Raw genomic sequence first — 119,122 nt, 5'->3', positions numbered from 1 at the left:
GCCAGGGGTGTGGGGGGACAGGGACACAACTGGTTAAGCACACATTACAGTGTGCAAGGACTTGGGTTCAAACCCCGGTCCCCATATGCAGGAGGAAAACTTAACCAGTGGTGAAGCAGGGCTGCAGGTGTCTCTGTGTCTCTCTTGCTCTCTATCTCCTCACCCCTTCTCAATTTCTCTGTCTCTATCCAATAAATTAATTAAAAAACAAAGCAAATTCCAACCATTCTAAATATCTCTGAACTTACCTTTCACAGCTATGCCCTGACTCCACATCCCCTGTTCTAGGTCTGTGCTGCTGTACTGGTCTTGCTGTCTCTCAAGAAGCATCAAAAAAAAAAAAAAGTTTTTGTTTTGTTTTGCTTTAATTTTATTTGACAGGACAGAGAAATTGAGAGGGGGCCAGGGGTAGATAGCATAATGGTTATGCAAAGAGACTCATGCTTGAGGCTTCAAAGTCCCAGGTTCAGTCCCACATACCACCATAAGCCAGAGCTGAACAGTGCTCTGGTAAAAAAAAATATATATATATATTGAGAGGGAGGGGTGTTAGAGAGAAAGACATCTGCAGACCTGCTTCATTGCTCAAGAAGCATCCTCCCTGCAGGAGTGGAGTGAAGGCTTGAACCTGGATCCTTGTGCATGATGATGTATGTGCTGAACCTTGTGTGCCACCACCCAGCCCCCTCTGGTCTTACTCTCTAATAATGACCATCACCACACAGTACACTATAGCTGGAAGCAGGGCCGGCTGCTTCCACCTAGGATGGAGAACAAAATCTTCCTGTGGCTCTAAGAGCAGAATCTGCCCTGCTTACTGCTCAGACCTTATCTCCCAGCCCCAAGTAGCTGCCACCTCCCTCAGGAATAACAGCAGGCTTCTGAATGTGCCCAACTTTCCAGCCCTGGCACTGTGCTGGCCCCTCCCAGTAGCAGCATTATCTCACTACACCCCCTCAAGTACACAAGAGCCAGACTCAGAGTGGTCCAGGAGGTGGCGCAGTGATAAAGCTTTGGACTCTCAAGCATGAGGTCCTGAGTTCAATCCCCAGCAGCACATGTGCCAGAGTAATGTCTGGTTCTTTCTCTCTCCTCCTATCTTCCTCATTAATAAATAAATAAAATCTTTAAAAAAAAAAAGAGAGAGAGAGAGAGAGCCAGACTCAGGATCTAGCTTTGTTGTCAGGGAAGTAGTCAGACATAGAAAGATTGAAAATCTTGGGGGCTGGGTTAATGCACAGATTACCATGCACAGGGACCTGGGTTCAAACCCCTCACTCCCCACCTGCAGGGGGCACACTTCATAAGTGGTCAAGCAGGTCTTCAGGTGTCTATCTCTTCTACTCTATCTCTCCTTCCTCAATTTCTCTCTTGTCTTATCAAATAAAATAGAAAAAGGGGGGATGGAGGCCCGCAGTGGTGCACCTGATTAAACACACATATTATCATGTGCAAGGATCCCAGTTCAAACCTCCACCCCTGCCCCTCTGCAGGGGGTAATGCTTTACAAGCTGTGAAATAGGTCTGCAAGTCTCTTTCTCTTTCTCTCTCTACCAGAGCACTTCTCAGCTCTGGCTTATAGCGGTGCAGGGGATTGAACCTGGGACTTTAAAGCCTCAGGTATGAGAGTCTTTTTGCATAGCCATTATGCTATCCACCCCCCCCTTCTTATTCCCTATCTCCCTTCCCCTCTCAATGTCTCTGTCCTGTCAAAAAAAAAAAAAAAGAGAGAGAGAGAGAGAGAGAGGCCAGGTAGTGGCGCACCTGGATGAGTACAGACATTACAGTGAGCAAGAACCCAGGTTCAAGCCCCTAGTTCCCTACATGCAGGGGGAAAGCCTCAAAAGTGGTGAAGCAGGGTGGCAGGTGTCTGTCTTTCTTCCTCTCTATCTCCTTGTCCCCTCTCAATTTCTGTCTCTATCAAATAATAAGTAAATAATTTTAAAAGAGTGAAAAATTAAAAAGAAAGTTGTGGGTGGGGGTATGACTGCCAGGAACAGTGGATTCGTTGTGTTAAGCCCCAGCAATAACACTGGTGGCAAAATATATATATATATATTAGCATATCTGCCCATCCCACAGCCAGCACACGGAGCTGGGATTTAGACCTGGAGTCAAAGCACTTAGCTCCCAGGAGTGCTCTCCACTTTAGCTTCCTGCCCCTCCAGAAGGCTCAGCCACATTCCCACCTGGCTCCAGCATGTATCTTGGTGGGAGCACCTGGGACCCCATTCCCCATCTCTTCCCAAATGCCATGCTGGCAAAAGTGAGTGAACCCAGAGGAGGCAGAGCAGAGGCCCTGACACATGCACAAGCCACATCCTGACACTCACCTGGCATTGACTGGTGTGCTGGGGTTGAAGAATTCCTGGGTCACCAGGGTGGCATACCATGACACAGCTGTCAAAGTGCAGAGGCCTAGAGATGAGGGGTTGTGTGTGTTGATCAGCAGTTCTCTGGGGCTACCAGCCATGGCTGAGCAGTGGAGAAGCAGCCCGAATGTGCACTCACCTGCCAGGAGAAAGAGGATGCCTCCGGAGATGGCGACACGGCCCTTGGCGATGGGGTTGCTGTCTCCAACCCGTGTGCACTTCATGCCCACAACACTGAGGACCATGGCCACGAAGCCCAGGAGTACCGCCACCACCATCAGTGCTCGTGCAGACTGGATGTGACCTGTGTGGTGAGAGGGCCAAGGGGGTGGGTGGCAGGAGAATTGGGGGCAGAGTGCTATGGGTGGTGGGAGACCTGAGTGGAATGTGAGCTCAGTGACTCTCAAGGATGCAGGTGGGCTTCATGGTCAACCTCACCCTTCACTCTTCCACAGACTATTCCAGGTTTGGTGGCGACATAGACAGATTTCTCAAGTTTACTGCATTCTGGCTGGGGGGCTCTTTTTGGGCCTTACACCTCTCTGTCTCTCTCTCACTTTCTCTCCCTCCTTCCCTCCCGCCTTTCTCCTCTTCTCTCTCTGTCTCTCTCCATTTCTTTTTTCTCATATTTTTTATTCATTTATTGGGTAGAGACGGAGAGGAATTGAGAGGAAAAGAGGAGATAAAGATAAAAAGAAGGGTCCAGGTGGTGGTGCACTGGTTAAATGCATACATTAAGGTGCTCAAGGACCCAGGTTCAAGCCCCTGGTCCCCACCTGCCGGGGAAAGCTTCACTAGTAGTGAAGCAGGTCTGTAGTTGTCTCTATGTCTCCTCTCCCTCTCTCCCTCCTCATCCCCTCTCAATTTATCTCTATCAAATAAATAAAATAATAAATAATTTTTAAAAAACTACTTGGTTAAGCATACACATTCAGTTCACAAGGACCTAGGTTCAAGCCCCTGGTCTCTACTTGTAAGAGGAAAGCTTCATGAGTGGTGAAGCAGGGCTGCAGGTGCCTCTCTTTCTCTTTCCCTCTCTACCTCCCCCTCCCCTTTCAGTTTTTCTCTCTCTATTCAATAATAAATAAATAAATAGAGATTTAAAAATATAGAGGGAGACACCTACAGGTCTGCTTCACCACTTCTGAAGATCCTCGTTCGGGTGGAGACTAGGGACTTGAACCCAGGTCTTTGCAGGCTGTAAGATGTGCACTCAACCAAGTTCTCCACCACCCAGTCCCTATATGTATATATTTTAATTATCTTTATTTATTCATTGGATAGAAACAGCCAGAAATCAAGAGGGAAGGGAGAGATAGCGAGAGTGAAAGATACCTGCAGCACTGCTTCACCACTTACAAGGCTTTCCCCCTGCATGTAGACCTGGAACTTCAACCCAGGTCCTTGCACATTGTAACATGTGTGCTTAGCCAGGTACATCACTACCTGCCCCCCAACCCCTATATTTATTTCTTTATTAAGTTTGGATAGAGACAGATGTTGAGAGGGTAGGATGTGAAGAGAGGGAGGGAGAGAGACACTTGTAACACTGCTTCATTGCTGATGAAGCTTCCCCCCTGCAGGTGGAGACTGGGGACTTGAACCTGGGTCATTATGCACCATAATGTGTGCACTCAAGTAAGTGCACTGCCAATGGCCCCTCCACCAGATGGATGATAACTTAAACAGATGGAGACAGCTCCTTCTGGGACCATTCAGATTGACAGGAGGGAAAGCTAAGGGTTGTGCCAGAGAGAGCGAGCTTACTGGTTTAGGTACATGCTTTGCCATGTGTACTTTACAGTCCAAGTTTGAGCCTTGGTACCACAGAGGAAGCAGTGCTGTAGTATCCATCTGATGAAAAGGTGACCTGACAGGGATGAAACTGTGCATGCACAAGGTTCCAGCCCTGATAGATAGGATAGATAGATGATAGATAGATAGATAGATAGATAGATAGATAGATAGATGATATATAAATAGTTATCACACAGTGTCTAGAGAGTTGAATTAAAAACACAAGGTCCTGGGAGTTGGGCAGTAATGCAGCGGGTTAAGAGCAGGTGGCACAAAGCACAAGGACCGGCATAAGGATCCCAGTTCGAGCCCCCAGCTCCCCACCTGCAGGGGAGTCGCTTCACAAGCTGTGAAGCAGGTCTGCAGGTGTCTAACTTTCCCCCTCTCTGTCTTCCCCTCCTCTCTCCATTTCTCTGTCCTATCCAACAACGATGACATCAAGAACAACAACAATAATAACTACAACAATAAAATAACAGGGGCAACAAATGGGAATAAACAAACAAATATATAAAAAAAACACAAGGTCCTGAGTTTGATTTTTCTTAATTTTTTTATATGTATTTATTTTCCCTTTTGTTGCCATTGTTGGTTTTTATTGTTGTTGTAGTTATTGTTGTTGTTATTGATGTTGGCGTTGTTAGATAGGACAGAGAGAAAGGGAGAGAGGAGAGGAAGAGAAAGATAGACACCTTCAGAACCTGCTTCACCGCTTGTGAAGCGACTCCCTTGCAGGTGGGAACCAGGGCTCGAACCGGGATTTTACACCAGTTCTTGCACTTGGCACCACATGTACTGCTACCACCTGACTCCCCTGAGTTTGATTTCTAACACCACATGTGCTAGAGTGATGCCCTGGTTTTCTTTCTCTTCTTATGTGAATAAGCAGGTTATTTGCTTGTTTGTTTGTTTGCCACCAGTACTATTGCTCAGGCTCAGTGCCTGCATGATGACTCACTCCACTGTTCCTGGTGGTCATTTTTTTTCCCCTTTTCTTTCTCCTTCATAGAGGTAAGAGGGAGAGGGAGAGAAAGGAGAGGCACTTGGGCACTGCTCCACCACTCATGAAGCATTCCCCCCTGCAGGTGGGGACTGAGGGTTTTAACTTGGGTATTTTTTTAAATTTAATTTTATTTACTTTGATAGGACAGAGAGAAATTGAATAGGGAGGGGGGTGCAGAGGGAGAGACACCTGCAACATGGCTTCACCACTTGTGAAGCTTACCCTCTGCAGGTGGGGAGCCAGGGCTCAAACCTGGGTTCTTGTGCACTGCGATATGTGCTCTCAACCAGGTGAGCCACAGCCCCGCTCATTAACTTGGGTATTTGAAGACAGTAGCATACATATGTACTCCACCAGGTATGCCACCACCCAGCCTCATAAATAGATCTTGAAAAAAGAAGTTTGGGGGACCTGGAGGGACTGGAGAAACAGCTCAACCTGTATACCTGAGGTTCTGGATTGATCTCTAGCACTGAGTACACCAGAGTGGTGCTCTGGCTTATATTTCCTCCTCCTGTCTCGTGAATCTCTTTTCTTCCCTCCATGGATATTGCTGGGGCTCGATGCTTACACTATGAATACACTACTCCTGGAAGCCATTTTTTTCCCTTTTGCTGCCCTTGTTGTTTATTGTTGTTGTTGTTATTGCTGTCGTTGGATAGAATAGAAAGAAATGGAGAGAGGAGGGGAAGACAGAGGGGGAGAGAAAGATAGACACCTGCAGACCTACTTCACTACTTGTGAATTGACCCCCCTACAGGTGGGGAGCCGGGGACTCAGACCTTAACGCTGGTCCTTGCGCTTTGCCCCATGTGCGCTTAATCTGCTGTGCTACCTCCCCCGCCCCCATGAATCTTTCTTTTTTAATTTATTCATGAGAAAGATAGGAAGGGAGAGAGAAAAAAACAGACATCACTCTGGTGCATGTGCTGCTGGGGACTGAATTCAGAACCTCATGGTTGAGAGGGGCTAATCTAATGCTAAAAAAATAAGAAGAAAGAGGAAGAAAGATAGGAAGGGAGGAAGGAAGAAGAAAAGGTAAAGGAAAAAGAGTGGAGAGTTGAGCACACCTGGGCTCAGCCCCAGTTGGCTTGTGGGTAGGGATGCTACCTTGCCCACAGCCACTCTAACTTGAATCACCTTCCCTCCTCTGGGGGACTGAAAGTGGGACCTTGGAGCCTCAGGCATGAAAACCTTTTGCATAATCACTATGCTGTTGCCTTGACCTTGGAGGAGAGCCTTAACCAAGCCTTCTGTTCTCAGCCCTCTGCATCTGAGCCTGTCATAGTCCTGTAGAAGTCACTGTGCTCCCTCTTCAGCAGATGAGGACAGCAGACACAGAGTGAGGGACTTACTCCCTCAAGGTTACAGCAGCAGATTGATGTCTGGAACCCAGAGCCCTACCCGATGTGGGGTGCTGGGCTGCTCTGGGTAGAGGGCTGACCACTGAGGGCTCCGTATGCAGCCCTCCTCCTTCCCACAGCCCCCACACCACACCCCAAGCTGTTAAGAAGCCTACCGTCTAGGGCAAGGAGCGAGTCATAGAGCTTGCATTGCACCTGGCCTGTGCTCTGGGAGGCGCAGGACATCCAGAGCCCCTCGTAGAGGCCCACAGCCGTGATGATGGCATCACCTGCGTAGGAGGACTGCTTCCACTGCGGCAAGGTTGTGCTGGCGATGATGCCTACCCAGCCACCCAAGGCCAGGAAGTAGCCCAGGAGCTGGAGGCCTGAGTTGGCCATGGCCCAGGGGAGGGGCTGGGGATCCGGGCTCAGGGCTGAACCAATGTCCCTGGAGGGCCCAGGGTCATGGCCAGGTGAGAGGAATAGATTGGTGAGGGAGGGTGGGTAAGCCACAGCCAGTGGTCAGAGGCTGAGAAAGAGGTGGCAGCGGTGAGAGCAGCAGCAAAGGCAGTGAGTGACTGGGGCTCCAGAATGCAGGGGGAGGGCCAGGGGCTGGAAAGGCCAGGGGCCCGCCCACAGTAGCTGCCTAAGCTAGGGCAGGGTCCCCAGCAAATCTCTTGCCCAGCCTCCTGGCGGTGGGAGGCGGGGCCCTCCCAGATGGGTGCCTTGCCGACCTGCCTGCTAGGGTTAGAAAAGGAACAAGGAACAAGCTGGGACCAATGATCCTGCTTTACCCTCAGGGCTTCTTCACCCCCAAGGGACCCCCTTCTGCAGCTTGGTTCAAATGTCCTAAAATTCTAATTCTTGGGGCTGGGTAGTGACACAACTGGAACTGGTTGAGTGCACACATTCCCAAGTGCAAGGACTGGAATCAAGCCCCAGGTCTCCCATCTGAAGGGAAAAGCTTCATGAGCAGTGAAGCAGTGCTGCATGTATCTCTCTTGCTCCCTGTATCTCTCCCTTCCATACTGATTTATGTCTGTCTTTATGCAATAAGTAATTATATAAGTATATATGACACTTAGGGGCTAGGAGATAACTCTCCTGGGGAGCACACATTTTACTATATGCTTAAGGATCTGGGTTTGAGTCCCTATCCATCATATGGAAACTACAGTGCTGTGTTCTCTGGCTTTCACTCCCCCTCCATCTTAAATAAAAAAAAAAAAATAATAGGTGCAGTGAGGCCCTGGAGAGGAAGAGACCAAGAAGAGGAGAGGAAAGGAGGGGGAGGGGAAGAGAGAGAGAAAGAGAATGGGAGAGGGAAAAGGAGAGGAAAAGAGAGGGGTGGGTGGGTGGTAGTGTACCTGGTTGAGTGCACATGTTACAATGTGCAAGGACCCAGGTTTGAGCCTCCAGTCCCCACCTGCAGGGGGAAAGCTGCAGGTGTCTCTCTGTCTCTCTTCCTATCTCTCGCCTCCTTCCCTCTTGACTTCTGGCTGTCTCTATCCAATAAATAAAAAATAATTTTAAAAAAGAGGAGAGAAAGGAAATAGAAAGAAAGAAAAATAGAAGAGATTCGACCTGGAACTGTGCACTGAGAGAATCTGAGATGCAAGGTGGCAGAAGAGGAACCCCCTTGAGTTGAGGGAGCTATCTGCCAGCCACCCAGGAACCAGTCAGGGAGGGAGGAGAGAGAGAGCAGGACCTGGCATCAGCCTGGAGAGAGGCAGACTGTTTACCTCTCTAATCCTCTTGCTGGCTGGCTGAGCTGCTCCTGCTGGGACCTGAGGCACGGGGCTCTGGCCCCCAGTTCCAGAACAGCCTGGCAGGGAGCAGTGCCCTTTACACATTCCTGGGGTTCAGACTGCCCACTGCAGGTGCCCTCACTGCTCTCTCCCATCCAAGCACAGCCCTCAGGAGAGGGGAATGTTTAACTCCCAGCCTCATTAGCAATCCCCTCACGTTCAGACGGGTCCTATGGGTTTGTCTGGCTGTGGGTGCAGAGGGAATGTCACAACCCTGCTCCCACTCTCCCAGCCCCCCGGCCACCCCCCTCCAGTCCCAGTGGCCCATCCACCTTTGCTGGACTGCATGTGGAGGGGGGCAAGGGCCTTCTGCCTGCCCAGCCAGCTCCCTCCCTCTCAGTCCCCTTTGCATGGCCAAGTCCCCAGCCTGTTCCCTCACATTCTTTACGTGGCTATGCAAATGAAAGGGTGCCAGGCACTGCACAGACAATGGCTGCCCTGTGTGCCCATCTGAGGCGTGGGCTGCTGGTATGGCCTGCAGCTCCTTCCTCAGACCCCAGGGGTGTCCTCTGCAGGGTCAGGAGTGGGTGCTGACTGACTTAAGGTTCTGAACACTGGGTTCCCCTGTGGTCCTCTGTGCTGAGGTCCAGAGCCACGTGCATCTGAATACACACAGACTTGCTTCCTTGCACAGCCTGAGCGCCCCCCCCCCCAAACAAGGGGGGCCTAGAATGCTGGATAACATTCAGCTCCTTCTTGGGACACAGACAACCCCAAGTCCATACTGGAAAGTGGAGGGCCTCCTGAAAACACAGTGATCACTCTTTCAGTTTTTAAAAAAATATGAGAGGGAAGGGGAGTATAAAAAGGCAAAGTGGTCCAGGAGGTGGCACAGTGAATAAAGCATTAGACTCTCAAATGTGTGGTCCTGAGTTCAATTCTCCAGCAGCACAAGTACCAGCGTGATGTTTAGTTCTTTCTCTCTCCTATTTTTATCATAAATAAATAAGTAAAAATTCTTTATGAAAAGGAGAGACCAACCCGCAACACTGTTCCTCTGCTCATGAAATCTTGCCCCTGCAGGTGGGGTGCAGGGACTTGAATCCAGGTCCTTGCACATAGTAATGTGTGAGCTCAACCAGGTGCACCACCCCCAGCCCTTAAATTTTTTCCCACTTTTGCTACCAGAGTTATTGCTGGGGTTCTGCTAAATCTGCTGAATCTCACTGCTTCCCCCAAAATAGAATGTGTGAGGTAGAAAGGGAGAGAGAGGGAGTCACGCGCAGCGGGTTAAGCGCAGGTGGCACTAAGTGCAAGGACGTGTAAGTGTGTAAGTATCTCGGTTGGAGCCCCTGGCTCCTCACCTGCAGGGGAGTCGCTTCACAAACAGTGAAGCAGGTCTGCAGGTATCTTTCTCTCCCCATCTCTGTCTTCCCTTCCTCTCTCCATTTCTCTCTGTCCTATCCAACAACGATGACATCAATAACAACAATAGTAACTACAAAAAAAAAAATCCCCTGTGTGGGTGCTCCCATGTGGTGGCCAGGAGCTTAAGCCTGGGTCCTCCTGCTTGGCAGAGTGTGCTTTCTACTGGGTAAGTCTCCTGCCAATCCCCAAATGAGTACTCTTTCTGTGAGTTAACCACGGAGTCCTCAGGGCAGCCCTTCATGGTGAGGAGCCCTCTCACAAAGCACAGGAGGCTGAGAGTTGGTGAGCCACTCCTGTCTCTGTCACTAGGCAGCTCAGAACTGTGCTGTGCTATGTTCTCCTCACATCTGTATCTTTCTCAGGGCACTTCAGGGCAGGGTGTTAACACAGGCTCCCTAGAAGCCATGTTCCCCTCTGAGTAGAGTGTGATGCTGGGCAAACTGATTGCTGTCTCAGGGAGTAGCCAGATGTCCACCCTGTTCCCCAACTATTACCTGCTCTCTGCAGACTGGGCCTTACTCTCTCTCTACAAGGACTTTGAAAGGAGTCTTGCAGCTTCAGGATCTTCAAGGGCATGCAGACAGCGTCACAGACTCTTTAGGCCTGTGCAAGCCCTCCATTGAGGGGTCCAGAGAGGGCAGGTGAGCACTTAGAATCACACAGCAAGACCAGGGAAAGAGTCACCAGATAGGATGACTGCCTTACTATGCACACACCTGGTCCTGGTTCAAATCCTGGTACATGAGAGTGCCATGGTAGCTGGGAATGTTCCAGTGCTTCTTATACTTTTATATTACTTTAATGTTTTAAACGATTTTGTTTATTGGGGGGGCAGGTGGTGGCACACCTGGTTGAGCACACATATTACAGTACACAAGCACCCAAGTTCGAGCCCCGGTCCCCACCTGCAGGGGAAAAAGTTTCACAAGTGGTAAAGCAGGTCTGCAGGTCTCTATATTTTCTAGCCGTCTTCCCCTCTCAATATTTCTCTGTCCTATCTAATAATAAAAAGGCAAAGAAAAGGGGTCCAGGTGGTCCGGGAGGTGGCTCAGTGACTAAAGCATTAGACTCTCAAGCATGAAGTCCTGAGTTCGATCCCTGGCAGCACATGTATCAGAGTGATGTCTGGTTTTTTCTCCCCTCCTATCTTTCTAGTAAGTAAATAAATAATATTAAAAAAAAAAGAAAAAGAAAAGAAAAGAAAAGTGGCCCGGGAGGTAGTGCAGTGGATAAAGCAATGGACTCTCAAGTGTGAGGTCCTGAGTTCAATCCCGGCAGCACATGTACCAGAGAGATGTCTGGTGCTTTCTCTCTCTCCTCTTATCTTTATCATGAAAAAATAAATAAAATCGAGGAGACCATCTGGGAACACAACAAGGCAGGACTAGAACGACTTCAGGAACACACCAAATCACCGGTCTTGATCGATATGGCATTCTGAGCCTTCTGGTCATCTTCCCCTAACACTCCTCTCCCTATAGGAATATGGATCAAAATCTCACTCATAGACAAAGATTGAAAAATACTACCATGATGCCAACCTGCCTTCCCTAAGCAGACAACCTTACCAATGTGTCCTGGAACTCCATCTCTCCAGAGCCCTCTCCACTAGGAAAAGGTAGAGACAGGCTCGGGGTATGGATCAACCTATCAACATCCATGTTCAGAGGAGAAGCAATTATAGAAGCCAGACCTGTCACTTTTTGTGCCCCATAGACATCTTTGATTCATACTCCCAGAAGGATAAAGAGTGGGGGAGTTTCCAGTAGAGGGGAAGGGATACAGCACGCTGGTGGTGGAAGTCGTGTGCATTATGTCCCTCTTATCCCACAATCTTGTCTGTCAGTATTAAATCACTAATAATAAAAATAAAAGAAAGAAGCTGAAAAATAAGAAAACACAAAGCAGAACTTAGACTGGGTTTGGTGTATTGCACCAAAGTAAAAGACTCTGGGGTGGGGTGAGGGGGTTTCAGGTCCTGGGACAGGATGGCAGAGGAGAACCTAGAGGGAGTTATGTGGAGGAATTGTTATGTGGAAAATTGAGAAATGTAACACATGTACAAACTACTGTATTTTATTATTGACTGTAAACCATTAATCCACCCAATAAAGAAATTTTTTATATTTATTTATTTAAAAATAAATAAATGAATAAATACAATCTTAAAGACAAAGAAAAAATAAAGAAAAGGAAAATGGCTGCTAGGAGCAGTGGATTAATTTTGTAGGCACCATGCATCAGCAATAACCATGATAGCAATAAAACAATAAAAATAAAATAAAAACCTATATTTCAGATAGTTTAAAAAGTGAAAAAATGATACCCTGATTCTCTCATGTAAATAAATAATACTAAATAAATACATAAATAAAATATTTAAGAGAGAGAGCACATAGCCTAGAAGGTGGTGTAATGGATAAAGTGTAGAACTCTCAAGCATGAGGCCCTGAGTTCCATCTATGCCAGAGTGATTCTCTGGTTCTCTCTTCTCCTCTGTCTCACAAACAACAAAACTACTTTAAAAAGAGAAAGAAGGGAGTCGGGTGGTAGCGCAGCGGGTTAAGTGCACATGGCCCCAAGTGCAAGAACAGGCGTAAGGATCTACAGGGGGCTCGCTTCACAAATGATGAAGCAGGTCTGCAGGTGTCTATCTCTCCTCTCTGTCTTCCCCTCCTCTCTCGATTTCTCTCCGTCCTATCCAACAGCAATGACAGTAATAAGAACAATAATAGTAGCAACAGGGACTGGGTGGTGGCACCTGGTTGAGTGTACATGTTACAGTGCTCATGGACTCATGTTCAAGCCCCCAGTCCCCACCTGCAGGGGGAAAGCTTCACAAGTGGTGAAGCAGTGCTGCAGTTGTCTCTGTCTCTCTCCCTCTCTATCACTCCCTTCCCTCTTGATTTCTGACTGTCTCTGTCCAATAAATAAGTAAAGATAATGCAAAAAAAAAATTAACAAAAAATAATAATAGCAACAACAACAATAAACAACAAGGGCAACAAAAAGGAAAAAATAACCTCCGGGAACAGTGGATTGGCAGTGCAGGCACCAAACCCCAGTGATAACCCTGGAGGCAAAAAAAAAAGAAAGAAAGAAAGAAAATTAAAAAAAGGGGAAGACACCACAGCATTGAGCTTTCCCCAGTGGGGGATGGGAATGAATGTGAGTCATAAGTATGGTGAAACAGGTACATCTTCCACCCTCCACGTAAGCTACCTTCTGGCCTAATCAAAACAAAACAACTTTAAAAAAATTTTTTGTAGAGAGAGGCAGACTGGGAGTATGGACCGACCAGTCAACGCCCATGTTCAGCGGGGAAGCAATTACAGAAGCCAGACCTTCTACCTTCTGCAACCCACAATGACCCTGGGTCCATGCTCCCAGAGGGATAGAGAATGGGAAAGCTATCGGGGGAGGGGGTGGGATATGGAGATTGGGCGGTGGGAATTGTGTGGAGTTGTACCCCTCCTACCCTATGGTTTTGTTAATTAATCCTTTCTTAAATAAAAAATAAAAAAAAATTTTTTTTTGTTTTACCAGAGCACTATTCAGCTCCGGCTTATGGTGGTGTGGGAGTTTGAACCCAGGACCTTGAAGCCTCAGGCATGAGAGTCTCTGCATAACCATTATGCTATTTAGCCTCATCCCCAAACAAAACACTCTTAAAAAAGAAGCCAGAGTTGGGGGGGGGGGGGTTGGGTGGTAGCACAGCACAGCGGGTTAAGCACACAAGGTATATAAAAAAAAAAAAAAGCCAGAGCATTTATCAGTACTGGTTTATGGTGGTGTGGGGGATTGGACCTGGGACTCCAGAGCCTCAGGCATGAGAGTCTCTTTGCATAACTATTATGCTATCTATATCTATCCCCCCCAAACAAACAAGCAACTATTTAAAGATATACTTACTTTAGGGAGTAGGCAGTAGTGCAGCAGGTTAAGCACAGGTAGCACAAAGCGCAAGGACCAGAGTAAGTATCCTGGTTTGAGCCCCCAGCTCCTTATCTGCAGGGGAGTCGCTTCACAAATGATGAAGCCAGTCTGCAGGTCTTTCTCTCCCCCTCTCTGTTTCCCCTCCTCTCTCCATTTCTCTCTGTCCTATCCAACAACGACATCAATAACAATAACAATACAACAATAAAACAACAAGGGCAACAAAAGGGAATAAGTAAATAAATATTTTTTAAAAAGACATATTTACTTTAGGAGAGACCAGAGACTCCTCTGGATCTAAGCTGGGGCATCAGGTATGCAAATCCTGTGCTCACCAGTGAGCTACATCTCTGGCCTCTAAAGTTGTTTATCCCCTATTTGTTCTTGAGGTTTAGAGTCTGTTCTGCTGAAACAACCTCTCTTACTCTGCTTCCCTTCCTTTACCAAAGGGAGCTCCAACCCTTTTGGAATTCAGATTTTCCTTTGGGAGTGGGATTCCTTTTGCCTTGGTGAAGCTTCTGTCAGGGCCTGGGCCAGAGGACCCCTGCAGTTGTGACTGCCAGGGAGGCTTGCAGTCTAAATGGAAGCCACCCTGGAGTAAAATGCAGCAGTTTATGTAACATACTTTCATGCCTGAGGTTCTGAGGAGTCAGGTTCAATCATTGGCATATGCTGGAGCTGAGCAATGTTCTGGTAAAATAATAATAATAATCCCATTACAAGGAGCTTAGGCTTTGGGTAGGTGAAATAGCACACTTGGATCACTTGGGTAGGGCATTGCTTTGCCATGTCTATGACCCAGGTTTGAGTACAGCCCCCACCATATTGAAGAAAAATTCGATACTGTGGTTTCTTTCTTTCTCCGCCTACCTATAAAACAGGAAGAGAGGGAGTCAGGTGGTAGTGCAGCTGGTTAATCGCACGTGGCACAAAGTGCAAGGACTGGCATAAGGATCCCGGTTCAGGCCCTGGTTCCCCACCTACAGGGGTGTCGCTTCACAAGCGGTGGAGCAGGTCTGCAGGTGTCTATCTCTCCCCGTCTCTGTCTTCCCCTCCTCTCTCCATTTCTCTCTGTCCTATCCAACACCAGCGACAACAAGAATAACTATAACAATAAAACAACAAGGGCAACAAAAGGGAATAAATAAATATTAAAAAACAAACAAAAAAAAAACAGGAGGAGAGGAAAGGAAGAGGAGGAGGGGGGAGGAAATGAGGCAGAAAGAGGAAGCAACTTAGGTTGGGGGAAATAGTTCAGCTGGTAGAGCACTGAACTGGAGTGCTTGAGGTTCCAGGTTCAGCCTTTGGTCACTTATATACTGAAGTGGTGTATGGCTCCTCTCTGTCTCATGTGAAACACTCCAATGCAACAAGTAAAAATAAATCTAGGGGAAGGGAGAGACAGTATAATGATTATGCAAAAAGACTCATGTCTGAGATTCTAAGGTCCCAGATTCAACCCTCTGCATCACCATAAGCCAAAGCTGAGCAGTGCTGGCGGGGGATTAATAAAAGACTGAAAATAGACTTTTTAAATTGATTTTTTATGACTTTTGTTTTACTTTCCCTTTTGTTGCCCTTGTTTTTTTATTGTTGTTGTAGTTATTGTTGTTGTTATTGATGTCATTTTTAGATAAGACAGAGAGAAATGGAGAGAGGAGAGGAAGACAGAGAGGGGCAGAGCTGTTTTAAGAACTCTTTTTTAAATTTTCTCTTTTGTTGCCCCTATCGTTGTTATTATTGTTGTTATTGATGTCGTCATTGTTGGATAGGACAGAGAGAAATGGAGAGAGGAGGGGAAGACAGAGAGGAGGAGAGAAAGATAGACATCTGCAGACCTGCTTCACTGCCTGTGAAGCGACCCCCCCCCCTGCAGTTGGGGAGGCAGGGGCTTGAACCGGGATCCTTACGCCGGTCTTTGCACTTCACGTCATGTATGCTTAACCCACTGTGCCACTGCCTGGCTTCCCTGTAAACAGACCTCTTTTTAAGGGTCCAGATGGTGGCACATCCAGTTGAGAGTACATTACAATGCATAAGGACTAGAGTTCAAGAGCCCCATCTCTAACTGTACGGGAAAAGCTTCACAATCAATGAAGCAATGCTGCAAGTGTGTTGTTCTCTCCCTATCTCGACTTCTCCTCTCAATTTCTCTATCTCTATCAAATACATACATATATACATACATATCTAGGGCTGGTGAAACAGCTCACCTGGGTAGTGTGCTGCTTTGCCATGTGTGTGACTCAGGTTTGTGTCCAGACCCTAGCACACTGAAGGAAGCTTCAGTGCTGTGTTCTCTTTCTCTCTCTCTGCCTTTCTGTTTCTACTTAAATAATAACAGTGACAACAACAACATAAATACATATATATATAATATATATATATTATATATATATATGTAAAGCAGCTTAGGCTTCTAGCCTTAACTCTGCTTCTGCAAGGGGTTGTGTGACTAATGGCAACCCCTTAGCTTCTCTGGGCCTGGTTCCTCAACCAAGAAAATAAGGATAAAGGCCACTTGCCATGTGTGCTTTGTAAGTGTTTACTTGTAAAGATCAAATGATGAGCATGAAGTACTTTTTGGAAAACACAATATGCCTGAAGAAATGTGGCCAGTGAAAGCTCTGTTCCCAAAAGACTCCCCTGGGAATGTGGGCAGGCTGCCTGCGGCCCTAGACCTACAGCCACTTCCTGTTCAGTAACATGGTGGAGGGTGGGTGCCTAGTGGGCGTATGCTGGTGGCATGAGAATAAAATGCTTGTGCCTCTATCCCCGTGAAACACTGGAGCCTTTTCCATGGTCCTCCCTCACTGCCAGGGAGGAGGGGCCCATTCAGCTGGTTGCCACCCAGAATATTCTCTGCAGTTACCATTTCAAAGGGTGGGGTCTCAGGAGGTGGTGCTTGTTTAAATCCTCCAGCTCAGTCCGAGTTTCCTGTGGAACCACAGGGTGTAGAGGACTTGCCTCAGGTTATGCAGCTAGAGAGCAGTGCAACCAGGTGTCCCCTGTCCCCAGCCACGCTGGCGGCCCAGGCAGGGTTAAGAGCTCTGATCTGGGATCCAGTAAAGCTTTTGGCAAATGTCCACTTGTGGCACTTAGTGCCTTGTTTGCCTCCTTCCTGGGGACTATAATAAGCACATCTGAGCCCTCTTACCAGCCTCCTCCAGGGCTGGGTGCCTCCGTGGCACACGTGGCTGTCTGGTGGTGTACTCCACCTCCCCACCACACCACCCCTGGCCCCAGTTGACCCAAGTACAGGCTAAAAGCTACGTCAGCTGCCTGGGTCTTCAGGGACAGGGCTCTCCACATACCTATCTTTGTAGAATTGTCTCCCACATCTTTAATGTTCTCGAGAGTCATTCTGTTTTATATATATATTATATAATAATTTTTTTAATCCAGAGCACTGCTCAGCTTTGGCTTATTGTGGTGCAAGGGACTGAACCTAGGACTCTGGAGCCTCAGGCATGAGTCTCTGCATAACCATTATGCTATCTACTCCCATCCTAAGAATATTTTTTAAAACATTATTTATTCAATTAAAAATTTTTTTTATTCTTCTCCTTTAAAATTCTTTTATTATCTTTATTTATTGGATAGAGACAGACAGAAATCAAGAGGGAAGGGGGGAATAGAGAGGAAGAGAGACAGACACGTGCAGTTCACCACTCCTGAAGCTGTTCTCTTGCAGGTGGGGACTGGGGACTTGAACATGGGTCCTTGAGCATTATAACATGTGTGCTCAACCAGGTGTGCCACCAACCGACCCCTACTTATTCATTTTATTTGATTTTATTTTGCCTCCAGGGTTATCGCTTGGGCTTGGTGCTTGCACTACGAATCCACTGCTCCTGGAGGCTATTTTTCCCATTTTGTTGCCCTTGCTGTGGTTGTTATAGCTATTATTGTTGTTGAATAGGAAAGAGAGAAATGGAGAGAGGAGGGGAAGACAGAGTGGAGGAAAGGAAGTTAGACACCTGCAGACCTGGTTTACCACCTGTGAAGCAACCCCCCTGAAGTTGGGGAGTTGGAGGCTAGAACCCGGATCCTTATGCTGGTCCTTGCTCTCCCCGCCATGTGCGCTTAACCTCCTGTGCTACCACCCAGCTCCCTAATTATTCAACTTTTTTAAAACTTAAAAAAATTTTTTTTATATTTATTTATTTTCCCTTTTTGTTGCCCTTGTTGTTTTTCATTGTTGTTGTAGTTATTGTTGTTAATGTCATCATTGTTAGATAGGACAGAGAGAAATGGAGAGAGGAGGGGAAGACAAGAGAGGGGAGAGAAAGACACTTGCAGACCTGCTTCACTGTCTGTGAAGCGACTCCCCTACAGGTGGGGAGCTGGGATCCTTACACCAGTCCTTGTGCTTTGCGCGATGTGCGCTTAACCCGCTGCGCTACCGCCTGACTCCCTATTTATTCAGTTTTAATGACAGAGAAAGATAAGAGCACTGCTCAGCTCTGGCCTACGGTGGTATAGGGGATTGAATTTGGAACCTTGGAGCCTCAGGCATGTCTCATTCTCTTTTGTGCTACCAAAACACAACATGGGATAACTGGTGACTAAAGGAGTAGTGACCAACGCTTTAGTATTAAGCCTATGGGCATCCCTCCCACCCCCCGCCCACATATACACACACATGCAGTGCTGCCTTCCAGTCTGAACACAACCATTCCTTCACTGCACATTTCCCACAGGCTCAATCTGTCTGCCCCATGGAGAGCCACTCTCCTGAGATCTGTCTCTATCCAACTCACTTCAGCATGTTTTGTGTCCACACTGCTTCCCAAAGACATTTCTAACTAGAGTTTCTGATTTCCATGTTGTAAATCCAAAAGTGGATTCTGAGTTCTCATCTTTTTTCAAAAATAAATAATTATTTTCTACCTCCAGGGTCATAGCTGGGGCTTGGTGCCTGCACTAAGAATCCATTGCTCCTGGAGTTTTTAGTTTGTTTGCTTGTTTTGTTTTTATCTTTATTTATTTATTGGATAAAGACAGCCAGAAATTGAGAGGGAAGGAAGTGATATGAAGAGAGACAGAGAGAGACACCTGCAGCCCAGCTTCACCACTCGCAAAGCTTTCCCCTTGCAGGTGGGGACCGAGGGCTCAAACCTGGCTCCTTGAGCACTGTAACGTGTACGCTCAACCAGGTATACCACCACCTGGCCCCCCCTTTTTTCCATTTTGTTGCTCTTGTTATATTGTTGGATAGTACAGAGAGAAATCAAGAGAGGAGGGCAAGATAGAGAGGGAGAGAAAAAGATAAAGATACCTGCAGACCTGCTTCACTGCTTGTGAAGCAACTCCCCTGCAGGTCGGGAGCCACAGGCTCGAACCGGGACCCTTATGCCACTCTGTGCTTTGCACCACGTGTGCTTAACCTGCTGCACTATAGCCTGACCCCCATATTTAATTTATTTCTTATTGGATAGAGACAGAGAGAAATTGAGAGGGCAGAGGGAGAGAAACAGAGATGCCTGCAGCCCTGCTTTACCACTTATAAAGTCTTCCCCCTGAGGGTTGGGGGGCCAGGGGATTGAACCTGGGTCCTTGTATACCGTAGTGTGTATGCTAAACTAGGTGCTCTACTGCCTGGCCCCTGATTATTTATTTATTTTTGTATTTATTAATTTTTAACCAGAGCACTACTCAGCTCTGGCTTAGGGTGGTGCAGGGGATTGAAACTGGGACTTTAGAGACTCAAGCACAAGAGTCTCTTTGCATAACCATTCTGCTATCTACTCCTGCCCCTCTGGGTTCTCATCTTTCTCATCCTCTTGGCACATGTGATGGCACTGCGCCAACCCAGCTTCATTGAATGCTCTGAGGCTACCTCCTTGTGCCTGCTCTGGCTGGTCCTCAGGTCCTCTATTGAATGTCACCATTGTCCAGCCAGACTGTCTTCTGACTCTTCCTGCCTGTCTGCACTAGCTTTGAGCACCATTCATGTGATGCTGATAATTCCCACCTCAATTCTAGACTCCTCAGACTTAATCATAGCACATCAAACCAAGCTTCTGCCCCCTAGTTCACATCTCTCTAGCAGTCTTACCTGTCATTAGAGAAGGCAGTTCCATTCTTCCAGTGGCTTAAGTTGGCATTTTTTTCTACTTTATTTGACAGACAGGAATTGAGAGACGGAGGGGAGACAGAGACGCCTACAGACAGACCTGCTTCAGCATTTGTGAAGCATACCCATGGCAGGCGGGGGCTGGTATCATTCTGGTTCCCTTTTCTCACTCCATCCAATTCATCATCAATTCCTGTTGGCTCTACTTTAAAATAGCTTCTTGTGGGGAGTCAGGCAGCAGCAGGTTAAGTGCAGGTGATGCAAAGTGCGAGGACTGGTGTAAAGATGCCGGTTTGAGCCCCTGGCTCCCAACCTGCAGGGGGAGTGGCTTCACAGGCGGTGAAGCAGATCTGCAGGTGTCTTATCTTTCTCTCTCCTTCTGTCTTCCCCTTCTCTCTCCATTTCTCTCTGTCCTATCTAACAATGACAACAACAATAATACAACAAGGGCAACAAAAGGGAATAAATAAATATTTAAAAAAAGTTTCATGTGGTCCAGGAGGTACATACAGAGGCTACAGTAATGGACTTGAAAGCTTGAAGTCTTGAGTTCAGTCCTGGCAGTGTATGTGGTGGAATGATATTCTAATTTTCTCTCTCTCTTACCGCCCCCCTACTCTAGTAAGAGTTTTACCAAATAAATGGGGGATAGCTCAATGGCTTACTTAATGTTCTGTTTCGTCATGTACATGACCAGATTTGAGCCCAGCCCCCAATATATTGAAGGAAGCTTTGGTGTTGTGATTTCGTTCACTTGCTGCTTATATTAAAATAAAATAGAACTGGAATTGGCATATTGCACCAACATAAAAGACTCTGGGGTGGGTGGGTGGGGAGAATACAGATCCAAGAAGGATAATAGAGGACCTAGTGGCAGTTGTATTGTTATATGGAAAACTGGGAAATGTTATGCATGTAAAAACTATTTTATTTACTGTCAAATGTAAAACATTAATTCCTCAATAAAGAAATTAAAAAAAAAAACAACTCTAATGCTCAATCCCCAGGACAACTAGAAGCAGAAGAACTTTCTCAGTCACTCATCTGTTGTTAGACACCTATGTTGCTTCCAGGATTTGACTATTATAAATTGTGCTGCTATGGACATAGGTATACACACGTCTGTCTTTTTAGATGGGTGTGTTTGATTCCTTCGGATATATCCCCAGGAGAGAACTCTTCAGAAGGCTAGAAATGGACCTGCCCTATTTTATTTTAATTTTATTTTTTTAGCAACATATCCTCTAGTAAAAATATTATGTTGCAGGTGTCTAACAGATGAGTGACTGAGAAAGTTGTGATATATATATATATTACTCAGCTGTTAAAAATGATGAATTCACCTTAACCTCATCTTGGATGGAACTTGAAGGAATCATGTTAAGTGGGACAAGTCAGAAAGAGAGGGATGAATATGGGATAATCTAACTCATAGACAGAAGTTGAGAAAAGAGAACAGAAAGGAGAAACACAAAGTAGAATGTGGCCTTCGTTTGGTGTATTAAACAAAGTAAAGGAGTCTGGGGGGTGGAGGCAGGGGGCTTTTGGACTCTGGTGCACAATTGTGGAGGAGGATCTAGGGTGGGGGTTCTAGGTGTTTTGTAGAAAACTGAGAAATGATACACATGTATCAACTACTGTATTTATGGTAAACCATTAATCCTCCACAACAAAAAAGATAAAAATAAATACATAAGTAAACACCTCTGGACCATCACCATTTTACTACATTTATTTATTTATTATATTTTATTTATTTTCCCTTTTGTTGCCCTTGTAGTTCTTCATTGTTGTTGTAGTTATTGTTGTTGTTATTGATGTCGCTGTTAGATAGGACAGAGAGAAATGGAGAGAGGAGGGGGAGAGAAAGATAGACACTTGCAGACCTGCTTTACTGCTTGTGAAGCGACCCTGCTGCAGGGGGGGAGCCAGGGGCTCAAATTGGGATCCTTCCACTGGTCCTAGTGCTTTGCGCCAAGTGCACTTAACCTACTGCGCTACCACCCGACTCCCATTTTACTATTTTTATTACTAACTCCCTGACATGTGCCACCTTCTCTGGGGTCACTGCAACAGCCCCCACAGTGCTCTCCTGTCTCCATTCTTGCTGATACCCACAGTCTCCACAAACATGGTCACTCAGGCCATTGACAAGAAAGTTGGATGCCAGGTAGCACAGCGGTTTAAGCACAGGTGGCACAAAGTGCAAGGACCGGCATAAGGATTCCAGTTTGAGCCTCCGGCTCCCCACCTGCAGGGGAGTCGCTTCACAGGCGGTGAAGCAGGTCTGCAGGTGTCTATCTTTCTCTCTCCCTCTCTGTCTTCCCCTCCTCTCTCCATTTCCCTCTGTCCTATCCAACAATGACATCAATAACAACAATAATAACTACAACAATAAAACAAGGGCAACAAAAGGGAAGAAATAAATATTAAAAAAAAAAGTTGGATGCTATAACCCTCTGTTCACAACTTCTCAAGGGCTCCTGTTTGGCTGTCAGAGCCCACATGTTGAGGTCCACAAGGCTTTGTGACTCTCCCTCAGTGTCGGGTCATCCTGTTGCTGCTCTTCCTCAGGACCTGACCTGCTTTGCTCTTCACCTCAAAAAATTATGCACACATTTGTGTGTGTTATCTGTCTCCCCTCTGAAATATAAGGCCTGCGAGGGTGGGAACTTGCTTCCTTTGTTCCTGTATTCTTAGTTGGTGCTCAGTAAATAAATGCTGGGTGAGTGAATAAGTGAGCACAAAAGAGTATAGGTTCTCAGGCCTGTAAAACAGCTTACTTGGATAGTATGCTGCTCTGCCATGTTTGTGACTCAGATTTGAACCTGGCTCCCACTGCATTGAGGGAAGCTTTAGTGCTGTGTTATCTTTCATATGCTACCTTTTTTTTTTTTTTAAAGTGTAGGTTCCCAAACTTGCTGCTCCCCTACCTCAGGTTTAAGAGGGGAGATAGGCTTGTATACCTCCAGTTCTGCTCTTTCCCTAGTAGGCAGGAGTGCTATCCTGTACAGAGGCCCTGAGGAACAGGGACTGTGAGGTCAGACAACAGAGCTGGGTGCATGAGGCTGACATGGGGCAATGTGCCAACGCACTGCTGACTGTTGCTCCCTGCCAGGAAGGATTAATGGTAATCCCTGCAATTCATCCAGAATGTTCCAGTTTACCAAGTGCCATCACATCTGACATTGTATCTGGGTCATGCAAGAGCCTAGAAGATGGGCAGAGCCAGAGCTGTGATCCCCACAATATAGACGGCAACCCCAAGATCTCTGAGGTTAAGTACTGCGTGTCTGACTGAGAGTGCACAGGAAGTGGACAAGTGAGAAGTGAGCCAGGTGTCCTGGAACTGTGCCTGCCACTTCAGCCTGCCCAGAGCCACTTCTATCAAGTGAGACCTCTGGGGCAGGTGTGTGTTCCCATTTTCTGAACAAGCCACTGAGTTAAAAAAAAACATAAGTCATTTATTCTGTGGTTGTCTACACAGACGCTTAAATACTGCATCACTGTCCTGTGCAGGGGGCCCAGGGCTGGCTCTGGGCCTGTATCCTGAGCCTTCACTTAGGCCTAGAGTAGAGTGGGCCGTCTTGCAATGTCTACTTCAAGAGTGTGGCACTGTGGGGAACAGGGTCTCCTCAGTGGGCAGCAGTGAATTCCCCACTGCTCTGTGGTCCTTGGGGCTGGCAGCCCAAGGTGTAGAGTTCATCATGGTTGGTTTAGTCTCCCAGTTTATGTGGGCTGCAGACTGTCAGAGCTCATCCTTGTGCCCTGACTCTGGGCTGGAGAGCGATGCTTCTGAAGGTTGGGGAGGGCCTTGCTCTGTTTCCTGGGGCTGTTCCTGTGGGAGGTCCATCTCTTCAGGGTTGAAGAGCATCTTCACCAGGTCATCAGCCTGCACCCTGTCCTGCAAGGACAAATCCGTGTCTATTCAGAGAGCCCCCTGGACCAAGCACTTAGCCGTTCTCAGGTGCTACTTTCTGCAGAACAAGACGGCTCTTCCTTGAAGGCCTCTGAGCTCACTTCCCTCCCAGTGGGCTCTACTTTCTGGGTAAAGACAGCTGAGGTGCTACCCACTGAGGAACCAAGAACAAGGATTGTGCTCCACTTGCCACCCCCTCCCTGATTATCTGGGATTGACAGGTAAAGAAGTAGGGCCGGGGAGGATGAAGCAACAAGGCCAAGTGACACAGGCTTAGAGCAAGGAATCTCTGGACACCCAAGTCCAGTGTTCCTTTCATGTTTCACCATTGGCTCTGTGTATGTATGTGTGGTATAGAGGTGGGGGGAAGGGGGAAGGTGGGGAGGTAAGGAACATAACAAGGACTGACAGCAAAGCAGTGCTGCTCTTACCCGCTCACTGTGCCGAGCATCCAGTGTGAACCACAGGGCAATGGCACAGCGCTGCCCCCTGGTGACAGCCTTCACTCCATGTGGGTTTTCAGTGCCTGAAGAGAATCCCACAGTCCTTCCACATTGGGGCTGCACCTCTGCCTAAAGGGGACAAAAAAGAGGGGGTAAGGGACAGAGTTTGTAACCTTTTTGAGTAGAGAGAAGGGTCCAGGATTGGGGAGTGGCTCTTCAGCTTCTGAGAAAAGGTGACCAGTCAGAAGAGTGACTGACACATCTGAGCCCCCAGGTGATGCGTGTTACGTGTGTGTTGGGGTTGGGGACTGGCCACTAGTCAGACAACTGGCTGTTCTACCCACTGGACTTGGAGGGTTTCCATCTCCAGGGGTAGAGACAAAAGGGCACTCACCGTCATGGTCTTGGCATCTAGTTCAGTGAAATAGAAGTTCCCTCCATCGAAGTCTCCATTGAGGTAAAGAATGGCACTGGGAAAGGCGGAGAGCATCTTGGCACAGGCCTCCTCACCCTCAGTCACCCCTCACCATCAATGATGGCAATTCCAAGTGCTCTCTACCAGCAGTGGAGGTGGTGGAGGGGGGGCTATGAGAGGATGATGGTCTTCTAGGGCCTTCTGTAAAGCCTCATAAATGTGACTACCAGCCTTCCTGCCTCTCCACCGTCACCCAGTCCACCTTGCTCTTCTCTGGGGCACATCTGCACCAAGGCCACCTTTCCACTGTCATGCACATCATACTATTAGTAATGGTTTCCTTGTTGTCTGACTTCCTATCAAGAGGACCTGGGGATAAGAGATTGGATGCTGGGAGCAGCTGGTCCTAACTCTATGTATAAGTAACAGGGTTTTGAGACAGTTGGCACCTGTAGTCCCGGAAGGTATAGGCAGGGGGCTCCTTGATGCATTCAAGGGCCTCGGCGTTCAGGATGCAGTTGTCCACGTGGACTGGGTGGCTATCATCCTTCCTCTCAGCCTGGGCCTCTGTAGCCAAGATATATAGTAAGTTAGCACTGGGGCATCTCCACTGCTTCCCAAACTGCATCTGGGTCTAGAGGACTGTCCAGTGAATACAGGCTTTCAGAAAGGCTAAGCCACCAGCCCAGGGTTCAAGACAAACCTGGGAAGGTTCTTTGCAGGGCAAGTAGATACAGCAAGCAGGGTTTTGTGGGCTTAAGGGTAGATTCTGGGGTGGATGGCTAAACTCTAGCTTTTTAGCTAGAATTTATGAAATAGGAATCCTAGAGAAGTGAAAATGATGCAGGATACAGGAGCAGATTTTTTTTTCCCACCAGAGTACTGCCCAGCTCTGATTTACAGTGGTGTGGGGAGACTGGACCTGGAACTTTGGAGCCTCAGGCATGAGAGTCTCTCTGCATAATCATTATATTATCTCCCCTGCCCTCAGGATACAGAAACTGCAAGGGAGATATGGCAAGGGTGGTTTGAAGAGAATAGCAAAGGTTAAAGAGTCAATTTGAATCAGGGCCTGGGGTGCAGGTGGATGGAGAAACCATGCAGAATAAAGACCACAAAAAAGCAAGCACAGAAAAAAAAAAAAAAAAAAAAAAAGCAAGCACAGCATTTTCTGTAAAAGGTCAGGTAGGCCATGCTATAACACTGAATACAAAGCCTGCTGTGACAAATGTGCTCTGTGCCCTATTCAGGCTGGCAATCCATCTTGCATTCAGTCACCAGGTCCTATCCCTCCACCTTCTCTATCTCCCCATATTCTCTCTACCCCCAGTGCCACTTTACATCCTCGTCCTTTTCCATTTATTCAGCTTGATCTACACTCTCCAGGCCTCTTGACACACTGACTGATCTTAGAAAAACAAGGTTTTGGGCCAGATGTAGATAGCATAATGATAATTCAAAACGACTCCAAAGTCCCAGGTTCAATTCCTCGTACCATCATAAACTAGAGCTGATCAGTGTTCTGGTAAAAAAAAAAAAAAAAAAAAAAAAAAAAGGTTTGCTAAGCTTTTACTACCTGACTTCTGGCCCACACGGCCTATGTGCCATTCATCTTAGATACTTAGAATTGCATGTCTGATATACTCTTTAGGGTGTGCTTAGATTTTGATGGAACTCTGAACACTGACCAGTGGCGTGTCAGTGCCAGAGACCCTCTGTGTCATGTGTGACTGCTGGATTACTAGCCTGCCTCAATCTCTTCAGGAAATTAAAAGGGAACACGAGCATGGATGAAGACTCACCTAGAATCGGCTCTAGCAGTTCTCTCACAAGGTTGGTATCTAATAGTAACAGAGAACTTGCAACATAGCCTCTGTATGGCCAATAACAAAACTGAGAAACACAGGCTAAAAAAAAAAAATGAAACAAAACAAAACAAAAATTGTAGTTCTCCATAAAGTAGCTTCTGAGGACCTCACTAACCATAGCTGACTGCTTCCCCACTTGTCCTGATTTCAGAAATAGCCACTTTCTTGGTATCCCTACTACCACAATGCACAGTGCCTCCACTCTCCACAAGTGCTGTTCCTTCTGGCTTGAAGCACTCCTATCACCCTGTGTACTCCACATTTCCTATTTATCCTCAGTGACTATCATCACCTCTCCTTTGAAGCCTTCCTTCCACTGGTGGCCTGATTAATTCCTTCCATGTACTTATATATCTGAGTTGCCACCTAGATGTTTCCAATGTTCCCCAACTAGCATGCGTGGAACGTCTCCGATTCTTCAAATGTCCTCAGCATCCAGTCCAGTTGGGGGTGGGGAGCACAGTATGTGCTCAGCACAGGCTGCGGGTGAAGAAGGCCCACCTTCAATGGCAGTGCGGCACACCAGGTGGGAGTAGGAGAAGTAGAGGGGAGTGTCCAGGCGGAAGTAGGATTCTATGATGCGTCGCACCTTCTCTGTCACATTGTAGTACAGGTGGGCACTCTGCAGGGGGACTTTCCCTTCCTGTCCCAGCTGCCAAAGAGACTGTGGTCAGCCACTTTGAATGGCCCTTATAAGTTGACAGAAACTGGGGCTCCAGGTCCTGCTGGAGCAACCTCTGCTTCTTATACACAGCACCTCACCAGACTTCTCTCCATCAGTAATTCCCCACAAGTAAGCTGTGTGTCTTGCTGAAAGTATGACCCCCTTTAGACTCCCTTTAGCCATTTTTTAAAAAGCACTCTCTGGGAGCCGGGCGGTAGTGCACTGGGTTAAGCACAGGTGGCGCCAAGCACAAGGGCTGGCATAAGGATCCCGGTTCGAGCCCCCAGCTCCCCACCTGCAGGGGAATCACTTCACAGGTGGTGAAGCAGGTCTGCAGGTGTCTGTTTTTCTCTCCCCCTCTGTCTTCCCCTCCTCTCTCCATTTCTCTCTGTCCTATCCAACAACGATGACATCAATAACAACAACAACTACAACAATAAAAAACAACAAGGGCAACAAAAGGGAAAATAAATAAATAAATATAAAAAATATTTAAAAAAAAAAAAAGCACTCTCAGAGCCAGGTGGTGGCACACCTGGTTCACCGCACACATTACAGTGTGCAAGGGCCTGGATTCAAACAACTGTCCTCATCTGTGGGGTGGGGTTGGGGGTAGGGGTGGGAAGCTTCAAACAGTGCTGCAGGTCTCTCTTTCTCCTCTCTTTCTCTCTCTCTCCCATCTCTCTTTCTCTCTCAATTTTTCTCTCTCTAATTACCAGAGCACTGATCAGCTCTGGCTTATGCTGGTATGTGGGGATGAACCTGAACCTGGGACTTTGGAGCCCCAAGCATGAGAGTCTCTTCACATAACCATTATGCTATCAACCCCCCTCAATTTCTCTGTCTCTATCCAAAATAAATAAATAAATAAATATTTGGATATCAGGCTTGTCTTGCTTGCCTCGTTTGGTCTAATTGCTAGTACCCCAGGGTTAATATTTTACCTTCTATGGCAGCTACAGTTTCAACAGGCACATCTCAACATTTCCCACCACCATTCCCAACTCCTCCCTAAAGCCTGAGCACCCCCAGCTCCTCCACACTCTAGATGGTTGAATAAGGTTTCTACCTTGAGGGCTTTGAAGACAGTGACACCATAGAACTTTTCGCTTGGGGTGTGTGGGGAGGTCTGACCCCGGTAGCCATCTCCTGAAGTTGCTGCTGCCTACAAGGTTCAAAACAAAATAAAACACACAAGGTAAAGTTAGTCCCTACCACTGAGCATCTGGGAAGGGGGAGGGGTTAAGTACCCATAGCAACAAGCATGCAAACATCAGCATCTATGAGGCACTTAGCAGGGGAATCTGGGCTCTCAGGCAGATGGGGCAGTCACTGGGTTCCTCTTACATTGGTCAGTCTCTGCAGCTCCCGGCACTCATCATCGGAGATGACACCATCCATCACCACCCGCTGGGAGCCATTCAAGACTTTGGAGTTCATGGTGAGACTGATTCCTTCGTATAGCAGGGGGCCGCCTGTAAATCAATGACAGGGCCACATTAAATGCAGCAGCAGTTTGGTTCAGAGGCTCTCCAATGGATGGCCTTCCAAGAGACTCCAGTTCCCTGTTCACTAGAGAAATTTCCTATTTGGTGAGTTTCTTTCTTTCTTCTTCTTTTTTAAATTTATTTATTTATTCATTCATTTGCCAGACATAGAAAGAAATTTAGAGGAGAAGGAGAGATAGGGAGGAAATGAGAAATAGAGATACCTTATTTGGTGATTTTTAAAGACAGGATGGTCCTTGAGGACAGAACTCGGAAGGACCAGAGAGGTATCTCATTTGGTGGGGCACCTGTCTTGCCATGCATGAAGTTCAGATTCAAGCCCTAGTATTAAATGGACAATCTTTTTAATAAACTGCTATGGGGCTGGGTGGTAGTGCAGCAGGTTAATAGCACATGGCGCGAAGCGCAAGGACCAGTGTAAGGATCCTGGTTCAAGCCCCACAAGTGGTGAAACAGGTCTGCAGGTGTCTATCTTTTTCTCTCCCTCTCTGTCTTTCCCTCTTCTCTCCATTTCTCTCTGTCCTATCCAGCAACAACATCAATAATAACTACAATAATAATAACCACAACAATGATAAAACAAGAGCAACAAAAGGGAAAAAAATAGCCTCTAAGGGAGTCAGGCTGTAGCGCAGCAGGTTAAGCGCAGGTGGCGCAAAGCACAAGGACCGGAGTAAGGATCCCGGTTTGAGCCCTGGCTCCCCACCTGCAGGGGAGTCACTTCACAGGCGGTGAAGCAAGTCTGCAGGTGTCTGTCTTTCGCTCCCCCTCTGTCTTCCCCTTATTTCTCTATTTCCCTCTGTCCTATCCAATAATGACAACAACAATAATAATAACTACAACAATAAAACAAGGGCAACAAAAGGGAATAAAAAAAAAAGCCTCCAGGAGCAATGGATTTGCGGTGCAGGCACCAAGTCCCAGCAATAACCCTGGAGGCAAAAAAAAAAAAAAAAAAAAAACCCATAAAAAAATAAACTGCTATATCTGGCTGGCTAGAATTTTGTTCAATATTTTAGTATCTATCTATGTTCATTAGAGATATTGTTCTGTAGTTTTAATTTTTGTTGTACCCTTGTTTTCTTTTGGTATCAGGGTGATGTTGGTTTCATAGAAGCTGGGAGTATTCCTGTGTCTTCAATCTTTTGGAAGAGTTTTAAAAGTAGAGGTATTAACTCTTCCTTGAAGGTTTTATAGAATTCATTTGTAAAACCACCTGGTCCAGGACTTTTATCCTTGGGAAGGTTTTTGATAACTGTTTCAATTTCTCTGGTTTGTTCATATTTTCTAGTTCCTCTTTAACTTTGGAAGTTTGTATGTATCTAGGAACTTATCCATTTCTTCCAGGTTCTCTGGCTTGGTGGCATATATGTTCATAGTTAGCATTACATGGAAGTAACGTGATGTTTCCCCCTCTCTATCAGAACAAGCTGGCAATGGATTTGTGAAACAATACATGCATGAGGTTCTGGTGATACAAACATACACAGAGAGACACTCACACACACTATGTAGACAGGAGATCCCAGTCCTAGTTAGTCCTGGCTCTACTCCCAAACAGCTGCTCACACTTGGGTTTTCATAAATTATTAAGGAAACATCATAAACACAAGATTAAACAAGAGCTGTAGTGTAGGGGCGATAGTATAATGGTCATGCAAAAGACTCTCATGCTTGAGGCTGTGAAGTGCCAGGTTCAACCCCCTGCACCACCATAAGCCAGAGCTGAGCAGTAATCTGGTAAAACAAACAAACATGAGATCTATAAATAGAAAGCACTGAATTTGACTCCTGGATCCTCCACTAAGGGACACACTGTAGATTCTACTTAATTCCTTCCATTCACTGAGGGCTCAGTCGGTGCCAGGCACTGTGCTAGGTTCACATTTGAAGACAGCACCTGTTTCTTTCTTTCTTTTTTTCTTTTTTTTTCTTTCTTTCTTTCTTTCTTTCTTTCTTTCTTTCTTTCTTTCTTTCTCTCTTTCTTTCTTCCTTCCTTCCTTCTTTCCTTCCTTCCTTCCTTTCTTTTTTTTTAAAGGAGATATAAATCTCAAATCATTTATTTATTTATAATAAAGATAGGAGAGAGAGAAAGAACCAGACATCACGCTGGTACATGTGCTGCCAGGGATTGAACTTGGGACCTCATGCCTGAGAATCCAATGTTTTATCCACTGCACTACCACCCGGACCACAGCATCTGTTTCAAAAATAGTCAGCATGAGGCAGACCTTGTGACAGCACCAACAGAAGTATCTTGGAAGTTCAAAAGAAATACCAGGGGCACTCGGTTGGGAGACTAAGAAAGGTTTTTATAGGTTGCATCTTAGACAGAGGGCAGAGATTTTGAGAATGAGGGCAGAGATGATTGAGAATATAGCAGAAAGAACAGTCATGACCAAGACTTGTGGGCAAAGAGGGGCTCAAGGAACAGAAATAACTCAGTGTGGACAAAGAGACAGTGAAAACACTGATGAGTAGAACATATGATTAAAGGAACAGATGGGAGGAGGATGAGGCCAGAGTCCCTGGATCTAGTTACAATGTGGGAAGGAGCAAGGATAAACTAGAAGAGGAAAGACAAGTAGAGGTAGGTGGTGCTGAGGTCTGAGGGAGAACACAGGCAATGGGAAATGAAGAGAGTTGGGGGAAGGACATGAAAAACAGTAGAGACAGGTGGGAGGTCTTCCCAGTGGGTTGGATCAACAAAGAAGGGATAAGGATCAAAGGAGACCTGAAGATTCTGAGCCTTGGCGATAGGATGCAAAGTGGGAGATGAGAGAAAATAGCTGGAAACAAGGAGACAGGAACAGCTCTTATCCTGTAAAAGATCACTGAAGTTTACTAAACTAGCATTGCTGTGACATAGGAATTTTCTTTCTTTTTTTTCTGCACATGGGGCATCACACCTGCATGATTCTACTACTTCTGGCCGACACTTTTTTTTTAAAAAAAATTTTAATATTTATTTTCCCTTTTGTTGCTCTTGTTTTTTTTTTTTTTTTTTTTTTTTTTACTGTTGTTGTAGTTATTATTGTAGTTGTTACTGATGTTGTCATTGTTGGATAGAGAGAAATGGAGACAGGAGGGGAAGACAGAGAGGGAGAGAGAAAGACAGACACCTGCAGACCTGCTTCACCACTTGTGAAGCTACTCCCCTGCAGGTGGGGAGCCGGAGGATCGAACTAGGATCTTTACGCTGGTACTTGTGCTTCACGCCATGTGTGCTTAACCCACTGCGCTACCGCCCAACTCCCAGACTCCTTCTTTTTTAAATTAGATGTTTTTTTTTCTTTTAAAATATTTTTTAAAATATGTTATTTATTAATGAGAAAGGAGGAGAGAGAGAGAACCAGACATCATTCTGGTACATGTACTGCCAGGGATTGAATTTAGGACCTCATGCTTGAGAGTCCAATGCTTTATCTACTGCGCCACCTCCTGGACCACTCTTTTAAATATATATATATTTTTAAAAAATTTATTTTATTTATTTATTCCCTTTTGTTGCCCTTGTTGCTTTATTGTTGTAGTTATTATTGTTGTCATTGTTGTTGGATAGGACAGAGAGAAATGGAGAGAGGAGGGGAAGACAGAGAGAGGGAGAGAAAGAGAGACACCTGCAGACCTGCTTCCCTGCTTATGAAGCGACTCCCCTGCAGGTGGGGAGCCGGGGCTTGAACCGGGATCCTTACACCGGTCCTTGTGCTTTGCGCCACCTCCGATTAACCCACTGCGCTACAGCCCAACTCCCTAAATATTTTTATTTATTTATTATTGGATAGAGACAGAGAGGAATTGAGAGGGGAGAGAGAGGTAGGGAAAGGAAGAGACAGAGAGACACCTGTAGCCCTGCTTCACCACTTGTGAAGTTTTCCCCCCGTAGGTGGGACCCAGGGGCTCAAAACTGGGTCCATGCACACTGTAATGTGTGTACTTAGTACTGATCAGCTCTGTCTTATGGTGGTGCAGAGGACTGAACCTGGGACTTTGAAGCTTCAGGAATGAGAGTCTCTTTGCATAACCATTATGCTATCTACCCCTGCCTGACCCCTCTTTTTCTAAATATAAGATACAGTGACAGGGAGAGAAACAGAGAGATTCTAAAGTACCTGACTTGCAATGTTGCTCTCATGTGGTTCTGGGGACTTAACCTGCGTATTTGTGCTTGGCAAAATGTGAGTTCTGCTAGGTAAGTAATCTCCTGCCCCCCAGCAAGTCTTCCCTCTCTCCCTCCTTCCTTTCTCCCTCTTTTATCTTCCTTTTTTATCACCAAGGCTGAGGCTTCACTGCTCCAGGATGACTTTCTCTGGTGGGTGGTGGGAAGAGACAAAGAGACAGAAAGAATGAAATAGAACACAGCACTGAAACTTTCTTCAATATGGTGGGGTCCAAGTTTGAAGCTGGGGGCACACATAGCAAAGCAGCACACTATTCAAGTAAGCTATTTTGCTGGCCTGGAACCTTATTTCTTAACCAACGGACACTTTTCAGTGCTCTTTCTAGGGAGATGTCTTTTTGGTCAATTTGGAAGGACACCGAGGTGAGGTTCAGCCCTGACAGGTGCAGGCTCCTGTTGTCAAGCCGGCCCACGGTAAGGTTGGCATTGCCAGGTCACTGCCCGGCTAATGTGGGAATGTGCTGCCTTGCTGCCTCCCTTGAGCCACTGATGGACCTCATGCTTTGCCCTCTCACCTTCTCGGGTCAGCCTGCTCACATCCAGCGACTCCTTGGTCTTCTCTTCCACGAGGGTCTCAATCTCCTTCATGAGGTTTCCAATCTCCTGGGAGATGCGGACTGCAGTTTCCCGTTCTGACCTGTGGGCACAACCACCCTGAGGACTGCAATCTGGGGCCAGCCCTGGCTCCCACCCCCACTTCCCAGACTAGACCTGCCCACCCCATGCCCAGAGGTCACATCTGCCTGGGCTCAGGAAGCCTCAAGTGCCTCGTCAGACTGATCCAACCATGCAGTTTCTTCAAGGGCCTCACTTCTGTTTCTCTTGCAACCTCTTGGGAATCACCCCTTCTGGAGTCCATGAATCCTAAAAGCAATTCAGAGGGGGGGGAAATATATATATATATATAATTTTACTATACCACTATAGAGTTACATATTTAATCCTGTGGGTCTTGATATAGATGATAGGGCCTATTGAAGAATTCACCTTGTCATATCCTCTCAGGTAGAGGAGCATCAAAGAGATCTTTGATGCTAAGTCACCTCTAGCTCTCCAGAATTCCCCCTTTGCCTTCTTTAATCACTTGTGCATGAGTTTAAAAGATTCCATGTCTGGTTCACCCCTGACCTCAAGAGTTTTCTCCCCACAATGTACCACTCACCCCTGTTTTTTGCCTCCCTTGTGCTCCCTACACCCCAGCTCCTGTAACAGCTCACCGGATCCACAAAGGGAATTCCAAAGACATCATAAGCGAAGAAAAGCAGCTGTTTCTCTAGTAGGCTTCGCTGCTGGTATTCCTGGACTCTCTGTGGAAACAAAGTAGAAGGAGAGCCTAGAACTCAGCACAGTCCCTTAAGTGTAGAGGCATGCCCTGGCATTCTACAGCGCCACCCCCAGCCTGACTTGAGCTTCTCTTTCCCATTGTCATCAGTGTGCCTCCTTCCCCATGTTGGACCACGTCTCACTCCTATACTTAAGGGTACTTCTTGCCTAACACAAACAGCACCTCTGAGGGTGTTATAACCAGGCTTCCTTGGAAGAGGAAAAACACCTCTTCCTCTCCCTGACAGTCCCCAACCTCCCCCCTTATTAATCTCTGAGGCAGAACACTAAGAATTCTCAGATGTAGGAATATTCTTCAAAGAAGGAGAATTTCACTGATAGGAGTCAGTGGTGTCAGGAAGGAATAGCTGGATAGCAACATATGCTATTCACTGAAATGTCACTGCCACCTTTGAGGGGGGTACTGTCTTTATTGATACTATCTTCATTCTACAGACTAAGAAACTGAGGCACAGAGGGGCTTGCAATGTAAGAGAATGTTATAGGAAGCAGTAGAGAAGGGCCCTGAATCCCAAACTCTTTCCAACCTAAAGCCTTTCCAATCCTAAAGCCCATGATCTCCCTTTAGCCTTGAGCAGACAGTAACCCTACTACCCTACCAGGGTGGAAGAATGAGTTGAACTGAGCTCCTTTTCTGTAGGGGGTTCAGAAGTGGGACAGTCCAGGGGCGACCAGGCTTGGCTATAGGATCCCCACCTTCCTGGCCAAGGAGCCTCAGTTTCTCAGTTTGTAAAATGGGGCAGATCCCTTCCTCAGGCTCTGCCCTGCAGATGGGCACCTGTATTACAGGTACTGCTTACCCAGAGGGGAAACTAAGCAACCTTCCAGGGCCACACTTTTCCCTAGGTGCCCTGCCAGTGTCCAGGCAGCAATAGAAGGGAAAGAAAAGAAGACATCATCAGTTGAAATAAAACATGAGGGCAGTAAGGAAAAAGAATTTAAAGAGTCAATGAGCATAATGGTTATGCAAAGAGACTCTCTTGCCTGAGGCTCCAAAGTTCCAGGTTCAACCCCCTGCCCACCATAAACCAAAGCTGAGCAGTGGTCTGATTAAAAAAAAAAAAATCCAATGAGCTCCGTATCACTTATTTTATTCATCCAAGGACTTATCTGGTAGAGCATATGTATTACAGTGTGCAAGGATCCAGGTTCAAGCCCCCAGGTCCCTACCTGCAAGGAGAAGCTTCATGCACTGTGAAGCAGTGCTGCAGATGTCTCTTTCTCTATCTCCCCTTTCCTTCTCAGTTTCTGTCTCTAACCATTAAATAAATAAATAAATAAATAAATAAATAAATAAATAAATAAGTTAAAAAAATTTCATTCATCCAGTAGGAAAAGGGAAGCTTTCCCCAAGGGGTATTACTATTTCTGGTGCAAAAGTAGACCCACTTTTTCTTTTTCTTTCTTTCTTTCTTTCTTTCTTTCTTTTTGGTGGGGATGGGGTGTTTTTTCAGATAGAAAGACGGAAAGAGGGAAGGAAAGACACCATAGTTCTGAAGATTCCCCCACTGTTGTAGTACTCCTATGTTGTATGCCAGGGAAGGACTTGAGAACCTAGGTCACTCACACATGACAAAGTAGGTACCCTCCAGGTGAGCTATCTTGCCGCTCCTCTGAAGGTTTTTTAGGGAAGGGGGGAGGTAGGGAGAAAGACACATGCAGCATTGCTTCACTACTTGTGAAGCTTCTGCATTACAGATGGGGATAAAGGGCTTGAACCCCAATCCTTGAGCATGGAAATGTATGTGCTCAACCAGGTGTACCACCACATACCCCCCCTTCCCCCAAAGGGGTTTATGACTGACTTTCACATACCAAACCCCAAGCTAGGCATGGAATATCATTTAGCCCACTCCTCTAATTTATTCACCCAACAGTGATTTACTGAGTGTCAGCTATGTGTCAGGAACTATAGCAGCACTAGAATACAACAGGTAAAACAAGAGATTATGGTTACCACTACTAGCCAAAGTTAAGTCATCTCTTAGAGCCTAAATGTCATTTAAAATAAAAAATTTCTTTTTGGGAGTCAGACAGTAGCACAGTGGGTTAAGCGCACATGGCGCAAAGCTCAAGGGCTGGCTCCCACATGCAAGGGGAGTTGCGCTTCACAGGTGGTGAAGCAGGTCTGAATGTGTCTATCTTTCTCTCCCCTTCTCTGTCTTCCCCTCCTCTCTCCATTTCTCTCTGTCCTATCTAACAACGACATCAATAACTACAATAAGAACTACAATAACAATAAAAAACAAGGGCAACAAAAGGGAAAATAAATATACAGAAAAAAAATTAAAATATTTTTTATTATTTTAAAAATTAATTTTATTTATTTATTATTGGACAGAGACAGAGAGAAATTGAGGGGGATAGAGAAAGCAAGAGACAGAGAGACACTTGCAGCCCTGTTTCACCACTCATGAAGCTTTCCCTCTGTAGGTGGGGACCAGGGGCTTGAACCTGGGTCTTTGTGCATTGTTGTGTGTGACGAATCAGGTGTGCCACCATATATGGTCCCCTAAATGTCATCTTAAAAATGGTTAAACTGTACAGCTCAACTATTATAATTAAATAAAGTTATGGGTGTAAACCCCATAGGCTAGGGTCCACTTACTTTCTTTCTTTCTTTCTTTCTTTCTTTCTTTCTTTCTTTCTTTCTTTCTTCCTTTCTTTCTTTCTTTCTTACCTCCAAGGTTATCGCTGGAGCTCAGTGCCTACACTAAGAATCCACTGCTCCTGGAGGCTATTTTTTCCCTTTTGTTGCCCTTGTTGTTTATCATTGTTGCTATTATTATTGTTGTTATTGAATAGGACAGAGAGAAATTGAGAGAGGAGGGGAAGACAGAGAGGCGGAGAGAAAGAAGACACCTGCAGACCTGCTTCACTGCTTGTGAAGCGATCCCCCTGCAGGTGAAGGAACTGGGATCCTTGAGCCAGTCCTTGTGCTTTGCTCCATGTGCGCTTAACCCGATGCGCTACTGCCCGGCCCCTAGGTCTACTTTCCATAAGAGGAGTTCTATTTAAAAATGGGAGAATGGGGCTGGAGCGATAGCATGAGGGGTACATATCAGCCTTTCACGCCTGAGGCACCAGAGGTCTAGGCTCAGCTGGCAACTTCCATAACTAATGTAAGTCTCTTACCTCCCGTGGCCCAATGGCTTTGGCTTGTTCTTCTCCCAGGATGGCAGTATAGTACGCCAGATTCTGGTTCATCACCTCATCATTGGGAAAGAAGAGGAGGTAGGTTTTGGCACATTCAATTGCTTGTGTATAATTCTCAACTGTGGAGGGAAAAAAAAAAGGCTAAGAAGAGGTCATCAGGGACATGGTTCAGTGAATAGAGTACATTCCTTATATGAGAAAGGTGCTGGGTTCAATTCCCATCACAGTGTGTGACAGATGTGGTGCTCAGTCTCCTGCCCCTTTTTTTTGTGGCCATTTCTCCCCTGCCCCCTCCCTTTCCCAGAGACAGAGGAAAGATACCTGTAGTACTGGTTTATCACTTCCCTGATAAAACAGTACTTTGTTACTTCCCTGAAAGTGGGGGTTGGGGGCTTAAATCTGGGCCTTAGCACATGGTAACATGTGTGTTCTACCAGGGGAGCCACCACTGGTAGGTATCCTCTTTCTTTTCTTTCTTTTTTAAAAATTATTTTTCTTGTCTTTATTTATTGGATAGGTACAGCCAGAAACTGAAAGGGCAGGGCATGATAGAGAGAGAGAGAGACAGAGAGACACCTGCAGCACTGCTTTACCACTTTCTCCCTGCAGGTGGGGACTGGGGGTTTGAACCTAGGTCCTTGCACACTATAACATGTGCACTCAACCAGATGGACCACCACCCAGCCCCCTTGCATCCTCTTTCCCTCTTACAGAATAAATAGTTAAAAAGCTGTATTATATCTTAACTTTTTTTCAGCCACCAGGTCCCAGATGATACCATGAAGCCAACCCAACTTCCATGGGCAGAGGACCCCACCATGTGTCTTGGAGCCCTGCCTCCCCAGATCCCTGCCCCACTAGGGGAAAAGAGAGATAAGGCTGGGAGTATGAATTGACCTGCCAACGCCCATGTTCATTGGGGAAGCAATAACAGAAGCCAGACCTCCCACCTTTTGCACCTCATAATGATCCTGGGTCCATACTCCCAGAGGGACAAAGAATAGGGAAGTTATCAAGGCAAGGGATTGAATATGGAGCTCTGGGGATGGGCACTGTGTGGAAATGTACCCCTCTTATCCTATAGTCTTGTAAATATTTCCAGTTTATAAATAATAATAAAAAAAAAAAAAAAAAGAAAAGGTTGAACAGAAAGTCTTTAGTGTTGAGTAGAGGGACCAGACTGTGAAGTGCCAGTACAACTCTAGGTGCCTGATAGGTAGTAGAGCTGCCTGATTTGGGAGGATAAATTATTTAAGATTCACATTAACACAACATTGATTTTGAGGTGTTCAATGATCTCAGGGTTACCTAATATTAAAAAATAAAAGATCAAAATCCTCTGAGAGCTCTTATTTAAAAAAAGTCCATAGATAATCCAAATCCCAACCTAAATATTTTGCATAACCATTATGCTGTCTCCCTAGCCTGCAACATTTAATTCTTTTTATTTTTAAACTTTTATTTTTTGCCTCCAGGGTTATCGCTGGGGTCTGGTGCCTGTACTACGAATACACAGCTCCAGGAGGTCATTTTTCCCATTTTTGTTACTCTTTTTGTTGTCATTATTATAGTTGTTATTGCTGCTGAGTAGGACAGAGAGAAATTGAGAGAGAAAGACAGAGGGGGGAGAGAAAGATGGACACCTGCAGAATTGCTTCACCGCTTGTGAAGTGACCCCCCTGCAGGTAGGGAGCCAGGGACTTGAGCCAGAATCCTTATGCCGGTCCTTGAGCTTTGAGTCATATGCACTTAACCCGCTGTGCTATTATTACCTGGCCCCCTCTATTCGCTTATTAGATAGAGACAGATTTCAGGAACAGTCTTTCTACTTTCTTTTCCTTATAGATTTTTCAGAAGCACAGAAGTGGTGGGAAAAGCTTACAATCAGGCTATCTCTTTGGCAAAACAGTTCTTATTCATATGTCTTGGTATCCTCAACCATACTGAAGTATTCTATACTCCTAAATATGCCATAATGTTTAGCATGCCACAGGAACTCAGTAAAGACTTGATGATTTCTTGCTTTTCTGGATACTGGAAGGCCTTTTTCTGCACCCCTAAGCTCGACCCCCAACTCCAAAAAGCATCAACGCCTTACTAAGGAATAGGACTGGGAAATGTCCTGTGAGATAGGTAAGATGTATTTATTTTCATGAGAGAGAAAGAGAAGAACTTAGATGCCAAACTTAAGAACTTAACATCTTAAGTTTGGCATCTATGGTGCTGAGAATTGAACTTGGAGTTTCAGGCCTACAAGTTTTGTGCTCTGCTGCTGAGCATCTCCTGGTGCTATGTGATCTAGATTAAACAGTAGGCAATGGGGGCCAGGCAGTGGCACAAGGACCTGTCGCCACCTGCAGGGGCTTCACAAGTAGTTAAGTAGAACTGCAGGTATCTCTCTGTCTCTCTCATCCCCTCCCATCTCAATTTCTGTCCATCTAATAATAAATTATGTAAAAAAAAAAAATTAGGTAGTGGACTTCTGCCTTTATTATGACTGAGATTGGATGCAAAATTAGATTAGAAATGTTACAGGAGGAACAAGAGAGAGGTCCTAAAGTTTCTTTTCCCCAACTTTTTGGGCTGCTGGCACCAGCTTCCTCCTTGGTCAAGGCTTATAACAAAACACCCAGTGGTTGTCTGTCATTGCCACCCACAGCCATAGTGAAAAGTTGGCTATGCTTGAGAAGCCAGTGAGCATGACATCTGCCTGCTTTGCTGTTGGCCTATTAGTTAAAATCAGCAGAGAAAAAGGAAAGTAGACCTTACTATTATAGTAGGCAAACTGTAGGTAATTGTAATGAGATGGGAGGAAGTCTTCAAAGGGCTTCTCTCGACTTGGGTGGGATGCAAGCTCAGTGACACAGTTCTGCTTACAGCTGAGGACCTGGATGTAATGATCTGAAAGGAATCAAAGAAGAAGAAGAATCATGAAGTTGAGTTTCAAGAGTAAAAGTTTAGTTAAGATGAACAAGCTCAAGGACCACATAAGGATCCCAGTTCGAGCCCCAGCTCCCCACTTGCAGGAGAGCTGCTTCACAAGCAGGTCTGCAGGTGTCTATCTTTCTCTCCCCCCCCTCTGTCTTCCCCTACTCTCTCCATTTCTCTCTGTCCTATCTAACAATGACGACATCAACTACAACAATAAAACAAGGGCAACAAAAGGGAATAAACTTAAAAAAAAAAGATGAACGGCTCAAGTAGAAGCAATTTTCCATTAGATTTCTTATTTATTTATTTATTCATTTTCCTTTTGTTTTTGCCCTTGTTTTATTGTTGTAGTTATTATCGTTGTTGTTATTTATGTCTTCATTGTTGGATTGGACAGAGAGAAATGGAGAGAGGAGGGGAAGACAGAGAAGGGGAGAGAAAGAGAGACACCTGCAGATCTGCTTCACCACTTGTGAAGTGGCTCCCCTGCAGGTGGGGAGCCAGGGTCTCGAACCGGGATCTTTAAGTCGGTCCTTATGCTTTGCACCACCTGTGCTTAACCCGCTGTGCTACCGCCTGACTCCCTCCATTAGATTTCTAAATTGAAGGCATTTAGAGATGAAGCTGAAGACACCATGGCTGCATTATCGCCACACTGCCCTCAGAGCCTAGACAGGCCTGGCTGAGGGCCAGACTCTGAGCTGCCCACCTGTGATAGCCTGGAAGAGGTCAGCATTGTATTCAAGGTAGTTATAGCCATCGTAGTCATAGGGTCCTTCACAGAGGGCACGACATTCCTCGTCAGCTACAAAGTACTCTTGCAAGGCGGCCTCTAGATGGGGCACAGCTTCCTGTGGCTGTTCCTCTGAGTAGAGTCGCACTCCTAGCCGAAACTCCTGCTACTGGGAGGAAGGGGTACTCAAATGCAGGTCACAGACAAGCCTCTCTTCTCAGTGTTAGTCACTGTTCCATGGTTCTTAATTTCTTGCTTATATCAGGGTTTAGCTAGAAAGGGTGGCGGCTACATGATGAAGGCTTTCTGAAGATGGTGTCAATATTTTTTTGAAATTTAAAAACATTCAGTTAAAAAAAATGGGCTTATCTTGTGAGAGAGCAAGAGAAGCACATAGCATGGTAGGGATTGAACTCAGGATCTTATTCCTGCAAATTCAATGCTCTGCCCTTTGTGTCACTTCCTGGGTCACAACATTTAATTCTATATTTTACCTATTATTTATTTATATCTTATTTTAGTGGTAGACAGATACAGAGAGAAAGGCAGTGAGAGACAACAGAGACACCATCTTATAGAGGTGCTGGGGACTGAACCCAGTGAAGTCTCAGAGCCTCAGGTATGAAAGTCTTTTGCATAACCATTATGCTGTTTCACTAGCCTGCAACATTTAATTCTTCTTCTTAGTTTTAAATTCATTCATTCATTGATTAGATAGAGACAGAGAAATCCAGAAGGGGGAGACAGAGATGGGAAGAGAGAGAGAGAGAGACACCTGCAGTACCACTTCACTTGTGAAGCTTACCCCTGCAGGTGAGAGCCAGGGGCTTGAACCTGGGTCCTTGTACACTGTAACATTTGCACTCAAACAAGCGCACCACCACTCTGCCCTAATTTTTTAACATATATGAGAAGTATACAGGAATTTATTGTAGTTCTGTTGTATTTTCCTGTACAGTTAAAAGTTTTCAAAATAAAAATATATATCATTTTTTGGTAACCGATGAATTGCTTAGCTCTGGTGGTGCCTGAGGTCAAATCAGGGACCTCCCCCATACAAGTCCTGTAATACTAACCCTTCACTATTTTCCTGGCCACCAAAGGTAATTTACTTTTTTAAAGATTTAATTATTTGTTAGTGACACACAAAGCCAGAGTAGTGCTTTAGTCTCTCATGAAATAATAATATATATTTTATTAATTAATTAATTAATTATTTTTGGATAGAGACAAAGAGAAACTGAGAGGGAGGAGGAGACAGAGAGGGAGAAAGAGAGACACCTGCAGCATTGCTTCACCACTTATGAGGCTTTCCTTCTGCAGGTGGGGGTCAGGGGCTTGGCCCTGGATCCTTGTGCATTGTAACATATCTATGTTACAATGTGAAAGGTTTACTGTATAGTTGTTGACACATGGGTACAATTTCTCACCTCAGTGATAAGTGTTTGCAAAATGCTCTTAACTCACAACTTAAGTCCTTTTCCACCACTGTGCACCAGGGCTCCGAGGTCCCCTCCATCCCCCATTCTCCCCCAGTCCTTTGCTTTTGTTTAATACTATACATTTTGTTTTCTAATATTATATAATGAAGCTATCTTGCTTCTCTAATTAGAAAACAGCCCCATTCATGGTCACATTTTGGGGGGGTGGTGAGAGAGAGAGAGACTTCTTTTCACCATATGAGGTTTGGCCTCAAGATCCTTGAAGTCTTCTTCCTTCACCCCAGACATGCTCTGGTAATAGTCTAAGTTCTGCCGCATCTCCATGTGCTCAGGATTGCCCATGAAGAACGTGTGCGCTGCTGCGACAGCTTTCTCCAACTTGTTTATCTAAGAATGAAGCATAGGAATATAACTTTCACATCCAAACCCTTAGGATTTGTCTTCAAATATGTAGTCCACAGTAAACAGGAAATCCCAGCCTTCCACTCAAACAGGGAGCTCAACCCTAGAAAACATACCTACTATATTTGCTGGAAATACACACCAGGAATTATGTATAAGATCTAAGCAGATTTTCAGCTATTTCTCAAATCAGGTTTAAGGGTTTCCCAAACTACAAAAGGTAATGCTTCATTAATGTAAATAATCTAATATATTCTACTAAAAGGTGGGGAGCTGGAAAATTCTAAGGTCTTCTATAAAATTTAATGACCACAGAAATGTATTCCAGGTGTATTAAGTCATACAGCTTCAAATGCAGAACCCAAAACAAATAATTGATGATCTAATAGATTTTGAAAAATATATTTTATTTATTTTATTTTAATCAGAGAGATACAGAGAGAAAAATATAGAGAAACCAGAGAATGGCTCAGCTTTGGTTATCTAACGATTAACTGCATGAGCTTTGGTGTCAAGACAAAACTAAGTTTAATTTTTGTTTGCATTAAATTTTTTCCCCTCTACTTTATTGGGGGCAGTTAATGGTTTACAGTACAGCTATTGGCACATAAGAATAATTTCTTATTTCCCCATAATTTGTCTATAAGACACACTCTCCCTCAGCCTAGGAACTAGGTTTAATTGTTCACTTGCTGGGGATTTTAGATAAATCACATTAAGTTTACTCTTTAAACTCAGTTCCTTAATCTGTCATCCGGAGGTAGCACTCATAACTTCAGAGGATTGTCAGGAAAGTTAAATGATATTTCTGTAGTTTCTAACATATGGTACCGGGCACATACTAAATGTTCAATAGATATTGGCTCGGACTGTCTTATTTTAATTAATTTACCAGAGCTTTACTCTGGCTTGTGGTGGTTCCAGGGATTGAACCTTGTGAACTCGGAGTCTCAGGTATCAAAGTCTGTACTATCTTCCAGCTCTTGGCTGCTTCTACTAATTTAATTAGAAAAAAAATGTTTTGGGGAGTTGGGCGGTAGTGCAGGGAGTTCAGCGCAGGTACCGTGAAGCCCGGCTTCCCACCTGCAGGGGAGTTGCCTCACAGGTGGTGAAGCAGGTCTGCAAGTGTCTTTCTCTCCCCCTCTTTACCTCCCCCTCCTCGCTCCATTCTCTCTGTCCTAACAACGACGACATAAATAACAACAATAGCTACAACAACAATAAGAAAACAAGACCAACAAAAGTGGATATATATATATATATATATATATATATATATACATACATACATATGTATGTTCTTTAAAAAAAAATGTTTTGGTATGGATTAGCCTGTCAATGTCCATGTCCAGTGGAAAAGCAATTGCAGAAGCCAGAACTCCTACCTTCTGCACCCCCAAAAGAATTTTGATTCATACTCCCAGAGGAGGACAAATGTTAGGGGGAGATGACTAGAGGGCTTTGAACTCCAATTCCATCAGAATCCTGAGAGAGAAGAGGGAAAAAAAAGTAGTAATAGGTGTAGGTGTGAGTTAGAAAAGAAGAAAAGGCAGGACCATAGAAAAAATGGGGGGAAATTATGTATATGTCAACTCAGATCTATTGCAGTTTCCAGTGGGGACACAGAACTCTGGTGGTGGGAATGGTGTGGAATTATACCCCTGTTGTCTTATGGTTTTGCAAATCAATATTAAATCCTTAATTAAAAAAAGAAAAAAGTTTTATTTCTCTATCATTGGTACTAGTAAACGCACATTAAATAAGACTTTAAAACAAGTGACTCAAGGTCAAAAAGCCACATCTGTGTACCTCTATCTCCTTTAATTGTAAAATCAGAAATCAGTCTCTATCTTTTATGGATTCATTCTCTTTCCCATATCTTTCAGCACTGGGCTTCTTTCCCCCAACCCTTCTTTTTTTCCCCCATAAGCAGCGAGGCACTTAACTTCCTTTTCTTATGCATACAGTTTCATGTGTCCTAATGGTTCACATTGCTATCACTTTCTTCTTCAGGATTGATTCCACATGACTTCTTTTAATTTAATTATTTTATTTAAAAAATTTTAAAATGTATTCCTTTTTGTTGCCCTTGTTTTATTGTTGTAGTTATTGTTGTTGTTGTTGATGTCGTCGTTGTTGGGTAGGACAGAGAAATGGAGAGAGGAGGGAAAGACAGAGGGGGAGAGAAAGATAGACACCTGCAGACCTGCTTCACCGATTGTGAAGCGACTCCCTTGCAGGTGGGGAGCCAGGGGCTCAAACTGGGATCCTTACACAGGTTCTTGCACTTCGCACCACCTGTGCTTAACCCGTTGAGCTACTGCCCAACTCCCATTAAAATTTTTTTTTAAAAAATATTTATTTATTGGATAGAGGCACCCTGAAATTGAGAGGAAGGGGGAGATAGGGAGAGAGACACCTGCAGCTCTGCTTCACCACTTGTGAAGCTTCCCCCTTGCAGGTGGGGGCCGGGGGCTTGAACCCAGTCCTTGTGTATTATATAACATGTGTGCTCTACTAGGTGTACCACCACCAGGCCCCTTTTATTTGTTTACCAGAGCACTGCTCAGAGGCACCCTGAAATTGAGAGCAAGGGGGAGATAGGGAGAGAGACACCTGCAGCTCTGCTTCACCACTTGTGAAGCTTCCCCCTTGCAGGTGGGGGCTGGGGGCTTGAACCCAGTCCTTGTGTATTATAACATGTGTGCTCCACCAGGTGTACCACCACCTGGCCCCTTTTATTTGTTTACCAGAGCACTGCTCAGCTCTGGCTTATGGTGGTGCAGGGGATTGAACCTGGGGCTTTGGAGCCTCAGGCATCAGAGTCTCTTTGCAGAACCATTATGCTATCTGTATCCTCCACCATGACTTCTACAACTGGTACTCTATAACTCAATACTGCTGATAGCTCTGAAAGGGGAAAGATTCTCCTCTCAGTCTGGCCTTACTCAATCTGGAATGACCATCCTTCTATCTTCCCCTCTTCTAGAGACACTTAAGATTGATCATCTTCCTTTATTTTTTTAAAAAGATTTATTCATGAGGATAGAAGAAAGAGAAAGAACCAGACACCACCCTAATAAGTATGCTGCTGGGGACTGAACTAGGGATTTCATGGTTGAAAATCCAATGCTTTACCTACTGTGCCACCTCCCGGACTACTCTTTTATTTATTTATTTTTAAAATACTTTTTCATTCTTAAAAAAATTTTTTTTAAATGTTGGTAGCACATTACTTATTTATTGAATAGAGACAGAAAGGGGCTGGATGGTGGCACACCTGGTTAAGCACAAACATCATAATGTGAAAGGATCCAGGTTCAAGCCCCCAGCCCTCACCTGCAGTGAAGATCTGCAAGTATCTCTTTTTTGCTCTCCCCTCTGTCCCCCTTTCCATCTAAGTTTCTCTGCCTTTACCCAATAAAATAATTAATTAAAATAGTTTTAGGTGGGGATCGGAGGGGGGTACAAAATTTTTAGGTGGCACACCTGCTTAAGTGCACATATTACTATGCACAAAGACTCTCCACTCAAACTCTCCACTCCTCACCTGCAGGGGGAAAGCTTCACGAGTGGTGAAGCAGTGCTGCAAGTGTCTCTCTTCCTCTCTATTTCCCGCGCCCCTCTCAATGTCTCTCTCCAATAATAAATAAATAAAAATATTTAAAAAAGAAGATAAAATTTTAAAAAGAGACAGAAGTCAATAGGGAAAGGGGAAATATAGAGGGAGAGAGAGAGAGATATCTGCAGCACTGATTCACTGCTTCCTCCCTGTAAATGGGGACCCAGGACTTGAACTCAGTTTATATATATATATAGATATATATATTTAAAAAAATATATATTTATTTATTCCCTTTTGCTGCCCTTGTTTTTTATTCTTGTAGTTATTACTGTTATTGTTATTGATGTCGTCATTGTTGGATAGGACAGTGAGAAATGGAAGACAGAGGGGGAGAGAAAGACACTTGCAGATCTGCTTCACCGCCTGTGAAGCGACTCCCCTGCAGGTGGGCTCCAACCCGGATCCCCTCGGCTGTCCTTGCACTTTGCGCCACGTGCACTTAACCCACTGTGCAGGCGGACTCCCTTGAACTCTGGTTCTTATGCATAGTAACTGGGTGTGCCACCATCCAGCCCCTAGTATTGATTCTAATTATCACTTCTTTCCAGTCTCTCGGACTTTGAGAGAAACCTAAATTCTCCCTCCATTGTTTTTCCTACAGTCTTAAGCACACACCCTTTTAGTAGCCCTTAAGGGTGATTCTCAAAAGCAAAGCAGGACAATATAGTCAAGCATTTTCATTATCTACACAAGAACTAGAATGTAGTATTTGCGAAAGATTTTCAGAAAGCACGGTTAAATGACATGACCAAAGATATATATTATCTTTGCCCAGTAACTACACCGAACAGTGTAAGTAAAATGCCTGTAGAAATGTGGAGATCTGAGGTCTCCCCATGACTCTCTAAAAATATTTTTATTTCCCCAAGATTTACTAAGACTTTCAAAATTTTTAAATCAAGTCAAGGGAGTAGGAGGGTGAAGTTAATGGTTTACAGTACAGTTGTTGACACGGGTACCATTCATCATCTTCCTATAAGTGTCTGCAAAACAATCTCACCACCAATTTAAGTCTTTTCCCTCCATCATGTACAAGGTTTCCCCAAACCTGCAATTTGCTTCTTCTTCTTCTTTTTTTTTTTTAGAATTTCTTTTTAAACATCTTTTTAATTTATTTATTCCCTTTTGTTGCTCTTGTAGTTAATTAGTGTTGTCGTTGTTGGATAGGACAGAGAGAAATGGAGAGAGGAGGAGAAGACAGAGAGAGGGAGAGAAAGATAAGACACCTGCAGACCTGCTTCACAGCCTGTGAAGCGACTCCCCTGCAGGTGGAGGCGGGGGAGGTCGAACCCGGATAATCAAGCCGGTCCTTGAGCTTTGCGCCACGTGCGCTTAACCCACCGCACTACCGCCCAACTCCCATTCTTCTTCTTCTTTTTTTTTTCCTCCAAGGTTATTGCTGGGACTCGGTGCCGGCATTACTTCATTATGAATTCACTGCTCCCGGAGGCTATTTTTTTTTCCTTTTTTGCTGCCCTTGCTGTTTATCGTTGTTGTGGTTATTATTATTGTTGTTATTGATGTCGTTGTTGTTGGATAGGACAGAGAGAAATCGAGAGAGGAGGGGAAGACAGAGGGGGAGAGAAAGATAGACACTTGCAGACCTGCTTCACCGCTTGTGAAGCGACCCCTCTGCAGGTGGGGAGCCAGGGGCTCCAACCGGGATCCTTATGCAGGTCCTTGCGTTTTCGCCATGCGTGCTTAACCCATCCGCCCAGCCCCCATTTCTTCTCTCTCTCTCTCTCTCTCTCTATCTCTTTTTTTTAAATACCTGGGCATTACTCAGCTCTGGCTTATGGTGGCTTTGGAGATTGAACCTGGGAACTCTGAACCTCAGCATAAAAGCTATTTGCAAAACCATTATGCTGTTTCCTCAGCCCTGTTTTTTTTTTTTTTAGGTTGAATTGGAAGTCTGTTGAACTAGGCTTGAATAAATATGCAACACAACTTTTTTTTCCCTTCGCAATACAATTCTTTTACCTACGCTACCCCCCCCTTCATTTTACAATATATTGTTATAGCCTGGGGAAATGAATTAGTAAATACAAAGTGCTTAAAATAGCCGGGAGGTATGTTCTGGCCGTCATCTCACTGTCATCAACACAAATCAGAGTGCTCTATATTCGTGTATATACTTGGAATCAAGGCACTCTGGCCTTCCTAAAGATACTCATTTTCCGTGGAAACCTGACAAGACTGGCAGGAGGGTCCCCCACAAGGAGGAGCCAGACAGCCCCTACTGGCGACGTGGCAACCGCACATACTGAAGCAAGACCGCTGCTCTGAGGCAGCACCAAAAGAATCATTCAAAAACCAGGCGGAAGGATGATACTGTAGAAAGGTCTCAGCTTCTCACTCGTACACTTGGAATGAAATCAGGAGTAGAGATCCACGCTGGCGCTTTAGTTTCCTCTAAGAGACATCCCAGGGAACAACAAAGCCACGTCTTACTCGGCCAGGGCTTCTAGACCCTGGCAGGACCTTTTGGGGTCACCACTTATGCGAACCAGGCGAGGCAGACCTCCGGGCAGAGCTCCCGCTCTCCCTGGGTCCGAGGGCACCTCCCTGACCAAGAGGCCACCTTCCCATGTCCCCCAGCCCTCCCTGATGGCTCCAACCACGCCCGGAATTCGGGATCCCACCCTCCCAGGAGCAGGCAGGTCTGCACCTTAAAGTAGGCGACTTGCAGGTAGTTGTAGGGGCTCCGCTTGCGGAACTCCAACTCCAGCTCCTCGCTGAGCGAGTGGGCGGCCGGCGGCCCCAGGCAGCGGCGCAGGCAGGCGGCGCGGCGCAGCAGGCCCCCGAAGAAGCGCAGGTCGTGCAGGGCGGCGGCCCCCGAGGCCTGCGCCAGGCTCGGGAACGAGTCCGGGCGAAGCTCCCACGGGAGGTCGGCGGCGCAGCGAGTGCGGCAGCGCAGGCGGAGGGCGCGCAGGCTGGCCCGAGAGCGCAGTGCCCGCTCCATACTCAACACCACGCCCGCCCAGTCCCCGCGTGCGTAGGCCGCGGTCCCCTCGGTGAAGAGCAGATCGGGCGCCGCTAGGTCCCATCCCGTCTCGGACTCCACCTCTGCCCTGCAGGCAGCGGTAGCGACGGCCAGCAGCGTGGCCACTAGCTTCCACGCGCGCGTCGCCATGGTCAGCTCAGACTTAACGGGATCGCTTGCCACGGACACAGAGGCAAGAGCCCCACCCCCGAGAAGCCCCACCCTGCGGAGGTCACGCCCCTTGAAGTCCAGCTCTCAACCGGGTGGCGCATGCCCTGAAGGCTTGCTCGGCCTCGCTTACTAACAACCTGGACCCCGCCCCTTATCGCAACTCTGTGCGTCACCGTAGCCCCGCCTCCCAGCCTCGCAGAGCTTCGCAGTTCGGACGCCCAATCGCCAGGGGGCGCAGAAGCTCCGCCCACCGGTCTTTATGCGCAAGCTCTTCCGCTTCATCGGCTGGTAGTGGGTGCAAGTCGCTGTCATGGAGAACTCTGCAGCTCCTGTCCGGACTGAAGAGCTCGCTGGAAACCAAGAAGTTCAGTCGACGACAAGTCGGGGAGGTACGCGGGGCGGGAGTCGGGGGGGGGAAAGAAGCCCTCGCGGAGCAGCGGGAGGCCGAGGGCTGGCGCTCACGGCCTTTGTTCCCGGGTGTGTGTCGCAGGAGCGCTGGTGGAGCTCACCCCGACCCCCGGCGGCCTGGCCCTGGTGAGCCCCTACCACACCCACCGGGCCGGCGACCCGTTAGACCTCGTGGCGCTCGCAGAGCAGGTGCAGAAGGTGAGGTCACTTGGTCGATTTTGGCCCTGCGGGTTACAGCTCGAACCTCACAGCTAGTTAGTGTGGGGTAGCATTTGTTTTTATTTCCGATTTACAGACTGGAAAAGCTGTTTTCTTCTGAAACCAAAAACTTCTTTAGCTGCTCCTTGAGTGCTCATAATCTTTCATCTGTAAATTTTATGGAATGAGTCAGGATGAGCTAGGTGCTAAGGCTGGAGTGTCCACCTTTACAGAACCTGTACTGGCCCCTCCGTCGCATTCTCCACCTGCAGTGCCCACCCGGCAAGCTGGACAGTGGTGCCCTCCCTAGGTAGTGAGCAGCAGCAGCCCTGGTGGTGGGTGCTGCTTCAGCCTGTCCCTCATGTTGTTGATGGCCTGGTGCTTCTTGTGTGAAGGTATCAGCCGCTAGCCGTGTCTGATGGGGGGGGGGGATGGAAGCACTGGAACTTGTCATTCTGGGGGACAAGACCTTGCAGGTCAGGGTATGTCAGACTGGGGCAAAGGTTGACACTGCCACTGAACTCTGACCCCTACGGGGGAGCCCCCGCTCAATTTGCATGGCCTCCACCAGTAGGACCCATAGGAAGTCCTAGGCCACACCAGTGAGCCAGCAGATTGACACTAGCAGTACCTGGTGCCCCTGGAGTGAGTCTTGAAAAGGTCAAGGTCGTATTGGTGCTGTTGGGTGTTCAATGCATTTTCATGCTGTTTCCAGAGCAGTTCCAGTAACACTTGTAGCCCAGTGTCATGGGACTTTCTGTGACCAAATAATTAATTGGCCAAAGACTTAAGCCTTACTTTGTAGTAATAATAATTATTATTATTTTGACACCAGGGTTATTGCTGGGGCTCTGTCTACGCCCAATGGCTATTATTATTACTGTTATTTTCTATTTTATTTGATAGGACAGAGAGAAATTGAGAGGAGAGAGGAAAATAGGGAGAAAGATACCTGCAGACCTACTTCACCACTCATGAAGCATCCCCCCTGCAGGTGAGGAGCAAGGGCTTGAACCTGGGTCCTTATGCATGCTAATGTGTGCACTTAACCAGGTAGGCCACCACCCAGCCCACAACTCAGCGCCTGGTTGGGCATAAATATGTTTTCTAAACTAAGACATTGGACATTTTAATTTGGCAACACAGAATTAAGCTCATTGTAAATCAGATTTAACCTGGCAATGTGGAATTAAAAAAAAATTATAACATCCAAATACAGATCAAGAATTTCCAGTGAAGTGGTCCAGGAGATGGCTCAATGGATGAAGCACTAGACTCTCAAGCATGAGGTCTCGAGTTCAAGCCCCAGCAGCACATGTACTAGAGTGATGTCTGGTTCTTTCTCTCTCTCCTCCTATCTTTCTCACTAATAAAATCTTTAAAAAAAAAAAAAAAGAGTCATGCGGTAGCGGAGCGGGTTAAGCGCAGGTGGCTGAAGCGCAAGAACCCGCGTAAGGATCCAGTTGGAGCCCCCGGGTTCCCACCTGCATGGGAGTCGCTTCACAAGCGGTGAAGCAGGTCTGCAAGTGTCTATCTTTCTCTCCCCCTCTCTGTCTTCCCCTCTTCTCTCCATTTCTCTCTGTCCTATCTAATAACGACAACAAGAACAACAACAATAACTACAATAGTAAAACAACAAGGGCAACAAAAGAGTGGTCTGGGAGGTGGCGCAGTGGATAAAGCATTGGATTCTCAACTATGAGGCCATGAGTTCAGTCCCTGCCAGTACATGTACCAGAGTGATGAGTGATGTCTGGTTCTTTCTCTCCGTCTTTCTCATGAATAAATAAATAAATTAAAAAAAAAAAAGAATTTCCAGTTAAAAGTCAGCCTCTGAGTGCCAGGTGGTAGCGCAGTGGGTTAAGTGCACATGGCGCCAAGCGCAAGGACCACGTGAGGATCTAGGTTTGAGCCCCTGACTCCCCACTTGCGGGGGGGGTGGGGTGGGGGGGGTGGGGGGGGATCTTCACAGGCGATAAAGCAAGTTTTCAGGTGTCTGTTTTTCTCTCTCCCTCTTTGTCTTCCCCTCCCCTCTGGATTTCTCTGTCCTATTCAACAACAATAATAACAACAACAGCAATGATAAACAACAAGGGCAACAAAAGGGAAAAAATAGCCTTCAAGAGCAGTGAATTTGTAGTGCAGGCGCCAAGCCCCAGCAATAACCCTAGAGGCAAGAAAAAAAAAGAAAATTCAGCCTCTAAGTTGGTAGGTACTGTGAGTTTAAAGATGCATTTAATATGAAATGTAAAATATCTTATTAACAATTTTTAGGTTATTTATTTATTTATTTACTTACTTACTTACCAGAGCACTGCTCAGCTTTGGTTTATGGTGGTGTAAGTGATTGAACCTGAGACTTCAGAGCCTCAGGTATGAGAGTCTCTGCCCATATAATAATTTAAAAATTTTAAAATTTATTCCCTTTTGTTGCCCTTGTTTTATTGTTGTGGTTATTAATGTCGTCATTGTTGGATAGGACAGAGAGAAATGGAGAGAGGAGGGGAAGACGGGGGGAAAGAAAGATAGACACCTGCAGACCTGTTTCACCACCTGTGAAGCGACTCCCCTGCAGGTGGGGAGTCGGGGCTTGAACTGGGATTCTTGAGCTGGTCCTTGGGCTTTGCGCCACGTATGCTTAACCTGCTGTGCTACCTCCTGACTCCCCATATAACAATTTTGATATCGACTACATGTTGAAATGATAACACTTTGATACATGGGGCTAAATAAAATATGTCAATTAGAATTAATTTTACTTATATTTACTTTCAAGATGGTTATTAGAAATCTTTTTTTTTTTTTTGGTTATTAGAAATCAAAGTTAGTTACGTAAGTTTCTTTGTATTCTAGAGTATAGTTGCATTAGACTAATCTTTTTTTTTAATTTTTATTTTTAAAAAGGAAACACTGACAAAAACCATAGGATAAGAGGGGTACAACTCCACACAATTTCCACCACCAGAACTCTGTATCCCATCCCCTCCCCTGATAGCTTTCCTATTCTTTAGCCCTCTGTGAGTATGGACCCAGGGTCATTATGGAGTGCAGAAGGTGGAAGGTCTGGCTTCTGTAATTGCTTCCCCGCTGAACGTGGGCGTTGGCAGGTCAATCCATACTCCCAGCCTGTCTCTCTCTTTCCCTAGTGGGGTGGGGCTCTGGGGAAGCAGGGTTCCAGGACACATTGGTGGGGTATCTGGCCAGGGAAGTCCAGTTGGCATCATGTTAACGTCTGGAACCTGGTGGCTGAAAAAAGAGTTAACATATAAAGCCAAGCCAGTTGTTGACTATAGGCTAAACTTGTGGCCCTGGAAGTGCAGTGGCTAATGCATTCGACTCACAAACATGATGTCCTGAATTTCATCCCTTGCTAGGCTGATGCTCTGGTTTTCTCTTTCCATCTATCTCATGCTAAATAATAAATAAATATTTTAAAAAGTAAACTGTAATCTTGACAAAATATGGGACCTCTCTTTGTTGCCAATGCCTAACATGTTGTCTAACACACAGTAGTTGCTAAATAAATATTTGTAGAGCAGATAAATGATGAACTCAATTTCCTCATTTTTTTTTTCTGCTCATAACATTGACATGTACCTGTTACCTTAAGAACCCTGTACTTATCAGCAAATCCTTTTCATATTTCTTACTTGGAGTTTAACTTCCCACATTCATTTCCTTAGTTGTGTACCATTGGAAGTTAATTAACTTTTTAAAAGTAAATGATATTCTTCTGTAAAAATTATATTTATTTATTGGAAAGAGATACCCAGAAATTGAGAGGGGGAGGGAGATAGAGAAGGAGAGAAACAGGGAGACACCTGCAGCCCTGCTTCACCACTCACAAAGCTTTCCCCCTGCAGGTGGGGACTGGGGCTTGAACCCAGGTCCTTGCACATTGTAACCTGTGCACTCAACCACATGTGCCACCACCCAGCACCATTAATTAACTTTTATTAAAAATGAATTGGAAGTTTCTTTTTAAGATTTATTATGAGGGTGGCAATGAGAGCAGAGAATACTGCTTAGCTCTGGCATAAGGTGGTGTTGGGCCTCTTAGGGTAGCCAGGCATGCAGGTTCTGTGTTCTAACAAGCAGAAATATTTGAGCAGTTTGAAAAGAAGTATGACAGGTATTTGGTGTCTGAGTAATCCTTCTTAATATCTGACTTAAAAATATATGTATGTATATATTATTATGGATAGAGATAGAGAGAAGTTGAGAAGGATAGGGGAGATAAGGAGGTGTGAGAGAGAGACACCTGCAACACTGCTCCACCACTTATGAAGCTTCCTTCCTGCAGATGAGGAGCTTGAATCTGGGTCCTTACACACTGTAATGTCTTCTAATTCATGAATTTATCACCAGTTTCTGCTAGCTTTGAAAATTATTTTATCTGTTTTAAGCAATTCTTACTGCTTCTGTTAATGTCTCCTAACATGTCAGTTCTCTTTTTTCTTTGTATAAATATTTTTATTTATTTATCATTGGATAGGGATAGAGAGAAATTGAGAGGGGGTAGGTATAGAGGGAAAGAGACAAAGAGACATCTGCAGTTCTACTTCACCACTTGTGAAGCTTTCCCCTTGCAGGTGGGGACCAGGAGCTTGAACCTGGGACCTGGCACATTGTAATAAGTGCACTTAATCAGGTGTGCCACTGCCTGGCCCCATGTCAGTTTTCTGTATGTGTTTGTCAGGTCTGCTTCATAGAAAAGAAAACATTTTAGGTGACAAGTAGGAATGCATTTGTAAGTTAAAATATAACTGTGAGATAAATAATTCAGCAGAGGTAATGATCAGATTAGCTGATACTTTCAATATTTAGCTAGATTTCTACACAGCAGGTGATAGGGGCCATATCAGACATCACAATTTTCTTTGGATTTTCATTGTAAGACCTGTCTCTGAGAAGTTGAAAAACAAGATCAGGAGAGAAAACACAAGTAGAACCTGAACTTGAATTGGCGTATTGCACCAAAGTAAAAGACTCTGGCGTGGGGGTGGGGGGAATTACAGGTCCAAGAAGGATGACAGAGGACCTAGTGGGGGTTGTATTGTTATATGGAAAACTGGGAAATGTTATACATGTACAAAATATTGTATCTACTGTTGAAAAATATTGTATCTACTGTTGAAAACATTAATTCCTCAATACAGAAATTAAAAAAAAAAAGACCTGTCTCTGATTTCAGAAATGTTTAAACATGAAAAGATAAATGGAGACTGGAGGACTGAATGGGGCTAGTCAGGGAAAGAGTAAAGGGAGAAATATATTAGATGAATAAGTCATATTCAGTATATTTGTTAACAAGATAGAACAGCTAATTTTGGAAGACATTAGAAGTTCAGTGTGACTAGAACATAGAGTGAGAAGGGTAAAAAGGTATGGGAAATTGAAAAGAAGTAGCACTTAATTTTGTGGTGGGGGTCATGTCAGATCTTCTCATAAGCAATGTGGTTTGGTCTGGACCTTGGGATGATTTGGAGTTCATAGAAATTGTAAAAATGAAAAAAATATTTAAGGCATAAGAAAAATTGTGGTCACACCTCTTCACATTGAGATCTAAGTGAAGATACTACAGGGGCTGACGAAATAGCTCACTTGGATAGTATGTTGTTTTGCCATGTATATGACCTAGGTTTGAGCCCTGCTCCCACTGCATAGCAGGAAGCTTTGGTGCTGTGGTCTCTTTCATTCTCAGTCTTTCTCTCTGCTTCTGTCTAAAACAAATAAATTAAATAAATTAAATAAAGTCATCATAGAAGTCATAGCCTTTCTTGATCCATAGTTAGCTTTTTTCTCACCTGTAGGCTGATGAATTCATCCGAGCAAATGCCACCAACAAGCTGACAGTCATAGCTGAGCAAATCCAACATTTGCAAGAACAAGCCAGGAAGGTAAGTATTAAGTAGTGACTTTTAGTTAGGTTTTCATCTTCTTCTTATATATTTTTTCACCTCATACAGATAGAAAAAGATACAATAAACTACAAAAAAACTTTAACGTGTTTTCACTAGGGTAAACCATTTTTTAAAAAATTACTTATTTGAGGAAGGAGACATTAACAAAACCGTAGGATAGGAGGGGTACAACTCCACACAGTTCCCACCACCTGATCTCCATATTCCATCCCCTCCTCTGATAGCTTTCCCATTCTCTTTCCTTCTGGGAGTATGGACCCAGGGTCGTTGTGGGTTGCAAAAGGTGGAAGGTCTGGCTTCTGTAATTGCTTCCCCGCTGAACATGGGCGTTGACTGGTCGATCCATACTCCCAGTCTGCCTCTATCTTTCCCTAGTGAGGTGAACATGGATGTTGACTGGTCAATCCATACTCCCAGTCTGCCTCTCTCTTTCCTTAGTAGGGTGGGTCTCTGGGGAAGCAGAGCTCTAGGACACATTGGTGGGGTTGTCAGTCCAGGGAAGTCTGGTTAGCATCATGCTGGCCTCTGGAACCTGGTGGCTGAAAAGAGAGTTAGCATACAAAGCCAAACAAATTGTTGAACAATTATGGACCTAAAGACTGGAATAGTGGAGATGAAGTGTTGGGGGGGGTACTCACTGCAGACTCTTGTGTACTTCTGTTTTCAGGTATATATTTTGCCCTAGTTTATGGATACATGTGAACATATGCTCTATCTCAGGGGACCTGGTCTATATCTAGGTTTTGGGACTTTCTTAGGAAGTGAACCACCTGGAATGGGATTAGAGAATACTATGAAAGGAAAGGTCTCACCCAAGTAATGAAGCTGAAGGGTTGTCATTCCACACCTGAGGGGTAAAGCATTTTAAGGGGTTATAGTTATTAGCTATAAAAAGAAATGTATCAGGAACGGATCTAAGTTGGGGGTGGGCTTGTTTTGCAGATACCTCTCATGGGGAGATGAGAATTTGTACCCATGTGTACTGTAAGCCATTAACTCCCCAATAAAATGATAAAATAATACACATATATTACTAAATTTTTAAAAGTTTAATTGGAATGACCATTGAATTTAACTGCCATTGACTCTGTAACTAATTCGTTACATCTCTGATTCTTAGGTACTGGAAGATGCTCACAGAGATGCTGATTTGCACCATGTAGCTTGTAATATAGTAAAAAAACCTGGAAACATTTATTACCTTTATAAGCGGGAAAGTGGTCAGCAGTATTTTTCCATTATTTCACCAGAGGTAAAGATATATTTTTTTTTTAGGGGGGGGGGATAGCATAATGGTTATACAAACAGACTCTCATGCTTGAGGCTTTGAAATCCCAGGTTCAATCCCCTGTGCTACCATAAGCCAGAGCTGAGCAGTGCTCTGGTTAAAAAAATATATTTATTTTTTGCATAAAAATCTACTTTTTGAAAAATTCTTTATATGTGTGTATGTAAATGTACTTTGAATAAAGGAAAAAAGAAAATGCTGACTTTGGAGTTGTTAAATAGTTTCCTAGAGAAAGTGGAGGTGGTTTGAGCCCAAATATGACTAAAACATACATATACATAAGTTACATTGCAATCATTATTTCAGTAAAGAGAGGTATCTTATGTGTAATACAGTGATTTCTAGGAATGATTCTTACTGGTTGAAGGCAAAAAGCCAAAAAAGAATTTTTAAAAAAGATTTTATTTATTTATTCATGAGAAATGATAGGAGAGAGAAAGAACCAGATATCACATGTGCTGCTGGGGATTGAACTCAGGACTTCATTCTTGAGAGTCCAAAGCGTTATCCACTGCACCACCTCTCGGATCACCCAAAAAGAATTTGTGGCTCAATTGGAAATTAAATGGTGTGCTTGTTTTTTTTTTTTTTTTAATATTTTATTTATTTTTTTTATGAGAAAGATAGGAAGAGAGAGAAAGAACCAGACATCATTCTGGCACATGTGTTGCCGGGGATCGAACTTGGGACCTCATGCTTGAGAGTCCAAAGCTTTACCACTGCGCCACCTCCCGGACCATGTGTGCTTGTTTTTTATTTGTTTGTTTTGACACCTACTCTGATCAGACCTGACTCTTTTGCCTTCTTTAGGAATGGGGGCCAAGTTGTCCACATGACTTCCTTGGTGCCTACAAGCTACAACATGACATGTCTTGGATTCCATATGAAGATATTGAGAAGCAAGACGCCAAAGTTGGCATAGTGAATAAGTTGCTAAACCAGCCCATGGCCCTGCCTCCACACACTGAGTCCAACCTTCAGGGACTGACTCATTGAGAGTGGATTCTGACAGTGTTCTCATAGCAAGGATCTCTTGCCTCCTTGTTACACTTTTCTGCCATGATGAGAAGTACATGAAAATTGATGGCATGTAGATGAACCGTGAACGTCTTGGAAGTCTGTGGAATATAAATGTTGTCATTATCACTTTTAGTTGGTATAATGAATCAAGCTCCCCCCCCCCCTTTTTTTAAATCTTCTCTGGACTACAGATACCCAGCAAATCACTTATATTGTACTGGAGAATTTACATCTCTTCTCCTTTATTGCCAGCTATTTTCTCCTTAGAGCATTAGAGAAAGAGGAATTTCTTCTCACAGAGACTCGGGTGAATCTTCCAGAGAGGGCTGTTTTTTAGTCTTTGTTACTGGAAGTGTTTAAGATTGAGGCTAAGAGGCCTGGCCCCCATGGTACTGAGGGAAGCTTCAGTGCTGTGGTGTCCATCCTCATTCTCTCTCTCCTCTCTCTCCCATCCCCTTTCTTGCCCCCCCTTTACTTCCTTTCTCTCTCTCTCTCTCTCTCCCTCCCTCCCCTTTCCTCTTACCACCCCATATGAAATGTCAACCCATAGTGGTGATGACCAAAAAGAAAGAAATTTGGTTTAAGACTATTTATCACTTGATAAATAGTTATATCAAGTGAGATAACTCACTTGATATAACACATGCTTTCCCATGCATGAGCAACTGGGTTTGAGGACCTGGGTTTGAGGACCTGGGTTCAGGTTTTGTGAGCAGTATGCAAAGGGAAGCTTCACAAGTGGCAGATTAGTACTGTGGTCTCTCTCTGTCTCTTTTCTTCCCTTTGTCTCTTACCCTCTATCTTAAAAAAATTATTTAATAGTGGCACTATATTCACATCTGTCTGGGAATGAGAATGTTGGGTCACAGAGGGTAATAAACAACTTGGCTTAGTTGAACTAGAGAGTGTGTGATTCTGGTCTTTTTGCATTATTGGCAAGGCTTAGCCTGCCCTTTCTGTTCTTTCTGCTGGTAGTGACTGAAGCATATATGATAGAAGAAATCTGTAGGTTCATGGAGGCTTAGGCTCTTACCTCAAGAGTTTTAGACTTGGAAGAGATTTTGGAAGTGAATTGTCCATTGTATGTAGGTGTTTGATTGTTTTACTGAGGAGGAGGCCCAGTGTTCATCAGGATTCATTGGCATCAGGAAAAATCCATCTAAATGGATACTTTCTGATATCATGGGGTGGGGCACATAGGACTTACATGTGACTGGCTCAATCCCTGGCACGACCAACAGAACTGAACACTTCTTTCATATGAAAAAGAAAAAGAAATTAAAACAATAAAGAGATGAGCAAAAGATGAAAAACAAATAACTAACATGTTGTTTGTTTTTAATTGCCACCAGGTTACTGCTGGGCTCAGTGCCTGTATTATGGATCCACTGCTCCTGGATCCTTTACTTTATTTTTATTTGGTAAGACAGAGAAATTGAAAGGGGAGGAGGAGATAGAGAAATAGACACCTGCAATACTGCTTCACTACTTCTGAAGCTTCCCCTTCTACAGGTGGGGACTTGACCCTGAATTTTTTTTTTGTCTCCAGGGTTATCACTGGGGCTTAGTGGCTGCACTATGAATCCACTGCTTCTGGAGGCTATTTTTCCCCTTTTGTTGCCCTTGTTTATTGTTGTTATTGTTATTATTATTGTTGTCATTGCTATCATTGTTGGATAGGACATTGTCATTGCAGGTGGGGAGCTGGGGTCTCGAATTGGGATCCTTATGCCAGTCTGTGCGCTTTGCGCCATGTGCGCTTAACCCACTGTGCTACCTCCTGGCCCCTGATCCTGAATTCTTATGTGTGTTCAATCAGGTGCACCACTGCCTGAACCATATTTTATTTTATTTTTATTTCTATATGAAAATTGAGAAATTGAGAGGGAAGGGGATGTTAGAGAGGGAGTGAGAAGGAGAAACACCTGCAACACTGCTTCATCTCTTGTGAAGCTTCCTCCCTAGAGCTGGGGCTGGAACCCAGGTCCCTTGCACATGATAATGTGTGCACTCAACCTGGTGAGCCTAACTCCTAACAAACTCCTAGTATATTTATAAGGTAACTCAAATTAAAACTTTCGTTTTTTGCCTTCAAGGTCTCTGGGGCTCAGTGCCTGCACTACAAATCTACTGTTCCTAGAGGCTATTTTTCCGTTTTTCTTGCCCTTGTTGTTATTATTGCTGTTGTTGTTGAATAGGACAGAGAGAAATTGAGAGAGGAAAGGAAGACAGGGAAGGAGAGAGAAAGACACCTGCAGACCTGCTTCACTGCTTGTGAAGTGACTTCCCTGCAGGTGGGGAGCTGGGGGGGGGGGCTCGAATAGGGATCCTTGAGCCAGTCCTTGTGCTTCATGCCGTGTGCTACTGCCCAGCCCCCTCAAATTGAAACTTTTTGACCTGAATTATTCATGAATTTAACAAAAACTGTCTGATTCTGACATGAGACTCTACCTCAGTTTCTGTTCATTCAGTAGAATTAACTAAACTTGTGGTATGGTCAGTCACACTTCCTTCATTGCTATCTAACCTATCATAGCATGCAACTGGGCAGTGGCACACCTGGTTGAGCGCACATATTACCATATGCAAGAACCCAGGCTCAAGCCCTTGGTCCCTACCTGCAGGGGGGACCTTCACTTGCAGTGAAGCAGTGCTGCAGGTGCTTTTTTCTTACCCTCTGTTTCTCTCTGTACTAATTAATGAGTGAATTAATTAAAAATCACATACCTATGGTCCAGGAGGTGGCGTAGTGGATAAAGCACTGGACTCTCAAGCATGAGGTCCTGAGTTCAATCCCCAGCAGCACATGTACCAGAGTCATATCAGGTTCTTTCTCTCTCTCCTACCCCTCTTAGTAATAAGTAAATAAAATATTTTTTAAAAATCATATACCCAAGTTCTTTGCTGGGGATAGATGTCCTTCACCTCATGGTGATAAATCTTGCTGTGTATGGCCTAGTTTTATAAGCTGTGTTCCTTGTGAAAATTAAATGGCCCTCAAGGGCTTAGCACAAGATGGGGATAGAACCTGATATGACCACACAAGTGATGCTTGGTCACTTGTTTCACAGGGTGATGCTCTGTGAAATTAACTGTAAAATCTCTATAGTGTGGGACATATACACAGTTCACTATTCCAACTACAGAAAATATCCCAGGTTTTCAAAAGGCTCTGTTTTGTTATATACTGGTGTGTGTATGTGTGTGTGTTACCAGAGCACTGCTCAGCTCTGGCTTATGATGGTGCTAGGGACTGAACCTGGGATCTCAGAGTCTTTTTGCATAACCATTATGCCATATCCCTAGCCCTAAACAACATACATTTATTATGTCATAGTCTGTGTTGGTCAGCAGTTTGGGCACACTTAACTGCATCATCCTCTACTTCAGGGTTTGTCACATGACTGCAATCCAGTTATTGATCAGAATAGTGTTCTCATCTGAAGGAGGGCTCCACTGGAGTAGAATATATTTCTAAACTGAAATTGCTGGCAGAATTTCCATCTTCAGGTTTGTTGAATTGTCTACATGTGTAATGACAGGGCTGGCACCATAGCTTAACCTGCCTGCTTTGTCATGTGCAATATGTTCAAACCTTCTAGGTTTGAACCTGACTCCACTCCTGTTGGAGGAAGCTTCAGTGCTGTGGTAACTTTCCTACTGTCCCTGTCTCTGTCTCTATCTGGAAAAGTCATCTCAGGGTAGTGAGGCCCTAGTGCTGATAAAAAAGATTAATGTACTATTTTTACAGCTCTGTTTGGGCCAAAAACAAGACAGAACAATGTGGAGGGCAAGAAACACAGCTTTCTAATGGTTCAGTGGGTTCCTTTAGTGGGTTCATACCTGAGTCAACCAACCCTTCGGTGGTCTGAGGCTAGTTATTGGTTTTGCAAAGGGGGCATGGTGTTCAGGTGTGCAAGTGTGTTGGGCAGAAGTGAAAGTGGAGAGAACAAATAAGCATGGGAAAGTGAAAGTGGAAACCCACCACAAATGGGGGAAGTCCCCCTCCTACCCTATAGGAATTGGGAATGGAGGCCCACCACAAACCACAGTGGTTCCCCATTCCATTTCCATCCCTGTCTGCTGATTTTCCCATTTCATTATCAGATAGAGGCTGCCCTTAGTTCCATCCTACATGGACTTACCCTCTCTCTCTCTCATTTCATGGAGTGGGGTAGGGATGGGCATAGCTACATTCTGTAAATAATGTGCCCAAGATCAAACCCTGGAACTCAAATCATTCAAGTCCTGCATTCTACTTGCTGAACCATCTCCCTGTTGCCAAATACAGGGTAACTTTCTTCACCAAAGCCAACAAGTTATGAGAGTCTGCTAGCAGAATAGAAATTACATTCTGATATAGTGCTTTATTTTATTATCTTTATTTATTAGGTAGAGATGGCCAGAAATCCAGAAGGGATATATATATATATATATATATATATATATATATGTATATATGTATATATGTATATATATATATCTGTATATATATATATATGTATATATATATATATATATACAGAGAGAGGGAGAGAGAGATCTGCAGTACTGCTTTACCATTTTCAAAAATTCCTGCAGGTGGGGATCGGGGGCATGAACCTGGGTCCTTGCACACTGTAATGTGCACTCAACCAGGTGTACCACCACTCAGCCTCTGTTGGCTTTATATTATGTGGCAGTATAAGTTGCCACACATTTTAGGTGTGGCATCTCATTTTTTTCCTCATGCACAAAGACCTGGATTCAAACTCCTAGTTCCTGCCTGCATGGAGAAGCTTCACAAGTGTTGAAGCAGTGCTGTGGATATCTTATCTTTCTCCGTCTCTATCTCCCCTTTCCCTGGTTTGAGCCCCTGGTATCGCATGGAAGCATCATGTGCAGCACCAGGAGAAGCTTCATGACTGATGCAGTAAGCTCTGGTGTCTCTTCCCTCTCCCTCCCCATCCCCATTCCCTTTCTTTTCTGCTGTTCTTTTTCTCTTTCTCTAGCTGAAATTAAGAGGGAAACATACAGTCTGTTGGGAGTGGTGGAATCACACCCACACTAGGAAAAAAAAAAAGCTGCTACTCGGTGTTTCTACTTCTTTTATCCTGTCTCCAGTCCATTCTGCATACATCATCAGCTTAATCCTTTAGAAATGCAGAGCTCCTCACCTGACGTTCCCTCACCACTGAAACTAAAGAGGAGCATTCCAAACAGGTAACTTGTTTAACAATGTGTACTTCCTGCACTGACCACCAGGTAGTGCCATTGCATTTTCATGATTAAGCCAACTACTTTAGGGAAATTTAGGGGAGGTAGCATCTCGGAATGGGGGACTGGGATCCAGTGATTATATAAAACAACCATTTTTCATACAATCATTTCATGATATTAAATGTTTCGGGCTGGAGAATTAAAACAGCTGAATAAGATCACTGCGAAGAGCTCACAATTTGTAGGGGGGAGAAAGCAGATCCATCCTGACAATATGATAGAAAGGCTGTGATATAGGTGGGCATGGAATATCATGGAGCACCAGGGAGAGGTACTGTGTTGTTAATGTGATCTGCACTTCAGTTCCAATGGATGTGTGAATGATTCTCCACAGTAACAAGCAATCCTTAGACACCAACAGGGTTTGTGAGAATTCAGCTCAGTTCTGACATTGCCTGAGACAGCACCAGACTCCACAGGTTAAGAGCATAATCTCTCAACTGGGGAAATAGCTCAATTGGTAGAGAATCACATTTGCGTGTCTGAGGTTCCCAATTTGATCCCAGGAGTGTCATGTGTCTGAGTGGTGCTCTGGCTTGTTTCTCTCATGTGAAACTCAGATGTAATAGATAATTAAAAAAAAATAAGCTTAATTTCCGAAGACCACTTTTCACCTCAGATGCAATAAACCAGAGCTGAGCAGTACTCTGGAAAAAAGAAAGGGGGCGGGAGTGTTAAGAGAGTGCTCAGGAGACAACATAATGGTTCGGTAAAAAGACTTTCATGGCTGAGGCACCAAGGGTCTCAAATTCAATCCCCAGCACCACCGTAAGTCAAAGCTGAGCAGTGCTCTAGTTATTTGGTCTGTCTGTCTGTCTATCTATCTATCTATCCCTTTCACTTGGTATCTCATTAAAATAAATTGTAAAAAAGATAAAAAAATAAAGAATAAATTTTTAAAAAGAGGAGAGAAAGGTTGCAAATCTCACTCCAACACTACTGCATTAGTTGAGACCTTTATCATCTCTTGTCTGGAATATGGATTAAAGACAGGGCCAGGCAGTAGCACGCCCAGTTGAGTGCACATGCTACAATGTGCAAAGACCCAGGTTCAAGTCCCTAGTCCCCACCTGAAGTGGGAAAGCTTGAATAGTGAAACAGTGCTGCCGATGTCTCTCTGTCTTTCTTCCTCTCTTATCTCCCCCTTACCTCATTATGTATCTCCATCTCTATCAAATAAATAAATGAATACCCTAAAAAAAGTCACAAAAAGCCAGTAGTCTTCTACTCATCTACTGCAAAATGAGAGCTCATTTCACTCTCCCTTCCTTCCTTTCTTCCTGCAGAGCCAATACGTCACACAAGTACAATTTCACTACTCCAGGCCACTTTCTCATTTAAAGAAGAGACCAATTCCAGCACTGGAGCTTCCCTAGGTGCCATAGCACATCCTATGTGGTGCCAGAGTTTGAACTTAGGCTGCATGCATGGCAAAGATGTGCTCTACACAGGTGAACCATTTCCAGGTCCCTAAATAAGATTTCTACTATTACCAACTCCATAACCCAATGGCTGACCCATATTCAATTTAAAATCACCTGAAATTCCTCTAATGTAGTATTGTTTTTCTTTCTTTTTTTAAACCAGAACACTGCTCAGCCCTGGCTTCTGGTGGTACGGGGGATTGAACCTGAGACCCTGGAGCCTCAGGCATGAGAGTCTCTTTGCATAAACCTTATGCTACCTGGCCCCCCACCTCTAATGTATTGTTTCTTGCTAATGTCCTCCATGCTATTCTTTGTGATTCTTCATCTGCCTATCTCCTAGCTGTTAGAAGCAAGAGTTTTCTAGTGGGAACATATTTTTTGGTATTGCTGGGGACTGAACATGGGACTCAGAGCCTCAGGCATGAAAGTCTTTTGCATAACCATTATATTATCTCCCCAGCCCATATATTTCATTATTTGTAAGAGCTATTTCTGCAACTCCAAAAAGATACTGCTTTTTTTTCTTTTTTTCTGCCATCAGGGTTATCACTGGACCTTGGTGCCTGCATGGTTCCGCCACTCCCAATGGCTCTCTATATAGATATATTGATAGAACATGAAAGAAATAAAAGGGGAGTCGGGCAGTAGTGCAGTGGGTTAAGCGTGGGTGGTACAAAGTGCAAGAACCTACATAAGGATCCCAGTTTAAGCCCCTGGCTCCCCACCTGCAGGGGAGTCACTTCACAAGCAGTGAAGCAGGTCTGCAGGTGTCTATCTCTCCCCATCTCTGTCTTCCTCTCCTCTCTCCATTTCTCTCTGTCCTATCCAACAGCAATGACATCAATAACAACAATAATAACTACAACAATAAAACAAGGGCAACAAAAGGAAATGAATAAATATTAAAAAAAAAAAAGGGGAGAAAGAAGAGAAAGACTGTAGCACTACTCCAGAAACTTCCCTGTTACAGGCATTCTCATGTGGTGACCAGGAGCTCAAACCCTTGCCCAGCAACTCGTAAGCAATGTCTCCATCACTAAAACCCATGGTTAAACACTCCTCCCACGCAAAGGATCTGGATAAAATTAATTCTCTTGGGAGTCGGGTGGTAGCACAGAGGGTTAAGTACAGGTGGATCAAAGTGCAAGGACGGGCTTAAGGGTCCTGGTTCGAGCCCCCACTCCCCACCTACCTGCAGGGGAGTCGCTTCACAGGCAGTGAAGCAGGTCTGTCTTTCTTTCTCTCCCCCTCTTTGTCTTACCCTCCTCTCTCCATTTCTCTCTGTCCTATCCAACAACAACTATATCAATAACAATGATTATAACTACAACAACAAAACAACAAGGGCAACAAAAGGGAATAAAAACTTTAAATAAAAAAAAATAATTCCATTAAGAAGCCGAAGCTTGGGAGTTTATAAAGTGCCTAGAGTAATTAAATTCCTGTGGCCATTTAATTCAGCAGACCCACTCTGTACTTGAAAATGTTTTTCCTTATTTGACTTGAAATATTAGGTGTTTGTTTTCTCCTATTTCACTGACTGTACCATTTCCTCTCCTGACACGTGCTTTTACATTGCTCTGGAGCTGACTTGGCCCTTCCTCTCTGCTCACTCCCCCCCCCCCCACTGTGTCATTAATGGGTTGTCACCACTCTCAATTGATTTTTTTTTCAGCTACAAGGACAGAATTAGAGAGACAGAGGAGAGAGGGAAGGATATCACAGAACCAAATCTTCCAGTGAGGTGGGGGCCCGGTTCAAACCTGGGTTGCATGCATGACTATCCCAGTGAACTACCTTGCCAGTGCTCTTTCATTTTACTCCACTAGATAATCTCATCCATTCCCATGGCTCTAAATACCACCCAAAGTCAGCTGACTCACCTGCAAGTCTATAGACCTTATCTCTCCCCAAGTTTCATAAAGACTTGTTTTTTAATTTTTTTTAATATTTACTTATTCCCTTTTTGTTGCCCTTGTTTTATTGTTGTAGTTATTATTGTTGTCATTGATGCATAGGACAGAGAGAAATGGAGAGAGGAGGGTAAGACAGAGAGGGGGAGAGAAAGACAGATACCTGCAGACCTGCATCACCACCTCTGAAACGACTTCCCTGCAGCTGGGGAGTCGAGGGCTTGAACCGGGATCCTTACGCTGGTCCTTGTGCTTTGCGCCACTTGTGCTTAACCTGCTGTGCTACCGCCTGACTCCCCATAAAGACTTGTTTATCCAACAACATCATTACAAACCTAATGCATCCAAAAGTCTTCTTTTTTAAAAGTAATTTTATCTTTAGTTAAAATAGAGGTGTTTTCATTTTATTATTATTTAATATTTTACTTACTTGGGTAGAGACAGATAAATCAAGAGGGGAGTGAGGAGATGAAGAAGGAAAGAGACAGAGAGACACCTGTAGCACTGCTTCACCACTTGTAAAGCTTTCCCCCCTGCAGGTAGGGGCCAGGGGCTTGAACCTTGGTCCTTGTACATTGTAGTATGTGCACTCAACTAAGTGTGCCACCACTTGGTCCCCAAAATAAAACTCTTGATTTGTACTCCAAAACCTGTCTCACCATCATTATCCTTTCTTCTGTTTTCATTATTACATCAGCCCAAACCCAAGTCATCTTACATATATATATCTATATATATCTACTGGTTATATATAAGGGAGAGTTTTACATGGTCAGAGAAAGGAGAGAGAGAGAGGGAGATTCAGAGCACCACTTTGGTAAATGTGATGCTGGAATTGAACTCAGGACCTCATGTTTGAGAGTCCAACTCTATTCACTGTGTCACCTCCCAAGTCACCTAAGTCATCCTTGATTTCACTTATTCTTCCTATTCCAGTCAGCAATTCTATCTTCAAAATATTGGAGTATATCTTGAGGCCAGGAGATAGCTCAGTTGGTAAAGTGTATACCTTCTGTGCATGAAACCCTCATTTTGAGCCTCACCACCACATGAGAGAACCATGCATAGCGTCAGAGAGAAGCTCCATGGATGCTGGAGCAATGTTATGTGTCTCTCTGTCTCTCTCTCCTCTTCCTGCTCCAAGATAATGAAAAACAGTTATTTAGGGAGGCTGTTCAATGGTGGTATTGCCCATTTATGAGACCCTAGATTCATTCTCAGCACTACATTTAAAAAAAATCCAAAAATCTCACTATCATGCTGATGATGGAGATTCTCTCTCTCTTTTTTAATATTTATTTTATTTATTTATTCCCTTTTGTTGCCCTTGTTGTTTTATTGTTGTAGTTATTGTTATTGTCATTGTTGGATAGGACAGAAAGAAATGGAGAGAGGAGGGGAAGACAGAGAGGAGGAGAGAAAGATAGACACCTGCAGACCTGCTTCACCGCCTGTGAAGCAACTCCCCTGCAGGTGGGGAGCCGGGGTTCGAACCGGGATCCTTATGCCAGTCCTTGTGCTTTGCGCCACCTGCGCTTAACCCGCTGCGCTACAGCCCGACTCCCAGATTCTCTTTTTAAAAATATTTTTTATGATTTTTATTTATTGGACAGAGACAGCCAGAAATCAAGAGGGAAGGGGGAGATAAAGAGGGAGCGAGACAGAGAGACACCTGCAGCACTACTTCACCACATGCAAATCTTTCCCTCTGCATGTGGGGACTGGGGCCTCAAACTCTGGCCCTTGTGCATTGTAACATGCTCTCAACCAGGTGTGCCACCACTTCTGGTTATCTTTATCCAATAAAGGTAATAAAAATCTTTATTTTTTTTCTCTTTCTTTTAAAAATTTTTTTTATATTTATTTATTTATTTTCCCTTTTCTTGCCCTTGTTGTTTAATATTGTGGATATTGATGTTGTTGTTGGATAGGACAGAGAGAAATGGAGAGAGGAGGAGAAAACAGAGGGGGAAGAAAAAGACAGACACCTGCAGACCTGCTTCACTGCTTGTGAAGTGACTCCCCTGCATGTGGGGAGCTGGGGGCTCAAACCAGGATCCTTACACTGGTCCCTGTACTTTGTGCCATGTGTGCTTAACCTGCTGCACCACCACCCAACTCCTTTTTTTCTCTTTCTTTTCTTTTTTTGCCACCAGGGTTATCGCTAGGGCTCCGTGCCTGCACCACAAATCCACTGCTTCTGGAGACTATTTTTTTTCTCTTGTTGCCTTTGATGTTTTATCATTGTTGTGGTTATTATTATTGCTGTTGTTGTTGATGTTGCTGTTGTTGGATAGGACAGAGAGAAATAGAGAGATGAGGGGAAGACAGAGATGGGGAGAGAAAGATAGACACCTGCAGACCTGCTTCACCGCCTTTGAAACGGCCCCCCTGCAGGTAGGGAGCTGGGGCTCAAACCAGGACCTTTATGCTGGTCTTTGCACTTCGTGCCATGTGCACTTAACCTGCAGTACTACCACGTGACCCCCTAAATTTTTTTAAATAAAAATAAAAAATACATATATATTTATTTAAAATATTTTATTTATTTATTAATGAAAGGGATAGGAGGAACCAGACATCACTCTAGCACATATGCTGCTGGGGATTGAATTCAGAACCTCATGCTTGAGAGTCTAACACTTTATCCACTGCACCACCTGTAGTACCACATAAAACTATTTTTTAAAAAAGGAAATAAACTCAGGAAAACAGAGTAATTTGTTCAAAGGTACATGTCTGGCAAGTGCCAGAGTCAATGCCTACTTTGCCATGTGTGATCTAGGTTTGAGCCGGTGCCCACCACATTGGAGGAAGTTTCAGTGCTGTGGTATGTCCCCCATGTATCTCATCTCTCTTTAAAAAAAGGTTTATATAAACACAAGAGAGGAGTAGGGGAAAGAGTGCACCACTCACACATTAGATGCTGGGGACTAAACGTGGGACCTCATGCTTTTAAATCCATCATTCTAGCCATTGGACCATCTCCCAAGCTGTGTGTCTCTATCTCAAAAAGTTGACCTGGAATGGTAAAGCTCTGGCAATGAGATACAAAAGTTAAAACCAGCGTATCAGCCTTTTAATGCCAGAAATAAGCAAATACTCTGGTCTTTCTTTCTCTCATATTAACATAAATATTTTAAAGTAATTATGGGGTGAGGGTAGAGACGACTCTCATGCCTGAGGCTTCAAAGTCCCACATTGCCATAAGCCAGAGCTGAGCATTGCTGTAGTAAAAAAAAAAAAAAAAAAAAGATGAAAATAATTGTGAGAAGTTAAAATCAGTATAAAAATCATTATGCCACAGCTTTTCTTTAAAAAATTATATTTATTTTTCCCTTTTGTTGTCCTTGTTTTCTATTGTTATAGTAGTTATTATTGTTGTTGATGTTGTCGTTGTTGGATAGGACAGAGAGAAATGGAGAGAGGACGGGAAGACAGAGAGGGGGAGAGACAGACAGACACCTGCAGACCTGCTTCACTGCCTGTGAAGTGACTTTCCTGCAGGTGGGGAACCGGGGCCTCAAACCAGGATCCTTATGCCGGTCCTTGCCCTTTGCACCACGTGCGCTTAACCCCCTGCGCTAATGCCTGACTCCCAGCTTTTTTTTTTTTTTTAATTTTGTTATTTATTAATGTGAGAGAGAGGAGGAGAGAGAACCAGAGCACCACTCTGGCAATGTAAATCCTGGTGTCAAACTCAGGACCTCATGTTGAGAGTTCAATGCTCTACCCACCACACTACCTCCTGTCTGCTGTGCTGCATTATTAGTTTTGTTACTGTAATGATCCATGTGGCATGCACAAATTAAGAGGGATACAACTAATAGCAGTTGACTTAACTTGGGCTTGAACTCTTGACACACCTTAATCATTTCCATCCTACTGCTTCTCCCCTTTAGTTTCTCAGACACCTGGTCTGACTCGTGTCAGTTTCCAGAACTTGGCTCCACTAATTATTTTTTTACTTTTTCCTTTTCTTTTTTAAGTTTTTATTTATGAAAAGGAAACACTCATGAAGTACAAGGACCAGTGTGTAAGGATCCCGGTTCGAGCCCACCGCTCCCCACCTGCAGGGGAGTCGCTTCACAGGTGGTGAAGTAGGTCTGCAGGTGTCATCTCCCCTTTTCTGTCTTCCCCTCCTCTCTACATTTCTCTCTGTCCTATCTAACAATGATGACATCAATAACAACAATAATAACTACAACAATAAAAACAATAAGGGCAACAAAAGGGAAAATAAATAGTAATAATAAAGGAAACAAAAAAACCATAGGATAAAAGGGGTACAACTCCACACAATTCCCACCACCAGAACTCCGTATCCTATCCCCCTCCCCTGATAGCTTTCCTATTCTTTAACCCTCTGGGACTATGGATCCAGGATCATTATGGGGTGCAGAAGGTGGAAGGTCTGGCTTCTGTAACTGCTTCTCCGCTTAATGTGGGTGTTGGCAGGTCAATCCATACTCCCAGCCTATCTCTCTCTTTCCCTAGTGGGGTGGGGCTCTGGGGAATCAGAGCTCCAGGACACATTGGTGGGGGTCGTCTGGCCAGGAAAGTCCAGTTGGCATCATGTTAACATCTGGAACCTGGTGGCTGAAAAAAGAGTTAACATATAGAGCCAGACAAATTGTTGACTAATCATGAACCTAAAGGCTGGAAAAGTTCATATGAAAAGTTGGGTGTGTGTGTGTGTGTGTGTGTGTCTCCGTTTTGTATATAGTTAGTACTATTTTAGTTATATTCCAAAGAGCCCATGGCTATACTAGTTTTGTTTTTTTTTTCCCCCTGAGCCTGACATCTGATATGCGGTGGATCTAAGTAACTGTCTGGAGAGATGATGTTATGGCTGGAAGGAGGCTCCACTAATTATTAATGGTGTAGCCTTCAATTAAATCAGTGCACCCCCATTTCTTCTTTGGAACAACAGAATGCTAACCTCAGGGACACTTGAGAAAACCCAGTCTGATGACAATATTTGAAAAGCACTTTGCACAGTGCCCAGTAGTCACTCTGTGGGCATGCAGACTGACAGGAGTGGGAAATACCACTGGCTCTCCTGGCTCCACCCCCAGCCCTCTTGCGCAACCTCTTGTGGAGTCCTGAAAATTACTGCTGCTCTAACTTAGCATTTGGGTAGATGGGAGCATATGGGACAGGTGTTATGACAGCTGCCTGAGACCCCACAGTCTAACAACTTTGTATTAGCACGCTAATTTCTCATTGCTGCCAAATATAGACATCTCAGAAAGGCTCTCCTTCTCACTCCTCTCCCATGCCCTTGAGCTTCCACCTCACAGAGGGCAGCTATTTCTATTTATTTAGTAAAATAAATAGATTTGGATAGAGACAGAGAGAAATTGAGAAGAGGAGGAAAGAGAGGAAAGAGACAGAGACATTTCATTGATGCTTTACCACTCACGAAGCTCTTCCCCTACAGGTGGACACCAGGGGATTGAACCCTGGTCCTTATGCTATGTAAGGTTTGCGCTTAACCAGGTGTGCCACTGCCTGGCCTCAAGGGCAGTTCTTTTTTTCTTTCTCTCTTTCTCTTTCTTTCTTCCTTCCTTCCTTCCTTTCTTTCTTTTTTAGATTTTATTTATTTATTAATGAAAAAGATAGAAGAGAGAGAAAGAACCAGATATCATTCTGGTACATGTGTTTTCGGGGATTGAACTCGGGATCTCATGTTTGAGAACCCAGTGCTTTATCCATTGCACCACCTCCCGGACCACTCAGTTATTATTATTTTTTAAATATTTATTTATTCTTTTTGTTGCCCTTTTTTATTGTTGTAGTTATTGTTGAATAGGACAGAGAGAAATGGAGAGAGGGGGAGAGAAAGACACCTGCAGACCTGCTTCACCACTTGTGAAGCGACTCCCCTACAGAGGTAGGGAGCCGGGGGCTCGAACCGGGATCCTTAAGCCGGTCCTTGCGCTTTGTGCCACCTGCACTGAACCCGCTGCGCTACCGACCAAGTCCCCACGCAGTTATTTCTTTCCATTCCTTTCTGGTGCTGTCCTACAGCAGTATGTCCATACTCCAGCACACCTCTTCTTCTCTGCTTTAGTAAACTCCACTCTGGCTACCAGAATATCCTCACCCCACCACTCTGTATTTATTTATTGATTGATTATTTTGGTCATCACTGGGGTTTCGCTGCTCCAGGCTGACTTTTTCAGATAGAAAGACAAAGACGAATCCCTTCCTAACTCTTGGTTACCCTGCTGTACACACGATAAAACCTAGAGCTCTCCCGCAAACAGAGGCTGCCTGCCGCAGCCCCTCCCTGGCCTCCCAGGGATTATGAGCTAAGAGCAAGCTCTGGGTAAGAGGTGGGGGACCCAGTGCGGCTCCCCTTCACTTGGGCTGGCCCCTCCCTCTCCACCACACAGGAAAAAAGGAAAGAGTGCGCCCTCCCAGCGCCCCTCACCTGGGAATGCCTCATCTGGGGGTAAGCGGTGCTCCACAGCTCCCCCCAACCCTGTGATTTCAGCAACCTGGCCTACAGGGGTGGGAGACCCCCCAAAAGTGAGCTCAGCTTGGATTCTGGCTCTTCCCTTTCGCTGGTCTGGGTGGTGGGAGAGCAGGGTCTCCGGCTCAGGGGAGGAGCCCAGCCTCATTTAGGAGGTACTGCCCTCTAGTACAGAGGGAGGGGGGGGGAGGGGCATCTCTAACCCTATGGACCTGCCCTGGCCCACCCCACTCTCACCTTGGGGAGCTCCTTCCATCTGTGCCTTCAGACCTCACTTACACTTCCCTCTGCTCTCCTCTCACGGGTCTGTCCACTGGCTCCCCCCTCCCCCTTTCTATTTCTTCCCTCCAGGGCGTCCTTCATCCCCAACCATGTCTGACCAGGATACGCTCTCATTAAGCAGTACTACTGTCCCACGAGCTGCCATTTGAAGTCAGAGGGGCGCCTCACCTATTGGGGTGATTTTGCCACTACCCAACCCCTTTCCCTGGGATCTAGCCTCCTCAAGCAGCTGCCCCACCTGTGGTCCCACTCCCTAGGAACGCCCTACACTTTGCTCACTCTTAGAGACTTTCCTTTGTCCCCACCTCAGATTCAACCTTTAAAAAGTTTTTATTTATTTTACATTAGATGAGGGAGGGGAGAGAGAGGGAGAGAGAGAGGGGGGAAGAGAGAGAGAGAGAGAGAGAGAGAGGGAAAGAGAGAGAAAGAGAGAGAGAGGCCTGAGCTCCACTCCAGTGCAAGTGACACTGGGGCTATAACAGAAAACTTCAGGATATGAATCCAAGGCTTTACCTGCTGGCCCCCCAATTTTTTTCCTCTCTAAGAGATTTATTTTATTGATTATGTATAGGAGAGAGAGAAAGAGAGTGTGCATTTATTACATGAGTCAAAGGGATAGAAATAGCCAGATCACCCTCTGGTACATGTGGTGCTGGGGATTGAACTGGGGACCTCAGGCATGTGAACCCAAAACTTTGCCAGTTGAGCCTTTTCTCCAAAGCCCCAGACTTAGTCTTTATTATTTTTTATTTTTTTAAAGACTTTTAAAAAAAAATTATTTTATTTATTTATTCCCTTTTGTTACCCTTGTTGTTTTTTTATTGTTGTAGTTATTATTGTTGTTGTCGTCATTGTTGGATAGGACAGAGAGAAATGGAGAGAGGGAGGGGAAGACAGGAGGAGAGAAAGATAGACACCTGCAGACCTGCTTCACCGCCTGTGAAGCGACTCCCCTGCAGGTGGGGAGCCGGGGTTCGAACCGGGATCCTTATGCCGGTCCTTGTGCTTTGCGCCACCTGCGCTTAACCCGCTGCGCTACAGCCCGACTCCCTATTATTTTTTTAAAAGAATTTATTTATTTATTCATGAGAAAGATAGATGGAGAGAAAGAACCAGACATCACTCTGGTACATGTACTGCCATGGATTGAACTCAGGACCTTATGGTTGAGAATCCAACACTTTATCCACTGTGCCACCTCCTGTACCACATTTTTAAAAATTGATTTAATAATGATTGACAAGATTGTAGGACAAGAGGGGTACAATTCCATACAATTCCCATTCCCTCCATTGCAAGGTTCTTTTTTTAGATATTTATTTATTCCTTTTTGTTGCCCTTGTTATTTTATTGTTGTAGTTATTATTGTTGTCGTTGTTGTTGGATAGGACAGAGAGAAATGGAGAGAGGAGGGGAAGACAGAGAGGGGGAGAGAAAGATAGACACCTGCAGACTTGCTTCACCGCCTGTGAATCGACTCCTCTGCAGGTGGGCAGCCGGGGGCTCAAACTGGGATCCTTATGCCAGTCCTTACGCTTTGCACCACATGTGCTTAACCGGCTGCACTACCGCCCGACTCCTGGAAGTTTCCTTATTCTTTATCCCTCTGGGAGTATGGACCCAGGATCATTATGGGGTGCAGAAGGTGGGAGGTCTAGATTCTGTAATTGCTTCTCCACTGGACATGGGCATTATCTGGTTATCCATACTTCCATCCTGTTTCTGTCTTTCCTTAGTGGGGTAGGGCTCTGGGGAGGTGGGGTTCCAGGACACACTGGTGAGGTCATCCACCCAGGGAAGTCAGGTTGGCATCATGGTAGCATCTGCAACTTTGTGACTGAAAAGCATTGATATACACCAGAACAAATAGTTTAATAATCATGAACCTAAAAGTAAGAATATAGCAGATGAGATTTGGGGTCTCCATTTTGGAAAAAAGCTATTCTAGGTATATTCCAAGGGGCCCATGACTTTACTAATTTTTGCCTGAGCCTGACAGTTAAAATGCCCAGACTTAGTCTTATCATCTCCAACGCACCCACAGTAGCTGGGCATTCTCTTGTGTATCATTTCATTTGTTCTTCTGCCTTTGTGGTCCTTTCACACAACTACCTCCTCTACCAGGCTCTGAACTTCTTGAGTGTGCAGAATGGGTCTTGTTCCCTCGTCATGCCCAGAACACACAAGAACTAGTATGAGACAGGCATCAGCAAACATTTCTAAATGACTATGGATACCTGTAAGGTTTGGGTAGGTCCTGGGTATGTTGAAGGGACTGGACTGTGGAGAGTGCATTCAGAAAGACTTCTTGGAGGACACACTGAACAGACTTGGATAGAGATTAAGGTAGAGAGATGATCTGGTGCTGTGACATATGCACCCTAGTAATTCAACATTCACTGAACAACTCCTGTGTCAGGTCACATGCTGCTCAAAAGGGATCTCAACTTGCACTGAAGTTACCTCCCTTGTTCTGGAGAAGGCAGACAAGATAGGAGATGCCAAGTATGAAGTGTTACAAGGTGAGCAAAGTGTTAGGTGAGTGGCAGTGCAGAGGAGGAGCCCGCACAGGCTCCCCCAAAGGGACACCAGCCAACCCATGGCAAGAGGGAGGATCAGAGAATGGGCCAAGGGAAACTAGAGAGAGAAGACTGGGAGTGGGGTAGGATCTCATCATGTAGAGTTTGCATACCAAGTGAAGGGGGCAGATTTCATCCTGATGGCACTAAGGATTCACTGATGGATTCCAACAAACCAGGAGTGACATGCTTTAGTCATGCAGACTGCAGCTGTGCAGTGGCTCAGTTCTGACCGCCTCCTCTGGGAAGTCTTCTCTAACTCTTCTCATAGGCTGAGCCCCTCTTCTGTGCATGCTCTCTCTTTTAAAAAAGACATTTATTTAAGAAAGGGAGAGAACCAAAGCATTACTCTAACACAGTTGATGATAGGGATCAAACTCAGGACCTAGAGTCCAACTCTTTCTCTACTGTGCTACCTCCTGGGCTGTATTTATCTATTTAGTGATTTAATAGTGAATACAAGATTATAAGATAATGGGGGCATAATTTTCACACCACTCCCACCACCAAAATTCTGTGTCCCCCCCCCCCAAACGTAACCACTTTATTTCTCTTATGATCTTAGTTATGGTTGACTGCATTTTTTCTTTTTTTCAATTTTATATGTTTCAGTTCTCTATATTCCACTTATAACTGAAGTCATCCAACCCATAGTTGTCCTTTTTTTTTTTTTTTTCTTCTTCCCTCTGAGATAAACCAAATAGCACCTGACTTTCTCAGGTGTTCTCCATGATCTCTTCCCTCTCAGTGATAGCACAATGAATTTCCTTGTCACAAAACATCTGGGTTCTTCCTGCATGGTTTCTACGCTCACTTTGAACCCAATCCCATCATCTTCTTTTTTTTTTTAAAAAAAGATTTTATTTATTTATGAGAAAGATAGGAGACAGAAAGAACCAGACATCACTCTGGCACATGTGCTGCTGGGAATCAAACTCGGGACCTCAAGCTTGAGAGTCCAAAGCTTTACCACTGCACCACCTCCTAGACCACTAATCCCTTCTTTTTTGTACAGGGTTGACTGCTTCTGCTAGATCAAGTTTCTTTAGAGACAAAGCCTAAACCATTTTTTTTTTTGCCTCCAGGGTTATTGCTGGGGCTCGGTGCCTGCACCATGAATACATTGTTCCTGGAGGCCATCTTTTCCCTTTTGTTACTCTGGTTGTTTTTCCTTAACCATTTTTAAAAAGACTTTAAAAATATTATTTATTTTTATGGGAGTGAGTGAGAAGTAGGAGGAGGAGAAGGAGAGGAGAGAGAGAAAGACAGAGACATCAGAGCACTGCTCATCTATGACTTATGATAGTGCTGGGGATTGAATTTGGGACTTCAGCATCTCAGATACGAAAGCCTTTTGCATAACATCATAAATGTCTCCCCTGCCCAACCTGAACTCAAGCACCAAGCACTGAATCTTGCTTATGGCCAAGTGTTGACTGAATGGGGAGATTGTTCCTTCCCTCTGCATTCCCTCTGGATTGATACAGCCCTTACTCTCAGGTTCCCATCCTTTTACACTTGGGACCTGGGCATTATGCTGAAAATGGCATTAGGTGGGAAAGAGGAGGCCCAATTTCAGTCCTGGCTTTACCGTTTATTGAGGCAAGTCATTTAACTATTCTGAAGCCTCAGTTTCCCCATCTTTAAGGTAAAATGCCACATAAATACAAATAGTCTACATGTCTAAATGTCTCTCTTCCTTCTAATCTTTCTCCTCCTCCTATTTAATTGCCACCAGGGTTAGTCCTGGGACTTAGTGCCTGTATTATGAATACATGGTTCCTGGAAGGCATTTTCCCCCCTTCTCCTCCTCCTCTTACTTGTTCTCCTCCTCTTTCTCTTCCTTTTCCTCCTTCTCTTTCTCCTCCTCCTCCTTTTTATTTGATATAACAGAGAGAAATTGAGAGGCAAAAGGGAGAGAGAATGAGAGACACCTACAGTACTTGTTTCACCACTCAAGAAGCTTCCCATTCTGCAGGTGGGGATCGGGAGCTAGGTCCTTGCACATGGCAACATGTGTACTTAACGAGGTGTAGCACTGCCCAACTACTCACATTCATGAATCTTGTTTTCTAAGACAGACTGTTGGTTCTGCAAAAGTGGAGACAAAGCGTTCTACCACATCTTGCTCAATTTGAGTTTATAGCAAATACAATGCTCAGTTCTGTTGCATGGTAGGCAACAGAATGTGCTCTGTAGAGGAAAGAGCACTTAAGGTGAAACTACAAATCCTGTTCTGCCACTGCTGGTGTGACTTTGAGCAAGGTTCTTCCTCTCTGCCTCAGGTGGCAGGTAAGGATGTTAACCCTCATGGAACCAATGGAAAATGCAGACTTTACATTTTTTCATGAAAGTGATGATATAGTAGATAATTGATCATTAGCTAAAAAAAATGGGCAGTGTAGCATAATGATTATGCTAAGAGACATTCATGCCTGAGGCTCCAAAGTCCCAGTTTCAATCCCCTACACCAGGACAAGCCAGATCTGAACAGTGCTCTGGTATAAATAATAAATAATAAATAAATAAATAAAATTAACTGTGGTGACTCAAAATGTGGCTTAGTGGGTAGAGTACTGGACTAGCAGGAAAGAAGTCCTGAGTTCTGAGCCTTGGTATAACATGCCAAAGTGATGTTCTGGTTCTCTTTATCAAAAATAAATGATAAGTAAATAAATAAACACATCTTTAAAAAATTAGCTGTGAAGAAGTACTGAAGAGTTTTGTCTGGAATTGCTAGACATACCCTATGGTACCTGCCAACTCCTAAGAGGCAGAGATGCTGGGATGCTGCTCTTCCAGGCAGTGGTGGGCTAGGTCTGCAACAGAGGTGTTTTGTCTTGCTGGGATCAGTCCCTACTTCCTGGAGAGACTGAAAGGGAGGACCTCATGGTGAAGGGGTATGTAGCCAATCCTATGCTCCTCTCCCTTCCCAGTTTCTCTGATTCATATTTTTTCCTGCCTAAGGTTTTGGGGAGCCTTGGCATAAGATGGTTTTAGGAGTGAGAAACTATGAAGAGTGGTGTGGCCTGGGCAGGACCTGCCTCCACATGGGGAGACAGCAGCTATCCAGCAGGGTTAGCCAACTATGACCCCCTTACCACCATCACCATGCTTCATTGCTCACCCCCAACCCCTACAGCTCCTGTTGTTAAGATCTATGCTCTCCAGTAAAGGCTACACCAGATTTAGATTCAATTAGGATTAAGTTCTCTTCATCTGGTGTGCAATTTTGAGCAACTGTCTTCATTTCTCTCTCTTTCTCTTTCTCTCTCTCTCGCCTCCAGGGTTATTCCTGGGGCTCAGTGCTGGCACTACAAATTCACTGCTCCTAGTGGTATTTTTTCTTTCTTTTTCTTTTTTCCATTTTATTGGATAAGACAGATAAAAATTGAGGGATGAGGGGGAGATAAAGACAGAGGTAAAGATAGACACCTGCAGACCTGTTTCATTGATCATGAAGTGTCCCTGCTGCAGGTAGGGAGTGGAAGCTAGAACAATCTGGATCTTTTCACAGGTCATTGTGCTTAGTACTATGTGTTCTTAACTGGATGCATCACCTACTGGCCCCCTATCAAGTTTGAGAGTCCATTACTTTATCCAATCTTACCACCACTCCCATTGACTGGCCCCCTCTCCATTTCTCCATTTCTCTGAACCAGAGTTTCCTCATTCTGAATACAGCAAAGCAGTAGCATCATCTCTTGAGGTTGTTAGGATCTGAAGAGAGAATGTAGTGGGGCACTGTCTTGTGTACTCTTTAGTGCCGTGAACATAATTTATTGTTTCTCATCTTTTTTTGGGGCCTGCTGTTCAGGATGGGGCCAGTCAGAACCAAGACTTTATGGTGCCTCAATGCAGCCCTGTCCTGTTGGATTGAGCTTGGACCATGGGACAGTGGAGCCTGAGCCCATGGCAAGTGCCATTTTTGTTTTCTTTCCTTCAGGTGGTGTGGCCCAGACATTTGTCTTTCCTAGTATTTAATCTTGTGGGCCTCATCCCAAAGTATCAAAAAGAGTGCCCCAATTAAAAATAAGGGGGGGGGACTCACTGTGATAAAAAGCTCTTCTCTCAGGGTGGCTTCCAGATAGGCCCATTCACTTTGTAGCCTGAGCAATGGAAGCACGAAGAGGGACAGCACAGAACTGAAAGGAGGTGTGTACTATAGGGCAAGGGGCAAAATCAGTGAGGGAGTGGAAACTATGGCTTTTCTGGCTCACTTGTTTTGCTTCTGAACATCCCCAAGACACTAACCTTCAGAAACTTGGTGTATACTTCCTGGGTGTCCCTCATTCCCACTAATGACAGTGTGGGAGGTCCAGTGCTGGGGTGAGATCAAGGAGGACAAGAGCTACCTGGTCTCTGAGAGCCTCTTTTGAAACTCTTTGCTCTTAGAAACCGACTGTTCCTCTCTTCTGGACCCCAGGTCAGTGCAACAGTTTCTCCATGACCAGTAACAAGAGCCATTCCCAGGGGAATGACTTTTCCTGGAATGATCTCACCAATGCCCTGTCTCTAGCCAACATGATCCTGGGGATCTGCTCTATCTTCTGCACCCTCTGCAAGTAGGTCTGAAACCCAGCAAGCTCTTAGCCAAGAGCTGGAGTCAATGTCATGATGGGAGGAGGGGGAGGCAACAGAACTGGGCACTGAGGCATAGGGACCAGCTGGGGCAGGGGACAGTGCAATGGGTTGGGAGTTAAGAGGTCAAGATTTGAGACACAAATTTAAGAGAATATAAATCACGTCACTCTCAGGCTGCATGGAATTAAATGAGACATTCATAATGGAAAAATAACTAGAAAATACCAAAATACATGGAACTGGAGAAGATTATGTTTAGTGAAGCAAGTAAGGTGAATGGTTTCACTCATATGCAGAATATAGAGAATTGAAAATACAAATGTGAAAAAAAAAGTGAACCTATATCTAAGACTGTGGGAGAACTATAGTGGTTATCTGTGGGGATGGGGACATAGACCTTTGGTAATGGGAGTGGTGAAAAAAAAGACTTGTAAGTCACTACTCAATAAAGTTTCTTTAAAAATTTTATTTCCCTTTTGTTGCCTTTGTTGTCTTTTTATTGTTGTTGTTATTATTGTTGTTATTGATGTCGTTGTTGTTAGATAGGACAGAGAGAAATGGAGACAGGAGGGGAAGACAGAGAGGGGGAGAGAAAGATAGACACCTGCAGACCTGCTTCACCACCTGTGAAGGGACTCCCCTGCAGGTGGGGAGCTGGGGGCTTGAACCAGCATCCTTACTCCGGTCCTTGTGCTTTGAGCCATGTGTGCTTAACCCACTGCGCTACTGCACGACTCCCTCAATAAAGTTCTAAAGTTAAAAAAGAAAGAAAGAAAGAGTAGATAGATAGAATGGAAGGGATGTAGGGTGAGTGTGTATGTATGTGTGTGTGTATGTGTGGTGTGTTATCTGTCAGAAAGGATGTGAGTGTGGGGCACATGAGGGATGTGTGTAAGTGAAGGTGAATGAAGTGTACAGTGTCTTGGGGGGTGTCTGAAGGGGTTATCCAATGGGCAGTATGAAAGAGCCTCCCTGTTTGATTGGACCTGTTGGTCTACCCTTTAGGAAACCCAACTGTGCCTGCTGGATGCTTCTTATCAGCTTCCTGCTTGACATAGCAGTGGGGGCAATAGCCAGACAGCTCAGCATCTGCTCCAAATCAGGTGAGTTCAGGCCTCAGGCCCCTAGTCTCTGACTCCAGGTTGTTCCATCACATGTCATCTCCTTTGTCCCCTAGCATGCAATGGGTCTCATCAATTACCACTTCTGCTCACAACCCTCTGGATATAATAGAAGAAGCCCTAAAGCAGGGCCCCACGGTCTAGATCCAGCCCCTTTGCTAGCTCACTTAATCATCTCTGGTCATCCTTGATCTGGGTTTGTTTCCTCATCTGTCCTGCCTCCTAGAATGGGGGGGGGGGTCTAGCAAACAGGAGTAAGAGTTGTGGTTGTGCTGGTAAAGGGGCCCGGGGGAGTAGGGAAGTGAAAATTATGCCAAGAAGGGCAGCTGGCTTAACTATAATAAAATATTTCCTTGCAACATTTTATTTGAATAAAAGTGTTATCAGCTTTTCAATTTGTAGCCATCCATTTTAAACCAGCCCTTGCATATCAAAGAATAAGAAAACAGACTGGAGAGGGAAGGGGTTGGCTGAGGCCACAAGGTCAGTCTGAGGCAGAGCTGAGAGGACACCCCATCAGACCAGTAGGAGGTATAGCTATTTCACTGTGGGGCTCCAGGGCCTTGCTTGTCACCACTCCATCCTCTCTCTCTCCTTCCTCTGAGCAGGAGTGGAGCTGAGTGACTTTGCTGCCTTCACCACCTTTGGCTTGGCCTCTGCCCTGCTTATAGGTGTGGATGGACCTCTGAATGGCTTCTTGGCCACCATCTATGTGTTGGCAATTTCTTTCCGCCTGTGTTTTTATTCATCTGGTGAGTGGAATCCAGGTAAGTCGCTGATCAGAGAACAACAGAAGCTGTTTGTAAGTGTTGGGTGCCAGAAGCTTGGGGTACAGTGACTGAGTCCTCTTCTTCCTCTCATGGAATCCCTCTTTTCTGTTTCTGGGCTCGATGTCCACTGGAAGCTGCAGGCTGCATTGACAGAGCCATGGCCTGGGGAGTGGGGGTCCTGGGTTTTTGGACTCTTTGTCTTCTTTTCTGTGTGTGCTTTGGATGTAGCATGTCAATTCACAAACTTTGTTATTATGATTTGTTTATTTTTAAATATTTATTTTCCCTTTTGTTCTTGTTTTTTATTGTTGTTGTAGTTATTGTTGTTATTATTGATATCATCTTTTGTTAGATAGGGCAGAGAGAAATGGAGAGAAGAGGGAAAGAAGACACGGGGAGAGAAAGATAGACACCTGCAGACCTGCTTCACTGCCTGTGAAGGGACCCCCCTGCAGTTGGGGAGCCGGGGGCTTGAACTGGGATCCTTACACTGGTCCTTGTGCTTCACGCCACATGCACTACCACCCGACTCCCTATTTGTTTTTTTAAACAGTGCACTCTTTAGCTCTGGCTTATGGTGGTGCTGGGGGCTGAACCTGGGATACCAGAGTCTTTTTTCATAATCATCATACTGTCTCACCAGCCCCAATTCATAGGCTTTAGAACTAAGGGTGGTATAGTAGGGGTGATGGTGGTGGTGGCACAACTGGTAGAGTGCACATGTTAGAATGTGCAGGACTCAGGTTCAATCCCTGATTTTGACCTGTAAGCATGGGAAGTTTCACAAGTGGTAAAATAGTGCTGCAGGTCTCTCTCTCTCTCTCTTCCTCTCTGTCTCTCCCTTCACTCTCAATTTCTCTCTGTCACTTTCCTTAGTAAATAAAAATTTAAAAATTATTGTTATCCAGGATTATTGCTGGGACTCAGTACCTGCACTATGAATCCACTGCTCCTGGACACCATTTTCCCCATTTTGTTGCCCTTGTTGTTGTTGTTATTATAATTATTTTTGTTGTTATTGCTGTTGGATAGGGCAGAAAGAAATCAAGAGAGAAGCCGGGGACTCGAAATGGGATCCTTAAGCCAGTCCTTGTGCTATGTGTCATGTGTACTTAACCCGTTGCTGCTACTGCCCAACCCCCCAAAATCATTTTAAAAAGAGAACTATACATAGTGCTTCAGTTTCCCCAAACAGAGGGAGAAAGGGCTCTGGAGACAGCAATAATTTTGCTTATAGGGTCATAACACTAGGCAGTGCAGATAGACACAAGATGTCAAAAGGCCCTTCCATAGGTCCTAGCTGTCTGCTTTCCCCTGGGCATCCAGTCCTAAACCAGACATCATCTCTGTGTACAACCAAATATTTTATGTGCTGTCACTGCTTTGGAATTTAAGGGGTTTGTAGCAGGAAATGGGAAAGACTCAAAGAGGGGCTTGCTTTAAGGAGATACCTTTAGAGTAGTGGGAAGCACCTAACCTCTGTCTTCTCTTTCCCATGCAGATGTGCCCTTCACACACAAGGGTTTACCCTGCCCCTATGCATCCTGTGTTTTGGCTTCCACCTCCCTTCTGACCAAAGGCAACACATTTGTTCTTTCTTGCATGGCTTCACTCATGATTCTATTTATGATGGATCAGAGTTACTACCCACATGATAAAATCCTGGAGTCTGAGAACTGGAAAAAAATGGTTTATTTGGGAGGTGAGTGAAAGTATTGCTTTCAAATGTCACTAGTGTTAACCTGTTGTCACCACTGCTAATTGTCTCCAAGACTTTGTGAGAACCATGGTGGTTCTCATTGGGAGAGTGGAGATGCAGAACTTGGGTGGTGGTTGCAGCATGGAACTATACCCTGTAATCTCACAATCTTGTAAGTCACTATTAATCACAAAAAAGGAAAAATGATCACATTAATTGTAACATAGAGAATAGATTTTAGGAGACTGAAAATGGAAGCAAGAAAACCAGTTACTTGTCAGACTAGGTGTGGCAGTGGTGGAGATGAAGAGGTTTGAGGTAAATGTTGGAAATATATTTTAAATATCAGGTTTTAAGTTTAAGGAACAAAGTGATGGACTTCAGGCCTTGAGGGTCTGCTCACATTGGGACCCCAGCTGATGCTTCTATAGAGATTTTCCCTAATAAGGGTTTCCTTCATGGAACATTGGTTTTTCTTATTTTATTTCTTGCACCAGGGCTATCGTTTGGTCTTGGGACCAGCACTATAAATCCACCACTCCTAGTGGCCGTTTTTTCTCTCTCCCTTCCTTCCTTCCTTCCTTCCTTCCTTCCTTCCTTCCTTCCTTCCTTTCTTCCTTTCTTCCTGTATTTCCTTTTCTTTCTATTTTATTTGATAGGGAAAGGAGGGGAAGATAGAGAAGTGAGAGAGAAAGAGAGATACCTACAGACCTGCTTCACTAGTTGCATCCCAGTTGCAGGTGAGGAGGAGGGACTCCAACCGAGGTCCTTGATCTTAGTACTATATGCACTTAACCAGGAGCACCACCACCTGGCCCCCAGTTTTCTTCTTTTAAAAGACACTTACGTAATTAGAACAAACATCATTGAGGATACTTTTTCTCCTTTAATTCTCTTGCTCAGTTCCACTCTGACCTTCCCCTTTAGGGCCATGCCCTTTCTTCTATAGCATTTGCACCAGCCACTGTGTCCAAGTTGTAGGCTCTAGCACCTCCTGTACTCTAGATGGCAGAGGCAGAATGGTAGTGTGAAAAATATGAATTTGGGGGGTTGGGCGGTAGCGTAGCGAGTTAAGTGAACATGGCGCTAAGCACAAGGACTGGTGTAAGGATCCCAGTTCCAGCCCCCAGCTCCCCACCTGCAGGGGGGTCGCTTCACAAGCGGTGAAGCAGGTTTGCAGGTGTCTTTTTCTCCCCCTCCTCTCTCCATTTCTCTCTGTCCTATCCAACAACTACATCAATAACAACAATAATAATAACCACAACAGTGATAAAACAACAAGGGCAACAAAAAGGGGAAAAAAAGCCTCTAGGAACAATGGATTTGTGGTGCAGGCACTGAGCCCCAGCAATAAGCCTGGAGGCAAAAAAAAAAATCTGAATTTGGTGGGTACTGGAAATAGCTCAGCTTATAGACAGAAGGACTTGCATGCTTGAGGCTCCTGTCAGAGTGATACTATGGTTCTCTTTCTCTCCCACTCACCTCTTTCTCATTAATTAATCTTTTAAAATTTCATTTATTTGTTCTTTTTTTTTTGTTGTTGTTGTTGTTGTTTATGAGAGGGATAAGAGGAGAGAAAGAGAACTAGATATCATTCTATCTCATGCACTGTTGGGGATCAAACTTGGGACCTCATGCTTGAGAGCCCAACACTATCCACTGTGCCACTTCCTAGACCACAATAAATAAATCTTAAGAAATAAACAGGGAGTAAAAAAAAAAAAAGAAATAAACAGGGAGTCTGTGGTACCTCATCGGGTTAAGAGCAAGTGGTGCAAAGCGCAAGGACCCTAAAGATCCTGGTTCGAGCTCCTGGCTCCCCGCCTGCAGGGGAGTCACTTCACAGGTGGTGAAGCAGGTCTGCAGGTGTCTATCTTTCTCTCCCCCTCTCTGTCTTTCCCTCCTCTCTCCATTTCTCTCTGTTCTATCCAACAATGACGACAATAATAATGACTACAACAATAAAAAATAAGGGCAACAAAAGGGGATAAATAAATAAATATTTTAAAAAAGAAACAAACAACAGGGCAGGGGTAAATAGCATAATGGTTATGCAAAGAGACTCTCATGCTTGAAGCTCCCAAGTCCCAGGTTCAATCACCTGCTCCACCTTAAGCCAGAGCTGAGCAGTGCTCTGGTAAAAAAAAAAAAAGAAAGAAACAACAGTGGTCTGGCAGGTGGTGCAGTGGTTAAATCATTGCACTCTCAGGCATGTTCAGTGCTGAACAAAATGATTTCCTAGGCCTTATATTGCTGCTAAGTCAGACAGTCTTCACTCCTATAAATATAAATTGTCATTTCTAGCTACTTACTTTCCTTTCACCTGCCCATGTCCTAACTGACAACAATATTTCCAGTGTATTGTGCTCCTTTAGATACTATTGATTCCCTCTTCTCAAAATAAACCCCACACTTGGCGGGAACCTTTCTTGGCTTGACTTTGCTATGAGAGTAAAGGAGGAAATGCATAGATTAAAAAAATTACTAGTGATTTAATAATGATGAACAAGATAGCAATATAACAGGGGTTACAATTCCACATAGTTCCCACCACCAGAGTTCCATGTCCTACCCCCTCCATTGGGAGTTTCCCTATTCTTTATCTTTCTGGGAGTATGGACCAAAATTCTTTATGGGGTGCAGAAGGTAGAAGGTCTGGCTTCTGTAACTGCTTCTCTGGTAGACATGAGTATTGGCAGGTTGATCCATACTCCCAGCCTGTTTCTATCTTTTCCTAGTTGGGTAGGGGGTCTGGAGAGGTGAGGTTCCAGGACACATTGGCGAGGTCATCTGACAGAGAAAGTCAGGATGGTGTCATGGTAACATCTGTAACTTGGTGGCTGAAAGGTAGTAAGATATAAAGCAAATTGTTCAATAAACAGGAACCCAAAGGTCAGAATAGAGCAAATGAAACTAGGGGTCTTCATGTGGGAAGAAGCTAGGAAGTCTGTTTTAGGAATGTTCCAGGTGGCCCATGACTGTAGGAATTTTTGCCTGAGCCTGTTAGATAGCTAACATACTGCAGATTGTGACACTGGATTATACCAGAGTTTTACTGGGTAGATTTTAACATAGCTGTAGCTGCTATTCTTACATGGATTACAGTATAGCTGATTACCACTTTATTTTTTCTTCAGATTCTCCTGTTTATTTTTATTGATTTAACATAGTTTACAGAACTATACAATTTCAGTCATATAACATTACACCTCTGTGTTTATGAGACTCAGTGTACCCATCATCAAAGTTTTAATGTCACCTATCAGTCTACCTACTCTTCTTATCCTCTTCTCCTTTTCTTTTTACTGTGGTTTTTTAAAAAAACATTTATTTATTTATTTATTCCTTTTTGTTGCCCTCTTGTTTTATTGTTGTAGTTATTATTGTTGTCGTTGTTGTTGGATAGGACAGAGAGAAATGGAGAGAGGAGGGGAAGACAGAGGGGGAGAGAAAGATAGACATCTGCAGACCTGCTTCACCACTTGTGAAGTGACTCCCCTGCAGGTGGGGAGCCAGGGCTCGAACTTGGATCCTTACATCAGTCCCTGCGCTTTGCGCCACCTGCGCTTAAGCCGCTTCACTATAGCCCGACTCCCTTTACTGTGGTTTTTTTTACTCAATCAAGTTTTACTGGTTTTACCTGCTTAATTTATATCCCATATGTGAATAAACTCATCAGCAATTGCCCATTAATTCTTTACATATTTCACTTAGCACAACCACCTTGAATTCTATCCACTTTATCCCAAAAGGCACAATCTCATCTTTTTCTTATGGTAGAATAGAATTGCATTGATTATATACCTCATATCATTATCTAGTCATCTGTTGAGGGCAATTTAGGTTGATTCCATCATATGGCTACAGTGAATAATGCTGCCATGAACATAGAGGTGCACATATCCTTTTGGATTAATACTTTCAAATACCTAGGAGTTGTGTTACAGGATTATATGGTATTTCAAAATTTTCAAACACTTGTCTTATTTTTTTCTTTCTTTCCTTCCTCCTCTTCCATTTATTTGATAAAACAGAGAAACATTAAGATAGGAGGGGAAGATATATTGAGAGGGAGAAAGAGAGACACCTGTAACACTGCTTCACCATTTGTGAAGCTTACCCACTGAAGGTGGAGAAAAACATTTATCTTTTTATTTATTAATGAAAGAGAGAAAAGAGAGAGGACCAGAGCATTACTATGGTATATGTGATGCTGGAGATGTATCTCAGGATCTCATGCTTGAGAGTCCATTGTCTTATCTACTGTACCACAGTTTTTCCATTTTTTAAAAAAATTTTTATTTAAGAAAAGATTAGTGAACAAAACCATAAGGTAGGAGGGGTACAACTCCACACAATTCCCACCACCCAATCCCCATAACCCACCCCCTCCCATGATAGCTTTCCCATTCTCTAGCCCTCTGGGAGCATGGACCCAGGGTCATTGTGGGTTGCAGAAGGTAGAAGGTCTGGCTTCTGTAATTGCTTCCCCGCTGAACATGGGCGTTGACTGGTCGGTCCATACTCCCAGTCTGCCTCTCTCTTTCCCTAGTAGGGTGTGTCTCTGGGGAAGCTGAGCTCCAGGACACATTGGTGGGGTCTTCAATCCAGGGAAGCCTGGCAGTTTTTCCATTTTTAAAGATTTATTTATGAGAAATAGGCAAGGATAGGGAGAAAGAACTAGAACATTACTCTGGCATATATGATGCCAAGGATCAAACTTGTGACCTCATGCTTTTCAGTCCAGTGCTTTTTCTGCTGTACCACTTCCTGGGTTGCTTTTTTTTTTTTTTTTTTGTCTCCCAGGCTATCCACTGCTCCTGGAGGCTAGTTTTTTTTTTCCCTTTTGTTGCCCTTGTTGTTGTGATATAGGACAGAGAGAAGTCAAGAGAGGAGGTGGAGGCTGAGAGGGGGAGAAAAAGACACCTGCCGCCCTGCTTCACTGGTGTGAAGTGACGCCCCCTGCAGGTGGGGAGCAGGGGGCTCAAACCGGGATCCTTGAGCCAGTCCTTGTACTTTGCAGCATGTACGCTTAACCCACTGCACTACTGCCTGCCTCCCTTCATTTTTGTTTTAAAAAGGAATATAAACACCTTAAGGCTGTAGCAGTTTGCATTCTCAGCAGCAGAGTATCAGAGTTGCTTTTTCTTTACCTCTCTCCCCAGAACTTGTTTTCAGTCTTTTCCTTACATGCCAGTGTTACTAGTGTGAAGTAGTATCTCACTGTGGATCTAACTTGCATTTACCTAATAATGAGTTAATAATGTTGAGCTTTTATTTTCATGTATCTGTGGGCCATCTGTACGTTTTCTTTGGAAATGTGTTTATTCAAATATTTTTCATACTTTTCCTTTTCATTTATTATTTTTGATTTTTTAAAAATTGCCATCGGGAAGTCGGGCGGTAGTGCAGCGGGTACAGCACAGGTGGTGCAAAGCGCAAGGACGGGTATAATGATCCGGGTTTGAGCCCCCGGCTCCCCACCTGCAGGGGAGTGGCTTCACAAGCGGTGAAGCCGTTCTATAGGTGTCTTTCTCTCCCCTGTCTTCTTTTTCTCTCACCATTTCTCTTTGTCCTATCCAACAACAATATAATAACTACAACAATAAAACAAGGGCAAAAAAGGGGAATAAGTAAATAAATGAAAATTGCCATCAGGGTTATTGCTATGGCTTAGTGCCTGCATGGGAAATCCACCTCTCCTAGTGGAAACTGTTATTTTTCTTAACTTTATTTGATAGGACAAAGGGAAGAGGGAGATTGGGGGGGGCGGTGGGAGAGAGAGAGAGAGAGAGAGAGAAAGACCTGTAGCCTTACTTCACCATTCATGGTACGGTTCTTGAATATGGTAGTGTGTGTACTATATCAGGTGTGCCACTCCCCGACCTCCCTATTTTTTTCTCTAATTTTTTTGTTATTTATTTTAATTTTACTGGTGACTTAATATTGATTTATCCTAATCACCTTTTAGGTTGAGATTCCCCTTCAGAGTTCTGTATATCTGTAAAGTAGGCCTATAGCTACTGAAGTCTTTTAATTTTTTTTTTTCCAGAGCACTGCTCAGCTCTGGTTTATGGTGGTGCAGGGGATTGAACCTGGGACTTTGGAGCCTCAGGCGTGGGAGTCTGTATAACCATTATGCTATCTACCCCTGCCCAGTCTTTTAATTTTTAAAAATTTATTGCCACCATGGTTATTGCTGGGGCTCCACACTATGAATCCACTGCTCCCAACAGCAATCTTTCCCTTCCCTTCCCTTCCCTTCCCTTCCCTTCCCTTCCCTTCCCTTCCCTTCCCTTCCCTTCCCTTCCCTTCCCTTCCCTTCCCTTCCCTTCCCTTCCCTTCCCTTCCCTTCCCTTCCCTTCCCTTCCCTTCCCTTCCCTTCCCTTCCCTTCCCTTCCCTTCCCTTCCCTTCCCTTCCCTTCCCTTCCCTTCCCTTCCCTTCCCTTCCCTTCCCTTCCCTTCCCTTCCCTTCCCTTCCCTTCCCTTCCCTTCCCTTCCCTTCCCTTCCCTTCCCTTCCCTTCCCTTCCCTTCCCTTCCCTTCCCTTCCCTTCCCTTCCCTTCCCTTCCCTTCCCTTCCCTTCCCTTCCCTTCCCTTCCCTTCCCTTCCCTTCCCTTTTCCCTTCCCTTCCCTTCCCTTCCCTTCCCTTCCCTTCCCTTCCCTTCCCTTCCCTTCCCTTCCCTTCCCTTCCCTTCCCTTCCCTTCCCTTCCCTTCCCTTCCCTTTTCCTTCCCTTTTCCTTCCCTATCCCTGTCCCTTTCCCTTTCCCTTTCCCTTTTCCTTTTCCTTCCCTTTTCCTTCCCTATCCCTGTCCCTTTCCCTTTCCCTTTCCCTTTCCCTTTCCCTTCCCTTCCCTTTTTTTTTTTTTTGCCTCCAGGCTCATCACTGAGGCTTAGTGACTGAACCATGAATCTACTGCTCCTGATGGATATATATATATATTTTCATTGTTGTTGTTGCTGTATAGAACAGAGAAACCGAGAGAGGAGGGGAGAGAAATATAGACATCTGCAGTTGTGCTCCACTGCTTCTGAAGCGAACCTCTCCCCTCCCCGCTCCCCCTTCCCTAGGGATTGAACCCAGGACTTTGGAGCCTCAGGCATGAAAGTCTTTTTGCATAACTGTTACACTATCTCTCTAGGAAATCTCTTTAGAGATTCAGTGATCAAGATTCTTTGAGGGATTGTCCAACTGGCATGCTTTATCCAGCTTATAACAAAATTTCCAGAAGGAACTCAGGTGTTCAGCATAAATTATCTTGCTAGAACAATCTAGATACCTCAAGTCACTCTTACAGATTAGGAACTTACTTATTTATTATTTATTTATTTATTTATTTAATTTACTGGATATTTGTGCATCAGGAACTGTTAGCTGGAACACATGCATGATTTCACTGCTCCAGGCAGCTTTTTCATTCAGAGAGACAGCAACACCATAGATCTGAAACTTTCTCCTGTGCCAAACCACCTTCTATGTAGTACATGGCTTGGACCCAGGTCATATACATGACAAAGCAAGTGTCCTACAGCGTCCTACATGGTGAACTAGTTCTTTGGTCCAAGTTAAAGAAGGTTATATGTTTGTAGGGAAATGTTTAGTATTCAAGTTCCTGAATAGCAAGAAAGGTTTTATTATTATTTTTATTGCTGGGGATTGGTGCCTGCACCATGAATCCACTGCTTCTGGAGGCTTTTTTTTTCTTCCCTTTTTGTTTTATCGTTGTTGTGGTTATTATTATTGTTGCTATTGATATTGTTGTTGGATAGGACAAAGAGAAATGGAGAGAGGAGGGGAAGACAGAGACAGGGAGAGAAAGACAGACACCTGCAGAACTGCTTCACTGCCTGCGAAGCAACTCTCCTGTAGGTGGGGAGCCAGGGGTTTGAACCGGGATCCTTAAGCCGATCGTTGTGCTTTGTGCCATGTGCGCTTAACCTGTTGCGCTACTGCCTGACCCATTTGTGTGTGTGTGTGTGTGTGTGTGTGTGTGTGTGTGTGTGTGTGACTTAAAAGTGTCTTTACAAAATTACATCATCGGTGGTCCGGAAGGTGATGCAGTGGATAAAGCACTGGACTCTCAAGCGTGAGGTCTTGAGTTCGATCCCCAGCAGTACATGTACCAGAGTGATGTCTGGTTCTTTCTCTCTCCCCCTTTCTCATCAATAAACAAAAAAAATTACATGATTGCACATCCATATAATGGCCATCTTTATAAGCAGATGTTTCTAAGGATACCAATCTCAGGTCTGCTAAATGCTCTTTCCTGTACATAAAAGAAAATATTGTATTGATGCTTATCACTTCAAATTTAATATATAGAGGAGTGTACATATATATATGTATATGTATGTATATATATTTTAAACAAGGGATTTGGGAGGCCTGGTGGTGGTGTACTTGGCCGAGCACACATGTTGTGGTGTGCAAGGACCCATGTTTGAGCGCCAAGTCCCCACCTGCAGGGGGAAAGCTTTGTGAGTGGTGAAGCAGGGATGCAGCTGTCTGTCTCTCTCCCTCTCTATCACCCCCTTCCCTCTAGATTTCTGGCTGTTTCTATTCAATAAATAAATGAAAAATAATAAAAAATTAAAAGAAAAACAAGGGATTTGGGCAACTTATTCTTAACTAGGATTGGTTTCTGATCTGAATTTGACAAACTGGAACCTGAGTTTGCATTAGATTCTAATTGTTAAGCTAGATGTAGACAAAACTTTCAGAGGCAGGATTCATGTCTCATGCTTTTGTTACTTACACTATGAGTAAGAACTGAAGGAGGAAAGGGTGGGCATGGACAAGTAGAGGGTGGAAAACATATGTAAGACAGCTTCATAATAACGGGGTACTTGCCTTTTTTTCTTCTTCCAGGAATCGTCTTGCTGTTTTTGTCTCCGTTCTCACTAACTCCTTTTTACTGCCTGCTGTGGTCACTCTCCTACATCTTCTTTCCAGATGTTCTATGGGGCCAGGCAGCATGCTACAGACTGCAGCATTGAAGAAAGTAAATGCTCTCTCAATTTCCACTGGCTTCCTGTGGGAGTTGTATCACCATGATGGGCCAAGCCTTACTGAATATTCACTAAACCTTTACTTGTCCCTGGCTGTATTTGTGTGTGATAATCTCTGTTGTCCTGAACTACAACAATTTACAGCAGGGCCCATGGTTTTTACTTCTTCTTTATTCAGGGCTCTGAATCCACAGGGAGCATAGTTTATGTGCATGTAGAACTTTTTCCAAGCTATATTTGTGTCAGGTTTACATGACAACTTGTAACTAAGTGAGTGACCATGTGTACTTTAGGAGTGAGCCCCTTCAGAAATGATATCTTCACTGCTTTGGACCTGCCTAACCCTGATTGTTCCAGTGGTAATAGTTGGAGGGCTTACTGAAACATTTCTCTTTTAAATTTTATTTTAATTTTTTTCCCTTTTGTTGCCCTTATTGTTTATTGTCATTATTATTGTTGTTGTTATTGCTGTTGTTGGATAGAGAAATGGAGAGAGGAGGGGAAGACAGAGGGGGAGAGAAAGATAGACACCTGCAGACCTGCTTCACCACCTTTGAAATGACCCCCTGCAGGTGAAGAGCCGGGGGCTCAAACGAGGATCTTTATGCCAGTCCTTGCGTTTCACACCATGTGTGCTTAACCTGCTGCGCCACCACCCGGCTCCCTGAAACATTTCTTAAACTTGCAGATGTAGTAACTCTGTAGTGCAGAGTGAGTCATGGGACAGGCTAATCACTTGGCCCTATATGAATGTGTGTAAGCCATATTTCAACAACCAAAGTTCATACCTCTGCTTCATATAAACACTGGCAGCTTGAGAGTCCTCCTCTTTTCAGAACCTCATTGTTATTTCTTTCCCTATGATCTAAAGTGCTAAACTCTAGCTATTAAAATACCACTTCATATTCTAAAATTCAAATTGAATGGATATCCAGGTCCACTGAAAGTGATGCCTCCAGAAAGCTTACTAGAAGGATTGTGGATTAGTCTGCTTTCCTCAACTAGGACAGAAAAGCACCTTTTATCTCAAGATCTAACTTCTTGAAATTTTTAGACCTTTGTATGTGGAACATATGCATTAAGTTTAAAACTATATTAAAAATAATCCAAAGATGACCACATAGCTGTGATTTGGCTCTAAAGTGAGTATCCTCACCCCTACCACTTTGGGTTGTTTACATATATGTTACATCATTTATGGAATTCTCCTTCCTTCACTTTCTTTTTCTTTCTTTTTCCACTGGGGTTATCACTGCACCTCAGCACCTTTATGATGACACCACTGTGTCTGGTGGCCATTTCCTCCCCCTTCTCTTGTTATATTTGATATGAGAGGGGCAGATAGAGAGGGAGAAAGAGAGATAGATACCTGCAGTCCTGCTTCAGCTCACACAGCTTCCCCTCTGCAGACGGGGACTCTAGGCTTGAACCTGGGTCCTTGAGCACTATTGATAATATGTGTGCTCAACTGGTATGCAGTTGGCAGTCCCCCATTTATGTGCTTTCATGCTTTGAGATGACTATGCCTGTGTCTCCCTAGATTTTTTTTTTAATTGTGGGATTAATGGCTTATAGTATAGTTGTTGACACATGGGTACAATTCCTTATCTCACTGCAATAGGTGTCTGCAAATCAGTCTGATCTCCAGCTTACGTCCTTTTCCACCATCGTGTACTAGGATCCAGGAACTCAAGGCTTCAATTATCTTCAGCCCTCTCCCTGCCCTCCTTCTGCAGAGTCCTTTGGTATGGTGCAATACACCAAACCACTTCAAGTTTTACTTTTGTGTTTTCCCTTTCTGTTCTTGTTTCTTAAATTCTGCTTATGAGTGAGATCATCCCATGTTGATTTTTCTCTTTTTGGCTAATCTCACTTAACATGATTTCTTCAAGTTCCATTCCAAATGAGATGAAGAACATGACCATCATTCTTAATAGCTGAGCAGTATTCCATCGTGTACTTTCTTAGCCACTCATCTGTTGTTGCACACTTAGGTTACTTTCATGTTTAGGCTACTACAAATTGCGCTGCTATGAGCACAGGTATACCTAGATCTATTTGGATGAGTGTGCTTTGTTCCTTAGGATATATCACCAGGAAAGGAATTGCTGGGTCATAGGGTAAATCCATTTCTTACCTTTAAATTTTTTTTTTTATTATTTTAATATTTATTTTTCCTTTTGTTGCCCTTGCTGGTTTTTTGTTGTAGTTGTTGTTGTTGTTATTGATGTCATCGTTGTTGGATAGCACAGACAGAAATGGAGAGAGAAGGGGAAGACAGAGAGGGAGAGAGAAAGATAGACACCTGCAGACCTGCTTCACTGCCTGTGAAGCAACTCCCCTGCAGAGGAGCCGGGGGCTCGAACCAGGATCCATATGCTGATCCTTGCGCTTTGCGGCATGTGCACTTAACCCACTGCGCTACCACCTGACTCCCTTAACATTTTAAAAAAATTACTTATATTTATTTACTAGATAGAGACAGCCAGAAATTGAGAGGGAAGGGGAAGATAGAGAAGGATAGGGAAAGGGAGACATCTATAGACCTGCTTCAGAGGGTTAAGGGGGCCAGGCAGTAGTGCACATGACACAAAGTACAAGGACTGGCCTAAGAATCCCAGTTTGAGCCCCTGGCTCCCCACTTGCGGGGGGGGGGGTTGCTTCATGGGTGGTGAAGCAGGTCTGCAGGTGTCTTTCTGTCTCCCCTCCTCTCTTGATTTTTCTCTGTCAACAATAACAATAGTAACAACAGTGATAAACAACAAGGGCAACAAAAGGGAAAAATGGCCTCTAGGAACAGCTGATTTGTAGTACAGGCACTGAGCCCCCAACAAGGCAAAAACAAAACAAAACAACAGATTTAAGTCCATTCACAAGGAAAGTGAAACCAGCAACAAACCAAAGAGATTATATCAAAAGTATCTGCACAGCAAAAGAAGCCACTACTCAGACAGACTCCTTATGGAATTGGAGAAGATATTTTTATGCCATACATCAGACAAAAGTTTTATAGCTAAAATATAGAAGGAGCTCACCAAACCCATCAACCAAAAAACAAATGACTCATCCAAAAGTGGAGAGAGGATAAGAACAGACTATTTACCAAAGAAGCGATCCAAAGGGCTGACAAAAATATAGGGAAAAAAAAAGTCCCAGATTTTAAACTTCTTTATATCTGTATTGCTGCTGTCTACCATACCACCTGGCATTAAACATACTTATGGGGCAGATGAACCAATTTCGCTGAGCATTCTACTGAGTTAAATACAAGGTTACAAGACTGTAGCAAGAAGTTAACAAATATATATTGGCTCAGACATTTCAATTTGATGTCTGAAATTCAGTGCCATACCCAAATTTCAGTGATGCTACCTCCTCTGAGGGCTGTCTTCATATAAGGTGTTCAGTGTCAGTGCCCAGTTCATTGTCTAAACACAGTAATCATTCAAAACATATTTATTTTATACTGAGCCAGAACCAACCAGATTATAATTACACAAAAAGACTTTCATGCCTGAGGCACCAAAGGTCCCTGATTCAGTCCTTAGCATTACCATAAGCCAGAGCTAAGCAGTACTCTAATTAAAAAAAAAAAAAATGGAAGAGAAAGAAACAAAGTGAATAAAAAGAGGGAGTTCTTTATGTCTTGGTTCAGGCATCCTCTTATATTGTCAACACACATATATATGTAATATATATATTTTTTGAATAGAGACAGATACATTTGGGGGGATGAGAAAGATACTGGCAGTACTGCACCACTCATAAAAGCTCCCCCTGCATACAGGTGGGGGCTGGGGGTTTGAACCCAGGTCCTCGTGCATGATAATATGTATGCTCAAAAGAGTGTGTCATTTCCAGGTCCTAAGAAATTAATTTTGACCTCAAGTGTCATTAATAAGTGTCTATAAACCTAAAACAAAAACTTCATGGGATAATATATTCACCATGTTATTTAAAAGCATGCATTTTTTTATTAAAAAGAAAAGTTGTTTCAAGGTACGGGAGGTGGCACAGTAGATAAGGCATTGGACTCTCAAGCAGGAAATCCTGAGTTCAATCCCTAGCAGCACATGTACCAAAGTTGTAATATCTGGTACTTTCTCTTTTTTCATTAATAAAGGAATAAAATCTTAAAAGAATTGTTCCTAGGGGTTGGGCAGTAGTGCAGTGGGTTAAGCGCACATGGCACAAAGCGCAAGGACCGGCCTAAGAATCCAGGTTTGAGCCCCGGGCTCCCCACCTGCAGGGGGGTTGCTTCACAAGTGGTGAAGCAGGTCTGCAGGTGTCTATCTGTCTCTCCCCACCCCCGTCTCCCCCTCTTCTCTGTCCTATACAACAACAGCTATAAGAACAATAACAATAAAACAACAAGTGCAATAACAAGGGCAACAAAAATGGGAAAAATAGCCTCCAGGAGCAGAGGATTTGTGGTGCAGGCACCAAGCCCCAGAAATAACCCTGGAGGCAAAAAAAAAAAAAAAAAGAAAAAGTTCCTATTTTACTGAATGGATTGTATAACCACCCATAGTTTTTAAAATCTGCAATCCCAGAGCACTCCTCTAGAAGAGACTATATACAGGGCTGAGACATATGTGGCATGTCAACACAAGCTGTTACCAACACAACCAGTACTCATGTATTATTTGGTTATTTGAATTTAAAGTATTTTCCAGGGGCAGGGGAGGCAGCAGAATAGTTGTGCAAATGACTTTCATGCTTGATGCTTCAAAGTCCCAGGTTCAAACCCTGCACCACCATAAATCAGAGCTGAGCAGTTCTCTGGTTTCTCTCATTAAAATAAAATTAATAAAATATTAATTTTTTCCATCAAATGAGATTATTGGGAAGGGAAGTACCATGTACTGAATATTTCTTATATATACTACCTTATTTCTTAGCAAATGATCCTGAGAGGAAGAAAATACTATATTTTGTATATAAAATAAGTACATATTTTACTGCATACAATATATAAACATCTACATGTTTTGTATAGAATATATAAATATACATAATATATATACATATTCCTAAGAGAGATCTAGAAATGAATTAGACGAATTTTTTTTTCCCCTCCAGGGTTATTGCTGGGCTCGATGCCTACACCATGAATCCACTGCTCCTGGAGGCCATTTTGCCCCCTTTTTGTTGCCCTAGTTGTTGCAGCCTCGCTGCGGTCATTATTGCCGTTGTTGACGTTGCTTTGTTGTTGGATAGGACAGAGAGAAATGGAGAAAGGAGGGGAAGACAGAGAGAGGGGGAGAGAAAGATAGACACCTGCAGACCTGCTTCACCACCCGTGAAGTGACTCCCCTGCAGGTGGGGAGCCGGGGGCTCGAAGGACGAATTTTTTTACTCAGCATTAAGATGACTCTACCACTAAATGTGAGATGTGAACACCACTCCTAATAACAAATGCCCAAGAAACTTTTTACTTCTGTGTATATGAATGGCACATAGAAGGGTGGTTCATTATTTTACAAAATGAACAGCCACAACTGCCTGCACACCCAAGGTGAGGAAAACCTCATTTTCACGCCACTACCTCTGAGTAGTGACTCATCGAGCTAAAAACTTAAGATCTTCAGGGGGTCGGGCGATAGCGCAGCGAGTTAAGTATACATGTCGTGAAGCACAAGGATCGGCATAACGATCCCAGTTTGATCCTCTGGCTCCCCACCTGTTGGCGGTGAAGTAGGTCTGCTGGTGTCTATCTTTCTCACCCCCTCACTGTCTTCCCCTCCTCTGTCAAATTCTATCCTATCCAACAATAATAACAGCAACAAGAGCAACAAAAATGGGGGGAAAAATCTTAAGATCTTCAGAGTCTACAGAGCTTTAGCTATAGGAAGAATTCAAACTGGAAGCAGCTGGGTTAGTGCACCCTCCCAGCTCATCTGGGAGGGTGCACGACCCAAGTTTAAGTCCCTGGTATACCACATGGGGATACCTTGGCACTGTGGAAAGCTTTGGTGTGGCAGTTATCTCTTCTCTATTGGAAAACTTTGGCCTGGAGTGGTGAAGTCTTAGTGTGCTTGCTCACATGCACACACACCTGGAAGCAGTTACATTCTTTCTTTTTCTTTCCTCTTGTCTCCACACCTTTCCTGAAGGAGAAAGGGCTACTTTCCTCCTCACCTCACTTTTTATTACCTGTTACATTCTTTTGACTCCATTTTCTATGGCTAGCATACCCAAACTAAAGTACAAACAACTGAACATTTTATTAGTATTTAATTTGTGTTTTTGGAGATTTACAGTTTCACAAGAAACACTGATTTTTCTCAAATGATAAAAAAGCAAAAAAAAAAAAAAGAGAGAGAGAGAGAGAACATCTATTTTCTTAGATAAACAGAACAAATCTCTTCAGCAAGTACTGGGCCAATTCAGATCAAAGGAACCAGTGAAGCAGAAGTTACATATAAGTTTAGATTTTTCCAGTTTTAGGAATAACACAAATGCCTTCTTGTCTAGTTCTGTAAGGTTACCAAATGGGTCAAACAGTTTAAAACTGTTAAAAGAGCTCACAAAACCATCAGGATTCTATATCATTTGAATGCTGGTGGCTCACTCTCCTGGGGGCTGCATCTGTTTACAGAATTCATCAAACTGCTGTTGCTCCAGTTCTGTCATGACTCTGTTGAGGGCATAGATCTGAAGGAGAAAAAGACATGCATGTTAGCAATGGGAGTAGCTTCTTAACATGCCATCAAATATGAGTGTCATTTGAAGATGCCAAGACTCCTCCCCTGCTAATGCAGGGACAGTGATAAGGGAACAGTAAAAGTAGGTAGGTATTTATTCTACTTCAGGAATAAGAAAAGACCTGGCTTATATATATATATATATATATATATATATATATATATATATATATATATATATATATATATATATAGGCAGGGTGGCAGGTAGTATGATTAAATACAATCACAAGTACAGAATTCACTCTGGAAACATCAGAGGGGGTGAGAGAGCTAGAGAGGGCGTGAAAATTAAGTTGGTGCCTTAAAAGCCATGCCAAGGAATCTGAACTTTATCTTCCTAACTCGGGAGAGAAGCAAAGGTAAGTGCAGGAGAGGAATTTGATTATATCTGTGCTTTTGGAAATATGATTGATGACTACATGAGGGATGGGGGAAGGAGAGAAGATCCTTGGGAGGGATCTATTACAACATCCAGGGAGAAGGTAGTGGGAATATGAGGGCAGGCAGTGTTGGGGCAAAGAAGACTGCAAGAAGCATTCTAAGGTGAAAGACAGAATAATTACTTTCTTCCTTACTCTTCTTCTTCTCTCTGTAGTAATCTATCTACTAAAGAACAGAAACATAAAACTCAATTTGTAGGAGAAAAAAAAGGATATATATATATATATATATATATATATATATACATATATATATATATATATATATATATATGGAGTATAACTTGATTATAAGGAGAATAGAAGGGGAAGAAAAAGAAATTGAGAAGAGAGAGAAACAGAAAATATAAGATAGGAGCAGAAGTTATTGGAAAAATCAACCAAATATATGCCAGAGGAGGTAGCAAAACTGTAAGATGGTTCCTCAACAATACTAAAAAAAAAAAAAAAAGAAAGTTCTTCAAACTTCTGATATAACTAATCAAAATAAACAGAACAGGTATGTAAGTAAAAACTTTTTGAGTTAAAAAGAGGACATAATTTTGCTACAGAGAAATTAAAACAAAATGGGGTGGGGGTAGATAGCATAATGGTTATGCAAACAGACTTTCATGCCTGAGGCTCTACAGTCCCAGATTCAATCCCCCACACCACCATACACCACAGCTAAGCAGTACTCTAGTTTAAAAAAAAAAAAAATATATATATATATATATATATATATATATATATATATATATATAAACTCTGTCTCAAACACTTAAGTAAAATGATCAAAACAATGATTAAATGCTTTTAGTTTTTTTTTTTAAATTATCTTTACTTATGGCTAGAGAGAACCAGATATTGAGAGGGAAGGGGGAGATGAAGAGGAAGAGAGATAGATACCTACAGCACTGCTTCACCATTCACAAAGCTTTGCCCCTGTCGGTGGGGACTGGGGGCTTGAACCTGGGTCCTTATGCATTGTGTGTGCACGCTTAACCAGGTGCACCACCATCTAGCTCCTGATTAAATGCTTGCTACAAATAGTATATAATAGTTGAATGACTCTATAGTTTTCCCCCAAATTTGTAATACTTATATTTATTTCACATGAAAAAGACTTCTACTTAATTCACTACTGTTCCAAATAGTTTTTTTCTTTATTATGAAGCTCCCCACACCTTACAGATGCTCCCTTGCAGTGGCTAGGGGCTCAAACCTGGGCTCTTGTGCAAAAGTGCATTCTCCTGGGTAAGCCACCTCCTGGCTACCATGTTCTATCCTTTAGCTGGGTAGGTAGTACAAAGGTGTTTGTTTACGCTTTAAGCCACACATACATAACATATATATATATACGAAACTGACAGGGAAGGGTAGAAAGGGAGACAGAAAGACACCTGCAGTACCACTTCACTGTTTACAAAGCTTTTCCCTTGCTGGGGACTTGAACCCAGGTTCTTGCACACTGTAACATGTGTGTTCAACCTGATGTGCCACCACTTGGCCCCTATATGCTAAATATTTTTAATCTATCTATTGGGTGGGTTATTGGAAAAGTCACGTTTTTTTGAATAAAAAAATACATCTTTTCCGACAACCCAGTATATCTCTACCTACAGCTATGAACCTGTTTTTAAATCTTTGTTTTTAAAACCTTTCATGTGCTTGCTTTGGCAGCACAAATACTAAGTTGGAATGATACAAAGAAAATTAGCATGGCCCATGCACAAGGATAACATACACGTTTGCAATAAGTTTATATTTTAATAAAAACAACTGAAGGGGCCAGGTGGCATGCCTGGTTCAAGCCCACGGTCCCCACCTGCAGGGGGAAAGCTTTGTGAGTGGTAAAGCAGTGCTGCAGGTGTCTCTCTGTCTCTCTCGCTCTCTAGAACCCCCTTCCCTCTTGATTTCTGGCTGCCTCTATCCAATAAATAAAGAAATTAAAAAAAAAAACTGAAAAACTAAAACTCTCATGTTTCAATGAACATTTGTGAACTGCACATTAATATGCTAAGGATGGTGAAAGATATTAAATAGCTTCCAGGAGCTCTGCAGGTGAGGGAGGTATGCTTGTAAGAAAAAGGGGGACATGAAATAAGCAGAGAAAGAAATTCAGAATGGGCCAGGGTGTCAGAGCCAAGCAACAACAGACTATCTAAATGGAAAGAGTCACTAATATCAAATGCAGCTCCAGCTGCCAAATGTGCCTTCTGTTTCTAATTACCCTTACATCTCTCCTTCAAGGCTAACTTTCTGGAATGTGGCATCTTTACAGAATTGAATGGAAACAGTGTCTTCCTCCTGGCAAGTGGTCTTGTCACATTCCTATCTTTGTAGATCACATTCCATGCAAGGCAAATAAAACAACAAGGCAGCTGTAGGGCAGAGCAAAGCAGGAGACAAAAGTAGAAGATATGTTTTGACCCAAAATCTGTTCCTCAATAACTCAGTCATATCTGGTCATATCACTTTAAGAGGAACATACTACCTTCTGCTTTACAGAGTCATGTATTTGATATCTCCTTTATTCTAGGAAGGGTTTCCAAAAGTTAAAGGGGGAGTAACAGTAATACATGTCTTCAAGTTCTGGTGTGAGGATGTCATGTGGTCATGTATGTGCAGGTGGTCCTGTGCTTGGCACATTTTAATAACCAAGAGTCAGCTGCTTCTAGAGTACAAATTCATATCACCTTTCAGTAAGTCAACATATACATGGTCACTTGTTCAACTTATAGCCCACACATCAAAAGCACAATGTGCTTTGGAACTGCTTGGAAACACAGGGATTCCTGATAATAATCACTGCCATTTACGGTTTGCTTTCTCTGTAAGAGGTACTGTGCTTTCTTTATATATAGTATTTTTGTTTTTGATAACCTTTTTAAAATTAATATATATATATATATATATATTATTATCTTTCTTTATTGGATAGAGACAGCCAGAAATCAAGAGGAAGGGGGTGATAGAGAGGGAGAGAGACAGAAAGACACCTGCAGCCCTGCTTCACCACTCATGAAGCTTTCCCCCTGCAGGTGGGGACCAGGGGCTCAAACCCGGGTCCGTGAGCATTGTAATACATGCGCTCAAACAGGTGTGCCACCACCCGGCCCCTTTGATAACCTTTTGAGGAAGGTAGTATCATTCTCACTTTATCAAGAAAGAATTGAGGCACCGAGGCTCAGAGAAGTTAATTGTTTTCTTGGAGAGAACTGGGATATACGGAGGAGCTGGGATTTGAAGTCAGACAAACTTTGCCCTTGGAACCTCAGCTGGAAGGGCATCAATAAGGACAGGAACAATATCCTTTACATCTTTACCTAAAGTGTGTATAAAGGCCAATTTCCTCCCTATCTTATGGATTGCTTCTTTCCCTGGACCTGGCCTCAGCCATTGTTCTGGGTGCTGGGTTAGGGGTAGCAGTATCCTCTGCTCTTCTCGGCTTGCCTCTCTTGATTCCTACTAAATGAGATCAGGCCTAAAGATTCTCTGAGTGTTGTACCTGAGGTGGAGTTTCCCCTCTGTGAGTGGGTTATGAGGGGGAGGCAGAGAAGCCCCAACCTCTCAGCTGCAATAACTTCATTTAGCATTTGCAACTCAGAGCTGGAGGGACTAGCAAATGTTGGTGCCCTGTCCAAAGAAAAATTTATTTTTTAATTTTTATTATCTATTATTTATTGGATAGAGATAGCCAGAAATCAAGAGGGACGGGGGAAAAAGAGAAGGAAAGACAGAGAGACACCTACAGCCCTGCTTCACCACTCAAAAAGCTTTCCCCCTGCAGGTGGGGACTGGAGGCTCAAACCTGGGTCCTTGTGCACTGTAACATGTGCACTCAACCAGGTGCACCACCACCCGGCCCCCAAAGGACAATTTCTAGGGCTGTTTTTTTTTTATAGCAAACTATTCATCAAAGCACAAGGCAGTAAAGTCATCTATGGGCCTGGATTCACACAGGGAAGGTTAAGAAAAGAGAAAATTATGTTAGAATCCAGGTATCAAATGGATAGCTTTAATCAAAGGTATATTTCACCTTATGGATTAACTTTAAATACATTCCTAATTTTCCTGACTATGTTTACCATCTGCCTCCCACAGTGAATATAAGCTGCATGAAGGCAGAGATTCTTTTCTCCTTCTATCATCCTGCATCTCGACTTGTACACAGTTCCACACATAGAAGCAGTTCAATATTTGTTTAATGAATGGATCAGGCTAACAGAAATATAAAGTTTGACACTATCGAGTACTGGAAAAATGGGGAAAGAGAATTGTTAGTGGATGCAAACTTTTGAAAGCAATTTGACAATATCTAGTAAAACTGAAACGTATCCAGTAATTTAAGTTATATATGTCCTACAGAAATTCTGTTTAGGTTCCAAAGGAGACATTTAAAAGTTCTTTCTACAGCAATGTTTATAGTGACAAAACAAAAGTCAAACAAACAAACACCCTTGTAAATATGTTTAATGTCCATTACTGGAGGAATAGGTAATTAGATTTACAAAATAGACTAATATGTGATCAGAGTATTGCTCTACCATCCATGAAATAACATGTTTTATCTTTATTTCTCCCTCATGTGGTGCCAGAGACTGAACCCAGAGTTCATGCATGTAAAAAAATACACTCTTCCACTGAACCACATCCCTGGCCCTAGATTCTTATATTAACATGAATAGTTCTAAAAAACACAGGCTACAAAGTGGTGGTATGCCTGGTAAAGCACACATATATTACCATGTGAGAAGATCCAGGTTTAAGCTCCCATCCCCACCTGTAGGGAGGAAGCTTCATGAGTGGTGGAATAGTGCGGCAGATTTCTTTCTGTCTTTTTCTTTCTTTCTCTCCCTCTCCTTCTCTATGTCTCTTTATTAGAGAAAATAGGAAAAAAAACTGGCAGCAAAAAGTGGTGGAGTGGTTGTGCACGTAACAACCCCCAAAAGTAAGCAAAATACAAAATACGGATTTTTATTAATAAAAAATTTAAAATACAAATGAATACATGGCTTAAGGGTACTATTAATATTTGAATATAAAGGTATCTAAAAATAGTGATTGTCCATGAAAAAGGAAAAAGGATATAAGAAGGCAGAAAATGGACAATGGGAACCTCAAATTTACATGTTATTTTTAGTTATATATTTATTTTTACAAAGATTCTAGGCAAAGATAACAAAACATTAACCATTAACAGTTCTTGGTGCTGAGAACCCAGGTGTTGCACTGTACTTGCAAGCATGAGGTCCTGAGTTCCACTCCTAGTATTGTATGTGCTACAGTGATGCTCTGCTTCTCTCTCTCATTAATAAAGCCCTTAAACATTTTTTTCCTCAAAAACAGTGAAGCAAGCTTTTCTCCCTCTGACATTAAAAACTGAAACAATGTAGAGAGTCTAAAATTTTTATACCCAAATACATTGTAAGTGCTGAAAGAACAATGGGCCTGGAAACATACTGGTTGGAGATCAGGCCTTTCTTTCCTGGTTATGAGCAGCTGGCTGTGAGTTCTTACTTGGCCAAATCCGGGACAACTGTGCTAGAGGGGTGTTTGACACTTACTCTCTTTCACACTAACCCCATCCCCTTGCATGTCCCTTCTCTTTCTCGTTTCTTCTTTCCCTCTGGACTTTACCACCAAAATTCTGTGCTAGGCATTGGTTGGTTCTGATATTAACTTGGCATGGACTCTGGGCTGCCACCACCATTTTGGACCCTCACTGATCTCCTTTCTAAGCTGTTCTTTCTTTCTTTCTTTCTTTCTTTCTTTCTTTCTTTCTTTCTTTCCTTTCCTTTCCTTTCCTTTCCTTTCCTTTCCTTTCCTTTCCTTTCCTTTCCTTTCCTTTCCTTTCCTTTCCTTTTCTTTTTTCTTTTTTTTTGCCAGGATACAGGCTCCCGGGGCATTACACCGCTCTGTGATTTCTCTATTCCAGTATCACTGATCTTCAGCAGTCTACAGGTATACGGGCACCCCGATCTCACCTCTGCTCTTTGTCTTTGCTTCAGTTCCTGCTGGGCTGATTTCTGCTTAGCCTTCTCAACTCTGCTGGCAGGTTCTTTAACTTTGGATTTTTCTTTGCGTGCAGGTGTATCCATGACTTATCGCTTCTTAATATCCTTCCTCAGCTCTGACCTGGATGGGTGCAACAAGACTTACTTAAACAACACATGCATGAAACAAAACAACTGTCATCACTCATCTCATCAAACCCCCCAACCCCAGTTCAGCCTCTTCCTTTGACAGGTTCAGCAGCGGGTGGGTTAGAGTGGAAATCTTTGGATGGAGGCAGAGGGGTGGGTATGAACTGAATCCCACAGCCACGACCTCGCTGGCATCTTTAGTCCAATCTCCACCACCCCCCCTCTGCCCTCCAGCCTCACTCATTGTTTTTTGTCTGCAAAATGGGACAGTGGTTCCTAGCCTGGCCTCCTTCCTCCCGGGCCCTGGGAGGAGCCACTGCGAGAGCGGGTCACAGGCTTTAGCGTGCGGTGCCCAGTGCGGAGCTACTGAGATCCAGAGGCCCCAGGGACCCGCGCGCGGCGGGGAGGCCCGCACCTGGCCCTCCGCCAGCCGGGCCTGCAGAGCCGCCGCCCTCCACGGGCTGCGCCCGGCCTTCAGCCCCGCCGCCCGCCGGGCCCGCCCTCCGCCGCCAACCCCGCCCGGGCCCCGCCCTGGGCCCAAGCCCGGCCCCGGGGGAGGCTCCCCTCCCGCTACCATCCTCCCCCGGGGCAAAGTAATGGCGTGGCGTCCGTGCCTTCCCGCCCCGGCCTCAGCGCGCTGGGCTCTGCACCTCGCTCACCAGGCCCCGCCGGTCCACACCCGCCTTCCCAACTCCCGGCTCGGGAGACCCGCGCCCCGCGCCTCAGGGTGGGCGGGGCCGTGACCGGGAGGTGGCTGGAGAAGCCCCGCCCACAGGAGGTGTGCGCACGCGCAGAGAGTATGTCTGGGCTAGCGGGTCTGGCGTGGATGATATTCCTGCTAACAAAAGGTTTTCCCGGGGATGTGGGACCACTGCTAGGTTTTGAAAGGTGATGTTCTCAAGTGGTCTCCAAGACTTTGTGAGAACTGTGGTGGTTATTCTTTGGGAGGATGGGGTCACAGAACTTTGGTGGTGGGTGTGGTGTGGAACTACACGCTGTAAACTTAAGTCCTGTAAGCCACTATTAATCACATATAAAGAATGGGTTCGAAAAAAGTGTAGTCCCAAAGATGCGCATTGTATTTTTTTCTTTTTCTCTTTTAATGTTTTATTTAGTATCGGATTGAGACGGAAAGAAATTGAAAAGGGAGGGGGTGATAGAGAAGGCAAGAGAGAAGACACCTGCAGCCCTGCTTCACCACTTGAGAAGTTATCCCCCTGTAGGTGGAGACCAGGGGCTTGGACATGGCTCCTTGAGCATTGTCATGTGTGCTCTTAACCAGGTGTGCCACCACCTCGTGTCCGCATTGTATATTTTTTCAACCACATCGTTTTGTTAGGGAGATGTTCATTTACGAGACTGGTTGTTACTGGGATGCAGTTTCATAGCTCCGCTAGACAGGACCGCACACCACACTTAACCATCAATTTGTCTTCTCCCTCCACTATAGAGCACTCTCCCCTTCAGTCCACTTCTTCCTGGGGGGTAGGGGAGAAGTGTGATATTCTGAACTTAAATTTTTTTAATTCGAAAAGCCAAGTTGGAGCTTGCCACCTTCTTGATTCGTGATTCGCCATAGTGTTCTGAGAAAGAAACTTGTAATGGAAGTGTTAATAGCCAATGTCAGCATAGAGTAATGTTCACGTTCTCTGAGAAGCGATAATTTCACAGTTTCAGACTTAAAGTGATTTAGAGTAATTTAACAAATTAAAACAGTTGGTTATCATTTTATATTAGGCTAGCAAAGTCTAAATAAAACTATAGATAAGTGCTGCAGAAATCCTGTTTAGGGAGTCGGGCGGTAGCGCAGTGGGTTAAGCCCTCGTGGCGCAGAGCTCAAGGACTGGCGTAAGAATACCGGTTCGAACCCCGGCTCCCCACCTGCAGGGTAGTCGCTTCACAAGCGGTGAAGCAGGTCTCCAGGAGTCTTTCTCTTCCCCTGTCTTCCCCTCCTCTCTCCATTTCTCTCTGTCCTAACCAACAGCGACGACATCAACAACAATAATAACTACAACAATAAAAACAAGGGCAACAAAAAGGAAATATATAAATAATATTAAAAATACTTTAAAAATCTTAAAAAAAAAGAAATCCTGTTCAGTCTAATAATAATGAAATAATAACTACCTCTCTTCAGTGCTGCTATTCCATGCACTTTTCTTGGAGTTTCACATTCTCATATATTTTTCATAGTCAATATGTATAATATACTATTATTATCCTAGTTTTACAAAGAAGGGGACAGAGGTGCCTATAAATTAAGTGACTTGTTTAAAGTCACAGCTAATAAGAACCCCAGCAAATACTTTAGCCACTTAACTGGACATTGGCATATGTAAATTTCAACATACTCACTGTTAATATTCTGTAAGTGAGCAAGCATTACAGACTCTATATGTTGCTCTCCACATATATAATTTTTCCAATACTGAAGAAAATGAAAATAAACAAAGCTTGTGCATAGGAAAAGATAAGCCTATTATTATCTCAAAGACCTGTGTTCAAGCCCCCATTGCCCTCCACTACCCCCCCCCCCCCCCCCGCAGGGGATAACCTTCAGAAGTGGGGAAGCAGTGCTATAGGTGTCTCTCTCTTTCTCCCTCTGTGCCCCTCTTCCCTACTGATTTCTCTTTGTCTATATCCATTAGATAATAAATAAATAGAATTTTTTTTTAAAAAATGAAAAGATAAATTTATTATGCAGGTCTGGTGGGGGAGGACAAGGTACTGTATAATGATTCTTCTGTTTATTTTATTTCATGAACTAGAGAGGAGAGAGAGACCAGAACACTGAACTTGTGACTTCATGCTTATACATCCAAAGCTGTACTTTTGCAGCTTTTTGTACTTTTTATCCAGTAGTCTAAGACTACTGGATAGCAATCTATCTTGAAGTTTTACAGTTTGAGTGATTAATTTCTGTGACAGGGCTCCTTCCAGCAGGACAAGCAGCCTTGTAAAAGGACTCCTTCCATTGTGATAAGATCCCCTTCTAGCCTGATTGACAGCCTTATTTTATATTAGAACATTTTATATTAGCCAGATGGCTATATGACTGAACTTCCCCTACCCGTCCACTGATCTGCTACCCTCTAAAAGCCCCAAGCTCTAGCCTCAGAGTAAGATGGTTGTTCTTGGAGACATGCAGCTGCCATCTTCCAGGTTAGGCAAACAATGAACCTTTGATTAAGTAACTGTCCCTCTGAGGATTTGGCAAGAATTCAAATGATGGAATCTAAGCAAATGGTGAGGATGTAGCCCAGTGGGTAACCATGAACTTCCAGTTAGTGTATAAATTGTTAACTGCCTTCCTGGAGACAAGTTTAGCACTGCCAAAAGCCTTAAACATGAACACAATCCCATCAAGAAACAAAAATTGAATGACTCCACTTATATGAGGTACATAAAGTACTGAGACTCTTAGAAGTAAAAGGTGGATTTCTAGCAGCTCAGGGGAGGGGAAAAAGGAAGTAGTTTAATAGCTATATGATATTAGGTTTGCAAGCTGAAAAAGCTCTAGAGATCTGTTGCACAACAATGTGATATAATAAATGATAGTGGACTTAACTGTCCCCTTAAAGATGACTAAGATGCTTTTTTTTTTTTTTTTTAATTTTTCATCCAGGGTTATTGCTATGGCTTGGTGCCTGCTACGGCGGCCATTTTTTCCCCCATTGTAGTTATTGTTGTTGGATAGGACAGAGGGAAATTGAGAGAGGAGGGGAAGACAGAGATGGGGAGAGAAAGATAGACACTTGAAGATCTGCTTCACCGCTTATGAAGTGATTCCCCCCCCAAGGTGGGGAGCCGGAGACTTCAACCAGGATCCTTGTGCTGGTCCTCATGCTCCGAATAATTTTTACGTGTGTCCTTTGTCACAAAAAAATTAAGTAAGCATAACCTTTGACTCAGCGACTTCATTTCTGTCACCATAATTAAATAATCAGAGATAGCACTAACTCTAAGAGTGACAAACCAGGAACAATGAACCAGTTTCAATCCTTAGCATCACTATAAATCAGAGCTGAGCAATACTCTGGTGGAAAGAAAAAAAAAGAAAAAACAATAGAGGAGAAATAATTCAAATCTTTGATAGTACTATCTCAAGGGATGAAACCAAAGATATGGAAACACCTGTCACTACAGTGATAGTTACAGACTAACAAAGTATCTCTTTCCAGTGAGGGGGGCTCCACCTTGTAGTACAGTGAAGGAATAAAGTACTTATTACTGACTTTTGATCCAACTCTAATAAGCTGCAGTAAGACAGCAGACTTAGCCAGAATATATATACTAGAATATAAATACCAGAATATATCAGAGTACTTAAATTCCCCCCTTTTTTGTTATTGTTTTTATGCTGGAACATTACAAAGCTATGCTAGCTGTTAAGTGAAAGAGTTACAGGTATGAAAAAAGGGCATGGTATAAAACATACACACACATACACACACTGACTAATAAGACTTGCTATTAGACAGGTGACTCTCTCTTTCTTCCTTTCTTTTTCTTTTTTTACCTTTTAATGATTTGATACTATTTTATAAAATTCTCAGAATTCAGGGGCATAGTTTCATATTGCACTTATCATCAACCTTCTTTTTTAAAAAATTATCTTCATTTATTTGATAGAGACAGGTAGATATCAAGAGGGAAGGGGGAGATAAAAAAGAAGAGAGATACACACCTGCAGATTTGCTTCACCACTGTGAAAATTACCACATACAGGTGGGGGCTGGGGGCTTGAACCCAAATCCTTGTACATTGTAACATGTGCGCTCAACCAGGTGTGCCACCACCCAGCCCCATCACCAACATTCTGTACTTGCCCTCACCGTAGTTCTTACAATGTCTAGGAGATAGATTTTTTTTTTAAATCCAAATGCTTTGATCATCTATATTCCACAAAGCCACCCAGTGGTTGTCTTTCATCTCTTTACTTATTTCACTCAGCATAATCAGTTCCAGTTTCATCCATTTTGTCCCAAAGGTTACAATTTCATCTTTTTGAATTACAAAGAAGTATCCTATTGAATATATATCCCATAATCTCTTTATGCAGTTATCAATCAGTGTACATTTAAGTTGCATCCATACCTTAGTTACTATGAATAATGCAGCTATGCACATAGGGATACATAAATCCCTTCAAATTAGTGTTTTCATCTCCTTTGGATATATTCCTAGAAGTGTTATTGCTAGACCATAGGGTATTTTCATCCTTAATTGTTTAATAATTCACCCTACTGTTCTCACTAGGAATTGTACCAGTTTGTATTTCCACCAACAGGGTAACAGAGATCCCCTTTCTCCACATCCTTGGCAACATATTCAGTTTCTGTTTTGTTGATGTAGGTCCTTCTCACAGATGTTAGGTGCTTTGATTTGCATGCCCCTGAGTCCTTGATAACTGAAGTGGAGCTTTTTTTTTTTTTTTTTTTTTCATGCTTGTGAGCCATCTATAATGTCTTCTTTAGAACTATCTATTCAGATCTTTTGCTTCTCATATTTTTTTCTCCACCAGGTTTATTGCTGAGGCTCAATGCCTGCAAGATGATTTCACTGCTCCTGGTGCCTTTTTTCTTTCTCCATTTTTCCTTCTTTATGATAGAGGGTGAAATATCAATAGAGAAAAAAGGGGGGACATGAGTACTGGTGTAATTAGTTGAGCACACATGCTATATAGTACACAAGGACCCAGGTTCAAGCCCCTAGTCCTTACCTGCAGGGAGGAAGCTTCACAAATGGTGAAGTAGGTCTGCAGGTGTCTCTCTTTTTTCCTCCCTCTCTATCACCTCCTTCCATTTCAGTTCCTCTCTGTATCTGTACAATAAATGAATAAATAAATTAAATTTTAAAAGAAAGAGAAGAGGTGGACAGGAGAGAGGGAGAAAGAGAGACAGGAAGGAGAGATACCTGCAGCACTGTTCCACTGTTCATGAAGCTTCCCTGCTATAGGTGGGGGCTGAGCACTTGACCCCAGGCTCTCATAAATGGTAGTGTATGCACTCTACTGATGAGTTACCACCTGGACCTGCCCATTTTTACCAAAATGCTTGTTATTATGTTATTGTTATTGAACTATATTATCTTTCATTTATTTATTTTTTATACAATAGTTCTTACATGCATAAGATTTCTCAGTTTTCCACATAACAATATAACCCCCACTAGGTCCTCTGTCATCCTTTTCCAGGATCTGTACTCTCATTTATTTTTTATATTATTCCCTTGTCACATGTCTGATATAAAAATATCTTCTTCAATTTACTGGGTTACCTTTCTAATATTTTATTTGTTTATAGACAAGACAGAGAGAAATCAAGGAGAAAGCTTTGTGAATTGTGAAGCAGGGATGCAGGAGTTGGGCTGGCAAATGTTCAGCAGAAGCCTATCCACAACTCAAGCTAACTTAGTAACAAGCATATTTTTGAAGAGGTGGGGTTAAATTTGTTGAAATAGAGAGTCAGGCGGTAACACAGTGGATAAGGTGCATGTGGCCCAAAGTGCAAGGACCACTGTAAGGATCTCGGTTCCAGCCCCCGGCTCCCCACTTGCAGGGGAGTCGACTCACAGGCCGTGAAGCAGGTCTGTAGGTAACTATCTTTCTCTCCCCCTCTCTGTCTTCGCCTCCTCTCTCCATTTCTCTCTGTCCTATCCAACAACAACGACATGAATAACAACAATAACTACAACAACAATAAAAAACAAACAAGGGCAACAAAAGGGAAGATAAATAAATATTAAAAATTATATAAAAATTTTGAAATATTAAATCTCACCCCAGTGAAACCTTTGGTATAAGTAATTAGTATTCAAAAATCACCTCAGAGTGGCACACAAAAGACATAATTAAGGTCAATCTATATTCAAATAGCAACTGAAGATGATTCACAAATACTAAAACAGTTGTTCTCTCTTTGCATCATACTAACAGGTTTATTGTGATGATTCCTTTGTTTTATTTATTTTTACCAGAGCAATGCTTAATTCTGGTTTATGGTGGTGCTGAGGACGGAACCTAGATCCTTGGACCTCAAGCATGAAAGTTGTTTCATATCCATTACACAATCTATCATCCAACAGCAATGATTCTTTCAAAATCTTTTACTATCAGTAGAAGTCTGAAAGTGTTTCAATGTTATATAAGTGTGCTAGTTTTTGCTTCAACACTACACTGTGTTTATCACTATTATTTTATAGAATAAACCCAAGCTGGATAGAGACAAGAAAAAATATGCACTAGAATGATTTCTTCTTTAACATATGTGCTCAAACAGGTGTGCTACCACCCAGCCCTGATTTCTCCTTTAGATTTCCAATTTTTATGACATATTTAAAGTTGATAGAGAATAAAGGTTTAGGAAGAATGAAGCAAGTCTTTCATTCTTAATCTGTGAAATAACAGATTCCATCAAACTATTGAATGTAAAAGTGATAGAAATTCTTGAGGAAGAGGACAGGGTGAAGGGAACAAAGACCATATTCAAGGAAACCATAGTAGAAAATTGTCTTCATCTGGGCAATCCTCAGGACACAGGCATCCAGGAAGAAGAGCAAATACCAGGTTACTTATTGCAAATGGCCAACACCAAGACACATCATTGTAAAACTGTTAAAACTCAAAGACATAGAAAAAATATTGCAGGCTGTTAGAGAAAGGAAATAAGTGACATACAGAGCTAGTTATCAGGCTTTCAATAGACTTCTCTAGAGGGAAGAAGAGAGTGGAATGATATATTCAAAGTACTAAAAGACAAGAACTGCCAGCCACAGACACTACCCTGCAAAATTATCCTTTAAATATAAGGGAGTAATGAAAGTGTTCCAAACATACAAGAGCCAAAGGAATTTGCCACCACCAACCCCATCCTGCAAGAACAGGAAAGAACAACAAAATAGGAAAGGGGAGGAAAATAATTGACAGAGTATTTCTGTCAGTAAGTCAATGCTAACTTAAAAAACACTCTTTTGGGAGTCGGGCGGTAGTGCAGTGGGTTAAGCACACGTGGTGCAAATCTCAAGGACCGGCATAAGGATTCCGGTTTGAGCCCCCGGCTCCCCACCTGCAGGGGAGTTGCTTCACACGCTGTGAATCAGGTCTGCAGATGTCTATCTTTCTCTCCCCTCTCTGTCTTCCCCTCCTCTTTCCATTTCTCTATGTTCTATCCAACAACGATGACATCAATAACAACAACAATAATAACTACAACAATAATAAAAACAAGGGCAACAAAAAGTAAATAAATATTTTTAAAAAACACTCTTTTTTATAGATACAGTACATTAATTATAACACTTATGGTAACCTCAATACAAAATATGGAACAAAGTGGTCCAGGAGGTGGTGCAGTGGTTAAGGCACTAGACTCTCAAGCATGAGGTCCTGAGTTCAATCCCCAGCAGTACATGTACCAGAGTGATGTCTGGTTCTTTCTTTCTCATTAATAAATAAATAAAACCTAAAAAAATTAATTAAAAAAATATGGAACAGAGACCCACAGAAAGTACAAGTGAAATCAGTGAGGAAATTATAGAATCTTATCCACATAAAATGACAGAAGCAAATGGGAAAAGAAGAGAATTAATTTAGAACAACGTCAAAAGAAAATCAGAATTGATGTAAGTAAACCACATATATCGATATTCACCCTAAATGTGAGTGGCCTACACTCGCTCGTTAAAAGACTCAGTGTAGCTAAGAGGAATAAAGAACAATATCTGTCTATTCTGTATCTCCAGGAAACATATATCTCAAGAAAAGACAAACTTAAGGTGAGAAGTTGGAACAAAATATTCTGAGCCAGTAATGCAGAAAAAAAAGGCTGTTATCTGTTATCAGATAAATTAAACTTTCAGGCAATGATATTGTGTCCTTTGGAATAAAATGGATGTAACTGGAGGAGATTATGCTTAGCGAAGTAAATAAAGAGGTAAAGGACAACTACTAGATGATTTCACTCATGTGGAATATAAAGAATTGAACATATGAACTTGAGAAACATAGTCAATCCATATCTAAGACTGTGGGAAAACTAAGGTGTTTATCGTTGTAGGATGTAGGGTGAGACACAGATCTTCTGTGGTGGGACCAGTGTGAAATTATACCCCTATTATCTTTTAATCTTATAACTCACTATTAAATTACTGTGTCAGGGAAAAGAAATGTTTAATATGTTAAGTTCTTAAACTGCCTAGGTTTTAGTACTGATATAGTTTTTTAGTCTAGATATTTAATATTTCAAATTTGTAAACTGATTGAATTCTGATACCTGGCTTAAATTGCTTAAGCAGTTCTATTTTTTTTTCTTTTTTTTTTTGTACCAGAGCACTGTTCAGCTCTGGCTCATGGTGGTGTGGGGGATTGAACCTGGGACTTTGGAACCTCAAGCATGACAGTCTCTTTGCATAACTATAATGCTATCTAATTTTTTTAAAAAATATCTAAGTTACCTACAACTCTAAGCCTGAAGATTAAAATCACTTGTCAGTGTCTAAGACATTGCTTTTAATAAATATTCTAAAACTGCATAAGGCCAAATATGTTATGATTACTTCTAATAATTGGGATATCAAGGAAAAATAAGCTCTTAGCTTATGATAATATAACTTAAACTTTAATAACAACTAACTATTGTCACTTTAAACTCCTTATAAGACTACAAGGAACCTTTACACTTCTCTTAAAAATCTGTATTTTGGGGGGTCAGGCAGTAGTGTAACAGGTTAAGTGCACATGGTGCAAAGCACAAGGACCGGGATCAGTTTGACCCCCTGGCTCCCACCTTCAGGGGAGTCGCTTTGCAGGCGGTGAAGCAGGTCTGCAGGTGTCTTATCTTTCTCTCCCCCTCTCTGTCTTCCCCTCCTCTCTCCATTTCTCCTATCCTATCCAACAATGACGACATTAATAACAACAGTAATAACTACAACAACAATAAAAACAAGGACAACAAAAGGGAAAATAAATAAATATAAAGAAAAATCTGTATTTTGGTGTATTGCACCAAAGTAAAAGACTCTGAGGTGGGTGGGGGGTGAGAGTACAGGTCCTAGAAAAGGATGACAGAGGACCTAGTGGGAGTTGTATTATTATGTGGAAAACTGAGAAATGTTATGCATGTGCAAATTACTGTATTTACTGTTGAATGTAAAACATTAATCCCCCAATAAATAAAAAATTAATTAAAAAAACTGTATTTCTCCTTGTCCTAGAACCTCTGAGACTTTGCTTGAATATCTTGATGTATCTTTTTTTTTAAAATGTTCATTTTATTTATTTATTCTGTTTTGTTGCCCTTGTTGTTTTATTGTTGTAGTTATTATTGTTGTTGTCGTTGTTAGATAGGACAGAGAGAAATGGAGAGAGGAGGGGAAGACAGAGAGGAGGAGAGAAAGATAGACACCTGCAGACCTGCTTCACCGCCTGTGAAGCGACTCCCCTGCAGGTGGGGAGCCAGGGTTCGAGCCGGGGTTCGAACCGGGGTTCGAACCGGGATCCTTATGCCGATCCTTGTGCTTTGCGCCACCTGTGCTTAACCCACTGTGCTACAGCCCGACTCCCATCTTGATGTTTCTTATCCTGACCCCTTACTCTGTTATATTGCCTCTGATGGTCTCAACTAAATTGATACCACCTGTGTCACCATGCCAAGTCATGCTGCCGTAGCCTTTTTGCTGTGGACTGTTTCCTGAGATGCCAACAGCCTAACTTCTCTTGCTTGCTGAAATCTTTTACAATGCAAGGGTCTACTTAATTCCATTTTAGCTTGCATGTTTCCCAGCAAAGTTACAGACGATAGATATAGGCTATGACCTTGGGAGAACTATGATGGTTACCACTGGAGGGGAGTAGAGGCATAGAACACTGCTGGTGGAAGTGGTGTGGAATTATACTCCTATTATATTATAATATTATAAATCACTATATATTTTTAAAGATTTTACTTATTTATTAATGAGAAAGACAGAAGGAGAGACATTACTCTGGCACATGTGCTGCTGCTGGGGATCCAACTCAGGACCTCATGCTTGAGAGTCCAATGCTTTATCCATTGCACCACCTCCCAGGCCATATAAATCATTATTAAATCACTAATAAAAATATATTTTAAAAAAGGAACAAATGAGTGGTCCGGAAGGTGGCCCGGCAGCACATGTGATGCCTGGTTCTTATCTTTCACATAAATAAATAAATAAAATCTTAAAAAAAAGGGGAAGAAATGGTCACCAACCACAGGCATCTCTCTTAGATGCCAGGAGATCCCCCAAATGGTCCATTTTAAGGTAGAAGTCTACAGTGAATTGTTTATCTCAGCTTAAGTTTACATCATAGTAGCCGCTATTCTTTGCAGGTAGGGCTACCAAATATGTGTAGCTGGCCTTTGTATAATTGGGCCCTTGACATAATTGAATTTATATGTTAGTTAAAGTGCTGTAAAGGTCAGATGTTACTGATCTGCTTGGTCATTGATCTCCCTTGGATATAAACTGTGTCTTTCAGTTGAAATGAAAATGATTGACCTGAATAGAAATCCTAGTAAGAGTATGATCATGAGCTTGCTTGCTTGCTTGCTTGCTTCCTTCCTTCCTTTCTCTTACTGGAGCACTACTCAGCTCTGATTTATGGTGATGTGGAGGGTTGAATCTGGGATTTTGGAGTTTCAGGCAAGAAAGTCTTTTTGCATAGCCATTATGCTATCCCCCCTCCCTAATAACCACTACTTACCACCCTCCCATCAAGGTTTTGTTTGTTTTGATTTTTCCCCATCTGTAAAACATTTTCCTTGCTGGCAATCTGATTGGTTATGAATTTCTTACTCCCCTCACCCCTTTAAAATAATCTAGCTGAAGAAGCTGGCAAATAGTGACAGACAGGCAGTCAGTAGTGTGAGACCATAGGAGAGCTGTTATTCCAGAACTGTTGGTCTTTCCATCACTAAAGAAGAGCTTTGAGTTCCTGTTTACCAGTGACTTTCAAAAGAAGTTAATCCACCTGGACTTTCACTTTTTAATTTAATTTAATTTTATTGTCTCCAGGATTATTGCTGGAGCTTGGTGCCTGCACTATGAATCCACTGCTCCTGGAGGCTATTCTCCCCCCCCTTTTGTTGTCCTTCTTGTTTTATCATTGTTGTGGTTATTATTGTTGTTGTTATTGCTGTCATTGTTGTTGAATAGGACAGAGAAATCAAAAGAGGAGGGAAAGACAGAGGCGGGAGAGAAAGATAGACACCTGCAGACCTGCTTCACCGCTTGTGAAGTGACTCCCCTGCAGGTGGGGAGCCGGGGGCTGGAACAGGAATTCTTACGCCGGTCCTTTGCGCTTTGCGCCATGTGCGCTTAACCTGCTGTGCTACCACCTGACCCTCATTTTATTTTATTTTTTTACCGTA

The 119,122-nt window shown here is 43.7% G+C and overlaps 5 protein-coding genes and 1 non-coding gene across 15 annotated transcripts in view; 3 read left to right on the top strand and 3 right to left on the bottom strand.

Annotated features, from left to right (window-relative positions):
- CLDN19 (claudin 19) overlaps positions 1-7,107 on the bottom strand; it is a 9,292-nt gene extending 2,185 nt beyond the window's left edge. Inside the window, exons 1-3 of the mRNA XM_007526100.3 lie at positions 6,692-7,107; positions 2,512-2,676; positions 2,334-2,418 (exon numbers count right to left, since the gene is read on the bottom strand). Of these exons, the coding sequence (XP_007526162.1) occupies positions 2,334-2,418; positions 2,512-2,676; positions 6,692-6,914 (473 nt within the window). The 5' untranslated portion in view covers positions 6,915-7,107. The remainder of the gene's footprint in view (positions 1-2,333; positions 2,419-2,511; positions 2,677-6,691) is intronic.
- A 16,042-nt stretch (positions 7,108-23,149) lies between these two features.
- P3H1 (prolyl 3-hydroxylase 1) lies at positions 23,150-49,547 on the bottom strand. The gene is made up of 15 exons (XM_007526099.3): positions 49,005-49,547; positions 42,544-42,696; positions 40,844-41,033; positions 39,973-40,104; positions 37,183-37,322; positions 33,921-34,010; positions 33,515-33,567; positions 33,219-33,340; positions 28,363-28,490; positions 28,085-28,180; positions 26,853-27,003; positions 24,933-25,050; positions 24,463-24,538; positions 24,057-24,197; positions 23,150-23,610 (listed from the first exon to the last, which is right to left on the bottom strand). Exons 1-15 carry the CDS (start codon positions 49,467-49,469, stop codon positions 23,455-23,457), a joined length of 2,211 nt encoding a protein of 736 aa, XP_007526161.1. The 5' UTR covers positions 49,470-49,547; the 3' UTR covers positions 23,150-23,454.
- Positions 49,548-49,720: 173 nt separating this feature from the next.
- Positions 49,721-59,231, top strand: C13H1orf50 (chromosome 13 C1orf50 homolog). The gene is made up of 5 exons (XM_007526125.3): positions 49,721-49,879; positions 49,981-50,096; positions 55,910-55,996; positions 57,141-57,272; positions 58,119-59,231. Exons 1-5 carry the CDS (start codon positions 49,801-49,803, stop codon positions 58,302-58,304), a joined length of 600 nt encoding a protein of 199 aa, XP_007526187.1. The 5' UTR covers positions 49,721-49,800; the 3' UTR covers positions 58,305-59,231.
- Positions 59,232-61,527: 2,296 nt separating this feature from the next.
- TMEM269 (transmembrane protein 269) lies at positions 61,528-93,544 on the top strand. Of its 6 annotated transcripts, XM_060206080.1 has the most exons (7): positions 73,207-73,387; positions 76,110-76,212; positions 80,696-80,834; positions 81,859-81,956; positions 82,583-82,741; positions 84,246-84,446; positions 93,313-93,544. In XM_060206080.1, the coding sequence occupies exons 1-7, from the start codon at positions 73,373-73,375 to the stop codon at positions 93,438-93,440; spliced, it is 843 nt and encodes a 280-aa protein (XP_060062063.1). In that variant the 5' UTR covers positions 73,207-73,372; the 3' UTR covers positions 93,441-93,544. The 6 variants fall into 6 exon arrangements, with proteins under 6 accessions (XP_060062067.1, XP_060062063.1, XP_060062065.1 ...); XM_060206084.1 differs by lacking the exons at positions 73,207-73,387; positions 76,110-76,212 and adding an exon at positions 61,528-61,838; XM_060206082.1 differs by lacking the exon at positions 76,110-76,212 and having other exon boundaries at positions 73,210-73,387.
- Positions 93,545-99,674: 6,130 nt separating this feature from the next.
- Positions 99,675-107,496, bottom strand: SVBP (small vasohibin binding protein). Of its 5 annotated transcripts, none has more exons than XM_060206087.1 (3): positions 107,390-107,496; positions 106,572-106,722; positions 99,675-100,109 (listed from the first exon to the last, which is right to left on the bottom strand). In XM_060206087.1, exons 2-3 carry the CDS (start codon positions 106,683-106,685, stop codon positions 100,023-100,025), a joined length of 201 nt encoding a protein of 66 aa, XP_060062070.1. In that variant the 5' UTR covers positions 106,686-106,722; positions 107,390-107,496; the 3' UTR covers positions 99,675-100,022. The 5 variants fall into 5 exon arrangements, with proteins under 5 accessions (XP_060062070.1, XP_060062071.1, XP_060062068.1 ...); XM_060206088.1 differs by having other exon boundaries at positions 107,381-107,484; XM_060206085.1 differs by lacking the exon at positions 107,390-107,496 and adding an exon at positions 107,146-107,294.
- LOC132532510 (U6 spliceosomal RNA) lies at positions 102,249-102,354 on the top strand. Its single transcript, XR_009544464.1, has one exon. It is a non-coding gene; the product is annotated as a U6 spliceosomal RNA (small nuclear RNA).
- Positions 107,497-119,122: the final 11,626 nt, after the last annotated feature.

Source organism: Erinaceus europaeus, chromosome 13, assembly GCF_950295315.1.
Source record: "Erinaceus europaeus chromosome 13, mEriEur2.1, whole genome shotgun sequence".
NCBI lineage: Eukaryota > Metazoa > Chordata > Mammalia > Eulipotyphla > Erinaceidae > Erinaceus > Erinaceus europaeus.
This window is presented reverse-complemented; position numbering and strand designations above follow the sequence as displayed.

What these genes read in the sequence shown, in the direction of transcription:
- P3H1 (XM_007526099.3), bottom strand. Translation starts at nt 49,469, where the DNA reads ATGGCGACGCGCGCGTGGAAGCTAGTGGCCACGCTGCTGGCCGTCGCT. An exon ending in AAGCCATTGGGCCACGGGAG is followed by an intron (nt 34,011 to 37,182) that starts GTAAGAGACTTA and finishes TTGTTTCCACAG; the next exon opens with AGAGTCCAGGAATACCAGCA. An exon ending in CTGTCTTCAAAGCCCTCAAG is followed by an intron (nt 27,004 to 28,084) that starts GTAGAAACCTTA and finishes TCTCTTTGGCAG; the next exon opens with CTGGGACAGGAAGGGAAAGT.
- C13H1orf50 (XM_007526125.3), top strand. Translation starts at nt 49,801, where the DNA reads ATGGAGAACTCTGCAGCTCCTGTCCGGACTGAAGAGCTCGCTGGAAAC. An exon ending in GTCGACGACAAGTCGGGGAG is followed by an intron (nt 49,880 to 49,980) that starts GTACGCGGGGCG and finishes TGTGTGTCGCAG; the next exon opens with GAGCGCTGGTGGAGCTCACC. An exon ending in TCGCAGAGCAGGTGCAGAAG is followed by an intron (nt 50,097 to 55,909) that starts GTGAGGTCACTT and finishes TCTCACCTGTAG; the next exon opens with GCTGATGAATTCATCCGAGC.
- TMEM269 (XM_060206079.1), top strand. Translation starts at nt 76,065, where the DNA reads ATGCACCCTAGTAATTCAACATTCACTGAACAACTCCTGTGTCAGGTC. An exon ending in CAAGTATGAAGTGTTACAAG is followed by an intron (nt 76,213 to 80,695) that starts GTGAGCAAAGTG and finishes TCTGGACCCCAG; the next exon opens with GTCAGTGCAACAGTTTCTCC. An exon ending in ATCTTCTGCACCCTCTGCAA is followed by an intron (nt 80,835 to 81,858) that starts GTAGGTCTGAAA and finishes TCTACCCTTTAG; the next exon opens with GAAACCCAACTGTGCCTGCT.
- SVBP (XM_060206087.1), bottom strand. Translation starts at nt 106,685, where the DNA reads ATGGATACACCTGCACGCAAAGAAAAATCCAAAGTTAAAGAACCTGCC. An exon ending in AGCAAAGACAAAGAGCAGAG is followed by an intron (nt 100,110 to 106,571) that starts GTGAGATCGGGG and finishes TTTCTCCTTCAG; the next exon opens with ATCTATGCCCTCAACAGAGT.